This window comes from Pinus tabuliformis, chromosome J (genome assembly GCF_031772625.1).
Source record: "Pinus tabuliformis cultivar Carrire ecotype Pingquan chromosome J, CPIR1, whole genome shotgun sequence".
In the NCBI taxonomy this organism is placed as follows: Eukaryota; Viridiplantae; Streptophyta; class Pinopsida; order Pinales; family Pinaceae; genus Pinus; species Pinus tabuliformis.
Genome location: NC_142295.1, coordinates 1,029,490,413 through 1,029,634,591, shown reverse-complemented (window position 1 = coordinate 1,029,634,591; position 144,179 = coordinate 1,029,490,413).

The following is a 144,179-nucleotide window of genomic DNA, read 5'->3' as shown; positions in this document are numbered from 1 at the left end:
CACTTCAAATTCAGAAGCCATCTCCCTCTTACATTTGTGAATGAGAGGGTTTGCACCTATTAGAAAGAGGTCATCCACATACAACACCAGTATGAGAGGTTTGTCATCTTCAACCTTAAAGTAAAGGTTAGGATCAGCTTCACTCCTAGTGAATCCCAGCTTCATCAAGTAGCTATTGATCCTCTCATACCATGCTCGGGGTGCTTTCTTCAGCCCATAGAGAGCCTTCTTCAACCTGCATACATGAGATTTTCAATCATAAATCTCAAATCCTTCAGGTTGCTCCACATAGACCTCTTCTTTGATAGAACCATGCAAGAACGCGGTCTTAACATCCATCTGATGTAGGTTCCATCCTTGTGAAGCCACAAGGGCTATGATTAACCGGATGGTCGTATATTTGGCAACAGGTGCAATATCATAGTCTATACCTTCCTTCTGGGATAAACCACGAGCAGAAAAATGAACCTTATACTTTTCCATACTTCCATTTGTTGCATGCTTTATCTTGTAAATCCATTTTGAAGTAACAATTGTCTTGTCCTAGGGTTTGGGAACGACTTCCCAGACATCATTCTCCATAATAGACTCATATTCTATGGTCATAGCACCCATCCATAGTTAATGCTTGACGACATCTGAGAATGATGAAGGCTCATTTTGTATGATCGTGCTCATGATGGTCAGGTATCCCTGATACCTGTTAAGTTTCTTACTTTGACGAAAGGTTCCTCAGGGTGCAGCATGTCCTTCAACATCATCAAGTATCCCCCTAAGCCATGAAGGCCTCTTCCTAGAAGAGGAAGGCTCATGTGGATGGGAATCAATCAGATCCATGGGTTCTAAATCAGGCATTGATTCATCATCCTTTTCTTTCGGTTCGCTGGTGTTTGCTTCTTGAGAGCTCCTCAAAGTCGGAAGATTATTCACCTTGCGGTGAACTTTTCTTCAGGAGTCTTGGAACCCAATGCTTGATGAGGGCATCGATTTTGTACATATACGGCGGTGATTGTAGTTTCATCTCATAGAAACTTCAGAAGTCTTTGATCATGTAGCATGGCCCGGACAGCTTCCACAATCGTATGGTTCTTCCTTCCCACCACACCATTCTGCTCAGGAGTATGTGGTGTAGTAGTCTCCCTCTTAATGCCAACCTCAGGTATACCTGAGTGAACCAATTGTAATATATCAGAGGTCTTGCTTTGGCTTGAGGGGAATGGTCCCCTTTTGAGCTTTCCTTTGGCACATCTTGGACATACACCTTCTTTCTCTACTCAGAATTCAGGCATCCCTATCACCATTTGTCTTACACCGAGTATAGCTTTATAATGAAGGGGGGAAAACCTCTAATGCCAAAGTTCAGACTGAAGACATGTGTCATAAGACATGACACCTAGCAGAATTCCATCGACCTGATATAATGAATCAACACTAAACCCAAGAGTAAAGGCATCTTTAACATTATTTTTCCATATACATACCTTGCCATCACTGAAGGTTACCTTGTAGCCTTTGTCTTCCGTTGCCGAGATGGACACTAGGTTCTTTTTGAGGTCAGGTGCATTTAATACATCCTGGAATTTCTAGCCTTCTTGAATGGTTGTCTTCTTCCTCGATCCCCAGCTCTCCTCTTACCTTTTCTGTTGAATTTGTCATTCCTTTGATTTGCCATCAAAGGGATTTTGATCATTGTCCTGGTGTGATTCCTTTCTATCAGGGCACTCCCTTGCATAGTGACCTACTTTATCGTAGATGTAACATCGTCCTTTTCTTCCACCCTTAGGTCTAGCCTTTCCTTTTGATTGAGAAGAAGAGGCAGCAGGAGGACCTTTAGGCATGGGCATTTCTTGCACTTCTTCCCTTGTTTCTTCTTGAATGCATCTAGCCATTAATTCCTCGAAACTAGGAATTACATTATTATTCAGAAGAGTAGTCCTGAACACATACCATTCAGATGGTAATCCTCCGAGAGTTGTGAGTGCCATTTCTCTGTCAGTAATGGTTTCCCCAATAGATAGGATATCGTTCTTGATCTCGGTGATTCTTAAGAAGTATGCTTGCATACTTTCATCTTTACCCTTCTTGATTTCCCTCAACTTATTTCTAAGAAACAAAACTTGATTTGCATCATTAACTTTAAATAAACTCACCAGTTTGTCGTAGATTTCCTTGGAGGTGTCTAGATCAGAGATGTAGGCCACCAAGCGCTTGTCGATAGAGTCCCGGATGATCTTCTTTGTTTTGACTTCTCCATTTTTCCATTTGTTCCAGGCAGCAGCAGATGCATTTGATGAAGGCTCAACAATATTGCCTCTTACATGGTCCAACACTCCTCGATCTTCAAGGGTTAGATCGATAGACATCTTCCATCCGTGATAGTCAGCTTTCTCACGGAGCTTGTCTTCGGCAGGAAAGAGTGTTGAGGACCCCATAGTTATTTTAGGATAGCCTTGCCAATCTTCTCTTCAATGATTGCTCTTGCTCTTGCTCGGGCTTTGCCTTCACCTCAGCTCTGATACCATGTTAAGTTATGGTATGTTCTATGCTTATAACAGTTTACTTCTTTTTCTTATTATGTTCCACAGATTAGCAATCACATATACATAAAGTAAAGTGTAAATAGAACATTAAACGATCGACAGAAAACAAGCCAAGACAAGAGACACAAGATGTGGCGGCTAGCCAGGGACAAACCCCACAATGTGTGGGGAAACCCTTTGATCAAATCTTCTTTTATCTTCAATAATTCAGCAGAGAGAAATAGTACAATAAATCTGATTCATATCAGCAGTAGCAAACCCTAGATCAGTAACATCAGCATTAGCGGCTTCATTATCAAACTAGGGCAGACCATATCTCACAAACCGACCGTCAGATTGATTTCATTCCACCATCAAAAGTTTTGTCTTCCAGAGGAAGTTCAGATGAACCTACAGCGCAGTTCAAATGAGGAGATCTTCTAGGCCACGTAAGTCAATCTTTACTTCTGCAGTTGCAGCTTCAGTTTCAGCAGTTTCCGGCTTCAAACTAGGGCAGTCGATATCTTGCAAACCGTTTGTCGGATTGACTTCATTCCACCACCAAAAGTTGTGGCTTTCAAAGGAGGTTCAGATGAACCTACAACGCAGTTCCAAAGAGGAGATCTTCTAGGCCACGCAAGTCAATCTTTACTTCTGCAGTTGCAACTTCAGTTTCAGCAGTTTCCCGCTTCACATGTGTGAGAGAGAGAGACCCATTTCAGCGCAGTAGAGAAGAGACTCATATCTGCGCAGTAGAGAGAGAGAGATGTGATGAGATGAGTGAGTCCAAATGAGGAAAAGTCCTCTTATATTTATACACAACGTTGGTGGGTGAATAGATACGACTGTTGGGCTTCTGAGCCTACATGAGTTGTAGGTCGGCTTGATAATAATTCCATAATCAAAATAAATTCATATCTCCATGAATACTATCAGAATTGGATGATCTTTATATCAATCCTACACCTCTCGATGAGAGGAATCTAATAAAAATATTATTAGCCATGAATAAGATGACCCACATGATTTTTTTCCCTGGTTGCCAATTTTAACAATATGTGATGAATAGATCATCCACATATAGTAGAATAATGATGGTCTCATTATTCATGACTTTGATGTGGAGATTTGGGTCGGTAAAACTCTTTACGAGCCCAATTCTAAGGAGATATGCATCTATTTTTGCATACCATGCCCTATATTCTTGCTTCAAACCATATAGCTCTTTCTCAAGTCTACAAACATGAGACTCCCTATTATTAACTTCAAAGTCTTCGGATTATTTCATATACACTTCCTCATTAATGGTCCCATTTAGAAACACGTTCTTCACATCAATTTGATGGATATTCAAACCCATTGTAGCATATATTGAAACCAAAGATCTAATGGTAGTGTACCTTGCTATGGGTGCAAAGGCTTCTTCATTATCAATGCCTTCATTTTGAGAAAAACCCCTCACAACAAATCTAGCTTTGTACTTGTCTATACTTCTTGTTGTAGCTTTTACTATCTCCTGTCACACAAGTGCTTCAGAAGATATAGAAGCCTCCTAGCGACAACCTTTGGGTTGATAGGAGACCAATTCTTAGAGCATCCGAGAGGAGTGCTTTTGAAGATTATCTAAAGGCTTTCTATTGCACTCCATATGTCACGTAGTTTAAAAAGAGATAATTCAGGGGCTTGGTTAAATAGTCCTTCACCAAGGTAAACTCAAGTAAATACACCTGGTAGATATGGTTGATCTCAAAGAGAAATGTCTTGGTTCTAGTGGCCCACATACAACAATATGCAACTTAACATTGTTTTTCTAGTATAGGTAAACAAGAGGAAGGAAAGGAGGGAAATCAATGTAGAAGTCTGGACTTAGCACAAAACCCTAAGGAACAATCTCCAGTGAAAATATGGAAGAGTGAGAAGGTGAAAATGCAGAGAAAGTGGAGTGTGAATTAAGGTATCAAGCTCTATGCCTCATGAATACATTTGTCACCAAACAACAATAAGTAAATCTTGAGCACATACAGGTAATGTATGTTATCAAATAACACAAGTAAATTTGTTGTTACACAGGTACTATAGGCTATCAAATAACACGAGTAAATATGTTGTTACACAGGTAATTTTACTACTTAGCAGCAAACATACAACCATGAATGACAGTGAAGCCAACAACTTCATTACATGATTTCGGAGGATGAAAGATATACACGAAGTGATATACAAAGGGGAAAACATATTGTGCATTGCTTTGATTGGAATCAACAAAACTAATTCATTAATCCTTGAAGATGGAATCCAAATCACCAATCCATTACATTTAACAATTGTACATGTCCGAGCACCATATGAACTACCAAATTGAACCAAAGTGGAACCACTTTCTCTGCAAACAGAGGGCCTCTAGAATGCATAATTTTGGAACCTCTTTTAAGTGTTTCTTCCCTCTATTTATAAGGAGAGGGGGATCTTTGAAAGAAGTTACAAAATATCTCAGTCAAGCTCTAGCTTTCTGATCGACTAGTTGTCTCAGTGTGTGAAGGTATGCTACCCAAATCATTATAAAGGATTTGATTCCTTTCTTTAAAATTCATAAATTAAAAAATAAAATAAATAAGGAAAATTGAATGATGGTTTAGGAAAATATCTCCCTGCGATTCCTATGATGGCCTCTGATCAGGCCATGCCTTTTCCATGATGTTCCTATTTAGTTGTTCGGTCAGTTAACCTGTCACTCTCACCTTAACTGCTTGAGTTCCCCACTCCCTAGAGGTGGAAGCGATCAACTGTCAGTTGCTTGTCACAGTGTAGAAACAGAGATCGACCTGGTAGTCTTTAATGGCTTAACTGTGTGGAGCTCCATGCTGAGAAATTAATTCTCAGGTGACCTACACACTGCTTCCTGAGTCCCATACCTCCATTTACTCATTGAAGACATGTGTCGGAGCATAGAGATGGCTTGTATCGCCTCAAGGTAGACCCAACACTCTTTCCCACGGATCATGGTCCTTGCTGCCTTGACCCAGTGATCTTCAACAATTGCCATTACTCCTGAGACCAAATATTGGAAATACTGAGGGGGGTGAATCAATATTTCCTTTCAATTGTTATATTTACTAGTTAGATCACTTATAATTAGAACACAAAATGAAAAATAAGAATAAATAATTTTATTAACTTATTCTTTATAATAAATCCAATACAATATAGTGTAGGGCTCCCAACCTTGTCACTTAAGGCACTAACCTCTAGGGCTCCAACCCTATCTTCCAAGGCACCAACCTTGTCTCTATGAGGCTCCAACCTCTAGCTTCAATTTTTCAAGATACTTTTGATGATTCTTCACGACTCCAATTATCTTCTTCAATGAGCCTTGCAAATATCTTCAGCAATGCTTTCTCCAAATCTCTTCATTAATGGCAACATTGTCTTCTCATAAGGTTTCACCATTGCTCTTCATGTCACCCAAACAAAATTCTCCAAGGTTATTCCATGAGGGCTTAAATCATGCATCAAGGTCTTCACTAATGCCTCCAAGGTGTCTTCAATAAATTTCCAAAGAACTATCCAAGGCAATGAAGGATTCTCCAAGGAATACTTAAGAATGCTTCAAAAGTCAATAGTTCTTCACTAGTCTTCACAAATGAAGAAGTATGTCAACAAGTCTTCACAAGATTTCCAAAATAGACTTCAAAAAGTGTTCTAGATGCTCAAGATAGTTTCCAAAGAAACCTTTAAATTCAAAGCTCCAAGTACAAGGACTACTGCAAACTCTATTTCAAGGCTTCATCAACATGTCCCATAGTTGTCTTCAAATGCTAGTCCAGAATGTGCTTCAAAAAGTGTGCTCTAAAGTATCAATCTTCAATAGGTGTGCTTCAATGTTGTCTTCAAGATCTTCAATTCTTCAAGGGTCCTCCAATAAGATATATTTTGCACAACTTCTTTATAAGATTGCACCAAACTTTCACCTTGTCCACTGTCCAAAAGCTTCAATTTCTTTGTTACCCAAGGCTTCAAATACTCCACTGTTCAAAGCTCTAAGTACTTCACTTCAAATTATCCTTTAAATAATGACTATAATCTGCTCCAAAGGATGTCAATGGACTTCTTCAAAAAAAATGTCATCAAGCTGCTTTAAATGTGATTATAAGTTTTCCTCAAAAAATGTGTCACAATCTACTTTCTAACATCATTGGATTACCCTAGATCGAATCATAGAAAATACGAAAAGTTTTAGTTTCAAGGCTTATGTGCAATGGATATTTCTTCAAGTGGACTGAGCTTCCTTCTACAACTAGACTGAGCTAGATAATAGATTCAAACTTCAAAAATTATCCCTGCAATCAAGATAGAGCCTTCAATACTTTTGCAATAGGTTCAAGCTTCCTTGGTTTAGTCTTCACCAAAAAGATAAGGTGTATGTTCAAACAGAATTTGACCTACCTCAATTAGCTTCAGATCCTTGTCTTATTTCCATCGCAGAGAGTACCACATCATTGCTCTAAAATACTTGTATATTATGTGAGGTAAGTGGTCTGCTCTTCTTGATCGAGTTCAACAAGTCTGAGCTTCCTTGTATTTTCTGTGATTAGGTTCTGTTCTCAACATAGTCTTTGACACCCAAAACAGAAATATCATTAAGCTCTTTTTCCTCAGCCTTCAGTTCACGAGGTGTGAACCCTTTATTGTTATCCGAGATCACTTCACCAAATTGGATAAGGCATATGCTTAAACAATTAATCTTATTTTTCCTCCTTGGGTTTTGTCTCCTTCTAAGCCTCATATCTGTATTGATCACTGAGATTGGATGATTTGAATGTTGAGTTTTAAACATTAATATATACTAGTTTTTTGAGTTATATGAATAGATACGTCAGTTGGAGGAGAGGCCGAATTTTGTTGAAGCCGACATATCTTTAGGATATTTTTTAACATTTTTTATTTGTCTGCCATGTGATGTATGCATTACATATATCTTCCATGTGAATATAAGACCTTGTCTACCATGTGAAAGATGGATCATATAAGATCTTGTCTACCATGTGGAAGATGGATCATATAAGATATTTTATGCCATGTGGAAGATGTATCATATAAGACATTGTCTACCATGCAAGTGTTATATCCCATGAGTGATGTATTACACCATGTTGTTGCATTATGTTTTCCATGTATGGTCATGTATGCCAGTAATCAAAGTTATTTCATTGTTGCTAATAAGGAATTTTATTTATTTATTTTTATTGTTTCAAAACATATTTGGAGCCACAGATTATGTTTATTTTAATAATGTTTGGTAGTGTGTAATGTAAGATAATGTATGGATAGGATCAAGGTATTTTATGAAATATGTAATTTAGGAATTAGGGTTTCATAATTAATGAACGACGACGTGGATTACGATAGAACTAAGGTTTTTGGACAAGGGTAAGGGTTAGGGTTTATTAGGCTAAGGACTAGGGTTTTATCATTTATCAAATGTTAGATTAGGGATTCCGAGTAATTAGGGTTTTCTCAAGGTTTGCATGAGGTTAGGGTTATTCATGCATCACATGAATATTTTCCATCTCCAATAATGCCATATTGACATCAATGACAACCTTGACCAACAGTCTCCCCCTTTTTCATTGATGAAAAATATTATTTCCTTCAACATTCTCTCCCCCTTCGACGTCAATGGAAAACGTGGTGCCCAAGTACTCCCCCTATCAAGGTGCTCTTCCTTCTGGAAATACGGTCCGTGATAGGTGTGTTTGCATTTATTCATGTGATGAACCAACTCCCCTTGCCTTCATAAAATCATTTAGCTCAAGAAAGATTGCTTGCCTTGTGATCAAGTGGAAGACATCTTCAACAATGGTCCATTGAATGAGTAAATGATTATGTTCTTCAATGGAGTTTCTCCCAAGAGATGATCTATCAAAAGATGATTGTCCATGTGTGACTCATCAAGGGATCTGGACAACTTTTGCAAGAGTAGTAAAAAATCATAAGCTCTGCCTAACAGTATGCATGGTCTCCTTTTTGGCAAGAGTCTCATCGTCAAATACTCGGAATATTATATTTTCCAAAGATGTCTTCATCAAATCAACAACATGTGTTGTTGGCTTGAGTGTTCAAGAGACTTTCTGATCCAATTTTCTTCCTTCTCCATACTTGTGTAACTTTCTTTTCTGGCTTGGTAGTCATGGTTTTAGCTTGTTTAGGGACCCAAGTCAAGTTACAATCATGAGCCATATGTCCAATGTTATGACATTTCAAGCAATCCATGTTGTTAATGAATGAGGAATCATGACTTCCTCTTGCATAGTTGGTTCTAGGGTGCAAATGTGGACCATTATATTTGTCCTTGTGGTATGCCCTACAATATTTTTCCATGTGCCTAAAATTTGTACAAGAATAGCAATAACCAAAAAATATACTTTGGTACTTGGAGGATGGAGATTGCCTTGATGTACTTCTAAAGTCATTATTCCTTGGGATCCTTTGATGATATCCATTTCCTCTTGCATCTTTGACACCATCCGCATATAGTCTTGGAGGAGCATTTCTTCCAATGTCATATTGACTCTTTTCCTTGCTTTTTCTGGAACTGGGGGGAATCAATATTTCTTCCAAGATTATCCACATCCTTGTTGTTTGAAGCATTAGGGTTTGCATCATTTTTTTAAGAGTTCACCTGTATATCCAAGACTTGATTTATCAAGAGGAGATATTTAATGACTTAGGATGTCATCTAGAGTTTGAGAGCTCTTAAGACTCTTGTTTAGATGATCAACTTATTTATTTAGGAGATCAATTTCTTCTTTCATCAACTTGCATTCTTCATCCTTCTTTGCTATATGGTTCTCCATTTCTTCCCTCATCTTGGTTGATTCACATGATTGGGCCTTAAGTGAGGTGATTTTTTATTTTAATTTGGTGATTTCTTCATCCTTTTCTTCTAGTTGGCATGTCATGGCATCGACTTGTCCTTGTGCTTGTTTATTTGCTTCTTCTAGTTGAGATTTAAGGGAGGAGACCTCTTCCTTGTATTGACCAATTCATGCTTCAAGTTTTTCAAAGTCCTTGTGTCTTTGCTCAAGGTAACTTGACAAAGTGTCTTCCTTTTTCTTTTTTTATCCAATTGATTTGTCATGGATTTGACTTCTTCATGGTGTCTTTTCTTATTTTGATGATAATCCTCCTTTAGCTTGGTGAGCTCCTTATCTCTTTCCTGTACCTAAAGCTTAAATAAGTCAACTTCCTTCCTAGTCTTGTCTAAGTCATAGTAACCATCTTGTGCTCCTCATTTTCTCTATCTAATTTTCTTATCTCTTCTAGGGCAACTACAAGTTTTTCGTTGAGATATTCTTTGGATCATCTTTAATTTCTTCATCTTGTAGGTCTTCCTTGGCCTTGATGTTTTCATTCTTGTTTTCAGCTTCCTTTATGGGTTATAGATTTCCTTCTTGCTTTCCATCATCTTCATGAATAGAGGTCATGGTCAATGCTCCTTTTGAGTGAAGATCTTGAAGTTTGTCTCACATACCTTTTTCCAATGAACATTTCTCCACTTTGGACTTTATAGGATTTGGTAGCCCACCGAAGATTGATTTTATCGCTCTTGCATTATACTCTTTGGATTCTACTTCCATCATGCTTTCAATAATCACTGAATTCCAGACTTCAAAGTCTTGAACCATTAATAAATTCTTCATTCTTACCTTCCATATATCAAAGTTTCCATTGAATAATGGAGCTTTTCCAATTTGATTATCTTTAGTTTTCACAGTTGAGGAAGTGATATCTTTAGAAGGAATGGAGGCTTTCTTCCTTGGCTTTTTCATTTTTTTTCTAATGATCTACCTTCAAGATGTTAGGATTTGAGTGAAGGTACTAGCTCTGATACCAAATGTTGAAAATACTAAGAGGGGGGTGAATCAATATTTCTTTTTAATTGTTATTTTTACCAGTTAGATCACTTATAATTAGAATACAAAATGAAAAATAAGAATAAATACTTTTGTTAACTTCTTCTTTATAATAAATCCAATACAACATAGTGTAGGGTTCCAACCCTAGATGAAGACACTAATTTTCAACCTCCCAGCCTCCAACCTGTATTTTTCCAAGCACTGACTTGGACTTCCCAAGGCTCCAACCTTGTCACTTTGAGGCACTAACCTCTAGGCTCCAACCATATCTCTGGTACAGGCTCCAACCTAGTCTCTTGAGGAATAGTATCCTTTAGGGCTCCAAACCTATCTTCCAAGGCACCAACCTTGTCTCTGTGAGGCTCCAACCTCTAGCTTCAATATTTCAAGATAACTTTGATGATTCTTCATGGATCCCAATATCGTCTTCAACGAGCCTTGTAAATCTCTTCAGCAATGCCTTCTCCAAATCACTTCATTAATGACAACCTTGTCTTCTCAAAAGGCGTCACCATTTCTCTTCATGTCACCTAAACAAAATTCTCCAAGGTTATTCCATGAGGGCTTCAATCATGCATCAAGGTCTTCACTAATGCCTCCAAGGTGTCTTCAATAAATTTCCAAAGAACTATCCAAGACAATGAAGGCTTCTCCAAGTGTTGTGGTGCTACAACCACCCTCCAAAATTTTTCCTTAGCCTATTTTGGAGCCTCCCTGCCAAACTCACACAACACTTTGTCTTTCTTCGTCAATTACTTAGGCTTCAGTGTTTTCCTCGCACAAAGGTAGCTTGTCGATCACAGTCGATCCATTCCCCTCATAAGATGTTTACTCGAACTTGGTCCAGCTGCAGGTTGAGCAGCTTCCCCTTGAAAATTTCACATTCCTGGAGGGCAACCAACCTTCCCTCTAGGAATTGTGTAATCCTCTCCGATAGCCTGCTAGGCTCCAGGATTGCGCAATCCTACCAGCCAACCCTCCCAGTAGGATTTGGAAATTTTTCCTAGTGATGGGTTGTTCAACCCAGGATTTGGACAAATTTGGGTAGCAGTCAACTACTCTGCCCATAAATTGTGCAATCCCCTTGGGAAGTGAGCCGAGCTCCCAGCCAGGAATGTGCATTTTTACCGAGCAGTGGAGCACTCGCATGCATGAACAGTCCAGTTGACTAGTTCCACTCGGGACCGAGGATACTTGACTTGCATGCATGCATGAATTGATCTCCCTGAATAGCAAAAAACAAAATGAAAAATGCATCCCATGATTCAAGGAGCTATTTTTAGCAGCCAGGGGTTACATGCAAAATCGTTTTAGAAGTTTTCCTCCAAGTGTCGCTTTTTCCTAGATTTGTGGCATGCACGTCATGAGACAAAAATTATTTATTCGACACATCAGATCTCATTCACTCACATCGATCTTGGAGCTCTAACATCCCACAACACATCCAGGACTCTTTGACACATCTAGCTCAGCTATTCATGGGTAAGTGGCCTCAACTTGTATTTTTCAACATTTCTATCACTTTTTGTGTATTCTCTTGTGTGAGTGTTGTTTGCTTGATTTATTTGAACGCCTACTGTCATTTACATATATTCTATCTTGTCCTAGCTTTGTTTCAATTTTCATTTCTATCTCACTACTATCACATGCATGAGACTGTTTTGCATGGATGTTCTCCCAACCGACGAACGACCTCACCCACATGCATGTTGATCTGTTTACTGAATCTTCCATTCATGTTTTTCATGCATTGTTTATCACTTCTCCTATCACTTAGTGTCACCATGCATTTCATCGACTTACTTTCTTTCAGTTGCCCATTGACGAGTTGGGCCAACCTTGGCCCGCTCTTTGCCTTCACCATGGCTGCATTGCGTAATCTGGGGAAGGAAGGCTCACCTTCCTCTCTAGTTTTGCACATTCTGGCCCAGCACTGGCCTCATGGAATTTTTTTCACATTCCTAGAGGACAGTGGCTGCTTGGCCCAGGAAATTGCACAAATCTGTCCCCGGGCCAGCAGTCCCTCCCAGCTAGAATTGCACATTGCGTAATCCTAGTAGCCAGCTGCCCAACTGGATTGCACATTTCACAAATCTAGTAGCCAGTCCAACCTCTTAGACAGTCCAGACTACCTTTTGCATAGTTCTAGAAGCTAGTCACTCAACCTCCCATTGAAATTTGTGCAATCTTGCTCATCAATTTCCCAGGTATGTGTTGTGTCCTTCCTCGGATCTTTGTTTTAACTGACATATTTCTTGCCATGCGTGCTGATTGTTTCTAGATCTTTTAGGTGTTCATCTGTCTCAATGACTTCCAAGAGAACAGGATCTCAGGACACTAATGGTATGGCAGCTGGAGCAGCAGTTGAGCAGGTGTCCTTTGGTTTGTCGATCTATGAAGATACGAAACTGCATCTGGACAAGGAAATCAAGCTGAAGTGGAAAGAGGTGAATGAAACATTCACAGGTACTTTTGGGGAAGACCTTGAAGACTGTCAAGTGTACGTGAACATTCATAAGTCCGTCTTGTACTGGATTTCATGCAGATACCCCACGTTCACATGCGCAGACATGCGTCTCTCACACTGACCCCGCGAAGGTGACCTTGAACAGTGTCAGTGGGACGAAGCTTGCAACCTTCTGGGCATGAGATTACAATGAGATGTATCAGATGACCGAGCCCATGACTGTCATGACTCCCCCATTCAACTTTCCCAACAATAGAGGCCACTCCAGAGATATTTTGAAGGATTGGGTAAAGGAGCCAGCTCATTTCAGGATGATCCCCAATCAAATCTATAAGACGAAGATAATGAGGAAGGCATACTAATACTTGGTCATATTCACATGTTGACTGAGTGGCCAAGTGAGCACTGAGACCTTCCCTCAGAGTTGGGTGGTCATGCTGCACCAACTGGCTAGAGAAGAAAGACCATGCAACTGGTCTGGCACACTGGCTCATCAGCAGAAGGAGAAAGTCATGAAGGCTTGACAGTCACCCGATGGAATGCATGCAGAGATTTACATGTACGCATACATTCTATATGCAGTCTATACCCGACATGAGTTCCTTGGCTTAGAGTGGGCATGTTCACTAGCAGATAATGTTGTGAGCACGTATTTCAAGTTATTGTCCGAGTGCAGCTTCAAAGGATTGATCATACGGTTGTCTGACCATCTTGTCACCCCAGTGTACAGGTTGATATTCGAACAGGATCCACCCTGCATGTTAGAAGAAGCGATGAAGGCATTGTTAGTCATTGCAAATTGGTATGCCTCACCAGCTGGCACGTTCATCCAAGTGTTCAGTGCAGAAAAGAATCTGCATGTTTTGCCAAAGTTTGCTTTCAACGTGCTTATCATGCAAGAAGTAGCATATCATATCTTAGTAGGATTGACATCTAGGTTGCAGTAGAAGAAGAATGCACCTTGGCTCACTCTTCCATTGCAGATTGGGTTATACGAGATTTGGAGCATCAAGCAAGCGAATGTCGAAGCTGAACAGATGAAGAAGTACCCGTTCAACCTCTGAAGCTTCAACCCATATGACCCACATTGCTTTGTGAAGGATCACTGCATGAGAGTTCAGTTCAATTGGATCCATGGGGCATGTAATTGGGCTGAGGAGGACTCATGGAGGTATTGCTACAATTCCTCCAAACCCAATAAACAGGTTGGTTTCACCATAGAGTGGTTAGCACAGCAACATGAAGCAGCATCATGGAGAACACCAGTAGCAGTAGAGGCAGCAGAGCAAAGCATACCTATGCATGAAAAAGGGAAGAGAAATATTGTCGACCGCATGGAGGAGGAACAAAGCTGCAAGTTTCGAGTAGAACAAGTAGCTATGGCTATTCAACAGAAGAGGTAGTAGCGCAACAAGAGAATCATGCGAAGTCAGAGGGATAAGAACAGAATGGAAGAAGCAGAGAATGAGTTGCATGAGCTAAGGGAGAATCTCCGGAAAGAACAAGAGATGCGCCAACAAGAGAAGGAAGTGCAGCAGCAGTAGATTCAGCAGGGGGCACATCACGTGCAGACAGACGAAGCAACGCCCATACAAGTAGTTGATTCTTCTGAACAGCTGGCATTAGCAAAACAAGGTGAACCCTCACAGGAGCAAGACTTTTCTCATGAGATAGAAAAATCTCTTGAACAGTTGGATGTAGACATGGAGCAGCAAGAGTTGGAACAAGACACTAACCCCATGCCTCACCAAAGAGAGGTCGACTCACCTGCTTCAATGCATCCAGATTATGAGCAAGTCTCAGATGACCAAGGAGGCACTGAGATCCTTGGTGGTCAACCAGAAGCAGAGATGCACAACATCTCCTTTGACGAATCTCATCACAGAGTTGTGCAGTCTCAGAGAGTACCGACTCCGGAGGACCAAACATCCCCTATGCAATTTAAAGAGCAAGTGATCGTGACTGATGTGCACAAGCATCCAGCTGCGTTGGCTGATGCAACTAGAGTGTATGTCAAAGCCACTAGCTCGAGTGTTCGTTTTCTTATAGCTGAGAATGAGCGAATGGCAAAGGAACTACGTGTGGCCAAATAGGGAGGAGACTTGGTGACAATGTCCATCCGAGCTGAACTAAAGAAGGAAATACTGGATGAAGTATTGTCCTTGGACATAGTTATGCGAGCATTGTACTCCAAGTTTGGTACCATGCATCAAGCACTCATTCATCTCCACAGATGGCAATAGCAATGTGCAAGAAGAGTACGCATCTTGAAGAACATACATACTATTGTTGATAACATGCGAGCATGGACGATGAAGTAGAAGGGAGCCCCGCTTCACTTGCCAAAGATGATGAAGGCCAATGCGGTCGAGTTGCATGCACGTATCCAGAGTTGGTTCTGGAACTATGAACACCTACCGCAACTCACCACTAGCATACAAGCTTCCCATGCATGGGTATTCAAAATCATGGAGGTTATAGTGCACACTCATGCGATCCCATTACTTGGGACCCTCACCCAGGTGAAGACCAATAAGAAAGTCCAACAGGATCTTGACTTGTACTTCGACGAGCTGATGCGCACCGCCACCAACCCAGAGTTTGCCTATTAGTACAGACATCATGCGTAAGTACGTTGCTAGTCTAGCCACAATAAAGACAATGATGTGTATGCTCACAGACGAGTTGGACAGAGGAGCCCAAGCAGTGTACCCAGATGCTATGGAGGAAAGATTCAGGTTTCAGATGGATGTCACAGCAGAACACACAGATACTCTCAAGGACTACCAATCTTAGCATCAATATGTCATTGTTAATCAGCATGAGGATGTCGAGCAATTGGACTTCTATGGTTGTCTAAGTCCAAATGATGTCTAGTTTGGCTTTTCCAAGCCATTGTTCACATGGGTACAGGTGCATTATAATGTTGATTCATGTCAAGTGTAAGTCAAGTGTCAAGAGTGGATATAACAGTCATAGAGTAGGTGAAGAGTCATGAGGGTAGTTGAATGGTCACAAAGGGGAATTTCAAGGGTCACTCCACCCTTTGCTATAAATAGTCCCTCATAACTAATTATATAGGCTTTTGGTCAGCCAAGATTCTATTAAGACTATCTTGAAGAAGGCTTGGATAGTATTGTAACGCACTTGGCTTCTCCACTACACAGAGCTAGTACATCTTTTTGGAGGAGCAGGCGGATGTGGTTGTAACGTTGCACTGTTGGGGCTAGCAGGTTTACATGGATGTATTGTATGATTGTGACTTACACTTCTTTATATAATAAAATCCAACATATTTTCATGCATATCTTGTTATTGTAGTTGGACTGCTCCTATTGCTTTAATGATATGTGTTGTTTAAATTACACACTTGTGTATGAATTGATTCACATGCAATTATATGAATCTTGTTGTCAATGTGTTGCATATGTTGTTAATGTTGTCACTGTCCATGTCAACTGCTCTATTGGACATCAAACAAACCTTTCACTTGAACCTTGCTATAACAACCGTCACACTCGTCTCAAACTGATCTATGAGTGTTGTACGTGTTATCTTACCTTGTATGATGTGATTGCCGCATCCGAGTGGACTGCTCCGCCGGAAGCTGTGCATGTCCTTTGTGTTGTGTGTTCCTAGCCGATTTGGGACTGATCCCTTTCAACCTGGAACTCACCTTCACCTCCTTCCCCTTTCGAAGTGTTGGAACCTCTCATACACCTTCCTTGACTCACTGCATCAGTCACACCCTTGCTGATAGAGTTATTCTACTTGCCTCTGTGAAACACCGCGGTCAAGGCATTACCTTATGACCCACTTCTAGGACTCCTACACCAAATGGTCTGAGGTATAATTGGGACTTCTTACCGGGGAGATACCCTTAACATGTTGGTGGATCTAGCACCGTCAACACCAAGGAATGCTCAATAATTCTTCACAAGTAAATAATTCTTCAGTAGTCTTCTGAAATGAACAAGTCTGTCAACCAGTCTTCACAGGATTTCCAAATTAGACTTCAACAAGTCTACTAGATGCTCAAGATATTTTCCAAAGAAACCTTTAAATTCAAAGCTCCAAGTACAAGGACTACTGCAAACTTTGTTTCAAAGCTTCATCAAGATGTCCCATAGTTGTCTTTAAATGCTGCTCCAGAATGTGCTTCAGCAAGTGTGCTCTAAAGTATCAGTCTTCAATAGGTGTGCTTAAATGTTCTCTTCAAGATATTCAATTCTTCAAGGGTCCTCAAATAATATATCTTTTGCACAACTGCTTTAAAATATTGCACCAGAATTTCACCTTGCCCACTGTCCAAAAGATTCATTTTCTTTCTTGCCCTAGGCTTCAAATACTCCACTATTCAAAGCTCTAAGTACTTCAATTCAAAGCCTCCTTCAAATAATGACTATATTCTACTCCAAAGGATGTTAATGGACTGCTTCAAAAAAAATGTCATTAAGATGCTTTAAATGTGATTATAAGACTGCCTTAAAAAATGGGTCACAATCTGCTTTCTAACATCGCTGGATTACCCTAGATCAAATCATAGAAAATAGGACAGTTTTGAGTTTCAAGGCTTCTGTGCAATGGAGATTTCTTCAAGTGGACCAAGCTTCCTTCTACAACTAGACCGAGCCATATAATAGATTCAAACTTCAGAAATTATCCTTGTAATCAAGACAAAGCCTTAAATACTTTTGCAATAGGTCTATGTTTCCTTGGTTTAGTCTTCACCGAAAAGATAAGGTGTATGCTCAAACAGAATCTAAGCTACCTCCATTAGCTTCATATCCTTGTCTTATTTCCACCGCAGAGAGTACCACAACACTTCTCCAAAATACTTGTATACTGTGTGAGGTAAGTGGTCTTCTCTTCTTGACTGAGTTCAACAAGTCCGAGCTTCCTTGTATTTTCTGTGATTAGGTTTTGTTCCCAACATAGTCTTTGACACCCAAAACAGAAATATTATTAAGCTCCTTTTTCCTTGGCCTTTAGTTCACGAGGTGTGAACCCTTTATTTTTATCTAAGATCACTTCACCGAATTGGATAAGGTATATGCTTAAACAATTAATCTTCTTTTTCCTCCTCGGGTTTTGTCTCCTTCTGAGCCTCGTATCTGTATTGATCACCAAGATTGGATGGCTTGAATGTTGAGTTTTAAACATTAATATATACAAGTTTTTGAGTTATATGAATAGATACATCAGTTGGAGGAGAGGCCAACTTTTGTTGAAGCCGACATATCTTTAGGATATTTTTTAACATATTTTTTTATTTTTCTTCCATGTGATGTATGCATTACTTCTATTTGCCATGTGATGTATGCATTACATCTATCTGCCATGTGAATACAAGACCTTTTCTTCCATGTGAAAGATGGATCATATAAGATCTTGTCTACCATGTGGAAAATGGATCATATAATACCTTTTCTACCATGTGGAAGATGGATCGTATAAGACCTTGTCTACCATGCGAGTGTTATATCCCATGAGTGATGTATTACACCATGTTGTTGCATTATGTCTTCCATGTATGGTCATGTATGCCATGTTTGTCTACCATTAATCAAAGTTAATGCCATGTATGGTCATTTATGCCATGTTTGTTTGCCATTAATCAAAGTTAATGCCATGTATGGTCATGTATGCCATGTTTTTCTTCCAGTAATCAAAGTTATTTCATTGCTGCTAATAAGGATTTTTTTTTTATTGTTTCAAAACATATTTGGAGCCAAGGATTATGTTTATTTTAATAATGTTTGGTAGTGTGTAATGTAAGATAATGTATGGTTAGGATCAAGGGATTTTATGAAATATGTAATTTAGGAATTAGGGTTTCATAATTAATGAACGAGGACATGGATAATAATAGAATTAGGGTTTTTGGACAAGGATAAGGCTTAGGATTTATTAGGCTAAGGACTAAGATTTTATCATTTAATGAATGTTAAACTAGGGCTTCCAAGTAATTAGGGTTTTCTCAAGATTTTCATGAGGTTAGGGCTATTCATGTATCACAGGAATATTTTCCATCTCCAACAATGCCATATTGACATCAATAACAACCTTGACTAACACAAACTCCTCTGTTCCGACATTCAATCTTGTAGCTGCCAACCCATACAACTTTAACTCTCTATATTACATTATCAGAGCCCAAAACGTCCTGTATTATTGTAATAGTGTTATATCAGAGCTTTTACTCATCAAGACTTTTATTCTTAAAGACATTACGAAAATAGAGTTTTGATGTCCTTGGCCCCTTTTGTTTAGCCCCTTTCTATTTTCCTCCATGGGACTAGGTGCGGTGACTGGAGGTTTAGCCTTAAGGCGCTAGGGCATTTTATTCCTTCCCGAGGGTCTGATTTCCTTTGTTAAGAGTTTAGTGCCCTTGGTTCTATAATTTTTTCTCGACCATGTGCCAGACCTGATACCGAAGCCCCCGTATTGACATGTTTTCGATTGCCAACTGTTATAAAGTGCTGACATCCTCAACCCCTGATATGTGGACCTCCGATATGACATAATCACACCACGTGACACTTCCTGAGTGGTGACATGTGTCACCTAGATTTGTCCCATTAGGCTCCCTCAAAATTCCAAAACTGAATTCCACATGTCCTTCTGTACCACCACATTATGCTAACATCAGATGCCACTATATATTATCAGAACCAATCATATGCCGCCATGCGTCATTATCGGAGCCAATCCTATGCTAACACATGTCTTGCTAGAGGAGAGAGAAAAGATCCCCCCCCATATTTGGTTTTGTGATGAAATCCTTTGTTAAATATTTATTGGCATTCTTGGTTGTTTTTTAACACTATTAGCGCTTCACCTATATCAAATTTTAAAAGGTTGTCACCTAAAGAAGTTCTGATTCTCCGATTTCCGATATGCCTGATGTGCCGATGTGTTGATCTCCTCCAAGCTCTGATGTTGCGACCATCGATCTCTAATGTCTATGGACCTTTGATATGCGATGCACTGATATGCTATGTTTCTCTGATGTGCGATCACTAATATTGCAATCTTCGATATTCCTTCTCTCCTAAGGCTTCAAATCCTTGAAACTTTGGCAAACCATATCTTTTCATCTATGAGTCCATTTTCAAACTTCCACGTATAGTTGGAAAGCTTCTTCAAAGAACTTTCCAATAGAGAGGGTCTGATGTAGGCTTTGAGTCCTTCCATGGCTTGGAAGATGACTACAAAATTGTCTTCTCTTTTGTGCTCTTTTGACACCATTTGGCACCATTTGAACAATTTTGTAGTAAGCAATAACATTGGCTCCAATTGGGGACATTGCCCTACTAGCAAGGTGTTGAGAACCTGCAGACTAGTAGTCTTCACCATTGGGCATGGAAAATTAAATTGAACCTATAAAACCAGAAAATCTCCATGGATCTACTGGGAGTCCTTACCTCATAATACTGAAATGCAGAACTACAAACTGCACGATTTCAGAGGAGGAAGGACATACATGAAGTGATATAAAAAGGGGAAAACGCATTGCACATGCTATGAAACTAGCTCACAAAAAGATAGAAAAGATAGATCAACGCCTTAGAATTCAGCCTCTTCGAGGGGGAAACCTCCTTCACATTACATAAATGAACAATTCTTAGATGATTCAAATGACAAAACCTCCTTTTTATATATAGGAGTCTAAGGAGTCACAATATAACCTAGCCGACCTAACAATAATAATATAAAGCCACAAAAATAACAATAGAGGGGTTCTATGGGGCACAACAATATTAATAAGGGATACGACTACAATAGTAATGGGGTAATGATCACTAGTATTATAGGGTCCTATCATGCCCCTCTCCTTCAAAAAAAGTGTGGTCCTCAATGCTTGAGTAGTTCTGGATGCTTCTGTATAAAATTCTCATCCTCCCATGTGGAATCCTCAGCGGATAAGTTCTTCCACTTGATGAGATACTCCGAGATTGATCGATTTCGTAGCTGTCAAGTTCTTGTTTATGTGACTGCTTCTGGTTCCAATATAATTTTTCCTTCCTCATCAAGTTCTAGCAATATTGTTTGAACTGGGAGCTTGTCGCCTATAACCTTCTTCAAACATGAAACATGGAAAATTGGGTGCACTCGAGACATTGCAGGAAGCTCCAATTTGTATGCCATAGTACCAATCTTTTGCAACACCTTGTACGGACCATAATACCTTGGTGATAATTTATTATCCTTCTTAGCTTTTTTGAGGGACATTTATTTATATGGTTGTAGCCGTAGGAATACCCAATCTCCTGCACCAAAACTTATTTCGCTACGGTGTTGATCTGCCTGTTGTTTCATTCTATTTTGTGCCAACACGAGGCTATCCTTTAAGAGTTGGAGGACTTGTTGTTGATGTTCAACGTGATGTTCCACTGCTTGAACCTTAGAATTTTCTCTTAAATATGATGTGATGGATGGTGGCTGATATCCATAAAGTGCCATAAATGGGGTCATTTTTGTTGTTGTATGGAAGGAAGTGTTATACCACCATTCAGCCAAAGGCAACCATTTGACCCATTGTGTCTGTTTATCAGATACAAAGCAACGAAGATATCCTTCCAAACATTTGTTTACTATCTCAGTTTGCCCATCAGATTGAGGATGATAAGATGAGCTATGAGTTAACTGAGTACCAAGACAAAAAAATAATTCTGTCCAAAAATTTCCAGTGAAAATGGGATCTCTATCACTTACAATAATCTTTGGGTTTCCATGTAGCTTTTGAATTGTTTCCATAAATGCAGTAGAAACTGTCCTGGCTTTCAATGGATGTGATAATGCACAAAAGTGTGCATACTTGGTAAGTCTGTCAACTACTACCATGATGACACTCTTTCCCTCAGACTTGGGTAAACCTATGATAAAATCCATTGAAACCTCCTCCCAATGTTGGCTTGGAATGGATAAAGGTTGTAATAGACCCGGGGTCTTAATTGTTTCAACTTTATTTTGTTGGCAAACCAAACATTCCGCCACAAACTTTTGAATATCTGATTTAAGGCCATCCCAAAAAAATTCCTTCTTAACCCTGTGGTAAGTTTTTAAAAATCCTGAGTGTCCTCCTAAGGGAGAAGTGTGCAATTCCATAAGAATCTTTTGTTTGAGTTGCGAATTCTTACAGAGGTATAAGCGATCTTTGTACCATAACGAATCATTTTGCCAGCTAAATGTATCATATTAACTGGAATCTTGTTGTAACTTTCGAATAAGTGCCCACACTTCTTTATCATTCTTCCACTCCTCCCTTGCTTCATTTATCCAATTGGGTTGGATAATAGAAATGGCACACAACAACGCTTCCACATCCTCATCCTTTCTTGAGAGTGCATCTACCACCACATTTTGCTTCCCTTTTTTGTAGATGATTTCAAAGTCATAACCCAACATCTTTGTGACCCAATTTTGTTGCTATTCAGAGGATAATCTTTGTTCTAAAAAGTATTTAAGGCTATCATGATCTGTTTTTACCTTGAAGTGTCTTCCCATTAGGTAGGGTCGCCATTTCTTAAGTGCATGTAGTATTTCCAACATTTCTTTCTCATAAATAGCTTTGTGTAAAAACTTTCCCTTGATTGGACGACTTTCAAAAGCAATGGGTCTTTCATCTTGCATTAAAACAACACCAATTCCATTTCCTGAAGCATCACATTCCACAATAAAGGTTTGGGTGAAGTCTGGTGTAGCTGAGACCGATGCTTGGCACATTGCCTCTTTAAGATGTTCGAAGGCCTTTGTTGCTTCTGGAGTCCATGAAAATGCATATTTCTTCAATAATGTTGTTAGAGGTGCTGCTATTCTCCCATAATTTTTAACAAACTTGCGATAATACCCTGTCAACCCGAGAACTCCTCACAGATTCTTTATGGATGTAGGGATTTTCCATTCCTTAATGGCTTTAATTTTGCTAGGGTCTACCTTAACTCCTTCATGAGATACAATATGACCCAGATATTCCACCTCTTGTACTCCAAAGAAACATTTGGATCTTTTTGCATATAATTGTTTCTCCTCCATTAGTTGTAGCACCATGTCAACATGTGCAACATGATCCTTCCAAGACTTGCTGTAGATTAGTATATCATCAAAAAATACTAACACAAATTTTCTAAGGAAGGGTTTGAAAATGGAATTCATCAAACCATGAAATGTAGAAGGTGCATTGGTAAGGCCAAAATGCATGACCAAAAATTCATAATGACCCTCATGAGTTCTAAATGCTGTTTTTGGAATGTCTTCAGTCTTCATTCTGATTTGATGATATCCTAAACGAAGATCCAACTTGGTGAAGTAAATTGATCCATGCAATTAATCCAATAATTCATCAATGACAGGAATGGGAAACTTATCTTTAATAGTGAGCTTGTTGAGCTGCCTATAATCTGGACACATGCACCATGATCCATCCTTCTTGTGCACCAATACTACTGGAGCAGAGAAAGAACTTTAACTAGGTTGAATTATACCAGCCTCTAGCATTTCTGAAACCATACGTTCAATTTCACTCTTCTGGGCATAGGGATATCTGTATGGCCTGATGTTTGGAAGAACACTTCCTGGAATCAGATGAATATCATGATCATGATCACGAATAGGTGGGAGACCTTTGGGAGTCTCAAATACCTTGGAATGATTGTCCAAGACTTTTTGGAGATATGGAGAAATAGATGATTCCGATGTGGAAACATCTAGCGAACATAATTGTGCAATTACACCTCTTTGTTCCTTTTTTAGAAGCTTTGTCATATCGTTAAATCTGATTATCTTTCCCGGTTTCCCTGCAATACCCCTTAATTCAACTTCCTTTCCTTCCACAGAAAATTTCATGAAAAGTTCTTGAAAATTAAAAGCTATTGTACCCAAGGATTGTAGCCATTGGACTCCTAGTACAACATCAGCACCTCCCATTGGAATGGAAAGCATTGGGCTAGTCAATACATATTCTCCCATGGATAGCTTGATATTATGGCACTTTCCAAAGAAATTTATCGTTCCTCCATTTGCGATAATCACTTGACACTCTGGTGCTGGATATAGGAAGCAATTCAATTCCTTTGCTACCTTACAATGAATAAAATTGTGGGTACTTCCTGAATCAATCAACACTATTACCTTTTTCTTCTTGATTTGTCCTTCTATCTTGATGGTTTGAGGAGTGGTAATTCCACCAATGCATTACAAGATATGGTTGGATTCATTTCTTCTTTATCTAGGCTTTTTTCCTGGAGTATATCCTCTTCCTTTGACCTTTCTTGCTCCTTTTCTTCTTCCTCTTCACAATCTATATAGAATAATTTCTTCTCAGCACACTTATGACCTTTAGTGTATTTGTTATCACAATTGTAACAAAGCCATTTTGCTCTTTTTTCTTCCAATTTTTGTGCTGTCAACCTTATAGGTTGTGGAAGGATAGGGGTAAGAACACTTCCATCTTTATAGTTATGACTGGTATGCTTCCTGGTTGCCATAATTTTTCTTTCCATTTTTCTTGCTAACCTGAATGCCTTCTCTAATGAATCAGGTTCCCAAAGGCGAACATCATGTTGGATATTATCCTTTAAAGTCCCTATAAACACATCAATCCTATGCTCCTCTGGAATATTTTTTACCCTTATGTTCAATTTTTGGAACTCCTCAATGTGCTCCATTATTGAACCCTTTTGTTTGAGACTTATCAATTGGCTAAAAAAAGTGTTGCTTTTTGTATCCTCATAATGTGCTATCAATTCTTCCGTAAAAATTGCCCAAGTGATAATCTATTTACGAGAGCAAAGCCATTGATACCATACAAACTGATTTGGTTCCAAAGATAAAGTTGCAATACGTACCTTTTGTGTGTTTTTCACATTATTGAGATCGAGAAATTGCTCCATCTATAATATCCATGTTGTAGGATCCTTGCCATCAAACTTCCTCATATCAATTTTTGGAATATGGTGGGTCTTCGATCCAACTTTAGAGTCTATGGAATCATGATTAGCATTTCTTTTGTTCTCATCATGAGTTTCCTTTACTACCCTTTCACCATTAGTGACCATGTCTTGTAGCAACTTATTCATATTTATCTACAATTCTTCCATGTCTGTCTTCAAATCTATCTTCAAATCGTCCATCTTAGCTTCCACGGCATCCATCTTAGCTTCTATGCCTTTCTTTAAACCATCCATCTTAGCTTCTATGCCTTTCTTTAAACCATCCATCTTATCTTCTACATCTTTCTTTAAACCATCCATCTTAGATTCTGTTCCTTTTTGTGCAAGTGACACTTGTTGCACTTGGTCTCGTAATTTTGATATATCATGTTGCATTTTTTCCTCTTCTTCATGAGTCATGCTAGAGCTTTCATGTTGCCTATTAGGTATTTGCATTTTCTTTCCTCTGGGCATAAATTATTGATAATAATGCTTTACTATGCCCTTCCAATTCCTTCAAACTAATTTTTCAAACCAAGCTTATGCAAAAATTTAAAAAAAACTACACACCTTTTTTCACTTTGTAGGAGCCTGATATTGAATCTGATGTATCTCTGTAATTTCGGATCATTCAGTTCTGAAATTGTGATCTATAGTAGCCCCCTGCTTCCTCTTTCCAATGCCACCAGTCTAATCCAAATTGGATTCTCCAAGAAAGAGTTATGCACAATATCCCACAGTGACCTTATTATAGACTATTTTAGTAGAGCGAACTTGTACGACGTGCCATGAGTCACTGTTTCGATTTAAGCTCTGAAAAATATATACAAGAAACTACAATCTGTCCTCTTTCTGTACCTTCTTACGAAATTTCAATTTCCCCAGGTCACCTGTTTGGAATGTAATTCAGGAGTCTACAAAAAGACCAACTTCCTCAGATCATATCTCCGCAAATATAGCGCGAAAATCTCTGAAATTCGGCCCCGAGATTCAGCACAATTTCTTCTCAAATGTTTTTTTTTTAGCTTCTGAAACATCGTAGAAAAAAAGTTATAGCGAAAATGCCACAATGACCTGTTTGGAGCAGCGAAACCCTAGAATCCAAAGCTCTGATACCAAATGTTATGAAACCAGCTCACAAAAATATTGAAAATATAGATCAAAGCCTTAGAATTCAGCCTCTTTGAGGGGGCAACCTCCTTTACATTACATAAATGAACAATTCTTGGATGACTCAAATGACAAAACCTCCTTTCTATATATAGGAGCCTAAGGAGTCACAATATAACCTAGTCGACCTAACAATAATAATATAAAGCCACAAAAATAACAATAGAGGGGTTCTATGGGGCACAATAATAAAAATATGGGGACAATAGGGGCACAAAAATATTAATAAGGGATACAACTACAATAGTAATGGGGTAATCACTAGTATTATAGGGTCCTATCAGCACATTTCTCTAATTGGAATCAACAAAATTATTTCATTAATACTTGAAGATAGAGTCCAAATCACCAGTCCATAACATTTAACAATTGTACATTCCTGAGCATCACATGAACAAGAAAATTGAACCAAAGTGGAACCACTTTCTTTGCAAAAAAAGGGCCTCTAGAATGCAGAATTTGGGAACCTCCTTTAAGTGTTTCTTCCCTCTATTTATAAGGAGAGGGGGAACTTTGAAAGCAGTTAAATATCTCAGCCTTTCTCCAGCTGTCTAATCGATTATCTGCCTCAGCATGTGAAGGTCTGCTGCCCAAATCATTACAAAGGATTTGATTCCTTTCTTTAAAATGCATAAATTACAGAATAAAAGAAATAAGGAAATTTGAATGATGGTTGAGAAAAATATCTCCCTGCCATCGCTGTGATGGCCTCCGATCAAGCCACGTCTTTTCCATGATGTTCCTCTTTAGTTGTCTGGAAATTTCACCTATCGCTCTCTCCTTAACTACTTGAATTCCACACTCCCTAGAGCTGGGAGTGATCAACTATCAGTTGCTTGTCACAGTGAAAAAACAAAGATTGACCTGAAAGTATTTTATTTCCTAACTACATGGAGCTCCATGCTAAGAAATTAATGCTCAGGTGACCTGCACACTACTTCCTATGTCCCATACCTTCATTTACTCACTGAAGACATGTGTCAGAGAACAGATGGCCTGTATTACCTCAAGGTAGACCCAAAACTCTTTCCTGCAGATTATGGTACTTGCTGCCTTGACCCAACAATCTTTGACAACCATCATTACTCCTAAGACCAACTCCTTTGCTCCGGCATTCAATCTTGCAACTGCCGACCCATACACATTTAACTCTCTATATTACAATATCGGAGCCCAATATGTCATGTTTTATTGCAATAGTGTTATATCAGAGCTTTTACTCATCGGTACTTTTAGTCTAAAAAACATTACGAAAACAAAGTTTTGATTTCCTTGGCCCCTTTTGTTGAGCCTCTTTCTATTTTCCTCCATGGGACTGGGTGCAGTGATCGAAGGCTTAGCCTTAAGGTGCTAGGGCATTTTTCTCTTACCTGGGGGTTGTTTTTCCTTTGTTAAGAGCATAGTGCCCTTGGTTCTATAATTTCTTCTCGACCATGTGCCAACCCTTATATCAGAGCCCCCATATTGACACTTTTTCAATTGCCAACATCTTAAACCTTCGATATGTCGACCTCTGATATGAAATCATCACTCCATGTGGCACTTCCTAAGTGGTGACACATGTCACCCATATTTGTACCCTTAGGCCCCCTCAAAATGCCAAAAATGACTACCACATGCCCTTCCGTACAACCACATTATGCTAAAGTTATATGCCATTGTAGCTTATCGGAACCAATCATATGCCGCCATGTGTCATTATCAAAGACAATCCTGTGTTGCCATATTTTATGCTAGAGGAGAGAGAAAAGAACCCACCCATCTTTGGTTTTGCAATGAAATCCTTTTTTAATTCTTTATTATCATTCCCATAGTTTTTAACACTATTGGCGCTTCAACTATATCACAACTTTTTAAAGTTTGTCACCTAAAGAAGTTCCAATTCTCTGATTGCCAATGTGATGATCTCCTCCAAGGTCTAATGTTGTGACCAATGATCTCTGATGTCTTTGGACCTCCAATATGCAATGCACCGATATTCTCTAATTCTTTGATGTGCGATCACCAATATTATGATCTCCAATTTTCTAGACCACCAATATTACAATCTTTGATCTTCCTTCTCTCCTAAGGCTTCAAATCCTTGAAACTTCGGCAAACCATATCTTTTGATCGAGGTGTCCATTTTCAGACTTACACATATTGTTGGAAATCTTGTTCAAAGAAATTTCCAATGGAGAGGATCTGATGTAAGATTTGAGTCCTTCTATGGCTTGGAAGATGACTGCAAACTTCTCTGCTCTTTTTCACTCTTTTGACACCATTCGAGCAATTTTGCATTAAGTTATAACAATTCCATCAACAACATGTTTGATATTGTAGATCCATTTGGAGGTGACAAACGATTTGTCACTAGGTCTAGGAATGATTTCCCAAACACCATTCTTCATAATATATTGATATTCTTCCTGCATCGCTTTCTTTCAAACCTCCTGATGAGCAACTTCCTTGAATGTAGATGGTTCAACTTCAATTAACTTCGTCATATATGCAACATAACCAGAATATCTCTTTCGTATTTTACTTTCCCTAAAGGTTACTTTCACAACTTCATGTTCTTTAGTATCTTCTAATGTAGCTTTTAACCAATTTGGCCTTTTCCTTGTGGTTGGGATGACCACAGATTGAATAAGCTCACTTGTTCCTTCTTCTTCTTATTGATTTGTAGTAGGGCTTTCATGATGATATTCTTCTTCTTCAAATATTGGTACTTCATCGTCATTGGAATCAATAGGAATATCCTTTGATTTCTTGTAGGCTTGATTTTCATTGAATATGACATCCCTGCTTACTTGAATATGTCTTCCTTCCTTATTGTAAATTCTATATGCTTTTGAGGAGAGACTATATCCAACAAATATTCACTTATTACTTGTAGAATCCAACTTCTTTCACATGTCCTTTGGAACATGGACATATGCTAGGATTCCAAATATTTGGAGGTGATCCACACTTGGTTTCTTTCCTGTGAATACTTCTTCGGGTGTTATATTATTAAGAATTCTATGAGGACTACTATTTTGAATGCACACGGTTGTCATTTCTACTTCTCCCCATAAGAATTTTGGTAGGTCTTTATCAAGGAGTATTGATGAAATGCCTTCTTCAATTGACCTATTCTTCCTTTTAGCCACTCCTTTTTGTTCGGGATAATAGGGAACAATGAGCTCCCTCTTAATTCTTGCTTCCTTACAATATGTAATCAATTCATTAGAAGTGTATTCCCCACCATTGTTGGAACTTAGATTTTTTATCTTTATTTCGATTAGGGTTTCCACTTCGGATCTAAACTCCTTGAACTTTTCAAATACTTCATATTTTGTTTTTGAGAAGGTAGAGCCAATCTAGAATGGTCATCAACATAGTAGAGATGACCTCCAAGTGATTTGTCAGAAATGGAACCACCACATAGTAGAGATGACCTCCAAGTGATTTGTCAGAAATGGAACCACACACATCTGAATGAATGAGGTCTAATATCTCTTTAGACCTATTTTCACTATTAGGAAATAGATTTTTTGTATGTTTAACCAAATAGAATCCCTTGCACACACCTTCGTGATCTAACTTCATAATGGGGATGCGATGAACTAGTTGATTAAGAGTAGGGACAGCCTTATAATGTGGATGACCATACCTCCTATTCCATAGTTCAATGGGATTGATCCCCATGTGAACCAAATCTTGAGGAGGTGGTGTAATAACTCTATAAATACTTCCATCACGAACTTCAATAACCCTAGATTTATCAATACTAGAGTATTTTCCCCAAACCAATACTTTTCCATCAACAAAAGTGTAACACCCTCCTCCCACATATACCCAAGTAACCGGCCAACCAGGGTAAAAATGCGATGAGAGACTACTATGATGTGATTCAACCTCCTTGGTGACCTTAAAGAAATGGAATTGAAGGAAACACATCAACCATACCTTCCACATCAGCAACAACACTCTCAGGAGGCATCCCAACCACTCAGACACCCTGACCCTAGATTCCATTGCATTTTTATACCTTTTGACCTCTATATACTCTCGTGCTATGGGCATGCCACTGTCCAAGGAACTCTGGATTCTCCAACAAGCCTGCATGCTTGCATCCAGAGACTTTTCCTAGCAGACCTGTGCTAGTGTCCGCGGAATTTAAGGCACTTTTCTAGCCCAGAATTCTGGCCACTACCTAGAATTTGTTTTAACTTCCAGAATCCATTAAACATGTGATGAAAAGACTAATAAACCAAAAATAAACTCCAGGACTAGGCCTAACCATTCCTAACTAGGACTGACATTCTTTCAAACACTTGGCATTAGTGCAATCTGTAGGTCTAGGATACAAGACATAACATGAATGACTGAAAACTCTTATGAAACAAGACAAGAAGGATCACCACCAACTCCCTTGAACTATTTTGACATAAATTAGGTCTTGCATCCATCATTTTAAGAATTACGAGTAAATACATGAAGTAACCATGACATGAACTAGTCAATTAACATGCTTATAATGAACATAAAACCATCGAAATAGTAGTGATATAACAACCATTAAATCCACATATAAATAAGTACAAAATCAATATAACTTAACTTTAACCAATCATAGGCAAATCCGACCAAGTTTGGGACTTCCATGTACCACTCGACCATAGACATGGCTGAACCAAATCTTTCTTTCAGCTAGTCACCCCCGTGCCATATTCCAAGCATGGATGTGGGATCTCGTGGATAAACCAATCCAAAAATAAACAAGGGAATCCATAGGTTAAACCACCTCCACCCTCACCAAACCCTGATCACACCAAAACTGGTGCTCCGATCACAAAACCGAACCAAACTTAGAAATTTCATCGAGAATCCATCACTGTCCTTGAGGAATTTTGCGTCTCATTGTCTCTTAGCATTTACCACAATCTAATCCTGGATCAATAGGCCCTAAACCAAGACCATTTTTAGAGGCTTTACTGCAATCCAAAGCCGGATCACTAGGCCCTAAACTGAGACTCCTCCCTCAGGATTTACCGTGTATCCCGCCAAAACTGGTCAATGGATTTCTAGGCCTTTGGGAATGAATCTTGAGACCACCTCCTCCCTGGATTCTTAAATTCATCTGGCAATTCCAAAGTTCAAAATTGAGATAAACATCCCAACACACCATGGAATTCAGAAAAGGTAAGATTAAGCTAAAAACCACTACCATAACCCGACAAACCATGCCACCGACAACAAGAGTATGATACACCAACATGCAAAGCCATGCATATCAAAACCAACTAGTAAATCACACATGAAATATGTTACATGCAAGTATTCATGCTAAATTTGCTTGATCTTGATCTTCCTTCCTTGATCTTTGCTTTCTTTTCCTTTCCTTGTCCTTCCTTTACTTGCTTTTCCTTTCCTTGCTCCAAAGAAAACCTAAGCAAAAATTGAGCCAAGAGCCTGCCAACTAGTCCTCAGAAGCCTTTTTGTCAATGAGGCCTCTATTTTCTTTATTTTCCATTATTTTCCTTCATTTTCCTCCTCACATGCAACCTGTGACCTTTCACCTTCCTTTTCTTCTAATTTCCATTATTTTCATAAATAAATGTGCGAAAATACCGTTTTGCCTCTTTAATGCCTTAGCCTTAGCCTTTGCTAGTTTCCTTATCCATAAACACATCTAGTGAGGCCCACTAGGATATCTTTGCCCAACATTCAACATGGAATATGTGTCCCTTGACTGTGGTCTTATTTTTCCTTTGTTAACTTTTATTACATGGAATTTTCACCAGGACCGTTACAGAACTCCCCCCCCCTGGGGAACACCATCCTTGGTGTTAAACCACACAAATACCTCAGCAAAACGGCTAGAAAACAAACATACTGCCGATGGAGCTTTATAACTTATCTTATTGAGGTATTTACAATGAATGACCAGCTCCAAAAGAAAAATATCAACATGAAAAACATATCATTTGTTGGAGCTTTATGACATAGCTCATTACGGTATTTACAATAACCATATATACACATATGCACATTTTTTAAACCAACAAATACAAGGATGTGATGCCTACATCCACAACAAGGGAATCTAGAGGTTCACACCTCCACCTTGAAAGTAATACCAAGATTCACCTCCTTCCCAGGAAGTCCATAATCCACTGCCATAGTAAAATTGCATCCAATGTCCAGTGCTATAATCCTTCGCCACTTGTCCTCTTAGTGAAAGATTACTGGCTCATTGTTCCAGGGCACATTTCAATGTGCATTTGATTCCATATGGTAATGCTAATGACAAAAAAATACATCTGCAACCTTCCATTCTCTGCTACACAGTCCCTCAGGAAATTTGGTCACCCCCTTTTGTGCAGTCACTCAACTTCCAAGTTCCTCAGCATTCCCTATCCTGAACAATCCATCCCTTGGCAAGGATTCCTCACATTAGAAAGTCAAACCAATAAGGAATATACCTGCCTCAAACCATCATACCATTCATAACATGCTCATGGCAATCAATGGACACTATTGGGTACCAATGTCCCACAATGGCCCTGCTCCTAAAGTGCTTTACCAGCATAATATTGCATGTTCCAATTCCTTTTATCATTTTTGCTAATGCTTGCAGTCGATTTAAACCACCCAACCGGGCATGTTCATGCATTCCTGTTCCAAGAACATACTTTCCATTAGATTCAAAATAAATTGAAATAAATTTACATCATAACTCATTGGTAGCTTGTCAATAAGGTACACTTGCAATCATGTTTACTTCCTGTCAAAACAATTCAAACTAGCATCTTTGATCAAATCATCATGTATAAACATATCACATCAGGTTAGCTCAAAACACAACCATCATAGATAAAAATCGTAAATCACATGTAACCATCATAAACCAGAATCATAATTCACATGCATAATAAAACTGAAATAAAATATTGATACTTATCATTTAATCAATCCTTTGCTTCTACCTTTGTCTTTATTTCGTACACACTCTGGATCGGTTTCCACACCCGACAAACACCCAATGCCTTCTCCTAAACCATGTGCACATACACAATGTGTGCATCACACACATACAACACCATGCAATAAATGCATCTACACTTGACATACAACACATACACCTACACCCAGTGTACAAAATAACACATACATACAACTACACCTAGTGTACACTACCACACAATACATACACCCGTACCCAATGTCCAACACAATACATACATGTACTACACAGAATACAAAAAAATGAGTACACATGTCACGATTCCATGACTACATAATGCACATACATAGTACCACATGTAAAAAACATAACATGTATGACATGCACATAATACCACATGTACACCAGTACCATATGTACAACATGTACACGGTAACAACTGTACACCACCTCACCTACACAATGTGTACACATCATCACATGTACATGACACCACTTGCACAGCGTGTACATAGTGCCACATGTACACCAGACCACCTGTATAATGTGTACACAACACCAAATGAACGTCATGTACATGAAACCACATGCACACAATGCCACATGCATGACATGTACATAGCACCACTTGCACACAACACCACATGTACAACATGTACCCAACACCACATGGTCACAACACCACTTGTACAATCATGCACACAACACCATATGTACATAGCACTAAATATACAACATGTACATAGTACCATATGTACAAAACGCTGCAAATCCAACATGCGCACAAAACCATATGTGCACAACACCAAATATCCATCATGCGCACAATACAATATGTACACAACACCACATATACAACATGCACATAGAACCATTTGTACCCAACACTGCATATGCAATATTCACACAACACTATCTATACCACCTTGTACATAACATTGCATAACAACATGTACACACACTATATATACACAACACCACATGCGCACAACATAACAGATGTAGCATGTACAACATATACAATATATGCACAACAGTAGTACCACACATCCAAAACCACACTGTCTCTACCAAGCAACCTTGCTTCTAGTGTCTCTCTGCCATCCATGTTTATCCTAGCATGTCACGCATCATGATGTTTTCATTTCGTTGATGTATCTCTTAGCATTAGCTTGTCCATAACATAACATAGGCATAGTACAAACATACAATATCAATTCATATCCACGTGACACTGACCTCATATATTCGTCATGACTACTCTTCCCACTTGATTCCCATAAGACTAGGAACCTCGTCATGCCATTCACCTGCATAAGCAATCATTCCTCGACAAGAATAATCCCTGACGACCCTATCAGACAATGACATACATACATACATATACATAAACGTTATCATAAACAATCATGATCATGTCGGACAACGATATGCATACATAACATACATACATATAAACATCAACATAAAATAATAATGATCTAGTCAATTAATGACATACATACATATATAAAACATTAGCATAAATTAATCATGACCAATGATGACCCTATTGGACATGACATACATACATGTATACACATATAGACATCATCATAATCATGATCACAACGTAATTACTAGATATCATAAGGTTAAGGTTAAGAGAACTCCCTTTATATGTGCAACACATGTGCAACATCGAGAACAACAATTCCATACATAGCCAAGGCATATGATGCCTCAAATACATTCACCTTACCTTTCTTGATTACCTTTCCCATGATTGTATTGCCACTATCTATTTACACCAATGGACCAAACCGACTTAGCCGACTCTCATACTCTTACCTTTAGTTTCCCTTATAAATGCATCGGCTTTGTATGACTCTTATGTTGCTTGCTAGATTTCATTCATCTCTCCCCAAGCTCCACTAAATTTCCTCTTTCCCAAACTAATTCCCAAGAATTTCAAAACATAAAAGGCAATACCAAGAAGTAAGCAAGAGAAAACCAATAACAATATGACACCACAAAGAAAGTGGCAAGGCCTTGTACTAGATATAAACAAAGCTGCAATTCAAGTGCAAACAAAGCACAAGAATCGAAATCACAAGATTCTCAACATACATCATGACTCAATCCCCATGGTTCCCAATGGTTTTAAAGGAAAGCTCAACCTGAGCCTTCTTTAGAATTTCATAGCAGTCTCTTGCCATGCAATCCCCTACGTCATACTGCCATAAACACATAAATGTCAGTGCATAAATAAACATAAAATACACTAGTTGACTTACCTATTTGTGCCAAGCACATTTATTACAACTAAACACATCCAAGCCATCTCTCAAGGGACTCCAATCCTTTAATAGATCTCGTTATAACTAGAAACTAGTTGATGTACCTATCAAATACATGTTCATAACTATAGCACATATCTGCATAAGGTTAGACAAAATCAAGGTTAAGAAGGCTTCCTGTATGCAAAACACTCATTCATTTGGAACTAGGGTTTCCCAAACATATCGAAAGGAATTATTGCCCAATTCCTTTCTTGTACCTTTTTACATTGTTGCAATCAAGGATTACTATGTGCTATCACATCACCCAATTGTTAGTTATATAAACACATCAATTGTTACCTTGTCACGCTAATACCAAGCATGTTTCCTGCAACTAGTTACACATGTAAACCACATGTTCCAAATATCAATACAATCATATCTATTAATTTGAAATCAACCTTTACCAAGACTAAAAATCATGTCATAATCCATAGTTAACTCATAGTCATTAGACATAATGCTACCACTGTCACCTACTACACTCAAGTACCTGTCAGTTGTCTCAACACATATGTATTAGTAAAACCATCCTAAAACAAGATCATTTGAACACCTACTCATATTAAGCAATTCAACAAACATTCAACCAACTGGAAAACATATCATGTTAAATAAATCAACTAGTTGACATAATAGACACAAAACATTCAAACACCAAATATACGACATAAGAAAACTCATACCTTAATGTATCTCAAGGGAGGTTATCTTGTCTGCACAATCAATCTAGATTAGCATGATATAACTTTATGAAATATAAAATAAAACATAAATAAGGTCATGATATCCATAAGAGTCACTAGCTAAAACGTTCACATCATAAACTCATAAACATTTTCCATTCATGCATAACAGTCACATACGTATGATCAGTCTAGATTAGCACAACACAATGTCACAAATAAGTCGACTCATACTGGAATGTCATAACCCTAACCATCTGCATAGGCCAATCCAATTTAGTATGATACATAGAACATCAAGATCTTAATGTAATAACCCTAATCATTAAGTTACTAGCATATAACAACAAGTTATATATCATACTCATCAACAACATATAATCTAACCATCAAGCTAACTATCATATAACAAAAAAAAACATTAACCTATAACATACTCATCAACGACATATAACATAACCATTAGGTTATCTAACTTAAAACAACACTAGAAATGCATACAACCACAGGTCACTAACATTCATGACTATCCAACAAATGTGCATATGACTACACTAATCAACTATCATCTATCATGTATATAACCATAACATCAATAGAATGAAAGACATACACATACCCATAATGCATATAACAATCCTTAACCTACATATCCGCATTTCCAACATCCAAACTTGTATGACGACATGCTCTTGCCTTGAGGTCCATTGTTGCAACTTCACTTTAATGATCTGCATCTCCTACTCTATCTCAACCAACACCTTAGCATCATAACATACCAATAGCGTCATGATGACCTAATTTCATACAATGACCTCATGCAGGACATCCTTCACCATGAAAATGTATGCCTAATAGCATATAGACACTGACATTCCTAACAAATGCATAACCGACATGCACTTATGACAATCACAATCAACAACCACACCATCAACTTCCACGTGGCGACTCAACTACCACAACGACCATTGCCATGCATACACAAAAATCACATAATCCACAAACATATGGAACACATATGCAATTAACATGTATGCATGACAAACACATTCATCTAAGGAGAGTGCAACCACGCGCTGATACTACTTTGTAACACCCTCCTCCCACATATTTCCAAGTAACTGACAAACCGGGGTAAACATGTGATGAGAGGCTACTATGATATGATTCAACCTCCTTGGTGACCTTAAGGAAATGGAATAGATGGAAACACATCAACCATACCTTCCACATTGGAAACAACACTCCCAGGGGAATCCCATCCACTCGAACATCCTGCCCCTGGGTCCCACTGAGTTTTTAAACCTCTTGACCTCTAGATTCTCTCATGCTATGGGCATGCTAATGCTCAGGGACCTCTGGACACACCCACAGGCCTACATGCATGCATCTAGGGACTTTTCCTAGCATATCTCTGCCAACGTCCGCGGAATTTAAGGCACGTTTCTAGCCCATAATTCTGGACACTACCAAAACCTTGTTGTACCTTCCAGAATCCATTAAACCTATTATGACAAGACTAATAAACCAAAAATCAATTCCAATACTAGGCCTGACCATTCCCAACCAGGACTAACATTCTGTCAAACACTTGGAATCAATTCAATCTACAGGTATAGGATACAAGACAGAACATGAATGACTGAAAACTCTTATGAAGAATGACAAGAAGGATCATCACCTTCTCTCTTGAATTTTATGACATCAATTAGGTATTTCATCCATAATTTTAACCATTACAAGTAAATACATGAAGTAACCATGACATGAACCAATCAATTAACCATGCTTATAAAAAACATAAAACCAAGGAAATAATAGTGAGATAATAGCCATTAAATCCACATATAAACAAGTGCAAAAGAAAGAGAACTTATCTTTTATTAATCATAGGAAAATCCAACCAGGTTCGAGACTTCCACGTACCACCCAAACGTAGACATGGCTAAACCAAATATTTCTTTCAGCCAGTCACCCCCATGCCATATTCCAAACATGAATGTGGGATCTCATGGATAAACCAATCCAAAAACAACCAATGGAATCCGGAGGTTAAACCACCTCACCCTCACCAAATAGTGATCACACCAAAATCGGTGCTCTGATCACAAAATTGAACTGAAATTGGAAATTCCATTTGGAATCCATCGCTATAATTGAGGTATTTTTCATCTCCTTGTTTATCAGGCTTTACTGCAATCCAATCCTAGATCACTAGGTCCTAAATCGAGACTAGTCTCTCAGGATTTACCGCAATCCAAACCTGGATCACTAGGCCCTAAATTAATACTCGTCCCTCAGGCTTTATCATGTAGCCCACTGTCATAGCGGCTACAACCACCCTCCAAAAATTTTCCTTCGCTTCATTTTGGAGTCTCCCTACTAAAATCTCAGCATCTTGTCTTACACTACCCAGGTACTTGTGATTTCATTTGAGTTTATCTTTCGCTTTACAGCTTATGTTTTCTTACTTTATTTGATTTCTAATCACAAGTTGACCTCTTCACTTGGTTGCAAACTGATTCTAGCACTACCTTGATCATACATGCAATCCTTGAGGACAACCAACCTTGCTCTTGGGAAATGCGCAGTGCAAACCAGTAGTGAGCTTCGGCTCTAGAATTGTGTGGACCCAGCTGGAAGCATGTCTTTGATAGGGAAACTATACAGAGAAACCCAATCTAGAAAGTGAGCCTTCAGCTCCAATATAATTGCATAGAGCCAACTAACAAGATGCCTTCAACTGGGAAATTGAGCAGAGCTTAAGAGGCAACCCAAAGCCACTCAGCCAGAAATTGCATAGAACATACTATGCTCAGAAACTACTCAGTGCATGAAACAGAGAGTTTCCATGTCCTTCCCAGAACTACACAAGATTTACTGACAAGGCATGGGATTTTTCCCCAAAAGCAAGAATCTAAGAGGAAAAGCATCCCTAGGAAGTAGGGATCCATTATTAGTTTCTCGAAGGTGACATATTTCCATCTTTAGAAGTTTCTGCCAAATGTCGCTATTGTCTTTGATCTCAAGCATACGCGTCATGAACTCCATTTCTCAAATCTATGTAATGGATGCCTCTAGAGCTCACTTATGCTTTTTATCATCAAGCTCTAGCCTCCTTAGGAGATAAAGGAGCCTCCAGAGCCTTGTCATCTCTTTTCGATGTGAGTTTTGCTTCTATCGTCTTATGCTAATTTTTTTGTCACTTCTGCTTGTTTATCTTGTGAGTGTGTTGTTTCACTCGTTTCATTGAATGATTGTTGGAATTTTAACTTGTTTTAGCTTGTAGAATTGTTTTTTCAAGTTATACATTACCTTCCTCAAGTGTCACATCAGTTTTCCTGTTTTTGCACCAACGATCGTCGTTGCGGCGACTCCCTTCACATGCTTCATGTTCCTTTAGTTTGATCCATTGTTGTACTTGTTTTACATGTATACATCTACACTTAGTTAGATCTTCACTCAACATCACACCATCCTTCAGATCTTCTTGTTTTCACGCTCCCCATGAATAGGTCTGGGCTCCCCTTGCCCGGATCTCACATCTCACTGCATGCACATCACAATCTAGGAGCTCAAGACCTTTTCCTTGGCTTCTAGAATTATGCAAAGTTTGTCATGGGCTGGTTCCCTACAATTTTGCACTACACAGTTCCAGGAGCCAGTCTCCTAGGTTGGGTCCTCATACTGCGCAATGTGTAGCCTCTCCCAAGCCCTGTCCCAGACTAAACTATGCATTGTGCAATTTTAGTCATCAAGCATCCACACTAATTGCTGGGAGTGCGTTGTTCCCACAGTCAGTCAATCACCCATGTCAGTCAAAACTATGCATTTCTTCTAATCAGATGCCCTGGTTGCTGCTTGATTATGCTGTAAATATATATTTGTAAGAGCTCATGTTTGCTTGCCATGAGTGTCCTTTATGCCCCACAGGTACCACACTCGTGAAGCACTTCTCTCCAGTAGTCATTGTACCATAGCACCAAAGAGAGTTGTTTCAAGAGTGACCACTGAAAGTAGTACCAGGGAAGCAGTTGAGCAAGCACCAATTTACTTTCCAATATATGTATATGCCCAACTATTTATAGAAAATGAGTCAACACTAACATGGCAGCAAGACCAACAACAGTGGCAGAAGGCAACAATCCAGTATAGGATCAAGGAAAGAGGAAATTTCTGACATAATAGAGGGAGAACAAAGATGCAAAGCGAAATTAGATTCAATCTTCATGCAGACAACTTTGAAAAAAAAGAAAAAGGAAGCAGAGGACACAGACATCAGAGTGAAGGAAGAGAGAAAAGCAGAGCTTGCAGGTAGCAGAACTGAGATCGCAACAAGCAAAACAAGAGTCGAAGGAAGAACAAGAGCTAATAAGGAGAATAATAATAATAATAAAGGCTAGGCGCAATGATAGAGAAAACAACACTAATACAAGTTGATGAGTTGGAACAACTAGTAGCTAAGGAAGAGAGTGAACAGATGCAGGTTCCCTCACCAAAGCTAAGCACAAGAACTAAGTCTGGCTGGAGGTTGACAGGTACATGGAGCAGTTGATGTGCAAGGCCACCAATGCTGAATTACAGCTGAGCACAGAAAACATGCAGAAGTACATTAGTGGTCCAACCACACTCAGGACAATGTTGCACATGCTTCAAGACAAGATGGACATAAGTTCCAATACCACATGCCCAGATGCCATGGAGGCAAGAGTTTTCTTTCAGCAAGACAACATCAAGCAGTTTGGGGACATCACATCACAGTACCAATCTTGGCATCAGTACATGACCGAGAAGCATCAAGTGGATGTTGCCAAGTTGGTCTTTCCCCAAACCTCGAAGTCATAGTGTTTTGTCTTGTTAGGTTGTCTCTAGCCTATTTTGTCTCACATGGGTACATGTGGAAAACTGTATCATTGTAAATATGTTGTAAGTGAAATTCCTAGTGTTGCTAGTAGAATGTGAATAGTTACTATGTAATGTGAAGATTCATGAGGGTAGTCCAAGAGTAAAATGGGAATGTCAACAGTCACCCCACCCTTTTCTATATATAGAACCTCATAACTCATAGTACAAGATTTTGGGAGCCAAGATTTTGGCTAAGCATTGCTCAGAGTAGGATTGGAGAGTATTGTGATGAATCTTGGCTTCTCTAGAGCATAGAGCGAGTACATCTCTTTGGAAGAGCAAGCGATGTTGACTGTAATGTTCCACTATTAGGGCTAGTTGTTTTCAATTGTGTATGTACAGATGGAACTTTCACTTAATAATATATAACAGAGCCAACACGTTATAGAGTCCCTACTTTACACCTCATCCTCTATCATTACCTACTGCTTTCATCACTTTCCTCTCTCTTTTACCTCATTTTCCACCCAGATCATTACATTAGTTGTCATTAAACATGATCAAGTGAGATTTGCTAATGGATAATTGTTTTGTTTAGTTTTTGACATACTTGCAGGTATTCCGCAGCTTTCTACTGATTCCGCAGCCATCTGCTGATTCCGCAGCCATCTACTGATCCCGCAGCCATTTTGTTGTTCTCAAAGATCCACGTGCTATTTTGCAGAATGAGCCACGTGGGCATGTTGGAATATACATGCTCGAGGTTCCTGTGCCATCGGTTCAGCCGGCCACGTCACTTGTACCTCCGGTCAAAGGGGGTCAAGTTTCGGTCAAATAAAGACAGCTCAACGTGGATACGTAAGCTGTTTGATCACGTCGGTGGAAAAGGTGATCTGTCCAGGTTTTGAAAGCCGTGGGGGACATGATCTAATGTTAGATTCATTGCCCATATCGACCGAGACCTCCAGCTTGACCACGAAGCCTATGACGTGTTAATTACATCTTTAATACGCATGACAGTTAGTTCATTTTCTGTTTTTATGTTTACGTATTAGGCCATCTTACAGGTGCCTATATATACCTGCGTCTGCGTACGCTAAGGTTACCTTTTCAGATGCTGTAGTGTATGTATTTGTGAGAATTTTGGCACGTTTTCAAACTCTGTTTTTATAAAGAGCTGTTCCAGCACTTTTGGATTATGTATCTTTGCATATAAAGTAATGGAAACATTGTTTTGAAGTCTTAAGAGCATCTGAGTTTTCTGTGGATAATATGGATGGAGGGCCCCTGTTCGTATTAGCCTTGTAAAGTATTTTCATGTTCATATTTCTGCAATTTCTTTATTTTACAAACAGAATTTCTTTTCTTGAGTTATGTACAGCTTGATTTCTCTTTGTTGCTGCAGCCTTTATTTTCACTGATCAGGTTTACTTCTTTACAGGTCCCGGGATTAAGTGTGTTGTGTTTGCTTTAAAATCTAATGGTAGTTGCAGTTGTCTTGTTCATGATGCTGCCTTTTTGACTCTGTTTTTTTAGACTAGTTTTAGTTTAATTTTACAAGTTGGATGCTAATTCGTTTATGCTCTCTTTATCATGAATGGCTTATATTTCAAGAGAACAAAACACTAATTAATTGCAGCTTGTATTTGAGTAGTCTTGGCTTGTGATACTAATACTTTTTCCACTTGTTACACATAATCACATATGTAGGAAGCAGTATGTTGGAAAAAGCTTAGTAGTGTTACAATTTGTCAATTAGAGTAGATTAGAGTTTTTATCAGTTCTTGGATTTGTTTTCAGCTACCTCCTAATCGTGTTTTACGCAGTACTAAGTGGTAGAAGCAGGGAGTTAGGAGGAGATAATCATTAACATCAATCCTTGAAGTGATTTTCTTGTTTCTTTTATTTGCAGCAGTATGGATAGAGACTAATGCCATTAGAACGTGGTCATTTACTTTCAAGTCATTTTAATTTATTCATTTCTTTCAAGTTCTTTTCTTTACAAATTCAGCAAGTAATTAGAAATCACCTTCACTCACACACACTTTCACTCATCTAGAACTCACTTTTCACACACTTGCACTCATCTGTTTATAGCCATCACTCCATCAAAGATAAGTTAACCATAAACAACACCCCAAAAACGACAAAAGCTCTAAGAAAGTTACTTAAGTACATATAGTACACCCTCACTTCATCAGCTTACGAGCCCCGGGTTGACAATTAATACTAGAAATTTAGATAACACTAAATTGACTAAACATTTTGGCGCCGTTGCCGGGGAAGTGAAATTAAGTAGCCATACTTAGAAAAAAAACATAAGAAAAATTTCAAGAAAAGAAGTTAATAACCTATCTAAGTATGCTCTCCTCTTGCACTTTAGAGTGATCTGGAGGATCAGAAAGGAGAAAGTTATTGATTTAGTAGTCTCTTGAGTATGCTCTCTTCTTGCACCTAGAGTGAACTGGAAGATCAGAAAAAGAACTATTAACTTGACTTGAAGAAAAAATAAAAAATGACATGCATAGAGCTAGAGATTCTAGAGGACGGTTTTTAGCTAGAGCTCGAAGTTCAATTTTTACAAGTCCATCTGCTTCAAGGGATAGACAAGAGACACCCCCCTTATCTCCAACCGAAACTCCTAGTCCTAGAATTCCTGGAATTCAAGAGCCAAGAGTTGACTCTCCTACACCTTCTATTGAGTTTGAACCAGGAAGAGACTCTTCTCTTTCTCCTACAGGAAGACCAATTGTAATTGAGGAATTGGAATCATCTGAAGAAGAAGGAGAAATCTCTTCTCATTCACCTTTTGTAGAGGAACCAGAAGATTTTGAAATCCCTAGGAGAATCATCATGGCAGAGGAAGAAGGAGGTGGTAGAGGTAGAGGTAGAGGAGGAGGAGGAAATAACAATAACACTAATGGAGGAGGTAGAGGTCCCATTGGAGGAGGAAATAGAGATGGGGATAATTCATTTGGGTTTCCCATTGTTAATGAGGATTCCCGAGCCACCATGAAAAACATATCACCATCCGTCCTCCCAAATTTCCATGGGTTAAGAACTGAGGACCCTGAAACATTCTTGTTTGAATTTGAAGTTGTGTGTCGAACCTATGACTATCTGGATGATACTCAGAAACTCAAGCTGTTCCCCTCAACATTAAAAGATCAAGCTTTGAAATGGTTCATGGGGTTACTTACTCAATCCATTAGGACTTGGGATGAAATGAAACAAACCTTTTTGGATAGGTATTTGGACTATTGTATGCCTACTAATCACAAGGACAAGGTATTTAAAATGATGCAAAAAGAAGATGAGAGCTTAGAAGATTTGCTTGAAAGATTTCAATATAACTTAAAAAGAGCAAAAATGAGTAGCCTGGATGAAGAGACCTTAAAAGCCCTCTTATTAAAAGCCATTAGAGATGAATGGATAGATATCTTAAACATGATGGGGAAAGGGGATATTTCTCAACTTTCTCTCAATGATATAGCAGAACTTTGTATCCATCTCTCAAGGGGAAAATCAAAAACTCAAAAAGGGCCTAGAGATCCTTCTCTCCTTAGGGCGAATAAATCTGCAACAAGATCAGTGAGTAGGGCTGAAATCGGCAATATGCTTGATGAATTTAAAACTGATATCTTAGGGAGTCTTAGTGAACAAATTGATACCCTTAAGATTCAAAATAAACAAAAAGCAGAAGCTGAGGCTTTGGCTATCTTTTGTCTGAAGTGTAGAAAGAAACATGCTTTAAGGGAATGTCCCTTAGATGCACACGTTGTAGAAACATGAGTAATTTGCTCAGAAACTCATGAGACCAAGGATTGTCCTTCAATCCCTGGGCTCAAAGCAGTCTTTCAAGAAGATCCAAGTACGCTTGAATCTCTCTGTTTTATTGCAAGGAGACCTTGGCAAGGACAACAGAATCAAGGGTTTAACAACTCTATGAATTCTCAATCCCAACCAAGTTGGAATCCTTGGCAACAACCTTGGCCTCAACCTCAAAATGCTTTCCAAGCATGGATGCAAAGCATGCAAAATCCTTATGCAAGACTTGCTCAATTCTATCAATATCCTCCATCATTTCAGAATCAGCAAGCTCCACAACTTCCAAACCAAGGTCAACAACTATCATTACCATACCCTCAACAACAACAAACTCCTCCACAAAATCAAAATTCTCAACTCACCCAGCAGAAGTCAAATCAACTTCCCTCTCAGCCATTACCAAATCCGAATAATAGGAACCCTCAAAATGCTTATGTGATGGAAGGTCAACCATTCCCTACCTATATGGTTGTTCCTCTCAATGAAGTACAACTTAGATCAGGTAGAATCCTAGATCAACCTTCCACAAGTGTTCAACAACCAAGCATTTCTGAGGAGGAATCTCTCAAAGTTAATAAAGGTTCTGAAGTATCACTTCAAAACCAAAATATCCAAAAAGAAAAAGAAAAAGAATCAATCTCTACAACTCCCATAGTTAAGCAACCTTCACCTACAGCTACACCTCCCTTTCCTGAAAGATTGCAAATTGATAAAGGGGTGGAAAAGCAGATATGGGTGCCTGACTATAACTTCCTAGATGAATTGAAAAATGTATGTATCAAGATTCCCTTGTTACAGGCCATTAAGGAAATTCCCATTCTAGCGAAGACAATAAAGGAGTTGAGTTTGAAGAAAACAGTAAAAAGAACCAGAGATACTAAAAGGATACATCTAGTTGGAAAAATTGCAAACATAATGATGGGTAAGATTACCATGCAAAAGTATGTAGATCCCGGTAGCCCTATTGTCAAAACTCATATTAATGGGGTTGAAATCCCAAATACTCTGATTGACTTAGGAGCCGCGATCAACATCATGAGTAGACAGACCATGGATCAGTTAAAGCTTCCTAATCTTCTCTTTACACCTACTTTGCTGCAGCTTGCAGATAGATCAATCATTAAACCTGATGGTGTATTGGAAGTTATTCCAGTCTCTCTAGATTCTTCGGAGTATCCAGTTGATTTTATGATTTTAACTCCCAAGAATAATCTAGGAGGACATCCTCTTATTTTAGGAAGACCTTGGCTGGCCACAGCTGATGCTTTCATAAGCTGTAGGTCTGGAGACATGTATATATCAGATGGTAATTCCACCAAGAAATTCAACTTGTATCCCCCAGCAAAAGCTATAACAGAAATAGGAGAAGATGAATGGGTAGAGAATGAAGATACTATACAACCAGTTCTAACCATCTCTGAGATTAGCGAGGATAGTCAAATTCTAAATACATTAGAAAATTTTGAAGTATCTTTAGAATATGACTCTGAACATTTTCAGATAGATGCAGACATTGAATATCTCTCCTCTAGACAAATGTCTCTCTTCTCAATGGAAGATTTTGGCAGTTCTTCAGTTGAAATCCTCCCAGGAAAAACATTAAACATTAACAAAAACTTGGGAAGACCACAACAAGAAGAATTAACTAAACTGTTGCAAAAACATTCCACTGCCTTTGCATGGGAATACACTGACATGAAAGGAATCGATCCTAAGACTTGTATTCATCACATCTACATTGAAGAGAATAGCAGACCTATTAGGCAACCTCAAAGAAGGATGAATCCAAATCTTAGGGAAATTGTGAAAGAAGAACTGCAGAAATTGCTCAAGGTAAACTTCATTTACCCTATCTCAGATAGCCAATGGGTTTCTCCCTTGGTTATAGTGCCCAAAAAGAATGGTAAATGGAGAGTTTGCATTGATTATCGAGAATTGAACAAGGCAACCTTAAAGGATCATTTTCCTTTACCTTTTATTGATCAGGTACTAGACACTTTAGCAGGTAAAAAGTATTTCTCATTCTTGGATGGTTTTAGTGGGTACAATCAAATTCAGGTAGCACCTGAAGATCAAGACAAAACCACATTTACTTGTCCTTGGGGAACTTTTGCCTACCGAGTACTCCCTTTTGGATTGTGCAATGCACCTGCTACATTTCAAAGGGCTGTATTAGGAATCTTTTCAGATCTGATTCATGATTGTGTAGAGGTATACATGGACGATTTCACAGTTTATGGTAATACATTTGAAGAAGCTTTGGAAAATTTGGAAAAAGTACTGGTAAGATGTAAGGAAACAAATCTTTCTTTAAGTCATGAAAAGTGTTTTATGATGTTTACTGAAGGGATTGTTTTAGGACATCATATTTCAGGAGATGGGATCAAGGTTGATAAATCCAAAGTTGAAGTCATCTCTAAGTTACCTGTTCCAAATTGCCAAAAGGATGTTAGAAGCTTTCTTGGGTTTACTGGGTATTACAGAAGATTTATTGAAAACTTCACTAGGATAGCGTCCCCTCTTTTCAAATTACTTACCAAAGACTGTGAGTTTAAATGGGATCCTGAATGTCAATCTGCCTTTGAAGCTTTAAAGTCTAGAATATCTGAAGCACCCATCTTAAGGGGGCCAAATTGGAAACTCCCTTTCCACATCTCTACTGATGCTTCAGAAACAGCTCTAGGAGCTGTTTTGGGACAAAAGGATTTGATCCCTTATGCCATTTATTACACAAGTAAGAATTTGACTCCCACTGAGTTAAATTATACTGTTACAGAAAAAGAGTTCTTAGCTGTGGTACATGCAATCAACAAGTTTAGACACTACATAACCGGCTATGAAACCTTTGTCCATACTGATCACTCTGCCATAAGATACTTAATGAACAAACCTGTCACTAATGGTAGAGTTACAAGATGGCTTTTACTCTTGCAAGAATTCAACATTACTGTGTTAGATAGACCTGGAAAGCAAAACACAGTAGCTGACTTCTTGTCTAGAATCCAAAACACTAATGAGGATTCTCCAGTAGAAGATAAGTTCCCAGATGAATACTTGTTTGCAGTAACTACCAAGACACCTTGGTATGCAGATATGGCTAATTATCTTGTTACAGGGAAACTTCCTCTACACTTATTTCCTAATGAGAAAAAGAAAATCATTCGGGAGAGTTCACATTATGCTTGGATTTCTAATGAATTGTTCAAAACAGGGCCAGATTGTATAATCAGAAGATGTGTGCGGGAAGATGAAATGCCTGACATCCTTAAGGCATGTCATGATGAACCATGCGGCGGGCACTTTGCGGACAAGAGGACAGCCTATAAAATCCTTTCTCTAGGATATTATTGGCCTTCTCTCTTTAAAGATGCAAAGCAGTATGTTAAAAGGTGTGACAGCTGCCAAAGAGTTGGGAAACCAACTCCTTCAAATGAAATGCCTCTACAGCCTCAGGTATGCATCGAACCCTTTGAGAAATGGGCTCTAGATTTCGTTGGACCAATTAATCCACCATCAAAGCAAAAGAAATATATACTGGTTTGTACTGATTATGTTACTAAGTGGGTAGAAGCAAAAGCATTGCCTTTTGCCACTGAAAATTCAGTTGTTCAATTTCTTTTTGAGGATATCTTCACTCGTTTTGGTGTCCCAAGGGAAATTGTGACAGATCAAGGCAGCCAGTTTACATCCAATTTGATGGAGAAGCTGATGGAGGAATATAAGATCAAGCACAGAACATCTACTCCCTACCATCCGCAATCTAATGGTCAAGTGGAATCTACCAATAAAGTTCTTGAAGGAATTATCACCAAGACTGTTCATCTTCATAGAAGAGATTGGGCGGAAAGGCTCCCTGAAGCCTTATGGGCCTATAGGACCACATGGAAGAACACAACAGGATATTCCCCCTATGAACTTGTTTATGGGAAGGAAGTCCTGCTTCCTATTGAGTTCCAAATCAAGACCTTCAAGGTGGCAGTCCAATTGGGAATGAGCCTCTCAGAAGCTCAAAGACACAGAATGGACCACTTAAATGAGCTAGATGAAATAAGACAAGATGCAATTCTAAGGACCGACCTAGTTCAGCACCAAAGATCTAAATGGCATGATCGTCATATCAAAGAAAGAAAGTTTCAGAAAGGATATTGGGCTCTATTGTTTGATTCAAAATTCAAAGACTTCAAAGGAAAGTTTCAAACTCATTGGCTTGGGCCATATGAGATTGATGAAGTCTTTAACAATGGAGCAGTTCGAGTGAAAACTATCGATGAATTCCATACTCCTCTTATTGTGAATGGCCACCGCTTGAAAATCTACCAGAAGCCATTCTCAAAAGAAGAATTTGTCAAATTGTTCAAAGGAGATTCAGCAATCAGGCTGGTGGAGAAGGATTCTTCTCCTCCATCAGCCTAAAGCTTTGGTTTTTGGAAAAAAAAAAAGAGAAAAAAAAAAAGAATAAATGTATGAGCCTGAAAACCAATCTCTGATTGGCAGTCTCATACAGAAAACTTGAGGTGAAAATCAGGGTCACCTGACACCTCATGTTTTCTAGGAAAAATTTCTCTTTCTTCCCTTATTTCATTTCATTTCATCATCACCACCATTTCACCCACCATTTCATCCATTTTCCACTCCACCTCATTTATTTTCACTCATCCATCCACCCACTACACTCCATCTCATCAATAAAGTCATTTTTTTTACAACTAAAGTGCTTTTGTGCAGTTGGAGGCCACTACTGCAGATTCCGCAGCCATCTGAGGATTCTGCAGCCATCTAATGATTCTGCAGCTCTCTGTACCTGCACAAATAAAAAAACACAGTCTGTTTGAAATTTCTCTACAGCAGTAGTCATCAATAATAGTCATGCAAAAATCAGTGAAGGGTTAAGTGGCAAGTTATCAGAGACAAATCTAAGCGGGAATCTGAGGTATGTTTCAAATCCTAAGCTAACAGTTATTCCATTATGCAAGTTCTCTAAATTATGTTTCTTGCCACTAAGTGTAATGATTGCCTAGCCATGAGACCATATATCCACGTATCATCCACGACTATCAGTCCTTAATTACCACGATTTTAAATCTCACTTCTGGCTGCCTCTTCCATTAAGATCTCATACTTAGGTGACGTAACCTAATGTACTACGTCTCCACTCACGTAGCCAAGTGTAATTTCGAAGCCGAGATCTAAGGACATAGCCGTTGTTTGTTCATTAACCCTTCTACCCTCTTACACTCATATCATTTCACTCCCATTTCCACTCGCATGTTTCATTCCATATACGCTGTTACCACACTCTGTTATGCTGTGCTCACTACGCTGCCATTCACCATACTCTGTTTTTCCCTCTCCGTTAATTCGAAACACCAGTAGAGGTCTGTTACGGCTATATTCAAAGTTGAACCCATAATCCTCGGTGCTTGAAGCCGTGAATTCACTGTGTGATACCCTTGTTGAAGCTGTGTTCCAGAACAGAGTTGTGAATTTACTGTGTAAAACCCTTGTTGAAGCCGTGTTCTGAAACCAAAGCCGTGAATTGACTGTGTGAAGCCGTTTAAAGTCGTGTTTCAAATAGAACAGAGCCGTAAAAGCAAATGGGAAAGCTCTTGAGGGCAGAACCAGAAGGTTCAAAGTTTTTGGAAGGTTATCCTCAGGTCAAAGAGGCTCTACAAAAGGCAAATTGGCTACAATGTGTACAGAAATTCAAAGGCTACCATAAGGAGGTGACAAAGGCCTTTGCAAGGTCCTTCAAAGAAAAAGATGGTCACGTGGAGATAGGAGACTTACAATTCACAGTCAATGAAAGCAGCATAGCTCAAGCTACCTCACTCCCAGAGACAGGAGAAAGGTGGTTCAAGAACCGAGCAGTCCAAGATCAGCAGTGGAAACGAATTTTGAAAAACCCAGGTATGGACACAAGTATCTTTACCAAAGGGATTCCGGTTTCATATGTTAAAGAAGAGTGGACCACTTTACTCTTGTTAGTGCAGAAATTTTTCACTTGTGAAGGTAGATTTGGGGTCTTATATGTCTATCATGCAAAGGTTATGATGCATTTTCTAGGTGATGACATTAATCTCCCTTACTTTCTCTTTTCAAGTCTTAAGAAAATGTGTGCACTGGTCCAAAAGAACCATAGAAATGCTGAAGCACATTTATGTCATCACGGTCTTGTGAAATTATTGGTAGAGGAACAATTAAAATAAAAAAGAGACTCATGGGAGAGGTTTCTCATAAGGAACGATTTTCAAGAGTTAGGAGAAACTTCTGGAAGACCCCCTCAAGTGACAAAAAGAAGTAGAAGGAAAAGAGGAGAGGGAGTTAACCAAGAAACCACTGCCCAAACAGAAACCATTGTTCCTGATACTACTATACCTGAAACAACTGCCCAAGAGGAAACAGTTCAAGACCAGTTTGATGAGGGAACTGATATACAGCATTCTGAACAGGATATTGATCCTGGATTTGCTGTAGATGATAACCAAGCAGCCCAAGGAATTATCTCTAAAACCCTCTCAGAACTTGCTCACGAAATTGCTCAGAAAAGGAAAGAAGGAAAGAAGAAACGTAAGCAAGATAAGGGTAAATCTGTAGTCCAAGAAACTTCCCTCATCCCTGAAGATAATAGTGAGGAAGACACTCAACCCTTGGCTCAGAGAATGGCCAAACTTCACAAACCTGCTCTTTCCAAAAAGGAGACAAAACAGAAGCAAAAAGTACCAAAAGAAAAACAGAGTGCCACCTATGTAAGAAGGAGCAGCAGATTGCAAAATAGAAAAGTAGGGGCCACAAAGGGTAAACAGTCATTCTTCATTGACTTAAGTTCACCTCAAAAAGGTACTGCAAGTCCTCCACACGCTGAGCACATTGAGACTTCTCCTCCACGTGAGGAAAGTCCGTTTGAATATGAACTTGAGCATGAACATGGATCTGAATTTGATTATGAACCAAGTCCCAAAAAGTCACCTGAAGTGGACCCGGAGCAGCAAAAAGTGTACAATTACCTGGAAACATTGGAGCAAGCAGCCGCTGGCCCTAGTAATGTTCAGCCTTTAGAACAACAAGTCCACTCCTTGAAACAGGAACTTTTTGAGATTGAGGTTCTAAATCGACATATCACGCAAGAAAATGAGAAGTTGAAAGAGCAAGCTAAATTGGATAAGATGATTCATGATAACACCATGTTACATTTGGGCCTGTGGCAAAGAAATAACAAGAAGTTAAGGAAGAGATGCAACAAGCTCAACAGAGCCTTGATCAACCTAAAGTTCAGATGCCTAGTAAAGAAGCCAAGGGTGAATGTGTCTACACAGAGAAAGAAGAGGAGATTGGATGTCTTGGCAGAGGCATCACAGCAGGTTGATTGATCAGTGTTTTTTGCATGAGGACATGCAATGCCCTCGTAGTGGGGGTATGTAGAGTCCCTACTTTACACCTCATCCTCTATCATTACCTACTGCTTTCATCACTTTCCTCTCTCTTTTACCTCATTTTCCACCCAGATCATTACATTAGTTGTCATTAAACATGATCAAGTGAGCTTTGCTAATGGATAATTGTTTTGTTTAGTTTTTGACATACTTGCAGGTATTCCGCAGCTTTCTGCTGATTCCGCAGCCATCTGCTGATTCCGCAGCCATCTACTGATCCCGCAGCCATTTTGTTGTTCTCAAAGATCCACGTGCTATTTTGCAGAATGAGCCACGTGGGCATGTTGGAATATACATGCTCGAGGTTCCTGTGCCATCAGTTCAGCCGGCCACGTCACTTGTACCTCCGGTCAAAGGGGGTCAAGTTTCGGTCAAATAAAGACAGCTCAACGTGGATACGTAAGCTGTTTGATCACGTCGGTGGAAAAGGTGATCTGTCCAGGTTTTGAAAGCCGTGGGGGACATGATCTAATGTTAGATTCATTGCCCATATCGACCGAGACCTCCAGCTTGACCACGAAGCCTATGACGTGTTAATTACATCTTTAATACGCATGACAGTTAGTTCATTTTCTGTTTTTATGTTTACGTATTAGGCCATCTTACAGGTGCCTATATATACCTGCGTCTGCGTACGCTAAGGTTACCTTTTCAGATGCTGTAGTGTATGTATTTGTGAGAATTTTGGCACGTTTTCAAACTCTGTTTTTATAAAGAGCTGTTCCAGCACTTTTGGATTATGTATCTTTGCATATAAAGTAATGGAAACGCTGTTTTGAAGTCTTAAGAGCATCTGAGTTTTCTGTGGATAATATGGATGGAGGGCCCCTGTTCGTATTAGCCTTGTAAAGTATTTTCATGTTCATATTTCTGCAATTTCTTTATTTTAAAACATAATTTCTTTTCTTGAGTTATGTACAGCTTGATTTCTCTTTGTTGTTGCAGCCTTTATTTTCACTGATCAGGTTTACTTCTTTGTAGGTCCCGGGATTAAGTGTGTTGTGTTTGCTTTAAAATCTAATGGTAGTTGCAGTTGTCTTGTTCATGATGCTGCCTTTTTGACTCTGTTTTTTTAGACTAGTTTTAGTTTAATTTTACAAGTTGGATGCTAATTCGTTTATGCTCTCTTTATCATGAATGGCTTATATTTCAAGAGAACGAAACACTAATTAATTGCAGCTTGTATTTGAGTAGTCTTGGCTTGTGATACTAATACTTTTTCCACTTGTTACACATAATCACATATGTAGGAAGCAGTGTGTTGGAAAAAGCTTAGTAGTGTTACAATTTGTCAATTAGAGTAGATTAGAGTTTTTATCAGTTCTTGGATTTGTTTTCAGCTACCTCCTAATCGTGTTTTACGCAGTACTAAGTGGTAGAAGCAGGGAGTTAGGAGGAGATAATCATTAACATCAATCCTTGAAGTGATTTTCTTGTTTCTTTTATTTGCAGCAGTATGGATAGAGACTAATGCCATTAGAACGTGGTCATTTACTTTCAAGTCATTTTAATTTACTCATTTCTTTCAAGTTCTTTTCTTTACAAATTCAGCAAGTAATTAGAAATCACCTTCACTCACACACACTTTCACTCATCTAGAACTCACTTTTCACACACTTGCACTCATCTGTTTATAACCATCACTCCATCAAAGATAAGTTAACCATAAACAACACCCCAAAAACGACAAAAGCTCTAAGAAAGTTACTTAAGTACATATAGTACACCCTCACTTCATCAGCTTACGAGCCCCGGGTTGACAATTAATACTAGCAATTTAGATAACACTAAATTGACTAAACACACGTTTTCATGCATATGTTGTTATTGTAGTTGGACTATTCTAGTTGCTTTAGCAATGTATATTATTTAACTTATGCATTTGTCTATGAACTATTTTGTATGCAATTGTATGAATATTGCTGCAAACATGTTTTTGGTTTAACATGTCACTTTGGTTTGTGAGTTTGTGGACTATTCCGCTTTCCATCTTGTGTTGTCATTCCACTCGTGTGTTCCTTTCAGGGTCCATACTATTACAGGCTTCTAAGGGACACACTTCCTTTTCCCCTCTATGTGTTAGAACCCCCATGCATCTCACTTGACTCGCTATAAGGTCACACACTTGCTTCCGACAAAGTTATCACACTTACCTCTGTGTGCTACCACAGTCAAGGCATTACTTTACTACCTAATGCTGGGACTCCTACTCCAAACAGTCTGAGGTCTAGTTGGGAATTCTTACTGGGGAGATCCCAAAACATATTGGCGGGTCTAGCACCATCAACGCTCATCAAAACTAGTCAAGGGATTCCTAGGCCTTTGGGAATGAACCTTGAGACCACCTTCGCCCCGTATTCTGAAATCCATCCAGCAATTCTAAAGCTCGAAACTAAGATAAACATACCAACAGACCATGGAATCTGGGAAAGGAAAGGCTAGGCTAAAAACCACAAACATAACCCAGTAAACCATGCCACTGACAACAAGAGAACCATACACCGACATGAAAATCCATGCATGTCAAAACAAGCTAGGAAATCCCACATGCAATATGTTACCTACAAGTATTCATATTGAAGTTGCTTGATCCTGCTCTTCCTTCCTTGATCCTTGCTTTCCTTTCCTTTCCTTGTCCTTCCTTTACTTGCTTTTCCTTTCCTCTCTCCAAAGAAAACTTGAGCCAAGAGCCTGCCAACTGATCCTTAGAAGCCTTTTTATCAATGAGGCCTCTATTTTCTTCATTTTCCAATATTTTCCTTCATTTTCATCCTCACATGAAACTTGTGACCTTTCTTTGTAGATTTTCCTGTAGATTCACAAGCTCATGCAATGTACTAAAGCATAGGACAAGAATATACTTCTACTTTCAACCAGCAAAAGCCAATAGAGATCGTGAAAACAAAATTGACAAGAGGAAGATAATCAATGGCACATAGAACAATATGTATCCGAGGAAGCCACAATTCAAAACCCCTACTATCTATATTACATTATTCAGAAATCCAAGATGAGAATACAATGGTTTTTCTCATAAGAAAAATCACATCACAAGTATAATTAACTCTCAGCTCACAAGCTAGCTCAAGCCAAACTCTAGGCCTGTTCTGCAGCTCTCCAAGCCCCTATTTTGTAGCACAATTCCTAGGATGAATAGCTTGTATTTAAAGGGAATTCATGCTTCCAAAACTGCGCAATCCAAACATAGGTCCTTCTCTAATAGCATGCATGATATTTACAACTCAGTAAATCATATAACTGATAGTACACTGTCCTTGTGCTTTAGTCTCAATCGGGTCTTTCTCAAAACTGACATTCATGAGTTTCTCATGAGGGAATCTTCAGTTAATTGGAGTGACACTTGTGGATGCACCAGTGCACCAAATGACTGTTAGTCCTCTATTAGTTCCACAAATAGTTAGAACTAATCTAACTCACCATAACTCAGTAAACTGGGTTAATCTAATTACAACTCAATTTAAACTCAATCTGGACCCCTAAAATTTAGGGAGAACATATACATGACTACAAAAAGACTTCCAACTCGAAATTCCTAAGCTAATTAATATAATTAAACTTAATTAACTATTTACAAGTTTCTATGAGATAGAATTTGACTTTAATTCACAGTTTAATTCAAGAACACATTAAACTGGAATTTCTAGTTGTCATTTCTCAACACTACCTCTCAACAAGAAAGGGATTATCTGCTACCCTGATCCTGTCTTTGTGAAACTTGAATTTACATCTTGATAATGCATTTTTTAAAATTACAGCATCTTGCTCCTCCATGGGGATGTACTCTAAGAACATGATCCACCTCAATACACAGTCTCTGAGATGATGATGTCAGATATCAATGTGCTTGGGCCTATCACGAAAAACTAGATTTTCATAGATTTTGATACAACTCTTATTATCACAGTAAATCACTGTTGGATCCATCTACTGACCAAATAAACAAAATAGGATCTTCCTCATCCAGATGGCCTCACTTTTTTCCTGACTCATGGCCATGTACTTTTCCTCTACTGAACTGATTGCAATCGATCTTTATTTCTTGTTTTACCAAGAAACTGTCGTTGACCCAATACTGAAAATCCGTCCTAATGTTCTTTTCCAATCTAGTGGACTCCCTACCCAACCTACATTCTCGAAGCCTTGAAGCTTCACTTTCTTTATCCATCTGTCGCACAATCCATACTGAGAAGTGCCCCTGAGGTATCTCAATACATGCTTTGTTGCCTTCCAATACAGCTTGGTAGGCCTAACCATCGCTTGACTAAGTTGGTTAACTACATAGCATAAATCTGGTTGTGTGTTCACCAAGTACATGAATGAACCCACGAGCTGCCATAAATAGTAGCTTCCACTACCTCTCTCAAAGTATCATCCTCCTTCCTCCAGTTACCAGCTAGAGGAGTATCCATAGGCTTGCAGCTCTCCATGTGGAACCTCCTGAATATCTTCTTCTTATACTTTCCTTGAGACGCAAATAGCTCCCCATAACCCTGACATACATACATGCCCATAAAGTAATTCATGAGCCCCAAGTCCTTCATCTCAAAATATTTTGCAAGGTCCTCCTTGCAAGATTTAATTAGTTGATCATCACCTATCAGTATGAGATCATCAACATAAGTACAATGATAAAAATTTACTTTCCACCAATATGTGTCACAGGTTCACATCTGCTTCACTCTTCATGAAGCCCAACATGGTGAAGTAGTTGTATATCCTGGTGTACCAAACACGAGGTGCTTGCTTCAGCCCATACAACACTCTCTTAAGCCGACACACATGCGACTCATGGTCGAAGGTTTCAAAACCTTCAGGTTTCTCTATGTACACCTCTTCCTCACTCGTTCCATTAGGGAAGGTTGTCTTTACATCCATATGATGTATCTTCTGCCCCATCTACACTAATAGTGCCAATAGATCTGATCAATGAGTACCTTAAACAGGAGAAAAGGTCTCATCATAGTCAATCCCCTCCACCTGTGAAAAGCCACGGGCCACAAATCTAGCCTTATGCTTCTCCACACTACCATCTGTATCTTTCTTTACCTTGTAAAGCCAATAGGAGCTCACCACAGACTTATCCTCTCATCTCAGGACCACATCCCAAACTCTATTCCACCATGGCATCAAGCCAAACCGCTTGCCACACTTCTTCCTCAAAGGAAGATGGTTCTGTCACAACACATCCATTGATAAGAGCCATGTATCCAGCATACCTATCAGGTGACCTCCTTTATCTATGTTGTGATGTGGATGCTCCCACATTCTCTCTAGCATTTGACAGCAATCTATCCGCCTCTCTAGTGCACTTTCTCCCATCTCTGGAAGACTCTTCTTGAGTGGATTTCTCCACTCCTAGATCCTTTGCATTTGGTTGCTCCACAATAATCTAAGGCTCCTCAACCTTTGGAGCTAAGGGCTCCTCAACTGCATGTAGTTGAAGCTCCATCTCAAGGGAAACTTGAATGGCCTTCTCCTCATCGAATATAGCATCCATGCAAACCAATTTCATCTTGTTGGTCGCCAAGTACACCTGATAATTGTGAGGTGTATCATTGTACCCCACAAATATCCCCAACTCTGTTGTCGGCACAAGCTTCTTCTGTGCATATTTGGTCACATGGAAATATACCGATGACCCAAATATCCTGAAGTGACCAACATCTGGCCTCTTTCTGGAATAAGCCTCCTTTGGTGTCTTCATTCCAAGTATCTAATGTGGGCTATAGTTCTAAACATAAAAAATTGTGTTTCATGCATCATCCCACAAGTGTAGTGGTAGGCCCTGATCATGCAACATCGCCCTCGTTGCCCCTATTATGCTTATGTTATTCCTCTTGGCCACCCCATTCTATTGAGGGTTATGGGGTGTTGTCAACTCCCGTTTAATCCCTTCCACTGCACACAAGTTCTTAAACTTTTCTGATACATACTCACCACCGTTATCACTAGAGATTTAACCTTCTTTCCTGACTCATTATCCACCAATGCTTTAATCTCACAAAACTTTCTGAAGGTTTGATCCTTTTTCTGCATGAAAAATATCCAATTATTTTCAAGAAAATTCTTCAACAAATATAACATAATAATGTGTTTGATCATGGATGCTGCTGAGAATGGTCCACACACATCTGAATGGACTCACTCTAGAATAGCCTATGCTCCACTGTCTCTTTCATGAAAGGAAGACTTGGTGTGTTTACCCAAATTACACCCCTTGCATGTATCAACTTGCTCTAGTGTACGTTTGGGAAACCCAGTGGAGATTTGTTGCATGATATTCAAAGCCCAATGATGCAAGTGGCTCAATCACCTGTGCCACAACTCATCAACGCCTCGACTTTTCACCATCTCTGCTTTCGTGCTCAAATCAGAACAATCATCTACCTCCATCTTATAAAGATTCTTCACCTGAGTCCCTATCTTCTTTACTTGACTAGTGGCTATGTGTCGAGTGAATGCCTTTCCTTTCGAGAAGATCACATCATAGCCTCTGTCCTCAAGCATGGCAACTGATACAAAGTTCTTCTTCAACCCGGCACCTACATAACATTATTTAAGATAAGTGGAGCCCCATGCTCCCTCTAAAAAGTAATTGTGTCATCTCCAATAGAAGGATACCTCCCATCGTCACCCATCTTGATATGTATCTGGAGATCTTTCTCCTCCAGGTCACTAAATAAGTCCTTGTCACCATTCATGTACAATGAAGCTCCACTATATAAGTACCATACACTTCCCATCATTGAGGACACCATGCATGCAATGAGGGAAAAATCCAATTCAAATTGAGAGGCTAAAGCCTCACCCACTGCTCCACTTAAGGACTTCTTCTTGGACTTCTTGAGTGGAAAATTTGTAGCAAAATGGCCCAGCTCATGACAATGAAATAATTTCACTTTCGTCATGTCTTTATTATTACCTCCATGGCAAGAATCTAATTTGGAATGGGAATCTTTTCCTTTCCCCTTCTTCTTCTTAATCGCTAAGGCACAGTTCTCTTCATCATCAGTCTTTGATGAAGACCCATCCCTAGTGTCCCTCCTAATCTCCTCCTGCATCAAATATGACCATAGTTGTTCTCAATCTGGAAGCTTATCCCAATCATTGATAGAGTCCTGATAACTATGCCAACTCTTTGGGAGCCCCAGAAGAGCAACACTCACCATATCATCCTCGGCTACGATGATTCCAACACTTCCAAGTTGATCACGACATTGAGTGAACTTGGTCAAGTATTTTGGAATAGTCTCACCTTTCTCCATTTTGATTTTTCAAAGTTTGTCCTTCAATGACAATTTCCTTTGGTCACCGTTGTTCTGATACAAGTCCATCAATGCATTCCACATAGCATACAGAGTTTCCTTTCCATGGAGACTCGAGACAATGCGGTCTCAAACTCCCTCAAGGATTATTTGCCTCGCCTTCACCACACACTTCTTCCATTCAACTAGATTTTGTGCATCTGATGTTGTTGGCTTACGAATGTCTTGATAAATGAATTCCTTCAAGACATTATTCTCGAACACGGCCTAAATCCTATCCTTCCAAGCTCTGTAATTTGAGTTTCCATCCAAGGCATACTCGAGCCAAAAACCATATAATTCCATCTGTCAATCCTGAAGTATGTATTGCAAATTCGAATTTAACCTATAACCCTAAACTCAAAAGCTTCAAAATATCCTCTACTGTATTGTAATCACCTCCGCTACCATGTATATTTTCCTGTAAATTCATAAGCTCATGCAATGTGCTAAAGAAAAGGACAGGAATCTAATTCTACTTTCAACCAGTGGAAGCCAATAGAGATCGATGAAAACAATAATTGACAAGAGGAAGATAATCAATGGTACATAACACAATATGTATCCGAGGAAAGCCACAACTCAAAACCCTACTATCTATATTGCATTAATTAGAAATCCAAGATGATAATACAATGCTTGTTCTCACAAGAACAAACCCAACACAAGTATAATCATCTCTCAGCTCACAAGCTATCTCAAGCCAAAATCTAGGCCTATTCTGTAGCTCTCCAAGCCCCTATTTCCTTTCACAATTCCTAGAATGAATAGCCTGTATTTAAAGTGAATTCATGCTTCCAAAACTGTGCAATCCAAACATAGGTCCTTCTTTGATTGCATGCATGGTATTTACAACTCAGTAAATCATACAATTGATAGTACATTGTCCCTGCACTCTAGTCTCAACTAGGTCTTTCTCAGAATTGACATGCATGTGTTTCTCATGAGGGAATCTTTAGTTAACTAGAGTAACACTTGTGGATGCACCAGTGCATCGACTAACAATTAGTCTTCTATTAGTTCCACAAATAGTTAGAACTAATTTAACTAACCATAACTCAGTGAACTGAGTTAATCTAATTACAACTCAATTTAAACTCAATCTAGACCCCTAAAATTTAGGGAGAACATATACATGACTATAGAAATACTTCCAACTCAAAATTCCTAATGTAATTAAGTTAATAAAACTTAATTATCTATTTACAAGTTGTTATGAGAATAGAATTTGATTTTAATTCACAGTTTAGGACAAATTAAACTGGAATTTCTTGTTGTCATTTCTCAACATCCTTTTCTCCTAGTTTCCATTATTTTCATAAATAAATGTGCCAAAATGTCATTTTTCCTCTTTAATGCCTTATCCTATTCCTTTGCCAATTTCCTTAGTGTTATAGAAATTTTTGGGCACTGCAACCCCAGTCATAAATGTCCATAAACCAAGGGCTCCTAAGTCGCTAAAAGTGTTGTTCCAACCCCTAAAAGAACAAGGTCAACTGATTACAGCATCTCCCAGAAGTTCTCCATGAAAAACTACTCAGAACTGATCAAAACTGGACCATTTCACCTGCTCCATGGTCAAAGTGCGTAACATCCCACCTAAATACACACAGTATGTGTGATGCATGTTGAAAATCCCTTCTATGGGGTGCGATGGGCGAGAGTGGACAAATGGCAGGGTCAATCCGCAAGGTGGAGGATCATGAAATCGTCTAGAAACTTCTCTTGTGACACTTGCCTCTCTGCATTCGCCCAAGGATGAGTAAGAGATCATCAATCTCCAAGTGGAATCAAGAACTATTAGAAAGAGGACACTAATCAAATCTTAGAAGCTGACTCACCTCCCTTGCAAACATCTATATATGGATCCCTCATCCCAAAGATCGAGAGCCTGGAATTTTGTATCTTGTAAGGAAGTGTTGCTGGTTTCTTGGTGCAACATCATAGTGTTGGGTGATCTAAGCTTTTCATGAGGTGAAGAAGGGTTTTCTTGCTGAGAGGATGATGCTGGGTCAGAAAAATTGGTTGTAATCCTCTTTTCTCTTTCTTTATTATTAATAAAGCTATTCAAGTTTTCCTCCACATTCTTGTATGATTGATGATTTATGCATTTGTGTGGTCAATATATACCTAGTCCTATATTGTTTATGATAGTAGATCTCTGTTCTTGGATAGTGTTATGCTGCTTTGATTCTACAGGTGCTCTTTGAAGCTAGGTAGACAAGGAAGCAAGTGGAAAAGACCTGTCAGAAGGGAAAGGAATCGAGCAAGGAACCAAGCACAAGACTGAGGTTGGTCTCCTTTATTCTTCTCTCATCTACTTCTCATAAAGGAAAACGAAAGTGGTTTTAGTTTGTTTGTTTCTAAGGTAGCTACCAGCCTTAGTGGGACTAGCAGCTCTGCATAGACACTAGATTTCCAAATAACAAAATGGCGACTCCACTGGGGACGAATAGATTGTTTTTTTATCTACATATTTTACTTTATAAACTTACAGACGGAGACTGAAGTCAAGCCAGCTAGCCTTCAAACTGCATTTGCTATGCAAGTGCAAAGTAGATCAATGCTGCTTCAGTCTATCTCTAGGTTTTGTTTATGAATTAAACAGTTGATTTACAAGCTCTCTAATTTCCCTTGTGGTGTCTCTAGTAACCTCCTTATATCTACCCCTGTGATTGATTTATTGATTACCACTTGCCCGGCCTAAATCCCTGAACTGAGCTACAAACTGTGACCCGGAACCCAGCTAAAGTCTCATCCCTAGTCCATCACACTGTCTCTCCTTTGGAACCTGAATGCATCGCACTTCCCGAGTGTAGTAGGTGCATTGCATTTCATTTTCCCTGTGCTACAAGTGCGCTGATCAGACCTCTTCTGCTCTTAGATTTTGGCTTCTGTGTTCACTCTTTTCAGCTCTATTCAAGAGTTTTGCTGCCTGTAGTTAGTACACCTCTATTGGAAACCCCCTTCCTTGCCATTATTTTGCCTCCATTGTGCAAAGAACTGTAAATGTTTTTATGTATTTTGAGTCATTTTTAGTTCTCCTTTACAAAGAAGTAGCATAATTATAATGTCATTTCTTGATTTGAAAGTGTCACAAGTGTCATTTTCAGTCATAGAAGAGAATCTGATTGTTCTTGATAGTTGATTACACTGTTACTCTTGTATTTGATTTGAATTAGTAGTTTTTCAAGTGTCGAAAGCAAGTTTTCAATTCCGAATAGCAAAGTTTCATCATTGTCCTCATTTTGTCTTGAAAAGAAACTTGTTAGTAATGTCGCTTTGAAAAATAATTCAGATTTGCGCTTAGCTTTCTTTTTATCATTCACACATTAAGAAGGCTGAAAACAAATACATGCATGTGCATTTGCATTTAGACTGTTTTTTGGTTTGATTTAGGACAGTGCATATAGTGTGTGCTCTCTGCTCTTTGTTGAAAGAACGCCATCTCTCTTTCCTTAGTAGCTAGGATTTTCATTGCAAAAAGAAGATTAAACGATTGTTTATCATCTTAGATTGCATTTTAGGAATTGTACATCTACATCATGCGGTGAACCTGAAAGGAAAATTTCTTAAGCAACATCAACTGTAAAATAAATTTAATGAATCTAAAAACACTTTGGAACCTAACGCACAACATCTAGAAGTCTAGGCTAGATACGTATTCCGGCATCGTAAAGCCTGGTAACTGTTGTTTTCACTATTGGTTGGGTGATTCCTCCACTTTGAGATGATAAGTGCCAGTACGGACTTGTGCTGCCACGTACCGTCGAGTATATTTTGCGAGACCACAATAGGCTATATCCTTTATCCATAGTAAGCCATGTTTGCCGCCCTATCGATCACAATGCACTGAACATAGCATTCGGGAAGATTGACTTCCGTACCATAAAAAGTATTCTGCAGTTTTGAAATTGGTTTGGTAATCCCTTTGTCTAGATTTCTAGAGAAGTCTCTTTCATTCCTTTTCAGACTCCTTAAAGGAAAAGGTCCATCTGAGCACTTGTCACTTCAAGCTCATTAAAAATTGAAGGCGACTAGAGTCATCTTTTGTTTTTTCTCGACTCTTAAAAATTGAAAAAACAAGTTGTGTCAAAGCGTCTAAAATTTATTTTAATCGGAATAAACATCACCTTTCCTACGTTGGTCTTAGGTTGAGAAAAATGGAGTCCACCAACCAAGGAGTTCCCCTTGGAGGAAATCCTAGTCCCTTCTCCTCTTGGGGAGATGTTGGTGCACCCCATATGGCCACATTGTCTCTTCCAGGATTGACAATCGGCTTGCCCGTATGGCTCTTCTCAACTTCTGTCGTTCAGAACACCGTGATTCCTGAACAATCAAGTCAGCAACTAAACGATACCAGAGTTACCCCCCAACCCTCTACTTCGTCCAATTCTTCCTCTCCTCCTTCCTCTTCGCTTGATGAAGCTGGTAAAGCCAAAAATCAAGTAACCGAGAAGAAGAAGGAGAAGAAGAAGAAAGAAAATAAGAAGAAGGAGCCAAAGGTGAAAAGGGGTGACCAGGCATCGTCTAGCGAAAATCCACACACTGCACCATCCAGGCCTAAATCGCCATGTGTCATTTGCAAAGGAGACCACTATCATTGAGATTGTCCTTGCATCCCTCGGATCTTAAGGGACTGGTCTCCTCATTTGCACAATCTGATGTCATCAACCTCTGATGATCATGTTGGGAGTACACTGTCAACTAGTGAAAGTGAAGCCCCTGGACAAAAAGGAAAATATAAATTTCCTTGTAAATTGTGTGAAGGCGATCACGCCGTCCACTGTTGTCCCTTCTTAGACGAAGCTAAAAGAGTTTTGAACAACCGTCCGGTTTCACCGTTACGACTTCTTCATGGATATAAGAAACTCTTGCTGAGTCCGTCACTAGTTTAAAATCCGGCTGACACGCCCTTGTGGTCGGCCGAAGTGTCTATCATTGAAGATAAACCATCTGAATCCACACCAGACAAAAGTCAAAAGGTCGAGGCGGCTGTTGACCCGGTCTTGCCTTCAGAGGATCAATCTTTAGATGATACAGTCACCGAAGAGAACAAGAACAACACCATTCAAATTCTCTTCGTAAGCACAGACTCCAATGAACATGGGGGCAGTCTACCTATTCCTTTACCGCATGAAGGAGGTTTGTCAGAGTCATATCCGGCCATCTATTCGGGCCCACCTCCAAGCAACCTGGTTGTTTCCTTTGACTGGAACCTACTAGGCAGACCCCGTTTACCGGCTAGTGTACCATTTCGAATCATTGCTCAAATATATAGAATGGTCATGGTCGGTACCATCATAGATGAAGGGGTTTCTGTGAGTATCATTTCCTCCACTGCTTGGAAAGCGCTTGGTTCACCATCGCTTTTGCCTGAGATGAGAAATCTAACAGGTTTTGACAAAGGAACCAGTCGACCATTAGGGATCCTTCCCAATGTGCTGATAACATTGAGAGGGAAAATCGTTCACATGAACGTAATGGTAGTCCAAGGACCCTTGTATTATAATCTACTCCTTGGACGAGACTATATTTATTGCATGGGATCCATTGTCTCCTCACTCTTTAGAGTAATGTGTTTTCCGCACGAAGGAAGAGTGGTCAAGCTCGCAGACAAGCTTTCATTCCCTGGTTGACACATAGCAAATAGTCATATACCAACCCTGAATGGTCTTTTCACGCAAGGAATGTCTCATCAATCCCCAGTCCGTCCTCCTGATGAGCGCGAGTGATTCAGAGGATATGACTGAAACCCAGGGGGCATGCACCCTGGCTTGTTTCGACAGAAAAACCTTGGGTATAGGGTAGGTTTCCGTGGAGTGTATATGACTGGCCTGACACACCCGTCCATTTTGGAAAATGGGATTAGACCAGAATAAGATACCTCTGTTAAGGTAGGCCTTTCCCGATAGAACAAATGTTCTGTCTACAAATTGAGGGATAACCTGGAAACTCTACTTCGCTATACCTGGGGGCATGCAAACCTTTTGGCGTGCAAGCAAAGAGCGACCATTTATTTTTTAAATTTATAGGTCCTCTAACCCTTTAAACTCGTAGAATTGGTCACTTCCTAACTTGCATAAAGAAAGGATGCGTGGCAAAGCTTTGAAAAATGTCATTTTTATATGAGACATCCTTATTATACGACTGGATTATCGAGCAGTTTTAACGCGGAATTCAAGCTCGTTAAAAAATAAACATAAGCAATGAGCAAATGTTCCTCCAGAGTTTAAGCTCATTAAAAAATGAACCAATTTCCGGTAAATAACCATCGTGAATGTATTATCATTAGCCTTTGAAGCCTTGGTCGTGTTCTCATCATCACCTCCACTCTGTATTGGCCAATCATTCACCCCCATTTGATTGTTTACCCTTTTTGAGGAACAGCTGCGAAGAGTGATCCTGTTAGCCATCCTTGTGACACTGACGTGATTGGAAAATTCCAAACCTTTCCTGGAATTAGCTGCTACCCAAATTTATCACTCGTTCCTCAAAAAACGAGTCTCCTTTAAGCTCTTTTCAACTGACTCGTAAAATATGAAAATATTGCTGAGAAATTGGCCTCTCCAGCTCATTAAAGTGACCGGAAGTGCTATCCCTCCTTTAGATTTTAATATTTTTGGACCTGAGGGATTATTACACAAAAATATCGAGCGCTTGTTTTGTTCGGCTTGTTAAAATTACCAAAAATTCATCCCTTTTGTATTATTTTATACTTTTTCAGAATTAAGGGATTATATGATGAAAAAGGATTGTTAGTCTTCTTTACGTCCCTTTTCAGACTCTCTAAAATTGAAAAGGACCGAGTAATCTTTGTCGTTAAACTCGTTAAAACCGAATAGCGACAAACTTGTCCATAACAGATAAGAACGAGTTTCACTATCGCTAGGCTCGTTAAAACATAGCGATGGGTTTGCCCGAAGGGAAAATTATAGAACAAGCATATGTTATCCTCCTCAAGCTTGAAAAAATAAAGAGGTACTGGTTAGCAATGACTGGGGAAAAGTTGGGAAGAAAACTTGAAGAAACTTTATTGGTAGCAAGTCGCTCTTGAACATGACACTTTCACTCCACATCTGAGTCAGGTTGGGTTGTTCCATTCACTGGTCACATCACCATGGCTCCGTCACACCATCCATATTTGGGGTTAATGCTACCGATCCATCATGTCAGTGTCACCAATATGTTCAAGAGAAGTCGCTCAGAGAATTCACCTGTGTCTCACCCACTGCAATACATTTATGCTCCATTCTTTCATGACCGCCACCTGAACCTTATATCACCAGATCGTTTTCACCTCCATTAAAATCATTTGCTCCATTCCGTGTCATTGATGTGGGATTGACTAAGGCCCTCCTATGACGAATCGCTTCTTTTCGACATCAACTCATTATCCAAGAAGTCGATCTAGGAACAACCCTTTCAGTACTTTGAAGCTTGCATGCCTCAATGGAAAGTTTCTCACTTCCGGCAATAGGTTTACATCAATGGCCTTCGACCGAAAGATTTCATGTGGTGTTCGACGCCAAGTCCCTTATTCACACCACGTGAATTGTACTATAGTACCTTGAGGGTAATCATCATTATCGGTGATTCCTCTCGCGCCTGTTAACAACTTACATCATTGGCTAGTAATCAGGAGATGTCTTTCCATGTTCGACTCCAGAACATCTCTCACATGGATCGACTTGTACTTTGAGTGAAGATCGAACAAGATTGAAGACCCCAAATCTAGTTTTATCCATCCGGGCTGCGATATATATTCAGGAAAATAAAGACATCAAATGTACATCATTGCTGCATAGATAATCATCCAATCTAAGGGATGATGACTCTACCAGAATCATCAATCTACACTCAGACGATTATCTGTCTCATGTACATGAAAATGAATTTATAAAGCTGAGCATGGGAATGCCCACCTCAGCTAGATCATGAAAATATTATGAAGATAATGTATTGTATTGTATCTTATTACAGGTCACCTTCCAGCTTGAAAAAACTTCGGATCCTCATGATAAAGAATTTCACCCGACATCAAAAGATTAACGACCTCATGCTTTAGGGGGAAACTGTTATAGACATTTTTGGGCACTGCAACCCCAACCATAAATGTCCATAAACCAAGGGTTCCTAAGTCCCTAAAAGTGTTGTTCCAACCCCTAAAAGAACAAGGTCAACTGATTACAGCATCTCCCAGAAGTTCTCCATGAAAAACTACTCAGAACTGGTCAAAACTAGACCATTTCACCTGCTCCATGGTGAAAGTGCATTGCATCCCACCTAAATACACACAGTAGGTGTGATGCATGTTGAAAAGTCCTTCTATGGGGTGCGATGGGCAAGAGTGGACAAATGGCATGGTCAATCTGCAAGGTGGAGGATCATGAAATCGTCTAGAAACTTCTCCTGTGATACTTGCCTCTCTACATTCACCCAAGGATGAGTAAGAGATCATCAATCTCCAAGTGGAATCAAGAACTATCAGAAAGAGGACACTAATCAAATCTCAGAAGCTGACTCACCTCCCTTGCAAACATCTATATATGGATCCCTCATCCCAGAGATCCAGAGGCTGGAATTTTGTATCTTGTAAGGAAGTGCTACTGGTTTCTTGGTGCAACATCATAGTGTTGGGTGATCTAAGCTTTTCATGAGGTGAAGAAGGGCTTTCTTGCTGAGAGGATGATGTTGAGTCAGAACAATTGGTTGTAGTCCTCTTTTCTCTTTCTTGATTATTAATAAAGCTATTCAATTTTTCCTCCACATTCTTGTATGATTGATGATTTATGCATTTGTGTGGTCAATATATATCTGGTCCTATATTGTTTATGATAGTAGATCTCTATTCTTGGATAGTGTTATGCTAATTTGATTCTACAGGTGCTCTTTGAAGCTGGGTAGACAAGGAAGCAAGTGGCAAAGACCTGTCAGAAGGGAAAGGAATCGAGCAAGGAACCAAGCGCAAGACTGAGGTTGGTCTCCTTTATTCTTCACTCATCTACTTCTCATAAAGGAAAACGAAAGTGGTTTTAGTTTGTTTGTTTCTAAGGTAGCTACCAGCCTTAGTGGGACTAGCAGCTCTGCATAGACACTAGATTTCCTGAAACACTTAGCCATAAAGACATCCAGTGATGCCCACTAGGATATATTTGCCCAACATTCAACTTGGAATACGTGTCCCTTGACCATGGTCTTATTTTTCCTTTGTTACATTTTATTACATGGAATTTTCACCATGGTTGTTACAAAAAGAAACTCTATCCCATTTATCTTCTAAATAAGAAATAGAAATAAAATTCTTTTTCAAACTTGGAACATATAATATGTTGTTGAGGTGCAACTTCGATAAATTTTCTAGCTTCAACAATGTTGATATTAGGCCTTAAACAACATATCTTTTGTTGTCACCAAATTCCAATGCATGAGAATATGGCTCCTTTGATAGTGTATGAAATTGTTTACTTTCTCCTGTCATGTGCCTTGATGCTTCAATATCAATGATCTATGCATTGTCATCAATAAGAGAACCTGTAAGAGCAACCAAGAACGCTTGACTTTTGACCTTGTTGAATAAGTAGTGGATGACCTTCCTGATCTAGCTTCAAGCAATGTTGATACCCATTCTCATATAGTTTATCAAAGAGGGAGAATCCATGTTCATTCCTTTTGAGCCAACAAAGTGATCTTCAAATTTTCTTGACCTTACCTTTGATACAATGTTGAGAAATCAATACAAGTATATTAGGGTTTGATTCCTCTTTCTTGATAATTACTTGTGAGTTATGTTGGCTTCTTTTACTTCTTTATTATCTTATATTTATTCAATAAATTGCAATATTTTGTGTATGAATATCACAAAAACACAAGACACAAGATGTAGAAACTATGCCAGGGAAAAATCCCTCTTGAAGGGAAAACCCAGTCAAAAATTGTCTTCCTTCAATAGTTTTCTTTTAGACTCATCAACCTAGAAATAGACCAAACCTTCCCTCCACACCAAGTTAGCCCTTCCAAATATTCAACCTCTTTGCAGCAACACTTCCACTTCAGAAACTTTGATTATTCAGCAACTTATGGCATCAAGAAGCAACTAGCAGCAACAACACTTGGAAGAATTCAATCTCCAAAACTAGAGCACGAAAGAGAGAGAGTAGCACCAAAACTTCGATTTATTCCTTTTCCTTAGACTTGACCCAACTTGCACTTCCTTTGACTTCCTTGACCCACTTCACACTTTTTCCAACTTCACTAGAGATATCAAACTTGTTTGAGATGAGATAATCCAAATAAATTTGATCTCCTTTTATTTATAGACTCCATGTGAGGTCGAATTGATGTCCCTTAGGCTGACTTGATCTCATTTAGGCCGACTTGGTGTGGAGGTCACATAAATAATATTTGACTAAATAATAAACCTTTTTACATGATTCCAAAGCTTAAGAAGGGTCTCTTTAAATGTATAATGAATCTATTGACTCAATATTAATCCTAGTATTCCACAATGGGGACTTTGACTAATATAATGATGACCCAAGCATGAAACCCATACTTTAATAAGTCATTCATACAATAATAATAATAATAATAATAATAAATATTTATTCTTTTGACAAGTATATTACATGAAGACTAAACCTAGTTACATTCTTCAACATGAATCATGTTGATTCATATGGATGATTATGCATAGAGAGTTTGTTCATGTATTTATTCATGCTATCATAGTGATGAGCGTCATAGATGTTTTTACTCATGATGATGATATGTACCTATTATATTGTTGCTATCGGTTCATATTGACGCACATGTGGAGTATGGTGTCGGTTGTTGGTGCTTATTATGATTTTGTTACAGGATGTTCATGGTGATGGCCAAGGTGTTGAGTGACCATGTACTAGCAAGACCAACAACAGTGGAAGAAGGCAGCAATCCAGTGCAGGATCAGGGAAAGAGGAAATTACTGACATAACAGAGGGAGAACAAATTTGTAGAGTGAAAGCGGATTCAATCTTCATGCAGGAAGCTTTGACAACAAAAGCAAAAGGAAGCAGAGGACACAGACATCAAATCGAAGGAAGAGAGAAAAGAAGAGCTTGCAACTAGCATAACTGAGATCACAACAAGTAGAACAAAAGTCAAAGGAAGAATAGAAGATGAGAAGAAAAAACAAGAAGAAGAAAAAAGGCAAGGTGCAATGACAGAGAAAACAATGTTAATACAGGTTGATGAGTTGGAACAGCCAGCAGCTGAGGAAGAGAGTGAACAAAAGAAGGTTCCCTCACCAAATGTAAGCACAAGGAGCAAGTCTAGTTGGAGGTCAACAGGTACATGGAGCATTTGATGTGCGAGGCCACCAGTGATGACATGCAGTTGAGCACAGAAAACATGTAGAAGTACATTGGTGGTCTGGCCACACTCATGAAAATGTTGCACATGCTTCAAGGTGAGATGAACACAAGTTCTAAGACCACATGCCTAGATGCCATAGAGGCAAGAGTTTTCTTTCAGACGTATTGTTGGTTTAACACATCACTTTGGTTTGTGGACCATTCCGCTTTCCATCATGTGATGTCATTCCGATTGTGTGTTCATTTCAGACTGCATACTATTACAAGCTTCTAAGGACACACTTCCTTTTCCCCTCTGTTTGTTAGAACCCCCATGCATCCCACTTGACTCACTGCAAGGTCACACACTTTCTTCCGACAAATTTATCATACTTACCTCTGTGTGCTACCACAACCAAGGCATTAGTTTACTACTCACAGTTAGGACTCCTACTCCAAATGGTCTAAGGTATAGTTAGGACTTCTTACCGGGGAGATCCCCTGACATGTTAGCGGGTCCATCACCATCAACATTTCTGGCACTAGAAGGAGTGCTAGATGACAAGCTGAGCCCTCAAAGTCTATTTTAAATCTCTACAAATCATCCATGACTTTTATTACAATCTCAACTCCGACATGTTTTTCTCCTGCACATGACTTCAAAGTGTTGGAGGATGTCATACATGACTTGTCATGTATCAAGTACGATGGTAAAGTTGGAGCAACCTTGTTAAGATACGGAGTTACCTTCTTAGGCTTTTGTGAAAGACAAGAAGTCCCTTCAAATGACATTTCCTGTGGGTTGTTCACTTACACGTTCGATGGGAATGTTGACCATTGGTGTCGCACACTGCCCGCAACCTTTATTCACTCTTATGATCACATGATCAGTGAGTTAGTATGTGCTTTCTATTGTTATGACTGCAAAGCACTCATTAAAAAAATTCTGGAAATACGAAAAGCACCCAATGAATCTATTCCTTAGTTTTGGGTTGCTTTTGTAATCTTACTTTTCAAATCCCTGAAGATGAAATTGATTGGAAATTTATAAAAGAAATATTTCAGTATCTTCTTCACATATCTAAAAATTCACATGAGTTGGAATCATTCGAACCCCTCCCAACATACCTCAGTGTTAGAGATCCCATCTAATTAATTGTCATGTCCTCCCACCCCACATTCTCTAAACATCTGTGTAAATTTAGACTGCAATCCTGAAGGTTTTCACGAGGTATTGTCTTCTCAACATCCGTCCTTTGGTTCCTTTGATCCTCCAGATTGTATTGTTTTGTGTTCACCCGTTCCGGACTCCACCTTTGTTGTTCATGAGGATCAAGTTGTCGATGGAGTTGGTGTTGAGTAGCCAACCTACACTATGATTTTTTTATGAGTATGTGTGGGAATATGAAGAAGAACCTACGGTAAAGGATGACCTCCTTCCGTCTACACCTCATCTGCTTTTTCCTGACATCTTTTGTGATTCTTCCATTTCTAGTTTTTCTTGTGAAAATTCATTCCTAGATGTTTCTACTTCCGATCATTCATAGAACACACAAGATTTCAGTCCATCATTTGATTGCAGAGAGGACAAATCTTTCTTTCTGAATCCACCCAATTTGTCATCTTTGCTTTCTGGAAATTCAGAGGGTGAAAATTTTGTTTCTCATCAACCCCTCTGTACGATTTGTCATATCATGAGGATGTCGATGTACATATTGAATTTTATGACCATGGTTTTCGTGATCTCTTCACTCACTCATTCGATCACGATGTTGATTCACATGTTGTTGATCTTTCTAATCCATTGGTCTTTGATGATCCACCTATTGATGAACTGGAAACCCCTCAAGTTGTCGAGGCACTTCAGTCCGAGCTGATGGTTATGTCAGGTTCTCATTTCCTTGAAGATAGTTCCACTTCCGATCAGAAATTTATTAAAACACCCAGGCTCCTCATCACTCTCCCATTTGCATTGAATATCAATCTGATCCATAGATTTCACATCCTCCACCAGAATCACATGATCCTATCGCTCATGCATTGGAGGAGTCATATGTAGCAAGTCATGTTTCTAAGTGAAAATTTTCTTCTATTTTCATGTTTGCTCATCTGTCAAGATCAAAATAGTGTGTATGTTTGTCATCTGTGCATGGTGCAATGCTTCACTATGGTATGCATGTATAGTGTTTGTCTTGCACTTTTATTCTTTTCTTTTCTGTGGACACTTTTAAACTTCGAGCATGTTGGTATTCATTGTTTTATCTTTCTTGCTTGCTAGTTCACCTGAATATCTTTCTTGTCAACCATGCCTTCACCAAGATGGGCCAACCAATGTGCCAATGGCTGCATTCGAAATATCACCTCATGTGAATAGGCCCATGCAATGTTTATCTTAGGAGTATGAGTAGTGTTTGCTTTCTTGTTTACTTTTCTTTCATGTTTTTCTTTGCTTACATTTTTTGTTTTCATTTTACTTCTATCCTTTGCTTGCTTGTGTGTTTACTTGTTATGCACCCATAGGATTAGCTTCACATGAAACTATGTTTGGCTCTTGAGACAAGAAGGGTGAAGTATAAGAGGACTTGTACAACTATCAACATTTGCTTATATGTCTATACGCTCTCTTTATGAAGAGCTTCCATTATTCAGTTGATGCTACCCTGATCGAAAATACGTTTTGTTCAGAGTGAGTCTTGGTTAAAACACAACGCTTACGCTCTTAACTAGTACCGCCTACTCTAATTGGTTGTTCTATATTTGGTTAACCCTTGTCGATTTAGTAAAGTAGAGTAAGGTGGGGGGGAACTTAACAAGTATGTCAGAGGTATATATAACAAACTTCTAAAGGGATAACCTCTTCTGCTCTCAATAAGTCGGGATCCCTCTTCTACCTCATGAAATAAATAAGTGCATATGCACAATTATCTAAAAATGAAAAAAAAATGAAAATGAAAGATAAACTATAGGTGAAAGAAGAGAAAGGATTCATGTGTAGAGAGGTGAAGCAAGTAACTTTGTAGGGGTACTATCCAAGCTTTCTAGCAGTAAAGAAATGCTTATGTTCCTGAAGTGACTCTGTCGAGGTACTGTCCAAGCCTACTGGTAGCAGAACAACACCAGAAATGAAACTAAAACTCTGACAGTCTATATTTCTTGTGCATCAATATACCCCTCATTTCCAATCAAAACAACTCAGTTGTCTTGGCTTGGTATGTGTGCTGACCAATCAAGAGAATGGCAGGGACTATATCTTTAACTCAAGCTAGTGAGGAAGCCATGATGATCAAAGAATCAAACAATACTTCTAGAAGAGTTAGACTCGCTTTACACTAGACAAGGTCCATACAAAGAGCTAGAGTTCTAGTAGTGTGTCACCAATGTTGTAGCGGCTACAACCACCCTCCAAAAATTTTCCTTCACTTCGATTTCGAGACTCCCTACTAAAATCTCAACATCTTGTCTTACACTACCCAAGTACTTGTGCTTTCATTTAAGTTTATTTTTCACTTTACAACGTGTTTTCTTACTTTATTTGTTGTCTAACCACAATCTGACCTCTTCACTTGGTTGCAAACCGGTTCTAGTACTACCTTCATGTTCTACGCAATCCTTGAGGGCAACCAACCTTTCTCTCAGGAAATGCACAATGAAACCCAACAATGAGCTTCGGCTCCAAAATTGTGTAAACCCAGCTGAAAGCTTATCTTTAGCTGGGAAACTATGTAGAGAAGCCCAATCCAAAAAGTGAACCTTTAGCTCCAAAATTACGCAAAGCCAGCTGACAGCCTTCCTTCAATTGGGAAATTGAGCAGAGACTGAGAGGCAACCCAGAGCCACTCAGCCCATAAATTGCGCAGAACATACTGTGCTCAAAAACTGATCAATGCATGAACCAGAAAGTTTCTGGTCCTTCCCATAACCGTGCGATATTTCCGGGCAATGCATGGCATTTTTCATAAAAAGCAAGAGGCTAAGAAAAAAATCATCCCTGTGAAGAAGGGATCCATTATTATTTTCTCGAAGGTGACACATTTCCTTCTTTAGAAGTTTCTACCAAGTGTTGTTATTGTCCTTGATCTCAAGCATATGCATCATGAACTCCATTTTCTCAAATCTATGTAATGGATGCCTCTAGAGCTCACTTATGCATTTGATCATCAAGCTCTAGCCTCCCTAGGAGATCAAGGAGCCTTCAGAGCATTGTCATCGCTTTTCAGGGTGAGTTTTTCTTTTATCACCTTATGCCGCTTTTTCTATCACTTCTACTTGTTTATCTTGTGAGAGTGTTACTTCACTCATTTTTTTAATGAACATTGGCATTTTAAGTTTTTTTAACTTGTAGAAGTGTTGTTTCAAGTTATACATTTCCTTCCCCAAGTGTCACATGACTTTCCTGTTTTTGCACCAACGATCGTTGTTGCAATGATTCCCTTCACATGCTTCATGTTCCTTCAGTTTGATCCATTGTTGCACTTGTTTTACATGTACACATCTACACTTAGTCAGATCTACACTCAGCATCACACCATCCTTCAAATCTTCTTATTTGCACGCTCCCCATGAATAGGTCTTGGCTCCCCTTTCCTGGATATCAGATCTCATTACATGCATTGTGTAATCTAGGAGCTCAACACCTCAACCTTGGCTTTTGGAATTGTATAGAGCCTATCCTTGGCTAGCTCCAATGGCACACTGCATAGTTCCAGGAGCCAGTCTCCTAGCTTGGCCACTGAGACTGTGCAATGCGCAATCTCTCCCCGGCCTTGTCCCAGACTGACCTGTGCATTGTGCGGTTTTAGTCATGTCAAACTTCCACACTAACTATTGGGACTACACAGTGCACAGTTCCCACAATCATTTAGTCACCCCTGTCAGTCAAAACTGCACATTTCCTCTCATCAGATGCCCTGGTTGCTGCTTGATCATGCTGTAAAGTTAGATTTGTAAGAGCTAATGATTGCTTGCCATGAGTGCCCTTTCTACACCACAAGTACCACACTCGTGAAGCAATTATCTCCAACAGTCAATGCACTATGGCACCAAAGAGAGTTGTTTCAAGAGCGACCACTGAAAGAACTACTGGGGAAGATGTTGAGTAAGCACCAATTTACTTGCCAATATATGCATATGCCCAACTGTTTACAGAAAATGAGTCAACACTAACATGGCAGCAAGACCAGCAATAGTGGAAGAAGGCAACAATCCAATATAGGATTAGGGAAAGAGGAAATTGCCAACATAAGAGAGGGAGAAAAAAGTTACAGAATGAAAGAAGATTCAACCTTCATGAAAGAAACTTTGATAATAGAAGCAAAAGGAAGCAGAGGACACAAACAACAATGTGAAGGAAGAGAGAAAAACAGAGCTTGCAGGTAGCAAAACTGATATCACAGTAAGCAAAACAAGAGTTGAAGGAAGAAAAGGATCTGAGAAGCATAAATAGGAAGAAGAAAAAAGGCAAGGCGTAATGATAGAGCTAACAATGCTAATACAGGTTGATGAGATAAACATCCAGTGGATGATAATGAAAGTGAATAGATGTAGGTTCCCTCACCAAAGCTAAGCACAAGAACCAAGTCCGGCTAGAGGTTGACAGGTATAAGGAGCAGTAGATGTGTGAGGCCACCAGTGACAACTTGCAACTCAGCACAGACAACATGTAGAAGTACATTGGTGTTCTAGCCACACTCATGACAATGTTGCACATGCTTCATGATAATATGGACATAGGTTCCAAGACCACATGTTTGGATGCCATGGATACAAGAGTATGATTTCAGCAAGACAACATCAAGCAGTTGTGGACATCACAACACAACACCAAGATTGGAATTAGTACATGATTGAGAAGCATCAAGTGGATGTTGTCGAGTTGGTATATCCCAAACCTCGAAGTCATAGTGTTTTTTCTTTTTAGGCTATCTCTAACCTATTTTGTCTCACGTGGGTACATGTGGAAAATTGTATTATTGTAAATATGTTATAAGTGAAATTCAAAGTGTCACTAGTGGAATGTGAACAGTCACTATGTAATGTGAAGATTCATGAGGGTAGTCCAAGATTCAAAGGGCAATGTCAAGGGTCACCCCACCATTTGTTATATATAGAACCTCATAACTCATAGTACAAGCTTTTGGGACCAAATATTTTGGCTAGGAATTGCTTAGAGAAGGCTTGGAGAGTATTGTGATGAGCCTTGGCTTCTCCACAGCTTAGATCGAGTACATCTCTTTGGAGGGACAGGCAATGTTGATTGTAATGTTCCACTATTGGGGCTAGTGGATGTCAATGATGCATGTATGGATGGAACTTTCACTTAATAATATATAACAGAGCCAACACGTTTTCATGCATATGTTTTTATTGTAGTTGGACTATTCTAGTTGCTTTAGCAATGTATGTTATTTAAATTACTCATTTGTGTATGAACTATTTTATATGTAATTTTATGAATGTTGTTGCAGACATGTTTTTGTTTTAACACGTCACTTTGGTTTGTGGACTATTCTTCTTTCCATCTTGTGATGTCATTCAGTTCATGTGTTCCTTTTAGGCTACGTACTATTACAGGCTTCTAAGGTACACATTTCCTTTTCTCCTCCATTTGTTAGAACCCCCATGCATCTCACTTGACTCACTGCAAGGTCTCACACATGCTTCCGAAAAAGTTATCACACTTACCTCTATGCGCTACCGCAGTCAAGGCATTACTTTACTACCCATTGTTGGGACTCCTACTCCAAATGGTCTGAGGTCTAGTTGGGACTTCTTACCGGGGAGATCCCCTGACATTTTGGCAGGTCCAGCACTGTCAACACCTGCCAAAACAAGTCAAGGGATTCCTAGGCCTTTGGGAATGAACCTTGAGACCACCTCTACCTCAGATTCTGAAATCCATCTAGCAATTCCAAAGCTCAAAACTGAGATAAACATCCCAACAAGCCATGGAATCTGGAAAAGGAAAGGCTACACTAAAATCCATTGTCATAACCCGGCAAACCATGCCACCGACAACAAGAGAACCATACACCAACATGAAAATCCATGCATGTCAAAACCGGCTAGGAAATCACACATCCAATATGTTACCTACAATTATTCTTGTTGAAGCTGCTTGTCCTCATCTTCCTTCCTTGATCATTTCTTTCCTTTCATTTCCTTGTCCTTCCTTTACCTGCTTTTTCTTTCCTTGCTCCAAAGAAAACTTGAGCAAAACTTGAGCCAAGAGCCTGCCAACTAATCCTTAGAAACCTTTTTATCAATGAGGTCTCTATTTTCTTCATTTTCCTTTATTTTACTTCATTTTCCTCCTCACATGCAACCTGTGACCTTTCACCTTCCTTTTCTCCTAATTTCCACTATTTTCATAAATAAATGTGCCAAAATGCCATTTCTCCTCTTTAATCCCTTAGCCTTTTCCTTTGCCAATTTCCTTAGCCATAAACAAATCTAGTGATGCCCAATAGAATATATTTACCCAACATCCAACATGGAATACGTGTCCCTTGACCATGGTGTTATTTTTCCTTTGTTAATTTTATTACATGGAATTTTCACCATGGTTGTTATAAAAAGCAATTCTATCCCATTTATCTTCTAAATAAGAAATAGAAAGAAAATTATTTTTCAAACATGGAACATATAATATGTTGTTGAGGTGCAGCTTCAATCCTTTTTCTAGCTTCAATGATGTTGATCTCAAGCCTTTAACAACATATCTTTTGTTGTCACCCAATTCCAATGCATGAGAAGATGGCTCCTTTGATAGTGTATGAAGTTCTTTACTTTCTCCTGTCATGTGCCTTGATACTTCACTATCAATGATCCATGCATTGTCATCACTAAGAGAACCTATAAGAGTAGCCAAGAACCTTTTACTTTTGACCTTGTTGAATAAGTAGTGGATTCCCTTCTTGATCCAACTTCAAGCAATGTTGATACCTATTCTCATATATTTTATCAAAGAGGGAGAATCCATGTTCATTCCTTTTGTGTTAGGTAATTATAATACTAGTGATTCCCCCATTACTATTGTCATTGTAGCCCTTATTGTTATTTTTGTGCCCCCTATTGTCCCCATATTGTTATTATTGTGCCCTATAGAAGCCCACTATTGTTATTGTTGTGCCCTTATATTATTATTGTTATGTCGGCTTTGATCATATTGTGACCCCTTAGACTCCTATATATAGAAACAAGGTTTTGTCATCTGTATCATCCAAGAATTATTCATTTGTGTAATGCAAAGGAGGTTTCCCCCTTGAAGAAGCTGATTTTTAAGTCGTTGATCTATCTTTTCTTCTATTTTGTGAGCTGGTTACATAACATTTGGTATCAGAGATTTGGATTCTAGGGTTTCGCTTCTCCAAACATGCCATCGTGACATTTTCACTATAACTTTTTTTCTGCGATGTCTCAGAAGTGGAAATTAAAACCCATTTGAGATGAAATCTTTATGAACCTCGGGTCCAAATTTTAGAACTTTTCTCGCTATATTTGCAGAGATAGGATCCAAGGAAGTTAGGGTTTTTTTAGGCTCCCAAATTATATCTCAAATAGGTGACCTAGGGAAAATCGTCATAACTTTCTTTCTGAGAATTAGATTAAAATTTCATAAAAGTTATAGAGAGAGGATGGCCTATAGTTTTCTTTCTATTGGTTACAGGTCCTAAGGTCGAAATAGTGACACGTGGAACTTCATACAAGTTCGCTCTACTAAACCAGTCTATAATCAGGTCATCATGGGAGATTTGGCATAAATATTTCTTGGAGAATCCAATCTTGATCAGACTTGTGGGGTTGGAAAGAGGACTCAGAGGGCTACTGCAGGACACAATTTTAAACCTTGGAGATCTGAAATTACATATATATAACAGATTAACTATTGAGCTCCTACAAAGTGAAAAAAGGTGTGTAGTTTTTCTAAAATTTTGCGTAAGTTTGGTTTGAGAAAATAGTTTGAAGCAATTCAAAGGGCATAGTGAATAATTATTATCATTAATTGATGCCCCGAAGAAAGAAAATGGAAACACCCAGTAAAAAACCTGAAATCTCTACCATGACGCATGAAGAAGAGGAAGAAATGCAACATGATATATCAAAATTACGAGACCAAGTGCAACAAAATTCACTCTCGCAAAAAGTAACATAAGCTAACATGGATAGTTTAAAGAAAGGCATGGAAGCTAAGACAGATGGTTTAAAAAAATGCATGGAAGCTAAGATGGATGGTATATAAGAAAAACTTAAAGGCAACATGGAAGATTTGAAGATAGGCATGGAAGCTAAGATGGATGGTATAGAAGAAAAGCTTAAAGGCAACATGGAAGATTTGAAGATAGATTTGACAAATTTGCAACAAGAAATGCTTACTAATGGTGAAATGGTAGTAAAGGAAACTCATGAGGAGAACAAAAGAAATGTTAATCATGATTTCATAGACTCTAATGGTGGATTGAATATCCACCATGTTCCAAAGACCGATATGAAGAAGTTTGATGGCAAGGATCTCATCACATGTAAACTATAGATGGAGCAATATTTCGATCTCTATAATGTGCAAAACACAAAAAAGGAACACATTGCAACTTTATATTTGGAACCAAATCAGTTTGTATGGTATCGATGGCTTTGCTCTCATAAACAAATTGTCACTTGGGTAATTTTTACAAAAGAAATGATAGCACATTATGAGGATACAAAAAGCAACATTGCTTTTTAGCCAATTGATAAATCTCAAACAAAAGGTTTCAATGATGGAGCACATTGAGGACTTCCAAAATTGAATATAAGGCTAAAAGATATTCAAGAGGAGCATATGATTGATGTGTTCATAGGGACTTTAAAGGATAAAATCCAACATGAGGTTCGCCTTTGGGAACCTGATTCATTGGAGAAGGCATTCAAGTTGGAAAGAAAAATGGAAAGAAAAATTATGGAAATAAGGAAGCCTACCACTCAAAACTATAAATATGGAAGTGATTTTTCTCCTAGCCTTCCACAACCTACAAGGCTAACACCACAACAATTAGAAGAAAAAAGAGAAAAAGGGCTTTGTTACAGTTGTGATAGAAAATACACTAAAGGTCATAAGTGTGATGAGAAGAAATTATTTTACATAGATTGTGAAGAGGAAGAAGAAAAGGAACAAGAAATGTCAGAAGAAGAGGATATACACCAGGAACAAACCCTAGAGAAAGAAGAAATGAATCTGACCGTATCTTGTAATGCATTTGCTAGAATTACCACTCCTCAGGCTATCAATATAGAAGGAAATATCAAGAAGAAAAAGGTAATAGTGTTGATTGATTCAGGAAGTACCCATAATTTTATTCATTGTAAGATAGCCAAGGAATTGAATTGCTTCCTATATCCAGCACCAAAGTGTCAAATGATGGTTGCAAGTGGAGGAACCATAAATTGCTCTGGAAAGTGCCATAATATCAAGTTATCCATGGGAGAATATGTATTTAATATCCCAATTCTTTCCATTCCAATGGGTGGTGTTGATGTTGTACTAGGACTCAAATGGCTACAATCCTTGGTACAATAGCTTTTAATTTTCAAGAACTTTTCATGAAATTTTCTTCAGAGGGAAAGGATTTTGAATTAAGGAGTATCATAGGGAAACCGGGAAAGATAATTAGCTCTAACAGAATGACAAATCTTCTAAAGAAAGAACAACAAAACATAATTGCACAATTATGTTCGCTAGAGGTTCCCACATCGAAATCATCTATTTCTCCAGATCTCCAAAAGGTCTTGGACAATCATTCCAAGGTATTTGAGACTCCCAAAGGCCTCCCACCTATTCGTGATCATGATCATGCTATTCATTTGATTTCAAGAAGTGTTCCTCCAAACATCAGGCCTTACAGATATCCCTATGCCCAAAAGAGTGAAATTGAACGTATGGTTGCAGAAATGCTAGAGACTGGTATAATTCAACCTAGTCAAAGTTTTTTTCTCTGCTCCAGTAGTATTGGTGCACAAGAAGGATGGGTCATGGCACATGTGTCCAGATTATAGGGAGATCAACAAGCTCACTATTAAAGATAAATTTCCCATTCCTTTCATTGATGAATTATTGGATGAATTGCATGGATCAATTTACTTCACCAAGTTGGATCTTTGTTCAGGATATCATCAAATTAGACTGAAGATATTCCCAAAACAACATTTAAAACTCATGATGGTCATTATGAATTTTTGGTCATGCCCTTTGGCCTTACCAATGCACCTTCTACATTTCAAGGTTTGATGAATTCCATTTTCAAACCCTTCCTTAGAAAATTTGTGTTAGTATTTTTTTATGATATACTAATCAACAACAAGTCTTGGAAGGATCATGTTCAACATCTTGACAAGGTGCTCAAACTATTGGAGGAGAAACAATTATATGCAAAAAGCTCCAAATGTTTCTTTGGAGTACAAGAGGTGGAATATCTGGGTCATATTGTATCTCATGAAGATGTGAAGGTATACCCTAGAAAAATTAAATCCATTAAGGAATGGAAAATCCCCACATACATAAAGCATCTGCGAGGATTTCTTGGGTTGATAGGGTATTATCACAAGTTTGTTAATAATTATGGGCGAATAGTAGCACCTCTAACAACATTATTGAAGAAAGATGCATTTTCATGGACTCTAGAAGCAACGAAAACCTTTGAACATCTTAAAGAGGCAATGTGCTAAGCACTAGTCTTAGTTACGCTGGACTTCACAAAAACCTTTATAGTGGAATGTGTTGCCTTGGGAAATGGAATTGGGTTGTTTTAATGCAAGAAGAAAGACCCATTGCTTTCAAAAGTTGTCCAATCAAAGGAAAGTATTTACACAAAGCTATTTATGAGAACGAAATGTTGGTAATACTACATGCACTTAATAAATGGCAACCCTACCTAATGGGAAGACACTTCAAGGTAAATACGGATCATGATAGTCTTAAATACTTTTTAAAACAAATATTATCTTCAGAAAAGCAACAAAAATGGGTCACAAAGAGGTTGGGTTATGACTTTGAAATCATCAACAAAAAAGGGAAGAAAAATGTTGTGGCAGATGCACTCTCAAGAAAGGATGAGGATGTGGAAGCATTGATTTGTGCCATTTCTATTATCCAACCAGATTGGATAAACGAAGCAAGGGATGAATGGAAGAATGACGAAGAAGTGTGGGCACTCATTCAAAAGTTACAACAAGATCCCAGTACATCTGATACATTTAGCTGGAAAAATGATTCGTTATGGTACAAATATCGCTTATACCTATGTAAGAATTCCCAACTCAAATAAAATATTCTTATGGAATTGCACACCTCTCCCTTAGGAGGGCACTTAGGATTCTTAAAAGCTTACCATAGGGTTAAGAAGGAATTTTTTTGGGATGGCCTTAAATCGGATATTCAAAAGTTTGTGGCGGAATGTTTGGTTTACCAACAAAATAAAGTTGAAACAATTAAGACCCCATGTCTATCACAACCTTTATCCATTCCAACCCAACATTGGGAGGAGGTATCAATGGATTTTATCATAGGCTTACCCAAGTCCGAAGGAAAGAGTGTCATCATGGTGGTAGTTGACAGACTTACCAAGTACGCACACTTTTGTGCATTATCGCATCCATTTAAAGCCAGTACAATTTCTACTGCATTTATGGAAACAATTCAAAAGCTACATGGAAACCCAAAGATTATTGTAAGCGATAGAGATCCCATTTTCACTGGAAATTTTTGGACATAATTATTTTCTTGTCTTGGTACTCAGTTAGCTTATAACTCATCTTATCATCCTCAATCCGATGGGAAAACTGAGATAGTAAACAAATGTTTGGAAGTATATCTTTGTTTCTTTGTATCTAATAAATAGATAGAATGGATCAAATGGTTTCCTCTGGTTGAATGGTGGTATAACACTTCCTTCCATACTGCAGAAAAATGACCCCATTTATGGCACTTTATGGATCATCCACCATCCATCACATCATATTTAAGAGAAAATTCCAAGGTTCAAGCAATGGAAGATCACATCGAGCATCAGCAACAAGTTCTCCAACTCTTAAAGGATAACCTCACTTTGGCGCAGAATAGAATGAAACAACTGGAAAATAAACATCATAGTGAAAGAAGTTTTGATGTAGGTGACTAGGTATTCCTACTGCTACAACCATATAAACAAATGTCCCTCACACAAGCTAAGAAGGATAATAAATTATCACCAAAGTATTATGTTTCGTACAAGGTGTTGCAAAAGATTGGTACTATGGCATACAAATTCGAGCTTCCTGCAACTTCTTGAGTGCACCCAGTTTTCCATGTTTCATGCTTAAAGAAGGTTATAGGTGACAAACTCCCAGTTCAAACAATATTGCCAAAACTTGACAAGGAAGGAAAAATCCTATTGGAACCTGAAGTAGTCATAGAATTAAGAACTCGACAGCTACGAAATCGATCAATTTCGAAGTATCTCATCAATTGGAAGAACTTACCCACTGAAGATTCCATATGGGAGGGTGAGAATTTTATATAGAAGCATCTAGAACTACTCAAGCATTGAGGACAACACTTTTTGAAGGAGAGGGGCATGTTAGGTCCCTATAATACTAGTGATTCCCCCATTACTATTGTCATTGTAGCCCTTATTGTTATTGTTGTGCCTCTATTGTCCCCATATTGTCGTTATTGTGCCCCATAGAATCCCACTATTGTTATTGTTGTGCCATTTATATTAATATTGTTATGTCGGCTTTGATTATATTGTGACCACTTAGACTCCTATATATAGAAAGGAGGTTTTGTCATTTATATCATCCAATAATTATTCATTTTTGTAATGTAAAGGAGGTTTCCCCCTCGAAGAGGCTGATTTTGAAGTCGTTGATCTATCTTTTCTTCTATTTTGTGAGTTGGTTACATAACATTTTGAGCCAACAAAGTGATCTTCAACTTTTCCTGATCTTACCTTTGATACCATGTTGAGAAATCAATGCAAGTAGATTAGGGTTTGATTCCTCTTTCTTGATAAATACTTGTGAGTTATGTTGGTTTTTTATACTTCTTTATTATCTTATCTTTCATCAAGAAATTACCATATTATGTGTGGATGAAGATCACAAAAAAACAAGACACAAGATGTAGGCACTATGCTAGGGAAAAATCCATCTCGAGGGGAAAACCCAGTCAAAAATTCTCTTCCTTCAATAGATTTCATTGAGACTCTTCAACCTAGAAATAGACCAAACCTTCCCTCCACACCAAGTTAGCCCTTCCAGATGTTCGACCTCTTTGTAGTAGAACTTCCACTTCAGCAACTTTGATTTTGCAACACCTTATGGCATCAGGTGGCAATTAGCAGCAACAACACTTGGAAGACATTGATCTCCAAAAATAGGGCATGAAAGAGAGAGAGAGTGGCACAAAAACTTTGATTTCTTCCTTCTCCATAGACTTGACCCAACTTGCACTTCCTTTGACTTCCTTGACCCACTTCGCACTTTTTCCAGCTTCACTAGAGATATCAAACTTGTTTGAGATGAGATAATCTAAATGAATTTGATCTCCTTCTTTTTGTAGGCTCCAGGTGAGGTCAAACCAATGTCCCTTAGGCTGAATTGATATCCTTTAGGCCGACTTGGTGTGGAGATTACATAAATCATATTTTACTAAATAATAAACATTTTTACATGATTCCAAAGCCCAAGAATGGTCTCTTTAAATGTACAATGACTCTATTGACTCAATATTAATCCTAGGGTTCCACAATGGGGACTTTGACTAATATAATGATGACCCAAGCATGAAACTCATGCTTTAATAAGTCATTGTTACAATAATAATAATAATAAATATTTATTATTTTGACAAGTACATTACATGAAGACCGAACCTAGTTACATTATTCAATATGAATCATGATTATTCATATGGTTGATTATGTATAGATAGTTTGTTGCTGCTCATGATGAGGTCATGTGTTTATTCATGTTATCATATTGATGAGCCTCATAGATGTTTTTGCTCTTGATGATGATATGTACCTATTATATTGTTGTTATCAGTTCATATTGATGCACATGTGGATTATGGTGTTGGTTGCGGGTGGTTATTATGATTTTGTTGCAGGATGTTCATGGTGATGGCCAAGGTGTTGAGTGGCCATGTACTAGCATATGATGTTGTTAGCACTTTATTGCAGCTACCTTCAGAGAGCTAGTGCATATCTAGTGGATGCCATGTATTGATTTTTATTGTTGTTTCCATATAGAGCATATTGATGCTCATTGATGCCATGTACTCATGAATTTTATGTTTTTGGGCATATATTAATGAGAGAACCATTGTGTGCATTACTAAAATCATGTAATTTATTGTTTTATATTTGGGGCACATTGATCATGGAAAGACCATTGATGTCTAACATGTTGTATCATTAGCTATGTATGGGTCAATGGAGTCCAAGTGATGTATTGTGATGATCTAGTTCCACATTTGAAAGAATGATGTAAACTTGGATCCATACGAGTCATGGTTGATGATAGGTATAATGGAGTCATTTCTCATTTCTACATAATTTTCATAGCTATGTACTTGCTCCGCAGCTCCATGTAGCATTGTATGTATTTTACTTCATGGTATATCATGTCCAAAGTCAAATTAGAGTCGTGGTTATGAGGATGACTCTCTTGCTTTTGGTAAGGAGGCTTATTACAATATCCAATGTATGTTTCAAGCTCCATTACATGCTTAAGGGGAGCATGATCAGTCTTCAGAGGTGGCATGGCATTGGATAGAGACATGGTTGGTAGCTAAGGTTCATGTTTTTGTTCTACATTAGTCTTGTATCAACATGGTGTTGATTATGATATGGGGAGTCCTTCTCTCATCTAGCACATTATTGGCATTGCATTTCAGTGTTTGTATGGCCTATTGGAGATCCACCTCACTTGTTGGATGGGGTTGCCATCAATGCCAAAGGGGGATTTTGTTGGAATTATGGCTCAGTTGGTTGGTTGGAAATTATGTCAACCTAGTAGCATTGGTGTTGGAGGTTGCATTGTAGTGTTGGCATTGATGTCAACATTTTGGAGATTTTTTTGCCATCTGATGTATGTTTTTGGTGGGGGTCTTGTTAGTTTGCATGGATGTCAACACAGTGATGACTAGACCTAGTGGCTACTGACTTGGAAATAAATCTTCATGTGTCATTGGTTTATGGATGGCATGTTGTGATTGGAGATGTTGTTGCTGCGGGAGGGTGGAAAGTTACTCATGGTGTTGTGGTGTAGCTTGGAGATGTTGTTGCTATAAGATGTTGTTGGTTTGCTACTTTATGAGTTTAGTTGCATGCTACTTGTGGTGGAGGTGCTTCCACCATTATTGGAAGCAGTTCTATGACATGTTTCTGATGTTGCAAGATTTCGTGTTGCTACTACATATGTTGGAGATGTTGTTGTAGGTGTTAGAGTTGATGGCGTTGCTGCTTAAGGAGTTGGAGGTGTTGGTATTGGTCTTAACGTTGACATAATAGGTCTAGCATATCATAGACTTATTACATGCATACCCATAAGTTGCAGACCTATATCAGTGGCTTGAAGGAGTGTACATGGGCAGAGGAAGTTGATGGAACAAGTGGCAGAGGTTCAGGGCTGAAGGAGTCATGTTTTCACTGAGTCTAGGCCTCAAACACATGCACAAAGGCTTGTGGGAGTGGCTGGAAGCTCCAATCACATGCAGGGAAAGCTCAAGTGAGTGTCTAAGTCCCCAGTCACATGTAGATTTGTGACATGGGAGCATCCAATGACTTTTTAGTTTAGCTTCACATTCCTCGCATTGTTGAGCCAATTTTTAGCTTGCGATGACTTCCTTAATCATAAATTTTCTGTTTATGGTCAGAAAATTTAGTGGGACCTCCAAAAGTTGATCAAAGTTGAAAATATAAAAAAGGCTAATGGAGTTAGTGGTTGATTAGGTTAATGAGCTGAATAGTTCTAAGTAATTATTGGGTTGAGCACTTGAGTTCATCTACATATTGGAGAAAGCTCATGGTGAGTTGGTTGATTGTTGATTCGATTTGTGAACAGTGTGAGTGTCGAGAAGAGTCTGCAAGCTACATGTGCCTCATAGTATGCATATTTTCTGAGTTAGTTTACAGTTATAGCAATAGTGAGATGAAGTATGTTTTAGCCATCAATTTGAGTTGTTGAGTGAGAATTTGTAGGGTGTTTTGGTATAGTGGTTGGTGATTGTATTTCTACCCGTGGAGTATTGGAGTTTAGATATTTCTTTTTTGTGCTTTTTGTTTTGGCAATATGTTGATGCAGAGATCATGTTGACCAGTTCTCGGTTCCAGTATGAAAATATATGAAACGAGAACCACATAGAGGAGAAGAGTGGGAGATTATGCGAAATCGATATTAGAGAGAAGATTTCTCAAATCCAATGGTGGTTGGATAGTTTGGAAGAAATTGGGCGAGGCTCGTTAGTGGTGGTAGCTTCCAGTGGATTGGAGTTTGTAGAGGCGATTATTTAATTCAGGAGGATTTGGGTGAGGATCATTAATCATTGTAGCCTTCAACAGATGGTAATTCGTAGATCCACTTGAGAAATAATCTCCATTTGAGAGTAGTCATATTTGTTTCTCTATGTAAAGAATTTTTGGACATGATAGAATTTGAGTAGCACAGCAGCAGCAGGTGGCTTTTTTCCTTGGAAAGGGTTTTCCACCAGACATCTTTGTGTCCTTGTGTGATTTCTTTTATGGTTGCATGCTTCATTTTTTGGTGCTCTAATCTATGGTTTGTGATTCATTTTGTGCATGGTATAAGAGATTAAGTAATTGCAGAAAAATTTTAAAAGTGCCATGCTATAGATTCACCCCCCCCCCCCCCCCCCCCCCCCCCAATAGTGAATATATTTCCAACACACCCAAAAGGGGATACTTCCTTTAAAAATGAAGGATTTTCATTTCCAAGAAATACCATTAAATGAAATAATAATGTTTTTATCCATAGTCATAATCATGCATAGATGAAAAAATATTCAATTTCTATTTTCAACCACTTAGCCATTATTCAAATTCATATAAAAAATAGAATCTCTATACCAAATTACAATTACTTACCAATTACTATTGGAAATCATGGTCCCTTTTATGCAAGCACTTTGAAAATGGTTGGAAAACTCATCATCACTCCATGGAAAGCACCCTGTGATGTATGACTAATAATCCAACATATTCATGTTAATCATAACATTTCCAATCAAATGAAATACTTTTAACTATCATTTTTTTATGAAATGTCAAATAATACTTTAACCACAATACTTCCACAAGTACTCAGAGAGCACCATCCCTCTAATCATCAAAATTAAAAATCATTGCACCATGTGCACACTGTCTTAGCCCCCACTAAATATATCCACATAGTACTTCTAAAAGTACTCATAAAGCACCTAGTTCTCTAATCATAAAAATGATCAATAATTTCACCAAGTGCATACTTGTCACAGCCCTTGCTTAAGACATTCACAAGATTGGTAATACAGTAAAGGAACTTATACTTATAGTAATTCCTTTTCAATCACCATTATGTTTTCCTATTAAAATGTACATGAAATTATTTACACAAACATATAGAAAATTCACAACACATAACTAATTAGCTAATTGTTTAGCTATAAGAACCATAGTGGAAAAACAATGCTCCTCCCAACCGATGAGAACTGATTTCCAAACCATATTGAGCCATTTTCACATCCAGACAGTTCTCTAACATAAACCATACCAGGTCTAATATGGAATTCCACTGGTCAACCATCTCAAGAATTCCAATGACCACATAGGGTCCAATACATGATTTCTCTTGGCACTGTCCTTCTTATTTCTCTGACAACGTTCTGTCTGAGGAATTTTGGGCCTCCTCCAATAGGCTCCAAAATCAACAGAGTTACCTCGGGATTTTTCCCCTCTTCACCATATTTACCAACTCTTTTCCCTTACTGAGATCATCTATCTCTAGGGAGAGGAGATCTGGGTAGGAAACCACCATCAACCCCTCTAGGTAGATAATTACCATCCACCCAAGGCCTTTTGGCCTTTCATAACTATCCATAAATGTCTGGAAGGTGAAATTGTCTTTAACACCTTATCCCATTATAATTTACATAATTGACCATATTCACATTACCATTAAAGTAAAGGAACATTTATCTACCTCATGCATTCATACTTGGCCCTCAGCATGGGTCACACAATCTGTAAAATTAAATTGACAAGAAATCATCATATGTCATACAAGTGGTATTCATTCCAAAATTCAACATAATAATAATCATACAACTTAGGAAAACATTATCATATCTTTGTTTAGAAAATCTTCGGCAAAATCACATAACCAATCTTGTGTCGACGCGTTTCGAACCAACCAGTGTGGTTCATCGTCAGGGCAAGTTGAAGAACCAATCTGGCTTAGCTCGATTAAATATAGTGTGCAGAGACTCCAACGGCTAAAATTATAATGGCTAATTTGACCTAATGAACCTGGTCAAATCACTAAAAAAAAATTAATTAATATTTTTCTAGAAATAGTTAAAATTGGTAAAAAGGAATTCATTTGTCAATTTAAAATAAATAGATATATTATTAATATTATTTCTATTAATAGAATCTGTAATATAAATGGTTATTATATGTTAAATGATTTATTATTTAAATAATTAAATAATAATAAATTAATTTAAAATAGATATATTATTAATATTATTCCAAATCTCTAGTATAATATTAATACTTTAATTATAATGGTCATTATATAATGATATATTACTATTCAATTATATTATTAAATAATTAATATTTAATATTAATAATGGATATACTATTAAAATGTTAGTATAAAGATAAATAGATATATTATTAATATTGTTTCACATATTAAGAGAATCTATAGTATGATACTCATATTTTAATTATACTGGTCATTAAATAATATATATTAAATGATTTATTATTATTCTATTATTATTTAAATATACGTGAATGGTAATAAATCACTACTCTTTTTATAATTAAGTTACATTAGGTAATTATGTAATAAATTAATGGTCCAATGGTAAGTTAGATTTCCATTATTTATTTCTTTAAAATATATCATATTCATTATTTAAATATAATGGTCATTAAAATAAGTTATATAAAGTAATATATGTTTATCGAATCTTTTATAACTACTTAATGATTTTTAATCCCAAACAAATTGTTAAACCATTATTATTCCTACAGTCTTGTTATCCTAGGAAATGCCAATGTTAATTCATAATAGTATCAATAATATTGGTAAATCAAATTTTTTTATCCTTTAGACTTAATGGTCAAATAATCAATGTTAGTTCAATAATAGAGGTAACTAAGACCTTAGGTAAATAAATTGTTACCTACAAGGTTGAAACTAACCTTATTGGTCTACAATTTATCCTTTAAACTTAAGGTCAAGTTACCATTAATAATCGATATTTATTCAATATTTATTTATTTATTCAATATTTATTTATTCAAAAATATATTAAAGTCAACTATGTCATAAGGTAAGTATTATATTCATTATAAGGATTAAGAAATGGGGTCTTAATAGACATTGATAAAGGGAAACTCAATGTATAATTAATAAATCTATGAAAAAATAATAATAAATGTCCAATGGTATCATAAACCGATTAAGGATAATACACTAATAAGCCGAGACTGATTCCTAACTTATTAAAATCACTCCAAAAAATCAGACAAATCTGTCAAAAGAAAATTCAAGGAGGGGAAGATAGAAACCCTAAGACCAAACAAAAACGGCGAAAGAGGAGGCTAGGAAGACAAAGCTGGGACCCAGCAACTGCTGATCTTCCAGCCATCATCCCTATTAAGATTGATTGGCCTTTTCTCAATCTCCAGGGCCTCTCTAAATTTACGATGGTGAAACTGCGCAACTTTGGCAATGACTTGAGCCTCCTCTATACATACATGATGCATAGTCTTCCCTGCATGCTCAGCCAGGGCCGAGGACTTGGTCCTACCATGTCTTAAATCCGCTGAATGTTCGCTAATCCTCTGATTGATAGAGCGACCAGTCTCACCAATATAAGGGGTGCCACAGGAACATGGAATGACATAGACGCCCTTCAAGTCCTTAGGGTCAATCGGGTCTTTCACAGACCTGAGGGAGCCACGGATCGTATTGAGGAAGGCTTTTAGACCGAGGTGCTTCCTGTAACCATTCTTCTCAAAGACTTCTAGGAGGTGAGCCTTCTCCGACTCCAGGCTTTCCTCATCCGAAATTCTAACAGCACGGGTGGCAAGTGTGCTAAGAACTCCTATCTTCTGAGCGGGAAAATGATGCGACGAAGCATGTGGCTCCCTCAGGTCTGTGAAAGACCCGATTGACCCTAAGGACTTGAAGGGCGTCTATGTCATTCCATGTTCCTGTGGCACCCCTTATATTGGTGAGACTGGTCGCTCTATCAATCAGAGGATTAGCGAACATTCAGCGGATTTAAGACATGGTAGGACCAAGTCCTCGGCCCTGGCTGAGCATGCAGGGAAGACTATGCATCATGTATGTATAGAGGAGGCTCAAGTCATTGCCAAAGTTGCGCAGTTTCACCATCGTAAATTTAGAGAGGCCCTGGAGATTGAGAAAAGGCCAATCAATCTTAATAGGGATGATGGCTGGAAGATCAGCAGTTGCTGGGTCCCAGCTTTGTCTTCCTAGCCTCCTCTTTCGCCGTTTTTGTTTGGTCGTAGGGTTTCTATCTTCCCCTCCTTGAATTTTCTTTTGACAGATTTGTCTGATTTTTTGGAGTGATTTTAATAAGTTAGGAATCAGTCTCGGCTTATTAGTGTATTATCCTTAATCGGTTTATGATACCATTGGACATTTATTATTATTTTTTCATAGATTTATTAATTATACATTGAGTTTCCCTTTATCAATGTCTATTAAGACCCCATTTCTTAATCCTTATAATGAATATAATACTTACCTTATGACATAGTTGACTTTAATATATTTTTGAATAAATAAATATTGAATAAATAAATAAATATTGAATAAATATCGATTATTAATGGTAACTTGACCTTAAGTTTAAAGGATAAATTGTAGACCAATAAGGTTAGTTTCAACCTTGTAGGTAACAATTTATTTACCTAAGGTCTTAGTTACCTCTATTATTGAACTAACATTGATTATTTGACCATTAAGTCTAAAGGATAAAAAAATTTGATTTACCAATATTATTGATACTATTATGAATTAACATTGGCATTTCCTAGGATAACAAGACTGTAGGAATAATAATGGTTTAACAATTTGTTTGGGATTAAAAATCATTAAGTAGTTATAAAAGATTCGATAAACATATATTACTTTATATAACTTATTTTAATGACCATTATATTTAAATAATGAATATGATATATTTTAAAGAAATAAATAATGGAAATCTAACTTACCATTGGACCATTAATTTATTACATAATTACCTAATGTAACTTAATTATAAAAAGAGTAGTGATTTATTACCATTCACGTATATTTAAATAATAATAGAATAATAATAAATCATTTAATATATATTATTTAATGACCAGTATAATTAAAATATGAGTATCATACTATAGATTCTCTTAATATGTGAAACAATATTAATAATATATCTATTTATCTTTATACTAACATTTTAATAGTATATCCATTATTAATATTAAATATTAATTATTTAATAATATAATTGAATAGTAATATATCATTATATAATGACCATTATAATTAAAGTATTAATATTATACTAGAGATTTGGAATAATATTAATAATATATCTATTTTAAATTAATTTATTATTATTTAATTATTTAAATAATAAATCATTTAACATATAATAACCATTTATATTACAGATTCTATTAATAGAAATAATATTAATAATATATCTATTTATTTTAAATTGACAAATGAATTCCTTTTTACCAATTTTAACTATTTCTAGAAAAATATTAATTAATTTTTTTTTAGTGATTTGACCAAGTTCATTAGGTCAAATTAGCCATTATAATTTTAGCCGTTGGAGTCTCTGCACACTATATTTAATCGAGCTAAGCCAGATTGGTTCTTCAACTTGCCCTGACGATGAACCACACTGGTTGGTTCGAAACGCGTCGACACAAGATTGGTTATGTGATTTTGCCGAAGATTTTCTAAACAATGTTATGGATCACAGAAGTCTAAATTCCTTAATTATCATATCTTGCATATCATAACATTATACTTTCTCATTAGCAGCTGCGAATCACATTACAACATTTTACCTTTTATAGGTTCTTATGTTGCCACTTATCTACCCTTGCTTAATCACATCAATAACATTAATAATGATTTTAATAAAACCATACCTTCTACCAAATACTGTTATCCACAAACATCTATCACATGTATTCAAGATGCATTTTATTTTCATATGCATCCAAGTTTTCAATATTTCAACATGTAGAAATGTATGTCCTATTACTTTCCATAAACCATTTATATGCATTAAAAACAAGTAAGTACACATCCTCCAGATGTTAAAACAAATTTTAGGTAAAGTTATTTTCCAAAACAACATTTAAGGGAACAATACTTTATCATTAACATTCCCATAGTTTCTAACTCATGCAACACATAATTTCATTTATGCAAATGAATTTAATTAACAATCATCAATGCATACCAGTGATTGTGAATTTTGAACAAACAAGGTAATCAACATCATCAGATTACCACTAGTTCTAACATTAAGCTAGTTGAACCATCAAATCAATGACTTTAATGACACTATTGTATTGTGATCCAATTTCTTTGTCACCTTAAAGAACTTGCAATCATAGGTATGCATGGGAAAACCAGTATTCATTTTTGCAACCATAGTAGTTTTATTGCATTTACGTAAAACCTTAAACTTTAATCATTCACATATGCTTATTTATCATCCATGTGTAAATATCAATAACAATTGTGGTAACAATGCAAACATCCCCAATTCAATAGTGTATTATCACCAATGGACTAGCAACATGAGGTATAATATGACAGTCACTTTGTTTACAACTTTTATTAAGCTTTGATCAAATTGATTCATGCATATAAGTTCTAATAGTTTGTCATAAAATACTAAATAATCAATGCTACCAACCATATTAATGCAACCATGACAAACTCAATCAACGACTAGTTATTTAGTCAAGTCTTACTACTTGACTCATTGTTTATTTTTAACATCTAAAGGGGTTCTTTCAATGTATTTTAAAACATTCTATTTTCCTCTTCAAGGAAAACCCCCCTGCCTTTTACAATCATGCATTCATTCTTTACAGGTAGTGCATTGTAACTTTAGTCATATTCATTAAATGTATAATTAATATTGTTACATTTACAAAGGTTGGTAGTCAATTCTCACTTTCACTAGTGAGTGCTCAGGATTGTTCATAGGTTCAACAAAGGTTGTATTGTCTTTCATCCTCATCAAGATTCAAATGTCATGAACATAGTTTTACAATAGACTTTATTACTTACTACTATTCAATGTGATTATAAACATGCATCATGCATCTCATGTCAAAAAGTATTATATTGCATAATCATCAGGTAGTTTGTTAGAATCATACCTAAGTCGATGCCCACTAGTTTCATACCTTTACTTATTTTCTTCTCACCAATTATCAAAAGGTGCAAGTGTTGTAACCTTCAGCTCTGATACCACTTATAACATCCCCACGGTAACCTCGTGGAAAAATTAATGCATAGAATTAGAAAATATTTAGAGAATTACCAAGATGTAATAATTTGAATTTACTATTCCATAACCCTTAAATGTCCATAGATAATATCATCATCATTATATAGAGTAGACTTTAGGAATGAAATAGTAAATCACACAACATAACAATCATTGTTGTAGCATATTATTATAAGCTTCTTGATGTAATCCTTGCATCATTTTCATGATTCCTTTAACCAAGTCAATTAATCACATACTTAATAATGTAAATGTTACGTCACGCAAGAAATCAACATCATAAGAATGACATAATAAGCAATCATATCATTGAACATATATATATACCTTGGAAACCCCATAGGGTGAAAACTAGAAAATATTTAATTTTATTATTAAACGCTTAGTGAGGGTGTTCACCCATCACTCAACGTCTTGTAAGGGAGCCCATCCCTTAACCATTGTCATAAAATATTACAAAAAAATATCATCTTAAACACACCATAACCAGCTACAAGTTATTACAATAATCATGATATCATTTACCTAAAAATCCTCAATCATTATGCCTTTGCGGCATGGTTGTTTCCAACAGTGGATCATCGTACAACTGAAATTCCTCAATTTGCAGGGATTACTAGTTCTTAATAATATTAGCACAATCCAACTTTTGCTTACGTCACAATATTTTCCTGCGACCTGTACTGTTAGCAAAATTTGATATCACGACTAAATCATTTAGTGATCATACCAATAAAAAATATTTATTAATGATGCTTCAACATTTATTCATGTGTATTCACACGATATAACAAAATATCATGACATTCCCTTTAAACATTAACGCACATGCACAAATTAAAGTATTAACTTTCAAGCATGTTTATAGATAAATACCACATTAACCATTATGCCCCTGTCACATAAGTCCACATCCTTTTCCAATGAAAACCCACTTCAACTGTCCATATTCTTTTTTAGGATACTAGCGCATAAGTAATGACTATCCCCTCAAGTTATTTTCTTTGCCCATACTATTATGTTTCCATTTCCAAAATAATTAACACAATAGATTGTATTCTTATGCATGAGTATACATGTTCTTTCCCAAAAACATATTTTCCATCGGAGATTTATTCACAATGTTTATTATACATGAAAATACAAGTTGTATTTCAAAGATAGATAATATAATAGTTATAATTTATTGCATGCAACTATTTGTTATCCTCAACCTAAAATAGTATGTTAGCTTATTCCTCTTGCATGTGAAGCATATATTTCCTTCCAAAAGAATCTAATTAAATCTTGCATGGTAAAAAACACATTTCTTTTCCAAGGGATCAAATCCATAACATGTTTCATGCATGCAAACTGACATTTTCCTCTTACTAAATATCTAACCCAATAACTATACATAATCCTCTCCCGAAAGAAAGCTAATACCATAACTAATCCCCTTATACATTTAAACACATACTCTTTTTCCCAAAATAAGGTTAAAACAATAAATTTTATATGATTGCACCTTCCTTTCCTCAAGAAATATAATACCCAAACCTATTCTTCCAAAAGGAATATTAACGCAATGGATGGAGCATGTGATTACAAGTTCTCTAATACAATAATGCATGTAAGCACATATTTTCTCTTCTCTTCTTTTAAGAGTTCTAACAATATATATATATATATATATATATAGAGAGAGAGAGAGAGAGAGAGAATTTTCCTTGCATACATACATACATACATACATACATACATAGATATATATATATATATATATATACTTTCCAAGTAATCAAACACACTAATTATTCGTTTTTAAAAAGATATCTAACTCGATATTATATATGCTATACAAAATATTTTTCTATCATTTCACACATCAGATACATATGCAATATTTTCTCAAGAAATAACATGAATAACAAATCCTTCTCAAATAACACAAACAAATACCTTTTATGCAAAGGCTTTATTTGAAATCTTTCTCAAGAAAGTTACTTATCTCTTTCCACACAGCTCAAGCTTCCCATGCATGTTAATTCACATATTCATTTCCAGTAGATCAAATATAATAGATATATTCCTATGCACATAAGTACATATTCTCTTTAGGAGTCCATTGTTTATCTTTAGTCATGATTTAAATGAAATAATTTACTTTCTTTTTCCTTTCATAAACAATGTTTACATGTGTTTCCCTTTGATGGATTCTTTATCTTCTTGTATGGAGGGTTTCATGTATTCTTTTTAAAAACTCAAATACATGGTATTTTTTTTGTTGCATGTAAACTTATATTTTTTTTCAAGAATTTTCATGCAAATATTGCCAAGGAAATTAATTTATCTCTTCACACATGAATCCCTACATTCCTTTGAAGAAGTGGCTTAGATTTTTTTTCAAAATATTAGCACAATGAATTTCTTTTTTTTTCCATGATATCTCTCCAAGAATAAACATGGCTAATCTTTTGTGCAACAATTCATATGCACTCTTTTATTTTATTTTTCCAAGCAATTATTCTTTGACTGCATGCAAATAGATACATTTTCTTTCCAAGAACTTATTCTTTTACTATATGCAAATTTATATTTTTTCTTTTCAATATGACATGTATTTTTATCTTTTATATGCAAGGTTTCCATGTATTTTTTTTTTCAAGAGAGTATCATAATTAACCCATCTTTTGTGCAGAACAACTAGGAAATCCTTTTAAAGATAATAACAAGGTTAACTCATATCTTTTGTGCATAACAACTAGGAAATCCTTTTTAATATAATAACAAGGTTAACTTAGACCTTTTATGCACTAAACATGCAATAAAATTAATCTATCCAAGAATACAACGCACAAAAAACTTATCTTTGTAATGGTTGGTATTCGTTGAACGACATTCTTTCTCCAGGAACAACGAACAATGAAAAACAACTCATCAATATTTCGATATATATATATATATATATATAGTAAGGAGTTTCCAATAGTTGTGGTTGTGGCTCGTAAATCTGAACCCTGCTGCCAGAGTCAAGATGCCATGTCAAATGAAGGAAGGAGTTTTACTAGCAATAGATAGACCATCTGACTGGCAGGTTCCTATAGATGGAGGCAATATTTGTACAAACATTACTATAGAGTTGTAGCTATAGTGTCACGAATGACAATAGAGAAGCCTCACCATGGAGGTTGATGGCCTTACAAAGGTTCAATTTTACTAGCATGGACATCTTAGCTTGAGTAAGGACTCGAATGGAGGAGTGGTATATTTTACAGGGATTATATGCCCCCAAATTACACAGTTGGGATACCCTAAGATGCACAGATTTCCTATCAATGTCCTCCAGACTACATTCTACCTCCCCTAATAATCTATCCATGGAAAAATAAAGAACGAAAGATGGTTGCCAAGAATTTGATAACTTCTAATCAGTTCTTGATGAGAATAGTTAAATCGGTAACTATTGTGAGTTAAGGATATTACATCTAGTATTATTAAGAGCCAACATAGATCCATCTTAACTAAGGATCTACTAAAATATGAGAGGAATCAAATCTATAGAGATGCAAACCTCCGGAGTTAAGATGAATCTATTTTGATAATTTAAAAAATATTATAAAATAAGTACTTTAATGTTTATGGAAATATATTAACCATTTAATTTATATAAATTTCTGTCCTGTAATTTCTATAAAAAAAAAATTACATAAAAAATAACAAATTTATTTCTCCTTTCTTTTTAATTAAGATTTAAAGTTAATTTTTTTTTTTTAATAAATATTTTTAGTGTATTAAACTAATTTATTTCAAGATCTTAAAGAATATTAGAATTTAAAAATATGTCCCTTACAAATTAGGTTTGAATAATGATTTCATGTATATGGATTGCCAATTTAATTAATTATTTTCCAATTTTCTTTTCCCAAAATTTAACTCTATTGTTATAAAATATATTTTTTTGCAATTTTAAAAGTATTTAAAATTCAATTGTTATTTTATTTAAAAATAATTGAAGTATTAAACTTTTAAAAATATTGAGTGAAATATTATTTATATAGTATATTATCTTTAAAATGCAGTATACATGTGCTTTGAATTTTTATTATTTAAAAAAAAAAAAAAAAAATTGTTTATAAAAGAATTTATTTTTCAAATGACTTTATTTAAAATTGATTTATTCATAAAATAATTTTATTTAAAATTTATTTACACATAAAAATTTTAATATATTTAAGTAATGATTTTGTTTGGTTGGTTTTATTTAGGAATTTGAATTTTGAATTTTATAATTTACATAATATTTTATATTACAACAAATTGCTAATTAAATTATTTATATAATTTTTGTTGCAATACTTTTCTAGCTTTTTACGCTGCCAAATTATAGTGAGCTCGAGAGGCTTCTCTCCAAGCTTTTTGAATATAAGAATAAAATCTTAAATCAAACTAAATAATTTGTTTCAGTAGGTCCGATAGACCAAATTTTGGTCTCAATGGACGGTGACCACCACCACCATCATCATCATCATCATCATTATTTTAAATTTTTTATATAATTTAAATTTTATTTAAAAATAAATAATATTTAGTATTTAAAAATTAAATTTTTATAAGATTTTGAATAAACGATGATGTAAAATCATAAATTCAATTCCAATCTTAATCTAGATGATATATTAAACATGTTATATTTATTTAAAAACTAATTAAACTTAGTGAAACCTAAATTATATATATGAAAACAAGTCTCGAATATAGGAATAAGAGTGTCCATGGTAAACTTGAAACTTACCAATCAAATCATGAAGCGAGTGTTATTGTCACCCATTTACTCTTAGTTTATGTTTGGCTTGCATATTGTTGAAGGTTTATCCCAGCATTAATATCTATCATTAGCTTAGCTTATGTTAGTTTATGTTTGGCTTGCATATTGTTGAAGGTTTATCCTAGCATTAATGTTTGTCATTAGCTTAGTTTATGCTTGTCTACCTATGGTGGCAGCTTGGTAGCCAAGAATTTGATGGATTGGATCAGTGAATTAGACAAGTATTTTGAGTATGAGGAGATTGAAGAAGACGAGAGGGTAAAATTTATTATAACTAGGTTGAAAGGTCATGCTTCATTGTGGTGGGACAGTGTGCAGGCTAAAAGGAGAAAATAGGGGAAACCATTGATAAAGAGTTGGTACAGAATGGCAGCAAAGTGAAGGAAAATTTGTTTCCAAAAGACTATCAACTATCCCTCTATAGGCAGGTGCATAGCCTCAAGTAAAGGTTGTTGACAGTTAGAGCGTATATTGAGGTGTTTTACAAGGTGAATTTGAGGGTAGGTTTTGTAGAAGTTGTTAGTGTCAGTGTTTCACACTGCCATCAGTGATCAAAATCTGCTCTTTTGTATTTCATAGTAGGAGTCCCATACTGATGAGTTTGCATTCCATTAGGTCATTGATTCACTGATGGTAGGGTTTTCTTCAAATTTTTCCCTCAAAATTGTACTTGTTGATCCTCTTTCATATATTTTAGTCATGGCTCATGTTCACTTTGCAATTCATTTCATTAGGTCTTAGGGTTTGGTCTCATTAGGTTTTAGGGTCCCACCATGGTTAAATCCAATAATTACATGCCAATAATGATCAGCAAGGACATGAGGAGGCCAATAATGATTGGTAAAGCCATAATTTATCATATTGAAAGCCTAATGTAGTTCTCAGCTCAAAATGTGTTTTGAGGTGAAAACAGAGTATTTTGTTTTTATCTTCATTTCTTATGTAATTTTATGTTTCCATATGTAATATTGGTTCCCAGATGCTCCTAAGCATCTGATGATGTTGCCAAGCACCTGCCACTACAAAAATCAAGTCATCATGAGCACCAATTCACCTGCAAAAGCAAAAGAGAAACAAGCACTAAAACCCTAAATTCCTCTCCACTGAGCTAGGGTTGGCTATGGGATCAGAGATATCTGAGTAGAGGAGGCATAATGGATATTAGAAGGTATGAGGCCATTTCATATCATCAAACATCAGGTCTCCATCATTTGTCGATAAGTCATTCCAAGGAACAAACCATTCACCACACATAAGGGACGATTTTTCTTCAAACTGTGTTTCAAAGCAAGAAAAGATGAATTTGACAAATGTGAGAGAGGTTTTTGTCCATCATCGACCCAAGAAGAGAAACCTATTTCCATTTTTACACAGGTTTCATGGTTTGGGAGAAATGTCGAAAACATCATTTGCCTCAGTAGGGTTAATGCACCTCTGGAGTGACCTTGGTAAAATCATTTTTTTCTCCTATATGGAATGAAAAAATGACTTTCTTGATGAGTCAACTGATAATTAGACACAAAGAGATTTCCAATGAGCTATCATGAGCTCAATTTGGAGTTGAGGAAGACCTTCAAAAGTTGACTGCAACAACACTCTACATTTTGGCAGCCTCATTCTGCACATTTTGACCAATCTTGGGTGACTGGACTTTTGACAGAGCAAGTGAACTCCAAATTGAAAAATTCAAGATGTTCTGGAAAGTAGACTTGACAAGCTTTCCAACGAGCTATCACAAGCTTAATATAGACATTGGGAAGGCTGTCAAAAGTGATCTTGAAGTGGCGCTACGCTTCTAAGGGGTGGCGCTACGCTTTAAAGTTGGTGCTGTGCTTCTAGAGATTTTTCCCAATGTAAAAATACACGGGCGCTGTGCTTTGAGGCCGGCACTGCGCTCCTGTAGGTGGCACTGCCCTTTGCCTAGAAAAGCCCCAAATCACCTCAAATCACCAAACTCCACCAAATTTCTTAAAGTTTCCCCCTTTTTCAAGTAAGTATCCTAATACCTCTTGTTGTTTAAGGTTTTGTCTCAAGTTTTTTGTGGTTTTTACCTCTAAAATCAAAACCCTAGTTTCTATGACAAGCCCTAGTTTTCCTAAAATTTATCTCATGAACTGAAACCCTCATCTTTACTATTGCTTTCCTACCCTATCAACTTCTTATTTCTCCCGAAACCCCCTCACACATACATTTTTCCCACTCCATTCCTCCGCACCATTGTCTATAATACTATCCATATATTACCATATTGTTCAAGCCAAGGGAAAACATGGACAAAGACAGTGATTATGATTATGAAGAGGAGACATTTAGTGACAGCTTCATGGAGAGACATAGACAACAAAGGAAGCCTCATAAAGGAGGAAAAATCATCAGAGAGGAGCCCACCAGTTTGAGAGAATTACAGGCTTGTCCACTTGCAATTTCTTGTTTTAGGCAGCAAGCATGTTTTGAATTTTGTGAATTGGTGGAAATATTTTAGTTTCACCATGAGTTGGCCAGACTTTTTGTGACTCATTTATATAACAATGAGGTGACATTTGCTAGAGTGACCTTCACAATATCACCAGTTGTTATTTCAGAGGGACAATAGAGATAACCAAATGATGAGGCACATGGCCTATCGCTACAGGACACATAACAAAATTTGCAACATGAGAATGAAGAGGATGAAAGCTAGGTTGAGGAGAGCCTTAGAGGGCAAGAAAGAGAAAGACAAGTTGGAAATATTAGCTGAAGCCTCACTAGCCCGTCAAAGTAGCTGATGGCGGTGTCCCATGCCAAATTTGGGCAAGTTTTGGAGTTTTTTTGCATTTTTCAAATTTTGAAATTTTCAACACAGAAAACTAGCCCAGAAGCGTCGACACTGCGCTTCTTCCTGGAGCATCAAAAGGAGAAAAATTTTGTATTTTTGATCATGATGAGAACATACACCTTGGAAAGTTTCAGAAGTTTTAGAGCAAATCTGGGTCACCAAAAGGTCCAAAGACTACCAAAAATGACATCTCTGCCTCTTTTTGGACACACAGAAGCAGTATTCGGAGATTCAAATTTTGAGGGGACAAATGACCTCCAAATTCACAAATTATAGTTTTTCTAGAAAATAGACTTGAATACCTTTCCAATGAACTATCATGGGCTCAATTTGGATGCTGGGAAGGCCTCCAAAAGTAGGTGGAAAGTGGGACTGCGCTTTTGACCAATTTGCCCAGAAAATCAAAATTTCGCCTGTTTTGATTGTGGATTTATCCTCTCTCTCCTCATGGATGTTTTCACTCATGTAATTAATGACATAGAATGTAAATGTGATGGTAAAATAGTGTTAGAAGGTAGTTCATTTGTTAGAGGTGGTTTTGAGGCTAATGAATCAGTTTCCCTACGTATAGAAGCAAGTTGTTTCACTGCCTATATTCCAGTTCTTAGTTGGGAAATGGTTGAAACAACCCCTCTTCTCATGGATTCGACCCCTGATGGTTAACATGAGTAATTTTTATGCTTATATCAAGTGTTTTCTTAGTCATTTGTTGAGGTTGGACTCACTTGGATCCTCTGAGCTACATTGTGCACTATTGTAAGCAGTTTGGCAAGGAAATTAAGAAGGATTTGTAGCTATTTTTATTGGATACCTGTGGTATGGTGCTTTTGCATAGTTTCTTCTTTCGTTATCAGTTTTTCACATGTTTTATGTATGCCACAAGCTATTTCACTGCTTCTAACTTAATGATATCAAGATAGATAGGTAGAATTCATTATTTACAATGCTCTACCTTGGGAAACCATTCAGTATTCTATGTTTTTTGCTGTTTGAGAAGGATACATGATCTTTACATGCCCTCCTCAGCTCCTCATCAGTCTTAAACATCCCACCTCACTAGATTTCAAGTGCTAAAGCCTATACCTACCTTGCCCCATAGAACACCCTGCATTCTGACCTAATTTCCCGAACCTAAAACTGCCTAGCTCCATCTGATCCACCAACACCAACAAATTCAATCAAAATCTTCTGAGCTACTATACCTAGCCTAAAATCCCATCTGATTCAGTCATTTTGACTGAGATCCATAAGGAGAGAGCCCTCTCCTGGCATGGTAGGGCTAGCTACCAGGTTAAGCTTGGTTTGTGGTTACCCTAGAATTGCTTCAATTCAGCCTGAGGTCAATCTAGGCTCTAACATAGTGGCGACCATACTGGGGAACGTAGTTTTATGTTCCTCAGTAAAATGTATCAAGTTTAGATCTGATTGTTGATGGTGGACAACAATCAGACACAGGAAGGCTGAAATCATTCACCTGGCGACTCTAAATTAGTTTCGAGATCAGATCCAAGCACTCTACTGGAGGATGAACCTGACCAGCAAAAACATGAAAGGACAATATGGAAAGATCAGGTACTCAAGTTGGAATTTCATTCAAGAAATTATGTTCTTTGTTATAAATTATTTCTTCTCTTTTCCCGAGAATGTCAAGAAGGCTTTACAAAGTATATTGTATTCAAGAAAAGATCCTAGACCTGCATTTGATTCTTTCCCTTTGAAGATTGCGAATACAAAATATTCGAATGCCTTTGATCTTGATTAAGACCCTTCTTATGAATCTTATGATGACCATCTTCAAACTGATGAGCCTAAAGAGACCAAGACTGATTCTACAGCTTTTGTATATACTCCTATACCTTGTAAAATTCCAAATAGATATAAGCCTCTGATTTTACCTCCTATATCCCATGCTTTCCCTAAAAATCATTACCTATATCTACCAAGATTTGATGGTGAATGTGACAACATCACTGCTGAGAGACATGTACTGAATTTTGAGTCTTTTCTTGACCTTTTTGAAGTTGATGAAGAGGATTTCAGTATTAGGCTTTTTGCTCTTTATTTGCAAGGCAAAGTCAAGAGTTGGTTCAAAACCCTGCCTGATGCGAGCATCTCAGATTTCTAGTAGTTCGTCAAAGTTTTCCTCGACAAGTGGGTGGTCAGACAAAACCCTTTCTTGATTCTAAAAGAGTATAACCAGTTGAAAAGACAGCTAGGGGAGACAGTACAACAATTTTCTGTCAGACTTAACCAAGTCTATTTTTCAATGCCTACTAATATAATACCTCCTCCTGGATCCACTCTCTTGCACTACTCAGATGCCTTTGATCCAGAAATGGAGTTTCAACTGAGAGAAAGGAACCTTGAAACACTTGAAGAGATGCAAAATAGTGCAGTAGATGTAGAGGCTAATCTGCTGATCAGAAGGGAAAAGTTGAAGGAAGAAGAGAGGAAGATCATAGATCCAGAGGAATCGACATCTTTAGTGGTAAAGCTTGACATTTTCGTAAGTGCAGTGGAAGAGATGATGCAAAGGATCACACAAGGAATGAGTATGATGTTCAAGAACATGGCTCGCAGATTGAAGAAGAACAAGTGGTTGATCCAAAACATTTTCTTTCTTATCCCAGTTGTCATAGATATGATAATGATTGTTTTATAGACCATCTTGGAGAAGAGAGAGTTGTTGACCTGACATGTATGCTTGATGATGTGTTTTATACTGATGATTTCCATAAGTTTGATTAGTATGATGATGATTATGTTCTCCAAACAGAAGCTAATCTTGTAGACGAATCAGCAACTGGTTTGTGGAAGGAGGAAGTTCACTTTTAGCAGCTCGAATACAGTGATCAACTGATGCATATCAGCTATGGAAGTGAGGAGGAAAGTGTAGAAAATTTTGAAGTAAGTGAAGGATCTTTGCCTTTTTTTTTTACTTCGTTTCAGTTCATCAGAGACAACTTTCGTGCAATCAGAAATCAACTATCGATAAGTTTTGATCTTGACCATCTAGAGGGCAATGAAATCCTTGTTCAAAACTTTTCATATCTAGATTTTCATCCCCCGAATGCCATTGAATGTCAAGTTGCAGATGAATACTTGGAAGCTGGAACATATGATCAAATGATGCAAGATGATTCTGTACCATTCTGTTTTGAATCATTTCAGTTTTTGAAGGGAAATTTGCATAGTATATCTTCAAATGAGCAGCCTGTAGAAAATCATGCAATCTCATTGGAACCAATAGAAAGTGGGTTGCAACAACCTTTTCAAGTTTTTCATGATCCAATAGTTGATGTGTTGGATGATGTCTGTAGTCAAAGTCCTTCTCCATTAGCTACCTATGAGATTGAAAAAAGTATTGATACAAACTTGATCCGACAGCCAGTTTCTTTGTCATTTTCAGCAGGAGCCTCGTCACAAAGCCTAGACGAAAGTTTGCATTCATGGTTTGAGGAGAAGAAAAGTAATCCATTGGATGAGCTAGGCCCCAGTGCACATGAATTTCAATATCCTTATGTAGTATTTTTGGAGTCGGATAGAGAATCCATATTATTCAACAGATCTGTTTACAAGTTTTCATGGGAGTTGCCTTTCAGTAGTTCTCTCTTGTTGTTCATAAGAAAGCACTTGCGGAGAATTCAAATAGTAGCTAGAATGCTTAATTGATTGCATTGGTTGTTTCATTTCACTTAATCAGGTGATGAATGGAATAGCTAGAGCAGGTTTTATTGAATAAGCTCCATTTTGAGTATCTTTTCCAGTCAGTTTTTAGTTGAGTAAAAGTCAGTTTGTGTCGTCAAGTCGTCAGTTTTTAGTCATGCATTTCAGTTTGAGTTTTTGACTCCATGCCCAATCATGGATAAGGCTACTAGGTCTACGGTGTTCTTGGAACCTCCAAGGTGCTACCATCCCCATTGGAGCCAATGTTAGTGTCAGTGTTTCACACTGCCATCAGTGATCAAAATATGCTCTTTTGCATTTCATAGTAGGAGTCCCATACTGATGAGTTTTCATTCCATTAGGTCATGGATTCACTAATGGTAGGGTTTTATTCAAATTTTTCCCTCAAAACTATACTTGTTGTTCCTCTTTCATATATTTTATTCATGGCTCATGTTCACTTTGCAATTCATTTCATTAGGTCTTAGGGTTTGGTCTCATTAGGTTTTAGGGTCCCACCATGGTCAAATCCAATAATTACATGCCAATAATGATCAGCAAGGACATGAGGAGGCCAATAATGATTGGTAAAGCCATAATTTATCATATTGAAAGCCTAATGTAGTTCTCACCTCAAAACTTGTTTTGAGGTGAAAACATAGTATTTTGTTTTTATCTTCATTTCTTATGTAATTTTATGTTTCCATATGTAATATTGGTTCCCAGCTACTCCTAAGCATCTGATGATGTTTCCAAGCACCTGCCACTGTAAAAATCAAGTCATCATGAGCACCAATTCACCTACAAAAGCAAAAGAGAAACAAGCACTAAAACCCTAAATTCCTGTCCACTGAGCTAGGGTTAGCTATGGGATCAGAGATATCTGAGTGGAGGAGGCATAAGGGATATCAGAAGGTATGAGGCCATTTCATATCATCAAACATCAGGTCTCCATCATTTTTCGATAAGTCATTCCAAGGAACAAGCCATTCACCACACATAAGGGACGTTTTTTCTTCAAACAGTGTTTCTGAGCAAGAAAAGATGAATTTGACAAAAGTGAGAGAGGTTTTTGTCCATAATTGACCCAAGAAGAAAAACATCTTTCAGTTTTTACACAGGTTTCATTGTTTGGGAGAAATGTCGAAAACATCATTTGCCTCGGGAGGGTTAATGCACCTCTGCAGTTACCTTGGTAAAATCAATTGTTTTCCTAGATGGAATGACCTAATGACTTGCTTGATGAGTCAACTGATAATTAGAGACAAAGATATTTCCAATGATCTATCATGGGCTCAATTTGGAGTTGAGGAAGACCTTCCAAATTAACTGCAACAGCACTCTGCATTTTGGCATCCTCATTCTACACATTTTGACCAGTCTTGGGCGATCGAACTTTTGATAGGGAAAATGAACTCCAAATTGACAAATTCAAGATGTTCTGGAAAGTGGACTTAACAAGCTTTCCAAAGAGCTATCACACACCCAGTTTGGACATTGGGAAGGCTATCAAAAGTGAGATTGAAGCGCTACGCTTCTAAGGGGTGGCGTTGCACTTCTGGAGATTTTTCCCAGTGTAAAAATACACGGGCACTGCACTTTGAGGCTGGCACTGCACTCCTGTAGGTGGCGCTGCGCTTTGCCCAGAAAAGCCCCAAATCACCTCAAATCACCAAATTCCACCAAATTCCTTAAATTTTCCCCCTTTTGCAAGTAAGTATCCTAATATCTCTTGTTGTTTAGGGTTTTGTCTCAAGTTTTTTATGGTTTTTCACCTCTAAAATCAAAACCCTAGTTTCTATGACAAACCCTGGTTTTCCTACAATTCATCTCATGAACTGAAACCCTCATCTTTACTATTGCTTTCCTACCCTATCAACTTCTTATTTCTCCCCAAACCCCCTCACACATACATTTTCCCAAACCCCCTCACACATACATTTTTCCCACTCCATTCCTCCACACCATTGTCCATAATACTATCCATATATTACCATATTGTTCAAGCCAAGGGAAAACATGGACAGAGACAGTGATTATGATTATGAAGAGGAGACATTTAATGACAGCTTCATGGAGAGACATAGACAACAAAGGAAGCCTCATAAAGGAGGAAAAATCATCAAAGAGGAGCCCACCAATTTGAGAGAATTACATGGTTTTCCACTTGTAGTATCTTGTTTTAGGCACCAAGCATGTTTTTAATTTTATGAATTGGTGGAAAGATTTCAGTTTCACCATGAGTTGGCCAGACTTTTTGTGACTCGTTTATATAACAATGAGGTGAAATTTAGCGGAGTGACCTTCACAATATCACCAGCTGTTATTTCAGATGACCAACAGAGATAACCAAATGATGAGGCACATGGCCTATCACTACAGGACACAGAACAAAATTTGCAACATGAGAATGAAGAGGATGAAAGCTAGGTTGAGGAGAGCCTTAGAGGGAAAGAAAGAGCAAGATAGGTTGGAAATATTAGTTGAAGCCTCACTAGCCCATCAAAGTAGCTAATGGTGGTGTCCCATGCCAAATTTGGGCAAGTTTTGGAGATTTTCTTGCATTTTTCAAATTTTGAAATTTTCAACACAGAAAACTGGCCCAGAAGCACAGCGCCACCGGCGCTACGCTTTTTCCTGGAGCATCAGATGGAGAAAAATTTTGTATTTTTGGATTGAGTATGATGAGAAAATACACCCTAGAAAGTTTCAGAAGTTTTGGAACAAATCTGGGTCATCAAAAGGTCCAGAAACTACCAAAAAATGACCTCTCTACCTCTTTTCGGACACACAGAAGCAGTATTGGGTTATTCAAGTTTTGAGGGGGCAAATGACCTCCAAATTCAAAAATTCTAGTTGTTCCAGAAACAAGAGTTGAATACCTTTCCAATGAGCTATAATGGGCTCAATTTGGATGTCAGGAAGGCCTCCAAAAGCAAGTGGAAAGTGGCGCTGCGCTTTTCACCAGTTTTACCAGAAAATCAAAATTTCGCCTATTTTGACTGTGGATTTGTCTTCTCCCTCCTCATGGATGTTTTCACTCATGTAATTAATGAAATAGCATGTAAATGTGATGGTAAAATAGTGTTAGAAGGTAGATTCATTAGTTAGAGGTGGTTTTGAGGCTAATGAATCAGTGTCCCTACTTATAGAGGCAAGTTGTTTCACTGACTATATTCCAGTTCTTAATTGGGAAATGATTGAAACAACCCCTCTTCTCATGGATTCAGCCCCTGATGGTTAGGATGAGTAGTTTTTATGACTATATCAAGTTTTTTCTTAGTCATTTGTTGAGGTTGGACTCACTTGGATGCTCTGAGCTACATTGTGCACCATTGTAAGCAGTTTGGCAAGGAAATTAAGAAGGATTTGCAGCTATTTTTATGGGATACCTGTGGTATGGTGCTTTTGCATAGTTTCTTCTTTTGTTATCAGTTTTTCACATGTTTTATGTATGCCACAATCTATTTCATTGCTTCTAACTAAATGATATCAAGATAGATAAGTAGAATTCATTGTTTACAGTGCTCTACCTTGGGAAACCATTCAGTATTCTATGTTTTCTGTTGTTTGAGAAGGATACATGATCTTTACATGCCCTCCTTAGCTCCTCATCAGTCTTAAACATCCCACCTCACTAGATTTCAAGTCCTAAAGCTTATACCTACCTTGCCCCATAGAACACCCTGCATTATGACCTAATTTCTCGGACCTAAAATTGCCTAGCTCCGTCTGATCCACCAACACCAAAAAATTCAATCAAAATCTTCTGAACTACTATACCTAGCCTAAAATCCCATCTAATTTAGTTATTTTGACTGAGATCCATAAGGAGAGAGCCCTCTCCCGGCCTGGTAGGGCTAGCTACCAGGTTAAGCTTGGTTTGTGGTTACCCTAGAATTGCTTCAATTTAGCCTAAGGTCAATCTAGGCTCTAACAGAAGTAACCCAAGGCAGCAAGGAAAACAAGAGAAAGAAGGTGACTACAGAGGTGGAAAACCTTACCCGAGAGGTATAGGTAGAGGAGGAGGCGAAGAGATTGTCTATAAGTGTTACAAATTTGGGAATTTGGGTCACATATCTTTTGAGTGTCCTGAGAATGAGAAAGTAGGGCAGAGATATGCATATGTACCTCAACCAAAAGCAGCAGAAGCACAGACACCTATGGCAGAAAATGTACCAGAGATGATAGAATCTTTAATGATGAAAAAATTCTTGTTGAAACCATCCAAGGAGATTGTTCAACCACCGCAAAGAAAAACCTTGTTTAGGATTGTTTGCAAGGCTAGAGGAAAGTGCTACAAAGTGGCGATCGATAGTGGAAGCACTGATAATATAGTTCCCACAGAAATGGTGGAAAAACTTGGGTTGAAAAGTTTGAAGCACCCAACACCATATGAAGTGTCATGGATGTAGAAAGGTCACCAATTGTTAGTGAGTGATCAAAGCGAAGTGGAGTTCCAGATAGGTATATATAAGGATAAAATAGTTTGTGACATCAAGCCAATGGATCTATGCCACCTCCTTTTGGGTGCACTGTCAACCAAGGGGTATCCTAGATGTGAAGTCTGAATTACACCTGAAACTATTTGGTGTACAAACCCCATCTGGAATATCGGCCTCGTTTCCATATATCTCAAATATATGCCTTGGCTTTAACTATCGGCATGAGAGAGGGATTAATGGTGTCTTCAAAAAGTGAGGAGGTGTGCTTGGTGAGTTTTCAGTTGTAAGTGTGTCATGGTTCTTCTATTGTGGAGAGGGGAGAAAAGTGAGCCTCTAAGTGAGAGGTAGTAGTACCAACCAAGAAGAGACACACATGAATCGAAGGATCCTTCTAACATCCAACAGAATGGTCCACAGAGGATGTGACGATCATTACAACCAACAAGTGAAGAAAGATCTGTCTAATATCCTGTACAATAGTCCACAAGGATGGGATAGAAATAACAACCATTATAGCACATTCTCAATAAGTTAAGTACTAAAATAACCGAAGTAGTTCAACTATCTTAGCACATGTGAAAGCAAACATGAAAAACAAACATGCACTGAATAGTTTTACAAACATTCATAATCCATGCATGATTAAACGTGTTGGCCTTGAAGGCTTCTGTCATTAAGTAAAATTTCCAAGTCACATGTTTACAATGTACACGACTAGCTCCAGTAGTGTAACATTCGTGCCACTCCTTGCTCCTCAAAGAACTAGATTATCTCTCTAATTCCTTGCCAGAGGAGCCAAGGTGAAAAGTCCTTTGCTTATACAATGAGGGAGTATATATAACCAAGGGATGATGTTTCCCCTCCTTGTGACTCTTTGACTACCCTCGTGAATGTTTGACTTCCTATCACTTTTAAGCTTGTATGACTCTCCATATTACATATGTATAGTTTGGACTTCCACTTTACAATGAATACAATATAAATGGTCCACAATGATGATGTGGCATATGAAAACTCATGATAAGACATGACATGGCACTATTGATATGAACTACTTAAATGATGTTGCAATGTCAAGTCACTATTCTTGGTAAGTGTTGGATTTCTTCATGGATATGCTTTCTCTTCACCTCTACATGCCTTGGTGATGCGAAATATTCAATGATCTTTAGTCTTGGATGGTGGTTGCAAAATTGTGTCCCTTCACTTTCTCTTAATTGATCCACTTGTGATTTCAGCTACAGGAGAGTCTTTAGGCATGCTTCCCTCCTTATTCTCCTTGTCCATCATCTTTCCATGGAATGATAATGACTTACCTGTCCCTACAATTCACTCATGACGAGACGACATCAATATGAAAATCCCCTGATCTAAGATGATGCATTATGATCCATCAACTAAGCCCGAGACAAGTAAGATGTTGTGGAGAGGGGCTTGGTGATTGTACATTTCACATTTCAAGCAGTCAGAGGGGAGATCTTAATATCTAATACTATGCAGTGCATAGCTCAGGGAGGCTTGAAGGACAAGGTTCCGCAGTTTTTGAAGGAAGTGGATTCAGGCTGAGGGAAAGGACATTATAAAATCTAACTGCACAATTTTGGATGTCAAGGGAGGTTGGGATTTTGTTCATTCCACAGTTCCAACTACCACGAGAAAATCTTGAGGGTTGAAGATACAAAATGTGCAGTTCAGGCCAGGCTATAGGACATAATTGCGCAATTATGGGGGTCAAGGTTGGGAGCTGGGCACAGGAATTGCATAGAGCAGTAGTCATTGGGGACAAGGACCGCGCATTATGCAATTTCAAGAAAAAATATCACAGATTAAAGGGTTGAGGCTATGCACTGTGTTGTTCAATTGGGGCCTGGTGAAGCTAAGTTGCTTGGTCGGGAAGGTTTTTCGAAAATGGCTTAAGTGTGCGATAGGTAATGAATTATGATTAACCTTGACTATGATCACACACTTAGCATAATTTGATGACACGAAAACATAGATCATCGAAACACATGAACAAATCATTTCCCTCTGTGTGACTTCCTCACAACAAGATACGACAAGTGCGACACTTAAGATAGGCTTTAGGATGACTGCGATGACATGTGTGCCACAATGCCCAAGACTTTGCGTATGGTTGCGAAATTTTTTTACATGGTTAGGAAAACTCATATACACAAAGAGAAACCTTCGAAACTATCAGAATAGGCTTGCAAACATTGCATGACAGCGAAACATTCCAAAATATGGTAGTTCACCCAACATGCAAAAGGGACCAAAGAACTGCAAGAAAGCTCATGAAATGAGCTCTAGTGTTTGCAACAACAATATAAAATACCAAGGAAGGCTCTGAAATTGAGTATAAGCCAAAACTTTGGAGGGTGTTGCAGTAGCTACAACACTTGGTGACATATTGGCTGAACTCCAACTTCTCTTTCTTGGTTAAGTTTTTCTGTGCAGGGCCTTGGTTCTTCAGGGAGTATTGATTCATCGTGTAGATTACTTTGGCCTTCCCACTTACCCCATGAATAGACATGGTCCCCTCTATACCTTCTTAGTTGAACACAACATAATATTCAACATAATCACAATGTTTTGAGTTGGGAAGGGTAGTGTAGCTTGCGAGCTTAAGATTTCCAGAGTATAATTTTTCATCTCTGGTGTTTCTCCACTACCAGTAGGCCTGGACAGTACCTTGACAAAGTCACACGTGAACACAAACATTTCCCTTCTGCTAGCGAGCCTAGAAAATACCCTAGTGGATTTTCTTACTTCACCTCTTGGCGCAGGAAGCCTTTCTCTTCTTTCACCTTTATTTATTTATTTAAAGAGAAATGTGCATTTCACTCATTTATTTTGGGATGGAAGAGGGATCTCGACTTATTGAGAGAAGAAGAGGCTGTTCTTTTAGAGAAGCATATAGAGACCCCTGATTTAGGTTTGATCATTTATGTTAGGCCCCTATACTACTAGTGTAACCCCTTATTGTTATTAGTACAACCCCCTTATTATATTGTTGTACCCATGTAGTCCCCTATTATTATTATTGTGCCCTTACATTATTATTTTTATGGCGGCTCTAATTATATTATGACCCCTTAAACTCCTATATATAGAAAGGAGGTCTTGTAATTTTTATCATCAAAGAATTATTCATTTATGTAATGTAAAGGAGGTTACCCCCTCGAAGAGGCTAAATTCTAAGGCATTGATCTATCTTTTCTATATTTTTGTGAGTTGGTTTCATAATAGTTTAGATTTTTCTACTTCTCTATTTTTATAGTTGGATAAGGTTGAAGACACCAAATAGAAAAACCGAGTATAGGCATGAGGTTTCTGGACTAGACATGGGTTCATGGTTGGACCAAAACTCTCCTTACAGATGGATCATATTTTTGTCGGAACTTCATAGGAAAACAGAAGTAACCAACACAAGGAAGACAAAAACAAGGTTAACCAAATGTTGAAGTGTCACAAGACTCTTTATATTTCAACCACACACATACTAAGAAGCCACAACATATCTAAGCTCAACACTTATTCACATGATGAAAACAAAAATACACAAACAACAAGAAAGAAAACGAAAGGAAAGGAAAAAAACACACACAATTAGGGAACAAAATCAGAAGATAAACAAAAGAAGGTAAACCAAATCATAATGCAAGAGAAATTAAGAAAAGGAAAGAGATACTGAAGAGAACAATACGGGATGGGTGCGAGAGAAGGAAACTAAGGTGCAACTAATCCTACTCCTAAACTAACAACGAGGTTAGGGTCATGTATAATGGAATTTCTAGTGAAGCCACCGTATTTTTTCTCAACCTGAATCCACAAATATATGAACAATTAAAACAGATATAAAGTAATGTGCAACATAAAAGATAAAACTTGAATAACTTGCACAAAAATTTGAAGGTCTTGCCTTTGGGTAGAAAGATGTGTCACAACCACTACTTTCATCCAATCCACATTCTTACCTCTCTAACAGAAAGCATAATCAGACAAACCTCAAATACTTCTTGCGAATGCACCTTCTTCTATGTCATCCTGCTTGGCAAGCACGAGAAAAGGTCGAAATGTTTTTATTACAATGTAGCTTTCCAAGTAAAATTGCTCCAACCATTTAGTGATTGGATCATAAAATACATGATGATCCTCTTGAAAACCCTAAAATATTTGAAAAGATGAATTTTAAATTATAGGCACATGATTATAATGAGAATCATATGATGGAAAATAGATTTGATCATATTCAGCATTCTTGTCGAGACAACGAGGACCTCATATAACCATCAGTAGAGACTGAAGTGCCTCAACCGCTTGACAAAAATTTGAATAGTAAGAATTTGAACGATAAAGATCTAAGGATGTAAAACAACTGCCATTGGATATACTGGTTGGAAAATGATAACATGAATGACAGTCATCAAAGATAGAATAATGATCAGATGAGCTGATTAAAGCATCAAATTCTAATTTTTGTGATGAAGGAAGATAAATCAATTTGAACAGTTCTACGAATGCTCTGAAAAATTGAATCAAGATCCTTGCAAGCCAAATGTGACACATTTTTTTCCTATGACTGGTGATAAACTATGTGAGCATCGTAATCATGAAAAGAATTTAAAAGGGATGTCAGCACAACAAATAAATGAAACTAGTCAATACATGGTGAACGGATAAGAACTTGATTCGTGCAATAACTCATGCATTGAGTATTACTCAAGACGATCTTAGGTGCAATGAAGAGCAATATTTTTGATATGATACTCGCAAGGAAAGCCAAGAGCTACTCATCATGAAATGAACCTGATATGTATGATTCCTTCAGCCAAAGATGGTCTTTGGAATGATCAACTTTGCAATTCCATGACTTTATGAGAGATACACATTCCAAACCTGAGTTTTTTGGGATATATTTGCATGGAGATGAATGATTTGAAAAATATTCACGAATCTAGTTGAAAGTAAAATATTGGAAATTTGAAAGATCACATTCGAGGTACCAAAAATTTCTCAAGAAGAATTTTTCATCGAGTGAAACCATGCAAAGAGAAGGATCGTGTGGGAGAAACAAGATCTAACTTAGTTCAGTGGGCTTACCAGAGTCATGAGATCCTGACATAACCATCAACGAATGTTGAAGTGCCTCAACTCCCTAGTAGATCCCGGAACTTTCCAGAATTTTAAAATCACATTTTGGAGGTTGTACCAAATCGTGCATGAGGTAAAGGTAGTTGTTCCTACCAGTTTCAATAATCCCACTGCTCACCGAATGGCAGCCATCTTTGTCACTGGTTTCACTGGATTCTTCAAGTACAATAACCAAATTACTCAAGTCGAAAGGTTGTTTTGATCGTGAATTCAAAGATAAATGAATTGAGAAATTTTCATGAGCAAGCTGAATTGAAGAGTTGTCTTCATGCAAGTGAAGAGATGATGAGGGTTGGGAAGAGTACTCAAATATTTGATTGGTTCATTTGCATCATGGATAATTATACCAACTTGTGTCGATTGAGAGGCTAACTCATCTAATGATGGACTTGAAGAACATGGAGTACCCCGTCGCAAGTAGATGTATCGCAGATGGTAGAGCAAAAGGGATAGTGAGATGAAGAGGAAGTTTCAGTAAGCACATCTTCTTTAACTGAATTAGATTATAGATCCAAAGTAAAATCTTCATGAGAAGCCAAAAGATCAGCTGATGCACCTAGGCATTCGTGATTGCATGCGTCAATAAAATCATCATCATTGGAATGGTTGTTTCTCAAGGCTATGGATTGATTGAAAGAATTGATTACATTTGATCCACTATCGAGATTAGCAGATGGACAATCACCCAACTTGAATGGAGGAACATAATCTTAAAACGAAGGCTCTTGACAAAAATAAGAAAGATTGAGAGCATATTCACTTTCCCTCTCCTCTACCCGTGTAAAGTGATTGCCTTGTATCTTATCGCAATTTGAACTAGCAACACAAAAATCAAGAGAGTGTGAAAGACCGGATAGTGGAGCAGAATGATTAGGAAGATCATGGTATAAAGAGTCAAGGCATGTAGATGAGAGAGGATAACCAAAATTCAGACTAGAGTTATGAACAGTGAGATCATCTTGCGAAATGGAGGAGTTAGTCTTCACCATAGGATTCATGAGCCATTCTGAAATTTCCTCCATTGAATCTGAATCATGAATAGAAGAAGAATGAGAAGGTGGATTAGGAATTTGATTTACGAATTTTTTAACTTTATTGCTATCACACGGAGACACCCACATTGGGACTAGAAAAGGAGGAGGACAAGGCACAAAAGGAGTAGTAAATTCCTCCTGCAAAACCAAAGGTGTCTCATGATTCACAAGAGTTGGGGGAGTAGAAAAATCAGGGGGTTTAGGTTCACCGTGTAAAGAGATAAGATCCAAGTGCTCAAACTCTTGTTTCAAGAAATCCTTATTCATGTATTCTTCAGAAATTTCACAGCAAATATGATGGAATCGATTAGAAATATCCTCAACTGATTCATTAGGTTTCATTCTTAAGATTTTGATTCTTTTAAAAACATCTCAGTAATTATACTTGTCAAAGGCTTGATGGAGCTCCCTAAGGAACTAATGAAGGGAATGGATGGAAGTAGGTGGCAAGGTATGGCACCATCGATTAACACGACCTTCAAGGGTGAGGAAGAAAAGCACACAAGAAAATTTGTCATCATCAATTTCGTAAGATTCACAAAATTTAAGAAAATCATAAATGTGCTCAGTTATGGGTGTTCCATCCTCACCATCAAACTTTAACTAGGAAAAGTGATTGAGAGGCTCATCAAGGATTGAAAATTGATAAAGGGAAAAAATGGAGAAACACCTTGGGAGTAAGATTTGTGTATGAGCCATTAGATAAGATATTCAAACTAGACACAATGGGCTCAACTTGTCATATGTCCCTCCTTTTAGCACCAATGTTGACGATGTTGGAAATATGTCAACCAAGGGGTCTCCCCGATGTGAAGTCCCAATTAGACATCACACCACTTGGAAAAGGAGCCCCATCTGGAATATTGGCTCAATTTCCATATATCTCAAAGATATGCCTTGGCTCTGACTGTCAGTAGGAAAGAGGGATGCAATGGTGTCTTTGAAAAGCAAGAAGGTGTGTCTGGTGATTGTTTAGTTGTAAATGTTTCAAGGTTATTCTACTACAGAGAGTGGAGAAAAGTGAGCCTCTAAGTGAGAGATAGTAGTACTGCCTAGGAAGAGACACACATGAACTGGAGGGTCTGTCTAACATCCAGCAGAATAGTCCACAGAGGATGTGATGGTCATTACAACCAACAAGTGAAGAAATATTTGTCTAACATCCTGAAGAATAGTCCACAAGGATGGGATAGCAATAACAACCATTACAACACATTCTCAATTATTTAAGTACGAAAATAACCAAAGTAGTTAAACTATTTGAATTCTCAAGGAAGTCTTGGATATTCTTCATTGAAAGAAAGCCTTGGATATTCTTCATGCAAAATAAAAAAAATATTCTGTCATCTTTATTGATGACTTCTCAAGGAATTCTTGGATATTATTCATGTGAAAGAAATATTAGACACTCTCCAAGTTTTTAAAATTCAAGGCACTGGTTGAGAAAGAAACCGACAAGAAGGTGAATGCTCTCGTGAGTGATAATGGAGGCGAGTATGTTTAGAATGAATTCAAAAATTTATATGTGAAATAAGACATTCGAAGAGTGATGACAACACCCCACAACCCATAGCAGAATGGGGTAGCTGAGAGGAATAATCAGAGCATTGTGGGAGCAGCGAGAGCTATGCCACATGACTAATGCCTACCTCTGCATTTGTAGACTGAGGCATGCAACACAATAGTATATTTGTAGAACTGGAGTACTCATCGAATTATTGGTATGATTACACTGGAGGTGGCCTTCTCGAGGAGAAAGTTAGATGTGTCACACTCCAATATTTTTGGAGCCTCTGTTTACTGCCTTGTCTCCAAAGAATCAAGGAAGAATCTTGAGTCGACAACAGAATTAAGGGTATTTGTGGGTTATAAAAAAACTCCTCATAGCTACCATGTGTACTTACCTTCCCTCAGAATGATAGTTGTGTGAAGGGATGTAAATTCTGATGAGAAGAAAGTGATGTGGTGCTCTCTTGAGAGGGAGCTTAATATCCCACGAGAAGAGGACCTCTTAGCTCCAAAGGAGGAGCCTTGGGAAGTTGTGGAGCAACCAAAAATAGAGGATAAGAGAGTGGAGACATCCACTTAAGTAGAACCATCCAGAGAAGAGAGAAAAAGAACCAGGGAAGTTGATAGATTAGTGCAGGATGTGAGTGAGAATGTGGGAGCTCCTTCAAATTTGCACAAGCAAAGGAGGTCACTTGAGAGTTACACTGGCTAGATGGCTCTAATGAATGAACTTGTAGAGACTAGGCCATCCTCTTTCGAGGAAGCAGTAGACAAACCTATATGGGTTGATGCAGTGGTGGAGGAATACGAATCCATTATAAAGAGAAGTGTTTGGGAAGTGGTCCCAAGACCGACAGGTAAATCAGTCATGGGTTTGAGATGGATATTCAAGTTTGAGCATGTAGCAGATGGAATCATAGAGAAGTATAAGGCCAGATTTTTGGCCAAAGTATTCTCTCAAATTGAGGGAACTGACTGTGTGGAAACTTTTCTCATGTAGAATTTTTTTCATCCATTAGATCAATTCTTGCACTAGCTGTGTAGATGAGGTGCAAGATCCACCAGATGGATGTAAAAACAAAATTTCTTAATGGGGTTGTTGAGGAGGAGGTGTACATTGAGCAACCAAAAAGTTTTGAGACATTTGATCGAGAGTCTCATGTGTGAAGACTCAAGTGAGCATTGTACAATCTCAAATATGCACCTCGTTCTTGGTACACTAGGATCGAAAACTATCTCACTAGTTTGGCCTTCACCAAAAGGGAAGTAGATGTGAACCTATATCATATTTTTGTAGAAGGTAAATTTCTTAATATTGTCTTATATGTTGATGATTTGATTTTAACTAGTGATGAGTAGCTGATTAGATCTTGCAAGGAGGAGCTTGAAAGGGAATTTGAGATGAAGGACAATGGTCTCATGCACTACTTCCTTGGGCTGGAAGCATGGCAAGGTGATGGGGAATAGTTTGTGTCTCAAGGCAAGTATGCAAATGAGATATTGCAGATATTTTGCATGGAGAGTTGTAAAACCCATGGAGACACCTCTAGCGACCAACTAGAGGAAGGAGACTGCCACTTCAGGTGAAAAGGTGGATGCTACCATTTATCGGTATTTAGTGGGTTCATTGATGTACCTTGTGAACACACAACTAGATATGTTCTATGAAGTCAACCAACTGAGCCAAGTTATGGTTTGGCTAACCAAATTGTATTGGAAGGTAGCTAAGCATGTCGTACGAGACCTCAAAAGCACTACCTAGTATGGATTATGGTATAGACAGACAGAGGGAGTGAAGTTGTGTGTCTTCATAGATGCAAATTGGGTAGGGATTCCATCTAATAGAAAGAGTGCATCAGGTGGAATTTTCAGTGTTGGGTCCGCAATTTTTTCCTGATACAACATGAAGTAAAGATATATGGCGCTAAGCTCGATAGATATGGATGAGAAAGATATTGTTGGACTATTTGATCAAATGATGGATCCAACTGTAACATTTTGTGATAATCATATTTGCATCAAGTTCTCTGAGAATTCGGTATTTCACGATTGATCCAAGCATATAGATATTTCGTATCAAAATTTACGAGACTAAGTTCAAAGGCGGATAATTTTGCTACAATACATTCTAACAAAGGAACAAGATGCTGACATCTTGACAAAGGATTTATCAAGAGGGAAGTTTGAATTCCACATGTGCAGGATAGGGGTGGTTGATAATCCTTTGTTGCTGAGAGGCAGTGTTGAGAAGTGCAACAATAAAGTCTCAATTTGACTTTGCCTTGGTCAAATTGAGAAAATTCAAATTTCCACATCAGTAGAAAACTTGGATGTATTTAACTTGTGTGACATGTCCCTTTTCACTCAATTAGCTCAGTAAATTCGAGTTATAGTGCTTAGAGTTCAGTTAAGCATGTGTGATTGCTAATTTTTAGCAATCAAGGTCAATTATTTCAAGTTGTTTTCAGTCAAACTAGTTCTAATTGTTGATAGAACTAGTGGAAGGTCAGTGGTGCAGTGGGATAGCAGTCTAACTCAGTGATCATCTAATTAAGTGATCAATTAGTCCAAAAGAGCTAGTGCATGTAGAGAATTTGAGTTCCCCAGTTGTGGTGGAGATTCCAAGTGAGTGTAACATCAGTTGTAGACTAGTCTTGAGTGTACAGGCGTTGCATGCAGTCAGATGATGAACCATAGGAATTGCACAATCATTTTGGAGGAAATTCCTAAATAATAGGGGCCTAATTTCCTCAGGAACTGTGGAAGGAAATAGGGGCTCAAGCAAAGGAAAATTTTGACTATGTCTCGGTCAAAGCTTCTCAGTGAGCAAAGAGATAGGTTATTCACTTGCAGGTTGAGCTTAGATTGAGCTAGAAATTGTAATACATATCTATTCATCATATTAATGTAAGCAGGCAAAGGGGTTTTTAGTAGATTGCTTTCCCTTACAAAAATAATGTGTGCATGCGTGTTATTTCTCATTGCATATTTATGATTGGTGTTCTAAATTGTGAATTGAATTCCGCAGAGCAGCAGAGTAGGATTGTGCCTTGTGATTTTGATTAAAATTTCATGAGAAGTTACAATTATACACCATAATTTCTATAACACCCAGGGATTTTTTTCCGTACTCTAACAATTCGCATTACAGTATATAATGCAACAATACAAGTGGAACCATAAGCATGCCAAGTTGGTGGAATTCCTACAAAGTTTCAATTTTGTTTTGAAACATATGAGTGGACAAGAGAACAAGGTAGTTGATGATTTGAGTAGGAGGAGTTTGATCATGCAGGAGTGCCATGTACAAATTTTTGACCTTGATTATTTGAATAACTTATATGAGGATGATGTTGAGTTTTGAGAGGCATTTGAAGCATGCAAGAACCTTGTGAGCAGAGATAGCAACCCATGGAAGGCATTTATGTTGCATGATGGTTTGTTGTTCAAGAACAATCAATTATGTATTCCTTGTTGCTCAATGGGAGAGAATCTGACGCAAGAAAAGAATAATGGAGGATTGGACAGTCATTTTGGTGTGGACAAGACACTTGGATAGCTAGTTCTAACATTTTTTTTTGGCCAAAGATGAGGGGAGATGTTCAAAAATATGTGAGCAAATGTAGAGTGTGTTAGCATGCAAAAGGGAGGAGTCAAAATGTTGGACTATACACTCCTTTTCCCATTCCTAGCAGACCATGGGACTTAATGAGTATGGAATTTGTTTTGGGTTTACCAAAGACACAATGAGGTAAGGACTCCATACTTGTAGTTATGGAAAAATTTATAAAGATGGCTCATTTTATCGCATATTGTAAGACTAGTGATTCTACACATCTCACTCATTTGCTTTTCAATGAGATTTTCTTATTACATGGCTTGCCAAAGAGTATAATCTCTGATAGGGACACCAAGTTCACATGGATTTTTGGAGGACCTTACGGAAGAAGCTTGGAACAAAAATGAATTTTAGGTCAGCCTATCATCCACAATCTGATGGGCAAACTGAAGTGGTGAATAGGAGTCTCGGAAGCATATTTAGGAGCCTGGTGGGTGAGAATCCCAAGTAGTGGGATCATGTGTTAGCTCAAGAAGAGTTTGCATACAATGATTCACCAAATAGGAGCATGGAGAAAAGTCTATTTCAGATCTTGCATGGAATGCATCCTAGAGGAGTTTGTGAAATAAGAGATTTGGAAAAAAATGAGCAGAGGAGTGCTCATGGGGAATATTTTGCAACAACAATGAGTGAGTTACATGAGGATATAACACAAAAACTACATGACAATAGCTACAAGTACAAACGAAGAATATATTTAAGAAGAAGAGAAGTAAACTTTGAGGTAGGGGACATGGTCTTAGCCCACCTAATAAAGGAAATATTCCCAAGGGGAGAATATAACAAATTCAAGATGAAGAAAATAGGACCTTGTAGGATACTCAATAAATTTTCCGCAGATGCTTATGAATTAGAGTTACCTATGGGCATAGTTATGTCACCTATTTTCAATGTGGTTGATTTATATCCCTATTAATCTGGTGATGAAGGTGCCACTACAACAAATGAGAGTTGTGGAGAAGTCAGTGAACAGAGTTGGATGAAGCAAATGTTTATAAGAGAGGGTTCAAAGGCTGAGAGAATCTTGGACACCAGAGTTGCAAAGCACACCAGGGCAAAAGAGTATCTTGAGTTTTTGGTGAAGTGGAAGGACCATCCGATAGAATATTCTACATGAATGAGTGTTGCAGCTCTAAGAAGGCAGGTTGCTTTGTAGAAGACCTTATCAGTAGGAGCCCATGAATTTTCCTTCCTAGGGAGTCTGATGTAGGAGCATTAGATCGAGCTCGAGATGAAGAAATGGAGTAGAGCTTAACAATGTGGTGGATTGGCCACATATTAAGCTAACAAATTTATTTTTTTGTTTTTACTAGAATTCTAAATATTTATTGTAGGTGTAGGATTGGAGTATATCGAAAAGTTAGAGTTTAGGAGTTATTTTCCATCTCACCTAGTTGTTTATTCGACTTCTCTCATCTCGGAGGGAAGGGTAAACAAACCATTTGCAAAGCTTGTGAATAAAAAGGGGCATCAAATGGGAGGAGGAGTAGCTCTTCTCCTGCCTCTAAGTTTGTATGCTTGAAATGAATGAAAATGAAATTGCGCATCAGTATATATTCATAAATCTGTGTTTTCTATTCTTTGGTTTCCAATCGAACTATGTATGCACTTCTTAAAGTTCCAGAACTCATTGTGACCATCTTTGTAATGTTATATGCTTGTTAAGATTTGATTTTGAGTAGTGGTTGTTTATGCGTGTCCCATTTACTATGACCTTCGAACATTTCACAGCACCTTTGTTTTTGCAGGCAGCGACTCATTCCTTCGATTGTAATTTGGACCATCAACTTTATTGAGGGTGAATTCTTGATGAAGAAAGGTAGGAGAAGAACATTCCCTGAGTTGGGAGACATGCTAAGAGCATGGAGAGTTGAGTTGTAGAGGGCGAGTCATTTCATTTTCCCAAAAGTTCTAAAACAAAGTTTTCTAAAGCATTAGGAAATCATTTCATAGCACCTACAACCAAAAGACATTTGCACTGCCTTTTGGCGTGCACATTGCTATCATTAGGAAATAATTAATTTTTCTTTCTTTCAATTATTTATTTCTTTGTATATCAAAATATTTTATTATGATCAATATTAAAATATATATTATATATCTTATTTACACTCAAAAATGAAAATATAAAGTTTCTTCATTTTTAGTTACTTTATCTCTTTAAAGTTAATATAAAATTATGTTATTAAATTATATTAGACATTAAAATATTTTATTTATAGGAGAGTGAAATATTTTTACCACATCTCTTTCCTACGGTACACTTATATTCATTTTTATATTTTAGCATCACCAATATTATTACTTTTATTTAAAAACTTTTTACTTTTATTTTAAAAAAAATACAAGTCAACAAAATCACACAATAGCCACAATATGTCTATGAGCACAATTATCAATCGGAAAAAAACAAATAATAAATTATGAAAATGATTAAATAATATCAAATAATATTACATAATGCATATCAATCGAAAAAACAAATAACAAATTATGAAAATGATTAAATAACAAGTAATATTTATATATATATCACCCTCATTTGCTAATACAATTTTCATATTACTTTTTAATCCATTGTCTGCTTTCTAGTTCCTTGTCATCGTGAAAGTAACGCGCATCACAGGAATCAAGGATTTGATGAATCCAATAATTCAATTCTGTAAAACGCAAGGTGCTGGTTGAGATATTGTCGTGTTGTCATCTACCTCCTCTTCTTTAGTTGTGATAGAGAAGGGATTGTGAAGCTTCCAACCAATTTATGTCTGCCCTTTGGGTGCTTGATCTCGGCATCAGACGCGCTGAGAATCTGAACCGTAAAACCCTTTCAGCCTTCAATAGTTGCTACGTTAACATCACTGTTTGTATTTTGTGGTTGTAAAGTTGACCCTTGGCCTCATAATGCATTTATTCAATGTGGGAAGCATCACAATTCCCATATTTTATAGTATAGTTTTTTTGGCCGATTTTTTTTTATTTAGAGAATATTTTATTTTTATTTAATGAGAGATATGTGTCAATTTCAAATTGAACATAAACATACTTACACATCGCCTTCACACTGAATTGTAAAATAAACTTTTCAGGGCAATTGCCAATCATCATACGTATTATAAAAAACTAAATCACTCTTCTATTACAATGACCTCAACTAAAATACATTTCATTCCCATAAAAACCAAACTAGATGATAGGAGCTCCCATGGAAACCAAATCAATACCTTCCAATTCCAAACTAGTGTGAACAAAAGCCTCGAAAAGTGAAGACATGCATCCTATCTAGATAGGTGAAGTCCTATAAAGTAGCTTGATTGATTATATTTTCATTGAACATAAACTTTCTGGAATCTGACTTTTTATTTCTGGAAGTGCAGTTTTATTGTCCAGTGATTCCTAAGTACTTCTACTCTCAAGTATCAATCCCCACTTACAAAGGATGTATAGGTTTTACAAAGATGTAGTTCTCCAAGCAACCACTACTTTACTTTTGCTAATTCACACATTTTTGTGAAGAACACTATATTTTTGTCAGCTAATATATTTTGTCCAATCAAATAACAAAGTTGTCTAATTTTTTCTAATTAACTAATAAAATTAATATACAATAATTGATAATTTCTTTTCAAAAAACAATGTTCTCATGCATCAATGAATTACTAATAATATGCGTTACCGCAAAAACCATGATACTTGAAGTGCAATTTAATATGATTTAGTTGATTAATCCCACATTATCTTGGTAATAGTTTTTATATTTTTTGGATTCATTTATCTTACCCAATTGAATGTTTTATTCAAAATATAATTTGTAACTATTTACCTAGTAATGTGCATTTTATTGGCAAATTCAGATAATGAAAAATACCATCCTTACCAACTAAATCTTAAACATAAAATGAATTTACATCCATTAAGAAGAATTTTATCTTAAAATGAAAAAAAAACATCAAATGGTTCCCAATATAGTTTTCACTATTCAACAATAAGCATTTCCTCCTAAATACTACTTCCAATATGAAATAATGACATAACTAGGAAGTGCTACTTCCAATATAAAATCGTGATATAACCCAAAAAAAAAAAATTGAGGAACGTTGATCTTAAATTTATGAAATTTTATATTAAAAAAATTTGAATAACTAATACATAAATCCTTTCTAGTCTATTTAATAGTTATGCGTATCAAAACTAACTCTACTACTTGCTAAATATTATCAAAATAATTATAATAGATATAATACTCTAATAAAATATAATATAATAAAAAAATACTTATACATAACTTATTTATTGATCATTTTTTAATAATAAATATTTTATTATTAATTTTCTTATTATAAAATGAAATATTAAGTATTATTAAATGAAGTTGTTTTTAGTGCGATATTTTGGACTTTCTATGTTGGAAGGAAAAATATTGAGGTGAAATCTTAATTTGTGTTATTTAAATTGGTTTTTTAAATTGTATATATGGATTACCCTGAAAAACTGTAAGGCACTTAGATTGTGCAAAATTACCCATCAAAATTGTGATTTCAATAAATTCTTACCAAATTTTAGTGAGATTAAACCAAAAACAACTCACTAAAAATAACTCTTTATTAAACTACTAAAAAATTATCCTCTACCAAAAAACCTTGTCCACATCATGAACCACTATCTTTCCTAGTTATGATAGCATGAACCACACACTTTCAAAATATCCACATTCATTAATGTGCTTTTTCATAGAGCATCTATCAACATCATGACAAGGTCCATGCATTTTTAATCTTTAAGCCTTTTTCACATTGAAATAGGTACCTTATCCATCATAGTAAAAATTGCAAGTTGGAATCACAATTTCTTAAAGGTGTGTACCACTGAACCCCTACCATGACTTTGATTCTTTAAATCTTCTTTTATCACACAACTCTCTCTTTGAGAATAACTAAGTTATATGACCACACATTCACCTCAAAGAGGTTTTTCTTTTTAATAATAATAATTATGTTGTGATCAACTCATTTAGTTATATACCTATTTAACTTCTATGTGGTTTAAGCTCAAAATTTATTAAATTACAAGCATGTTTCGAATATTTTTGTGTATTTATATAGATTTCATTAGAAAGCTCATCTATAGCTATAAATCCAAACTCTTTTATAAAAACTATTTTCATTAATAAAAACAAAAATCAAAATTTAATATTGAAATATACATATCTTAAAATGAAGAAGGATGAAAGGAAATTTCTTCTCAAATGCCATATTTGAGTTAATGTTATCATGTGACAAGAGATTGATAAGAAATTATCTCAGATCTATTAAATTTCTACACAAAATTTCGTTAACCTTACAAAGAAATTCTTTATATCCTATTTGTTGGTATTGATATTGCAAAAAGTAGCACAAGTAACAAAATTACTAGTTTACTTGCCACATATTATCAAAGTCAATATAACAACTATACAACCTAGAAGGAGACAATGTGGCAACAATTAGTGAGCAACATACTAATCTTGTCATTTGATAGAGACCACATTTCTAGTCTCAAAACTAGATTTTGGAATTCCACAAATTATTGACTTACATGTTAGAAGGGGATGCCTTTAAAGCATAGTGATTTAAGGATGACTTACCAAAGAAAAATCTTTTTATAGAATTGTTAAACACAAACCCCATTTCCAGGTAGGTTATGTGCAACATTAAGTGTAATGTACCATTCCACCTTTGTACTCCTATTGAGAAGATGGAACACTCAAAAAATAACTCCAATTACAACATCTATGCATTATAATGTGGAATTAATGTAATCATAGGAAAATAAATAGATTATGAGACTATAAAAATGAGTGCAAATCCTCTAATGCATTTCATCTCACATATGAAAAATTAAATTAATTTGAGTGGTAGTAATATTTCAACATATATTATGTAATTTAGACACATGTTAAAGAAAAATTTCTTTGCACATACATAAACAATCTAGAAGTACTTATATTTCTATAACATTGCACTCAATAATAGACTCTCTATCATAGAAGCCACCCCTAACCTAATGATATGCATCCACAAGGAAAAAAATTATATGGTGTGTTGCTAATATCTCCCATTCAAGCCAATTCCTAGAATTCACAGCTAAGGAAACTAAAATTTTACACATTTCTAACTACTACCATCCCACACAACCAACCTATATTCCTCCTCATCCTATGCAACACTAGGAAACGATAAAAAATCCCTTAGGTTACTCTCCTTCCCTCTAATGGTGTAGTATGTAACAACCCTCATGAAAATTCCAATGTAATAAAAGTTAATAAAGGCAAAATAATAACCACGACTGATGGGACAATTATTCGAAGCTGAATGTTAGGCAAGAAATCCTAGTGTGGGTGTTCATTGGTTTATTATGGCTAAGGAAATTGGCAAAGGCAATGGCTAAGGCTTTGAAAAGGAAAATGGAATTTTTGGCATATTTATTTATGAAAATAATCGAAATTAGGAGAAAGGAAGGTGAAAGGTCACTATTTTCATGTGTGGAGGAAATTGAAGGAAAATAATGGAAAATGGAGAAAATAGAGGCCTCATTGTTAAAAATGTCTCTGAGGATCAGTTGGCAAGTTTCTGGCTCAAGACTTTTGTTAGTACAGTTTTGGAGCTCTCTCATTATTATCTCTCTCTCTTTCTCGCTCTTGGACACTTCGAGTTTCTTGAAACACTTTGGCATTGAATCACAAAAAGCAAATGAGGCAAAGAGGAAGAATAGATCAAGCAAGGAATCACAAGATCAGGTAGCTACAACAGGATCTTTGTAGGTATCGATTTGCATGTGTGTTTTCCTTACTAGATTTGGCATGCATGGTATGTCCTGTGCTTCTTTTTTGTTATGGCATAGGCTTTTCCAAGTGTGACAATGTTTTCAGCCTACCCTTGCCATTTTCAGATAGCCATGGTGTGATGGAGTTCTCATGTTTTGGTTGAGCAGGATTGTCAGATGGATTCGACGCTGAGTGAGGTGGATCTCCGAAAGAAAGAACACATTTCCTAGTGATCCCTGAACCAAATTGTGGATTGCGGTAAAGCCACAGGCCTATCGACCCTTGAACTGGATTGTGGGTTGCGATAAATCCAAGTATTGCTTGCCTCTATGGACCTAGGAATCCTCAACCGGTTAATGGAAGGATATATGGTAAACCCTATAGGTGTTTTCCCTTGATTAGGCCTAGGAATCCTTGCCGGTTAATGGCGGGATATAAGATAAAGCCTAGAGGATGGAGTTTCTGTTTAGGGCCTAGTGATCCATGGACCATATTGTGGATTGTGGTAAAGCCTGAGAGACTAGAAGAGAGGAAAATTCCTCACAGTGTAGGTGGAGAAATCTGGTGGCATACATGCTTGATTTGGCCTAGTGATCTAGTAGAGATCATGGTAAAGCCAAGTTTCTATTGATGAGGGTGAGATGGTTTAGCCTCGAGATGCCCTGGTTGGTTCTTTTGGTTTGAGTCCCACATTCATGCTTGGAATATGGCACATGGGTGATTGGATAAAGAGAGATGTGGCTCAACTAATCTATGGTTGGGTGGAAGATGATAGTCCCATCCTAGGTTGTCTTTTGCATTCATTAATAAGAGGTTCTTTCCTTGGTATCTTATGTGTGAATGAACTGGTTTATATGTGGATTATATGGTTGATGTATCCTTAATATTTATGTTGTTATTATGCTAGTTATAAGCATGTATTATGACAGTGATGATGTATGGCTCTCCTCATGTTTTGATTTGTAAATGAATGAACAACATATATATGACCTGATAGATGATAATGAAACTAATTATATAAGGGAACAATGCTTCTTAGCGATTCTTAGATAAGTATGAGACCCCTATGCTCAAATCTACTGTTTAAACCTATCGATTTCATATTTGTGACATGTTTGAAGAAATTTCTGTCAAGGCTAGTAGGGGGTAAGTCTAGACCTTGTCATTATTTTTGCAAATGCATCATTGTTATGTTGTGTAAATTCATTTCGAAAAGTGTCATTGAGTTCTGGGCAGCGACCTAGGTTCTAGGCTTGAAAAATGGCACAAATCTTAGAGTCACATGCACAGGTCTGAGGAGAAAATTCCCCAGACGCATGCATACCTATGTTGTGGGAGCATCTGGAGCCTCTTGGACACATGCATGTCCATATCAAGGGAGAATATGGGAGTTTAATGATAAGAGCTCCAATGGAAACCAAATCAATACCGAACTAGTGTGAACAAAAGCCTAGAAAATTGAAGACATGCTTCCGATCTAGATAGGTGAAGTCCTATAAAGTAGCTTGATTGATTCTATTTTCATTGAACATAGAATTTCTAGAATCTGACTTTTTATTTCTGGAAGTGCAGTGTTATTGTCCAGTGATTCCTTAGTACTTCTACTCTAGCAGTATCAATCCCCACTTATAGAGGATGTATAGGATACTTACAAAGGATGTAGTTCTCCAAGCAACCACTATTTTACTTTTTCTAATTCACACATTTTTGTGAAGAACGCTATATTTTACCTTTGTCCGCTAACATATTCTGTCCAATCAAATAACAAAGTTGTCTAATTTTTTCTAATTGGCTAATAAAATTAATATAGAATAATTGATAATTTCTTTTCAAAAACAATGTTCTCATGCATCAATGAATTATTAACAATATGCATTACCTCAAAAACCATGATGCTTGAAGTCAAAGTTAATATGATTTAATTGATTACTCCCACATTATATTGGTAATGGTTTTTATATTTTTTGGATTCATTTATCTTACCCAATTGAATGTTTTATTCGAAATATAATTTATAACTATTTACCTAGTAATATGCATTTTATTAGCAAATTCAAATAATGAAAAATATCATCCTTACTAACTAATTCTAAAACATAAAATGAATTTAAATTCATCCATAACCAAAAAAAAAATCTTAAAATGAAAAAGAAGAATAGCAAATGGTTCCCAATATAGTTTTCACTATTCAACCATAAGCATTTCCTCCTAAATACTACTTCCAATATGAAATAATGATATAATTAGAAAGTGTTACTTCCAATATAAAATCATGATATAACAAAAAAAAAATCAAGGAATCACATGATCAGGTAGCTACAACAGGATCTTTGTAGGTATCGATTTGCATGTGTGTTTTCCTTACTAGATTTGGCATGCATGGTATGTCCTGTGCTTCTTTTTTGTTATGGCATAGGCTTTTCCAAGTGTGACAATGTTTTCAGCCTAGCCTTGCCATTTTCGAATAGCCATGGTGTGATGGAGTTCTCATGTTTTGGTTGAGTAGGATTTTCAGATGGATTCAACACTGATTGAGGTGGATCTCCGAAAGAAAGAACACATTTTCTAGTGATCCCTGAACCAAATTGTGGATTGCGGTAAAGCCACAGGCCTAATGACCCCTGAACTGGATTGTGGGTTGCGATAAATCCAAGTATTGTGTGCCTCTGTGGACCTAGGAATCCTCAATCGGTTAATGGAAGGATATATGGTAAATCCTATAGGTGTTTTCCCTTGATTAGGACTAGGAATCCTTGCCCGTTAATGGGGGGATATGAGATAAAGCCTAGAGGGTGGAGTTTCTATTTAGGGCCTAGTGATCCATGGACCATATTGTGGACTGTGGTAAAGCCTGAGAGACTAGAAGAGAGGAAAATTCCTCACAGTGTAGGTGGAGAAATATGGTGGCATACATGCTTGATTTGGCCTAGTGATCTAGTAGAGATCATGGTAAAGCCTGGTTTCTATTGATGAGGGTGAGATGGTTCAGCCTCAAGATGCCCTGGTTGGTTCTTTTGGTTTGAGTCCCACATTCATGCTTGGAATATGGCACAGGGGTGATTGGATAAAGAGAGATATGGCTCAACTAATCTATGGTTGGGTGGAAGATGGTAGTCCCATCCTAGGTTGTCTTTTGCATTCATTAATAAGAGGTTCTTTCCTTGGTATCTTATGTGTGAATGAACTGGTTTATATGTGGATTATATGGTTGATGTATCCTTGATATTTATGTTGTTATTATGCTGGTTATAAGCATGTATTATGACAGTGACGATGTATGGCTCTCCTCATGTTTTGATTTGTAAATGAATGAACAACGTATATATGACCTGATAGATGATAATGTAGCTAAGGATATAAGGGAACAATGCTTCTTAGCGATTCTCAGATAAGTATGAGACCCCTATGCTCAAATCTGTTGTTTAAACCTGTCGATTTCATATTTGTGACATGTTTGAAGAAATGTCTGTCATGGCTAGTAGGGGGCAAGTCTAGACCTTGTCATTATTTTTGCAAATGCATCATTGTTATGTTGAGTAAATTCATTTTGAAAAGTGTCATTAAGTTCTGGGCAGCGACCTAGGCTCTAGGCCTGAAAAATGGCACAAATTTTAGAGTCGCATGCACAAGTTTGAGGAGAAAAGTCCCCAGACGCATGCATACCTATGTTTTGGGAGCATCTGGAACCTCTTGGACACATGCATGTCCATATCAAGGGAGCATATGGGAGTTTAATGATAAGAGCTCCAATGGAAACCAAATCAATACCGAACTAGTGTGAAATAAAGCCTAGAAAAGTGAAGACATGCTTCCGATCTAGATAGGTGAAGTCCTATAAAGTAGCTTGATTGATTCTATTTTCATTGAACATAGACTTTCTGGAATCTGGCTTTTTATTTCTGGAAGTGTAGTGTTATTGTCCAGTGATTCCTACGTACTCTACTCTAGCAGTATCAATCCCCACTTACAAAGGATGTATAGGATACTTACAAAGGATGTAGTTCTCCAAGCAACCACTATTTTACTTTTTCTAATTCACACATTTTTGTGAAGAACACTATATTTTACCTTTGTTCGTTGACATATTTTGTCCAATCAAATAACAAAGTTGTCTAATTTTTTCTAAATGGCTAATAAAATTAATATAAAAAAAATGTTCTCATGCATCAATGAATTATTAACAATATGCATTACCTCAAAAACCATGATGCTTGAAGTCCAAGTTAATATGAATTAACTGATTACTCCCACATTATCTTGGTAATGGTTTTTATATTTTTTGGATTCATTTATCTTACCCAATTGAATGTTTTATACGAAATATAATTTATAACTATTTACCTAGTAATATGCATTTTATTAGCAAATTCAAATAATGAAAAATATCATCCTTACTAACTAATTTTAAAAAATAAAATGAATTTAAATTCATCCATAAAAAATAATAATAATAATAATAATAAAATATAAAATATAAATATAAATAAATAAAATCTTAAAATGAAAAAGAAGAATAGCAAATGGTTCCCAATATAGTTTTCACTATTCAACCATAAGCATTTCCTCCTAAATACTACTTCCAATATGAAATAATGATATAACTAGAAAGTGTTACTTCCAATATAAAATCATGATATAACCAAAAAAAAAAAAAAAAGTGAGGAAAGTTGATCTTAAATTTATAAAATTTTACATTAAAAAAATTTGAATAACTAATACATAAATCCTTTCTAGTCTATGTAATAATAGTTATGAGTATCAAAACTAACTCTACAGCTTGCTAAATGTTATGAGGATAATTATAATAAATACAATACTACAATAAAATATAATAAAAAAATACTTGTACATAACTTATTTACTGACAATTTTTTTTAATAATAAATTTTTTATTATTAATTTTCTTATTATAAAATGAAATATTAAGTATTATTAAACGAAGTTGTCTTTAGTACGATTTTTTGGACTTTCTGTGTTGGAATCTGGGGGAAAATATTGAGATGAAATCTTTATTTGTGTTATTTAAACAGGTTTTTTCATTGTATATATGGATTTCCCTGAAAAACCATAGGGCACGTAGATTGTGCAAAATTACCCATCGAAGTTGTGATTTCAATAAATTCTTACCAAATTTTAGAGAAATTATACCAAAAAAACCCAAAAAAGCTCACTAAAAATAACTCTTTATTAAACTACTAAAAAAATATCCTCTACCAAAAAACCTTGTCCGCATCATGAACTAGTTACGATACCATGAACCACTCACTTTCAAAATATCCACATTCATTAATGTGCTTTTTCATGGAGCATCTATCAACATCATGACAAGGTCCACCCGTTTTTAATCTTTAAGCCTTTTTCACATTGCAATACATACCTTATCCATCATAGTAAGAATTGCAATTTGGAATCACAATTTCTTAAAGGTGTGTACCACTTCCCCTCACCATGACTTTGATTCTTTAAAACTTCTTTTATCACACAACTCTCACTTTGACAATAACTAAGTTATATGATCACACATTCACCCAAAGTCATTCTTTAAATCTTTTTTTATCACACAAATCTCACTTTGACAATAACTAAATTATATGATCACACGTTCACCCCAAAGAGATTTTTTTTTAATAATAATAATTATTATGTTGTGATCAACTCATTTAGTTACATACCTATTTAACTTCTATACTCTCACTTTGACAATAACTAAGTTATATGATCACACATGAATCACCCCATAGAAGTTTTTTTTTTAATAATAATTATTATGTTGTGATCAACTCATTTAGTTACATCCCTATTTAACTTATATGTGGTTTAAGCTCAAAATTTATTAAACTATAAGCATGTTTGGTATATTTTGTATATTTATATAGACTTCATTAGAAAGCTCATCTAGAGCTATAAATCCAATCTCTTTTATAAAAACTATTTTTATTAATAAAAACAAAAATCAAAATTTATACATGGAAATATACTTATCTTAGAATGAAGAAGGATGAAAGAAATTTCTTCTCAAATGTCATATTTGAGTTAATGTTATCATGTGACAAGAGATTGATAAGAAATTATCTTAGATCTATTAACTTCTATACAAAATTTCGTTAACCTTACGAAGAAACTCTTTATATCCTATTTTTTGGTATTGATATTGCAAAAAGTAGCACAAGTAACAAAATAACTAGTTTACTTGCCACATATTATCAAAGTCAATATAACAACTATACATCCTAGAAGGAGACAATGTGGCAACAATTAGTGAGTAACATACTAACCTTGTCATTTGATAGAGACCTCATTTCTAGTCTCAAAACTAGATTTTGGAATTCCACAAATTATTGACTTACATGTTAGAAGGGGATGCCTTTAAAGCATAGTGATTTAAGGATTACTTCCCAAAGGAAAATCTCTTTATAGAATTGTTAAACACAAACCCCATTTCCAGGTAGGTTATGTGCAATATTAAGTGTAATGTGCCATTCCACCTTTGTACTCCTATTGAGAAGATGGAACACTAAAAAAATAATTCCAATTACAACATCTATGCATTATAATGTGGAATTAATGTAATCATAGGAAAATAAATAGATTATGAGACTATAAAAATGAGTGCAAATCCTCTAATGCATTTCATCTCACATATAAAAAATTAAATTAATTTGAGTGGTAGTAATATTTCAACATGTATTATGTAATTTAGACACATGTTAAAGAAAAATTTCTTTGCACATACATAAACAATCTAGAAGTACTTATATTTCTATAACATTGCACTCAATAATAGACTCTCTATCATAAAAGCCAACCCTAACCTAGTGATATGCATCCACAAGGAAAAAAATTATGTGGTGTGCTGCTAATATCTCCCATTCAAGCCAATTCCTAGAATTCACAACTAAGGAAACTAAAATTTTACACATTTCTAACTACTGCCATCCCACACAATCAACATATATTCCTCCTCATCCTATGCAACACTAGGAAACAATAAAAAATCCCTTAGGCTACTCTCCTTCCCTCTAGTGGTGTAGTATGTAACAACCCTCGTGAAAATTCCAATGTAATAAAAGTTAATAAAGGAAAAATAATAACCATGATTGACGGGACACTTATTCCAAGCCGAATGTTGGGCAAGAAATTCTAGTGTGGGTGTTCATTGGTTTATTATGGCTAAGGAAATTGGCAATGGCAATGGCTAAGGCTTTGAAAAGGAAAATGGAATGTTTGGCACATTTATGTATGAAAATAATGGAAATTAGGAGAAAGGAAGGTGAAAGGTCACTAGTTGCATGTGTGGAGGAAATTGAAGCAAAATAATGGAAAATGGAGAAAATAGAGGCCTCATTGATAAAAATGTCTCTGAGGATCAATTGGAAAGTTTTTGGCTCAAGACTTTTGTTAGTTCAGTTTTGGAGCTCTTTCATTATTCTCTCTCTCTCTCTCACTCTCGGACAATTCAAGTTTCTTGAAGCACTTTGGCATTGAATCATGAAAGGAAAATGAGGCAAAGAGGGAGAAGAGATTAGGCAAGGAATAGTAGGATCAAGTAGCTACAACAAGATCTTTGTAGGTATCGATTTGCATGTGTGTTTTCCTTACTAAATTTGGCATGCATGTTATGTCCTGTGCTTCTTTTTTGTTATGGCATAGGTTTGTCCAGGTGTGACAATGTTTTCAGCCTAGCCTTGCCATTTTCGGATAGCCATGGTGTGATGGGGTTCTCATGTTTTGGTTGAGAAGGATTGTCATATGGATTCGACGCTGAGTGAGGTGGATCTCCGAAAGAAAGAACACATTTCCTAGTGATCCCTGAACCAAATTGTGGATTGCGGTAAAGTCACAGACACAATGACCCCTAAACCGGACCGTGGGTTGCGATAAATCTAGGTATTGTGTGCCTCAGTGGACCTAGGAATCATCAACTGGTTAATGGCATCATTTATGGTAAATCCTAGAGGTGTTTTCCCTTGATTAGGCCTAGGAACCCTTGTCGGTTAATGGCGGGATATAAGATAAAGCCTATAGGGTGGAGTTTCGGTGTAGGGCCTAGTGATCCATGGACTAGATTGTGGATTTTGGTAAAGCCTGAGAGACTAGAAGACAGGAAAATTCCTCACGGTGTAGGTGGAGAAATCTGGTGGCATACATGCTTGTTTTGGCCTAGTGATCTGGTAGAGATCATGGTAAATCCTGTTATTACATGTTCATTGTTTTGGCCTAGTGATCTGATGTGGATTTTGGTAAAGCTTGGTTTCTATTGATGAAGGTGAGATGGTTTAGCCTCATGATGCCTTGGTTGGTTCTTTTGGTTTGATTCCCACATTCATGCTTGGAATATGGCACAGGGGTGATTGGATAAAGAGAGAATTGGCTCAGCTAATCTATGGTTGGGTGGAAGATGGTAGTCCCATCCTCGGTTGGCTTTTGCATTCATTAATAAGAGGTTCTTTCCTTGGTATCTTATGTGTAAATGTACTGGTTTATATGTGGATTATATGGATGATGTATCCTTGATATTTTGTTGTTATTGTGTTGGTTATAAGCATGTATTATGACAATGATGATGCATGGCTCTCCTCTTGTTTTGATTTGTAAATGAATGAACAACTTATATATGACATGATAGATGGTAATGCAGCTAATGATATAAGGGAACAATGCTTCTTAGCGATTCTCAGATAAGTATGAGACCCCTATGCTCAAATATGTTGTTTAGACCTGTCGATTTCATATTTGTGACATATTTGACGAAATGTTTGTCATGGCTAGTAGGGGGCCACTCTAGACCTTGTCATTATTTTTGCAAATGCATCATTGTTATGTTGTGTAAATTCATTTCAAAAAGTGTCTTTGAGTTTCGAGCAGTGACCTAGGCCCTAGGCTTGAAAAAGTGGCACAAATGTCAGAGTCAGATGCATAGTTCTAAGGAGAAAAGTCCACAGAAGCATGCATACCTATGTTGTGGGAGCATCTGGAGCATCCTGGACGCATGCATGTCCATATCAAGGGAGCATATGGGAGTTTAATGGTCTAAAACTTCAGTTTCTCTTAGGGGATGGTTACTTGAGTGGTTGGGATGGATCCTAGAAGTTCTGTTGCTGATGTGGAAGGCCTGTGTGGTGTGTTTCCATCGATTCCACTTCATTGAGGTCACCTAGGATGTTGAATCCCATTATAGTGGCCCCTCGTCGCATATTTACCCCAGTTGGCCAGTTCTTGGGTAGATGTGGGATGAGGGTGACATAGAGTGTTATCAAAGCGGGTTTTGTTCGCTTTGGGGAATGTCTGGTTTCTATTCTCTTTGGGTGTTATATGATACCATAGAGTGGTATCAGATCATGGTTCAACAATCAGACTGAATGGGAAGAATGTGTTTGTCATGCATGCATGTAGGTTGTATATGTGTATGGTGTGTATGCATGGTGATGGTCATTTTTTGCAGTTGTGTTGACATGTAGAAGTTGATGATGTTTTCTACGGGAGGTGTTTGACATAAATGCATGTTGGATGTATATGTATTTGTTATGCATGTTAGTGTTTGTATGTTTTTATGCACGCATTATCATGGTTATAGTTATGCATGTATAGTAAGTCAAACATGCATTGTGATATCATTATATGCATTTTAGGTCATCATGATCCTAATGGTATGTTATGATGCTAATTTTTGGTTGAGATAGAGCGGGAGATGCAGATAATTAAACTAAAGTTGCAGCATTGGACTTTAGGGTAAGAGTAGATCATCATACAAGTTTGTATGGTGGGCATGCAGATATGTGGTTAATGGTTAATATAAGAATTAGGGTTACTTATATACTTGTCATTCTATTGTTTTTGTGGTTACATGCGTGGTAGATGCTAGTTGATCAGTGTAGTCATATGCACATGTGTTGCATAGTCATGCATGGTAGTAACTTGTAGTTGTTTTATGTTAGTTAACTTGATGATTATGCTATATGTTGTTGATGAGTATGCTATATGTTAAATTTTTGTTGTTATATGTTAGTTAACTTTATGATTAGGGTTATTGCATTTAAGATATTGATGTTATATGTATTTTTTTAACCTGGATTGGCCCATGCAAATGGTTATGGTTACGATATTCAGGTATGAGTCGACTTATTTGTGACAGTGTGTTGCACTAATCTAGACTGAATGTGCATATGTGATTGATATGCATGAATGACAATTTGTTATGAGCTTATGATGTAAGCATGTTAGCTAGTTACTGTTATGGATATCGTGACCTTATTTATGATTGAGTTGATATGTTGTGAATTTATATCATGCTAATCTGGATTGATTGCGGAGGCACGATAGCCTCCCCTGAGACACATTAAGGTATGAGTTTTCTTATGTCATCTATTTCATGTTTGAATGTTTGACTATGTCATTTATTTGATGTTTGAGTGTTTGGTGTCTATTATTCCATCTATCTCTTGTCTGAATGTTTGATTACTTGAATGATATGAGTATGTGTCTATAAGGTTTCTTGTTGAAATGATCTTGTTTTAAGATGGTTGTACTAATACATATGTGTTGAGACAGTTGATATGTACTTGAGTGTAAGTAGGTGATAGTTGTAGCATTATGCATTATGACTGATGAATGTGAGTTGGTTGTTGAGTATGACATGGTCGTTAGACTTGGTAAAGGTTGATTTCAAATTAATATACGTGATGTCTTGATCTTTGGAATGTGAGACTAGAATGTGTAAGTAGTTGTAGGGAAACATGCTTGTTATTAGCTTGACAAGGTAATAGTTCATGTATTTATATAACTAACATTTAGGTAATGTGACAGTGCATAGTAAGACTCAATTGCAGAAAAGAAAAGGTAAAAGAAAGGAATTGGGTGAAAATTCCTTTAGCAATGTTTGGAAACCGCAATTCCAAACGAATAAGTGCTTTGCATACAAGAAGTATTCTTAACCTTGAATTTGTTTGAAATTATGAGGATATGTGTTATATTCATAAATATGTATTTGACAGGTATAACTATAGGTTCTAGTTATTGCTAGACTTGTCAAAGGATTGGAGTCCATTGAAACATGGTGTGGATGTGTTCAGTTGCAAGCAACGTGATTGGCACAACAAGGTAAGGTAACTAGTGTATTTTTATGCTTATTTATGCACTGACAATTATGTGTTTTAGGCAATATGATGCAGGGGATTGCATGGCAAAGAGATTTCCATGAAATTTTGAAGAAGGCTAAGGTTGAGCTCTCCTTTGGAAGCACTAAGGACCATGGGGATTGAGTCATGGTGTCTATTGTTAGTCTTGTGCTTTCAGTATTTGGCAATTTTTTGAGCTTGATTTGCAGTTTTGTTTATGTCTGGTGCATGTACATGCCACTTTGTTTGTGGTGTCATATTAATATTGGTATTTCATGGTTTCTTCTTATTTGTCCTTGTTCTGAGTGCCTTGGGAATTGATTGGGAAAGAGGAAAGTTAATGGAGCTCAAGGAGAGCTAAATGAAACATAACAGGTAATATAAGAATCGAATGAAGTTCAGTGCATGAGTAAGGGAAGTTGAAGGTAATAATATGACAATCGCTTGGATTGGTTTAGTCCATTAGTGTAAATGGACAATGGCAGTACAATCATGAGAAAGGTAACAAGAAAGGTGAAGTAAATGGATTTGAGGCATCATATACCTTGGCTATGTTGGGAACGATTGTTCTCAATGTTGTGCATGGTGTGCAATGATAAAGGGAGTTCTCTTAGCCTTGACCTTATGTTTTATTGTAATTATGTTATGATCATGATTATGTTGATGTTTATATACGTATGTATGTGTGCATGTATGTCGTTGTCTGACAGTATCATCATTGTTTTATGCTAATGTTTATGTATATGTATCTATGTATATATTTATATATGTCACTCTCTGATAGGGTTGTAAGGGATCATTCTTGTGGAGGAATTATTGCTTATGCAGGTAAGCGACATGATGAGGTTCCTTTTCTCATGGGGAATCAAGTTGGGAGAGTAGTCATGACAAATATACAGGTCAGTATCATGTGGATATGAATTGATGTTGTATTCTTATATTATGCCTATGTTTGTATTATGACGGGTAACTCTGAGGGATACATTAGTTGAATGAAAGCAGTGAGATCTGCGACATGCTAGGATAAGCATGGGGAGAGACTGGAAGCATGGTTTCCTGGTAGAGATAGTATGGTTTTGATCCAGATTTAAATTGGGACGCAACAAATATAGAGATAACCATAAACATAGAGATGCTGTGGAAATAATACTTCATAAAATACTGAAATATGCTTACAAACAGAAACGAAAATACACCAGCTAGGGCGATGGTAGCTTATCTCTAAGAAGAGATGTGGCGGCTACATGCCTCTAAACTGAACTACAATGAGTCTCAAGGGAATTTTTATTATTGAACAATAAGAGCAAACCCTAAACAACCAAAACCCTAACCCGAGGAGATGTAACACCAAGAGTTTATGGGCCTCGTTGGGGTGAGTTGGACAACCAACTTCCCGGGGTCGTGACTTGGTCATATTATCTCCGTTTGACGTGCATGATAGCCCATTGGAAATATCTCTCCGAGGACTGCGATGGAAAAGACAATTTTAAATAATAAAAAATCGTTGGCGGTAGATTTCCAAAAAAAAGTCGTTTAGGGCCTCAAAACGCTTCCGGAAGTTTAGGACCTGAAAAACTACTAAAAATAGTAAATTGTGCTACAATTAAGGAAACTAAAAAGCTTAAAGAAGCAATGGTGGGGATCCAAGTGGAATTGGCGGGTGGCCACCAATATCCACCTGGATCATTCCTCCCCCCTTAGGAAGCAATGGTCCCCTTTGCGTTGAGTTCCTCCATGAGATGAGGAAACTTCTGTTGAAATTGGTCCTTGGTGAGCCACTTGCCCTGGTGAAGGAGTTGGCCTGCTTTGACAACTCGATACAGTTAGATATTCTGCTGGTGAGTGTGCTTGATCTATGTGTCCATGATCCGATCAGTTGCAGCTTGTTCCATGCAATCTGGATTTAACTCTGTGGGTGTGAGTTGTTCTGCAATGTCGGATGTGTCTAGTAATGGTGGAAAGTATGGTCAAAGGCGGTCCACATTGAACACTAGGTGCAGGCCAAGGAATGGGGGAATGCTGAGCTCAAATGAATTATCTCCCACAGCCTTGGTAATGGTGTAAGGACCATATCAGAGTGGTCTAAGTTTCCGATAGGCTCCGGTAAGGTGTTCCTTTTGCAAATGCAACCAGACTTTGTCACCCACCTGAAACTTGTGTGGCACCCAATGTTGATCATGTCGCTGCTTGTACTTGGCATTTGATTTCTCCAGAATGTCATGGACCTACTGGTGAATATGTTGGATGTGCTCAATGAAGTTGTTTGCCTTATCTGTTTCGGACTAGACATGAGTCGAATCTGCGTGAGTAGCTGCAAATGGCATGGCCACATCAATGGGACAGTGGCTAGATTCCCAAGCCCACCTGAAAAGGGTTGTGGCCAGTCGAGCTATGGAGAGCCCGGTTGTAGATGTGTTGAACATAAGGAAGGCTCTCGTCCCATGTGCATGGATGATTTGAGTTGTACATGCGCAGAATGTGTACGATCATCCTATTGACAACCTTTGTCTAGCCATCAGTTTGAGGATGGAAGGTTGTGGACTTAGCGAGTTTAGTGTCCAGCATCGACCAGAGACTGGTCCAAAATGTACTGAGGAAACTGTTGTCCTGATCTGAGATGATAGACTGTGGGATCCCAAAGTGTACCCACACTCGTTCAAAGAAGAGTTTAGCAGTGGCTTCGGCTGTGATATTCTTCTTGCAGGCCGCCATAATGGCCATCTTCGAGAACCTGTCGATGACCACAAAAACATAGTCATTTCCATGCTTAATGTAAGGAAGGCCTAACATGTAATCCATGGAGATGGATTCCCAAGGTCGACTAGGGGTAGGTAGCGGGGTATAAAGGCCTTGCTTCTTAATGGTTAGTTTGGCAATGGCAGAGGCAGTGCATGATCTAATGTACTTCCCGACATCCTGTCAAAGATTCGGCCATTAGAAATACTTCTGCAATACTGCCACTATTTTCTTGACCCCAAAATTCCCAGCAGCCTGACTGTAGTGTGCTTCCCAAATCATCTTGGCACGCTCGCTTGAAGGAACAAAAAGGTGACCCAGGTGGAATAATAGGGCATCCTGGAGGTGAAAATCTGGAACATGCTGACCCTCCAAGAGTGTCTAGTATGTGTGGCCGGATTCTGGATCACTTTTGTAGAGAAGTGACCAATTAGAAGTCTCGTGCCCACAAGAGTTGAGCACGGTGGTTAACGCCATGACCAGTGGTCGACTGAGGTAATCAGCAACATTATTGGTGCTACCCTTCTTATACTTGATATTCAAATGGCACTGTTGCAGGTATGTGGACCACTTCTCATGGTGATCATTCTGCAATTTTCCTTGGGTCTATATGAACTGCAGGGGTCGATGGTCTATGTGGATGACCGTTTCCTTCCCCAAAATGTAATGCTTTCATTGTCGACAAGCCTGCACAATGGAATACATCTCTTTGTCATAAGTGGGATACTTCCAGACTGTGTTTGAAAGTGTCTCACTAGTGATAAGCCACTGGATGCCCATGTTGAGTAAGGACTACCCCAATAGCATAGTAAGAGGCATTTGTCTCAACCTAAAATGGTTGTTGCAAGTCTGGTAATGTGAGCACTGGTGTCGATCAAAGGCGATCTTTCAACTCTGTGAATGCCTTATGTTGAGATTCAGACCAAAAGAATTTTGCTTTCACTCCTCCCTTTA